General features: G+C 46.4%; 2 protein-coding genes across 2 annotated transcripts; one reads left to right on the forward strand and one right to left on the reverse strand.

Moving 5' to 3' along the window:
* Nucleotides 1-1,926: 1,926 nt before the first annotated feature.
* LOC115644409 (glioma pathogenesis-related protein 1-like) lies at nucleotides 1,927-57,884 on the reverse strand. Its single transcript, XM_030548704.1, has 6 exons — nucleotides 57,699-57,884; nucleotides 46,755-47,000; nucleotides 41,958-42,061; nucleotides 35,057-35,142; nucleotides 2,795-2,821; nucleotides 1,927-2,700 (listed from the first exon to the last, which is right to left on the reverse strand). Exons 1-6 carry the CDS (start codon nucleotides 57,882-57,884, stop codon nucleotides 2,546-2,548), a joined length of 804 nt encoding a protein of 267 aa, XP_030404564.1. The 3' UTR covers nucleotides 1,927-2,545.
* A 1,591-nt stretch (nucleotides 57,885-59,475) lies between these two features.
* On the forward strand, nucleotides 59,476-80,295 carry CCDC107 (coiled-coil domain containing 107). The gene is made up of 6 exons (XM_030548705.1): nucleotides 59,476-59,738; nucleotides 68,282-68,487; nucleotides 73,971-74,040; nucleotides 76,987-77,077; nucleotides 78,571-78,680; nucleotides 79,176-80,295. Exons 1-6 carry the CDS (start codon nucleotides 59,576-59,578, stop codon nucleotides 79,466-79,468), a joined length of 933 nt encoding a protein of 310 aa, XP_030404565.1. The 5' UTR covers nucleotides 59,476-59,575; the 3' UTR covers nucleotides 79,469-80,295.
* Nucleotides 80,296-102,615: the final 22,320 nt, after the last annotated feature.

The raw sequence follows: 102,615 nt of genomic DNA on the forward strand, positions 1-102,615 counted from the left end.
AATGTTTGAATATTACTGGATTTTTGTTGTTGCTTGCAAGAAAGGTAGTGCCTTAAAGTTATACAATAACATTAAACAGAAAGCTTAAAACTTTAAACAGCTTTATTACAAATATAAACCTCTGTACATTAGGGATTAAGAACTTTAAGGCACATTTTCAAAGGCGTGAGCATCTGAAGCTCATTGAAGTCATTGGGAGCTACGAATGTTGAGCAACTTTGAATATTGGGTGACTTTTATTTAGGTACCTAATTATGGCTTTGCCTACCCAACTTTAGGCATCCATTTGTGGAAAATTTTGCCAAAGTTTAAAAAAATTAGCAACCTTCTTGGTAACTTTAGCTTTGAAATAGGTATGTTCTAAAAGTTTAGAAATGTAAAAGAATTTATGTCCAATAACTGTTTTAAAATAAGTTTTTTTATGAACAGATTCACTTTTACTCTGGGATATTCTATAAGATGAATCAGTACAGTTCTGAATATAGTATTATATGACAAGTATAATGTTTTAGTACTACAATGAAATAATAAAGGTATTATGGGCCAATTGTTCCCTAAAATGAACATGTGTGAAGGTCCCATTAACTTCATCTTGAGTACTGGGCATGAAAACAGGGCAGGATTTGACCTTGTGTTTAAATAAATAAATAAAACCCTATCAATAAACCTTTTGAACTAATACAGATTCCTGAGACAATACACATTTTGTAAAAAGTTACATATTTACCATGTAGACTAGAATTACTTTAAGCAATCTCAGTGCTTGTCTACACAAACACTTTAGTCTGCAGTGAGCCGGGGTGTAAATCTATCCTGTGCTAACCTGCTGCACATTGTGTCTATGTGGGCTTGCTGCTGTGCACTAAAAATTCTGTAGTGCACTTTAATCTACTCCTATTTCAAAGCAGAGAAGATTAAAGCACACTACAGAACTTCTAGTGTGTGGCAGCATGGTCCTCACGGACATTTAGTGTGTAGCAGGCTATTGCTGGGTAGATTTACACCCCAGCTCACAGCAAACTAGAAGTGTTTTTGTGTAGACAAGCCCTCAGTAAATATTAGACATATTGGACCAATCAAAAGAAGAATTCTTTAAAATCCCTGAATCAATACATGTGCTCTTTTGCAGCAATTCAAGTTAACACATATCTAAATAGGATACCTTTAATGCCTTTAAAGTCTCTTGGATAAAATACAGGTAAACATACACCTCTACCTCGATAGAACGTGACCTGATATAACACGAATTCGGATATAATGCGGTAAAGCAGCGGGGAGCCCTGGGCCTTTTAAAGCGCCACCTGAGCCCCGCTGCTTTACCGCGTTATATCCAAATTTGTGTGGCGCCCCGGTCCCTTTAAATCACTGGCCAAGCCCAGCTGCCGGAGCCAGCTGGGCTCGGCTGGTGATTTAAAGGTCCAGACGCTCTGACTGCTGCAGGGAGCCCCAGGCCCTTTAAATCCCCACCTGAGCCCTGCTGTCGGAGCTCCGGCAGTGATTTAAAGGGCCTGGGGCTCCGCACAGCAGCTGGAGCACTGGGCCCTTTAAATCACTGCCAGGGAAGCCGGTCCAGTCCGGCACAGCATACCAGACCGAACCCAATATGACTCAGTCTCACCTATAAGGCAGTGAGACTTTTTGGCTCCTAAGGACCGTGTTATATCGGTGTAGAGGTGTATATTTATCAGAGGGTTTGGAATGGTTCTCAGATAAAATTCTGTATTTGTTTTACATTAAAAAACAGATTAAATATCCATATTTAAATAACAGTGGTTGTGACAGCAAACCAGGAACTACAAGAAAAGTCTAAACTGGAGCATTTTACTCTCACTGTTTTTTTTTTTCTAAATTCAAAACAAGTTAGGAACAAATTAATTGAAGGACAATTATTTTTAATAGTTGAAACCTTAACGAATAGCTGCCATTTACAAATTTATATACATTTTTCTAGAGCTATATTAGTACTACTGAATATTTATAAAATGCTTTCTTTTTATAGAAGTGATATCTGATTCTGTTCCCATTTTACCTGGTGTTTTCACTTGACTCCAGAAAAGTAGGATTAGGTCCATAACAGTATGATTCTATAGACAGACATCTAAATTAATTAGTCACTACTTCAAATATTTATATAGTGGAAACTACAAATATTATCAAGTGGAAACATTGTTTTAATTTACTTATTGAATTCTAGACACCAGGTGTTCCCCTTTATTTGTTAAAATTCCATTATGGAAAAGCCATTTATGAGATGACTCTTGCTAGACTGTCACCTTTAACTTAAAATTTTGCCTTTTTTATTATTTTCACATCTTTAATATAACATATTTATCTGTATTTATAAATAAGATATGTGAGGGCTTAGAGCAAAAATAATTTACACTTTATAACCCATTAAACATCCACAGCCCTTTATGATATGTTTTCTAAATGATCAAATTCACTGTAAAAACATCAATCAAGAGAATTCTCTTAACAGGTAGGTGTGATATTAATCTTTTAAGGACTTGTCATAACTTTTCATGAAATATATATTTCAAATAGATTATTTAGATATACTCATATTTGAATAACGCTTCTGCATAAGAAAAACAACTAAAGAAGCCAATAACATCAGTGATGGTCTTAAAACCACAACAGCAATACAGGACTCGTCACACACGATCCTATTCTCCCAGGGTGGATACCATCTTGTGTAACCTATAAACAAGCATACAAACACAAATTCTTATTGGGCACAACGTGCTTATAAAGAACTAAACTTCAAGTAATAGTGTAGAATTGTAATACATACGTATAATTTTATCACGTTTTGGATTTCCTAGGGGGAACAAAAGAAAGAAATAGTTTAATCAGCTAGGAACAAGTAGTTACTCACCTTACAGTAACTGTGATTCTTTGAAATGATTTATGTGGATCCCAGTCTTGCTGCACGTGCTCTGCATGCACAAAAGTTCAGAATTAATTGACCAGCAGTGTCCATTGGGGTTGCCCACTCCTTTGCACTCCCTCACCCAAGGGCAGAAAGGGCAGAGGGATGCCAATTGCTATTTAGGTGTCTCACCACCCAGAATCCAAATGAAAGACTCCAAGCTACAGGGAAGGAGAACAGGTTGTGGGATCCACACGTACAGAACATCTCAAAGAATCAAATACATCTCAAAGAATGTACAGCTGGTGCCCGACCCCAGAGTAGCAGGATGCAGATATTGACTTTTCATGAATTTACTCCTACTAGAACAGACAGAGGTAGAGCCGTTATCAGCTTTTCATTCCCCTGTAGGGTTGCAGGAGTGGGGAAAGAGACTTGTGGAGAAGTTTATGTACACAGAGATATCATAGAATATCAGGGTTAGAAAGGACCTCAGGAGGTCATTTAGTCCAACCCCCTACTCACAGCAGGACCAACACCAGCTAAATCAACCAATCCCCAACTAAATCAGACTTAGGTTTCTCTATAATCAAGGGACCACAGATGTTCCAACACCACTTCAGCCCACTGCACATTGGGCTAAAGGCTATGCAGCCTCTGCCTAAAGAGATAGGAGAGGCAGACACAAAAGGGAAAAGAGAAAGGACCCAGAAAGAGGGTGTAGAGAATAGGAAAGAAAGGAAGACAATGGGGATAAATAGGAAGGAGAAGGGGTAGGAAAGTCAGGACAGGAGAAAGAAACCCAACAGGAATAAAGGAGCTGTTCCCCACCTTCTACTCACATCCTACCCTATGTTTCCTTTGAAAGCATCCCAAAAATCCTCTCACAGCCAGCGCAGCCCCATTCCCGTGTTCCCAGCAAGTTCAGCCATCCTTCTAAGAGGCAGCATTTCCACTCAGTCGCTAGTGAAGTGCTGCCGCCTGCTAGCAGCATTGCCAGCTCCTAAACAGCTGGAAGACAGTGCAATGCTGGAAAGGCGCTCATCTGCCAATCTGCGTCCAGGCCCCTCCCTGGTGTGCAGTTCCAGCAGCCGAGTGGAGGGCAGCGAAGTGGGATCGCACAGCTGTGAAAAAACTGCATCCAATTCCCTGCTCCACAAGTTGCACTTACATAATGGAAAGTGGCAAGTGGCTTGCATACAGCAGCCCCTGAGAACAGTATTTTATAAGAGCCTTGCCAGTAAAAGAGACGGTTACTCACCTTTGTAACTGTTGTTCTTCGAGATGTGTTGCTCATATCCATTCCAATTAGGTGTGCGCGTGCCACGTGCACATTCGTCAGAAGATTTTTACCCTAGCAACACTCAGTGGGTCGGCGGCGTCGCCCCCTGGAGTGGTGCCGTTATGGCGCCAGATATATACCCCTGCCGACCCAACGGCCCTTCAGTTCCTTCTTGCTGGCTACTCCGACAGAGGGGAAGGAGGGTGGGTTTGGAATGGATATGAGCAACACATCTCGAAGAACAACAGTTACAAAGGTGAGTAACTGTCTTTTCTTCTTTGAGTGCTTGCTCATATCGATTCCAATTAGCTGATTCCCAAGCCTTACCTAGGCGGTGGGGTCGGAGTGAGATGTTGCAGAATGCAAAACTGCTCAGCCAAATGCTGCATCATCTCTGGACTGTTGAACCAATGCGTAATGTGAAGCAAAAGTGTGAATCGATGACCAGGTAGCTGCTCGACATATTTCCTGGATGGGAATATGGGCCAGGAAGGCGGCAGATGAAGCTTGAGCCTGAATAGAATGGGCGGTGAGGTGGCTAGCCGGAACATGAGCCAAATCATAGCATGTACGGATGCAGGATGTTACCCAAGATGAAATTCATTGGGATGAGACCGGTAGGCCTTTCAGCTGGTCTGCCACAGCTACAAAGAGCTGAGGTGATCTTCAGAAGGGTTTTGTTCTCTCGATATAAAAGGCGAGAGCCCTGCGAACGTCTAGGGTGTGCAGCTGTTGTTCCCGACGCGACGGGTGCGGCTTTGGGAAAAAGACTGGGAGGAAGATGTCTTGATTGACATGAAAGGTGGACACCACCTTAGAGAGGAAGGAGCTGTACCTTGTCCTTATGGAATACCATATATGGGGGATCTGCTGTCAAGGCCCGAAGCTCAGATACTCGTCTTGCCAAAGTAATAGCAACGAGGAAGGCTGTCTTCCAGGAAAGGTACAGCAGCAAGTAGGTGGCCAGTGGTTTGAAAGGAGCACCCATAAGCTTGACTAGCACCAGGTTGAGATTCCAGGTAGGGGTCGGACGTCTGACTTGAGAAACCTTGAAACTATGGGGTGAGAGAAGATTGATCAACCATTTTCCCCTGGGTGAAAGGCGGAGATGGCTGCCAGATGCACCTTTATGGAACAGACTGCTAGGCCCTGTTCTTTCAGGGACCAGAGGTAGTCCAGGATAGTAGGAACGGACACCTGCCTGGGGACTGAGTTACGCTGAGCGAACCAGCAAGAGAAACACTTCCACTTGGCCAGATATGTCATCCTAGTGGAAGGCTTCGTACTGCCCAAGAGCACCTGTTGGACCGAGGCAGAGCAACGCAACTCAGACTGGCTCAACCATGCAGCAACCATGCTGTGATACGAAGAGACCGCAGGTCCGGATGGTGAAGCCTGCCGAAGTCCTGTGTTATGAGATCCGGCCAGAGTGGCAGGGGAATTGGGTCTGCCACTGAGAGGTCGAACAACATGGTGTACCAGTGCTGCCTCGGCCACGCTGGTGCAATCAGGATCCGGTGGGCACTGTCCCTGCGGAGCTTGAGTAGGACTCTCTGGATGAGCGGAAACAGTGGGAAGGCATAGAGTAGGTGCCTCTTCCACGGGATCAGGAATGCGTCTGAGAGGGAGCCCGGGGAGCATCCCTGGAAGGAGCAGAACACCTGGCATTTCCTGTTCTCTCGGGAGGCAAAGAGGTCTATGCGGGGAAACTTCCACTTCCGGAAAACAGAATGGATGACGTCCAGACGAATTGACCACTCGGGAGACAGGAAGGATCTGCTGAGGTGATCTGCCAGAGTGTTCTGGACTCCTGGGAGAAAAGACGCTACCAAATCGATTGAGTGGGCTATGCAAAAGTCCCAGAGGTGGACGGCTTCTTGACAAAGGAGGGAGGAGAGTGCTCCACCCTGCTTGTTTATGTAAAACATGGCCGTTGTGTTGTCCGTGAACACTGATACACAACGGCCCTGGAGATGGTCTCGAAACACCTGGCATGCTAGATGGACTGCTTTCAGTTCTTGAGGCGACTAGAGGCCTTGAGTGCGAAGGCCCTCGAGGTGGGCACCCCAACCCAGAGATGATGCGTCCGTGGTTAGGCCATCAAGGGTTGCGGTGGGTGGAATGGCATTCCTGCACAGATTAGAGGGGGATTTAGTCACCAGGTTAGGGAGCCCAGAACCTTCCAGGGAATAGTGAGCACCGAGTCCAGGCTGTCTCTGCGAGGTTCGTATATTGAAGCAAGCCAGGTTTGAAAGGGATGGAGGCGTAGCCTCATGTGCTTGGTCACAAAGGTGCAGGAGGCCATGTGACCTACTAGGCTGAGGCAGGTGCGCACCGATGTTATCAGGAAGGTTTGAAGACCTCAAATAATTAGCCATTGCTTGAAAACGCAACTGCGGGAGGCAGGCTCTGGCCAGACTGGAGTCCAGAACCACTCTGATGAAGTCTATTCTATGCGTGGGTGTCAGAGTAGACATCTCTGTGTTTGATCATCAGGCCTAGGCTCCCGAAGCGGTCTTTGACAATGCGCAGGTGCTGCGACACTTGTAACTGGGAAGTCCCTCGAATGAGCCAATTGTTGAGATACGGGTAGACATGTACCCGACGACGCCGGAGGGAGGCGGCAACTACAGCCATGCATTTTGTGAACACATGCAGAGCCGTAGAAAGGCCAAACGGAAGTACAGTGAACTGAAAGTGTTGATGGTTGACCACAAAACGGAGGTACCGTCTGTGTGGTGGGTAAATTGCGATGTGGAAATACTAGTCCTTCATATCGAGGGTGGCATACCAGTCTCCCGGATCCAGGGACGGGATAATGGTCCTCAGGGTTACCATGCAGAACTCCAGCTTTAGCATGAATTTGCTGAGTTCTTGAAGGTCTAGGATCGGTCGTAGACCTCCTTTTGCCTTTGGGATTAGAAAGTAGTGGGAATAAAACCCCTTGCCCCTCATGTCTTTTGGCACCTCCTCTATGGCTCCCATGGCTAGGGGCGACTGGACCTCTTGTAAGAGGAATTGCTCATGAGAAGGGTTCCTGAAGAGGGACAGGGAGGGAAGGTGGAAAGATGGGGTTGAAACAAACTGGAGGTGGTATCCCACTTCCACCGTGCGCAGGACCCAACGATCTGAAGTTAGCTGGGACTAGGCAGGGAAGAATTGGGAGAGGCGGTTCAAAAAGGGAGGAGAAGGATCCGGTAGAGCAACTGGTGGACCGCCCTCAGGCGTCCCATCAAAAGTTCTGCTTGGGCCCCGCTGGTGGTTTAGGGGTCACCTGATTTTGACCTCCTGGAGGGCTAGACTGCCTCCGATGATTCCCTCTACCACGCCTTCTGCTAAAGTCCTGATGCGGCCTAGGCAGGGTGTAAGGGCGGTGTGGCTGGGGCTGGAAGGTCCTGCATTGGGTCACTGGCGTGTGCATACCCAGTGAGCACATTATAACGCAATTGTCCTTCAGACTTTGCAATCTGGGGTCAGTCTTATCTGAGAATAGGCCCTGGCCTTCGAAGGGCAAATCCTGAATAGTTTGTTGTAATTCAAGGGGAAGGCCTGATACCTGGAGCCAGGAGATACGCCTCATCGTCACTCCTGATGCCAGAGTTCTGGCTGCAGAGTCTGCTGCATCCAGAGAGGCTTGCTACCTTTTTACCCTCCTCAAGTAGGGCTGTAAATTCCTGACAGGACTCCTGGGGAAGAAGCTCCGTAAACTTAACCAAGGACACCCACGTGTTAAAGTTATATCTACTTAGGAGGGCTCATTGGTTTGCCACCCTAAGTTGGAGGCCCCCGGCTGAGTATATTTTGTGACCTAGGAGGTCCATGAGCCTGGCCTCCTTTGACTTAGGAGCCGGGGCTTGCTGGCCATGATGCTCCCTTTCGTTCACCGATTGCACCACTAAAGAGCAAGGAGGTGGGTGAATGTAGAGATATTCATACCCCTTTGAGGGGACAATATATTTTCTCTCTACTCCCCTTGCTGAAGGTGGAATCGAGGCTGGGGATTGCCAAATGGGGTCCGCATTAGCCTGTATGGTGCGGATAAAAGGAAGGGCCACTCTAGTAGGTGCATCAGCCGATAGGATGTCCTCGACAGGGTCCTCTATTTCAGGGAACTTCTCCACCTGTAAGTTCATATTCTGAGCCACTCGTCTCAAAAGGTCTTGATGGACCCTGAGATCAATTGGTGGAGGGCCTGAGGAGGATGTTCCCGCCACCGCCTCGTCAGGCGAGGAGGAGAGGCCCGGGACCAGGGGGTCCTGTGGGGGTTCGTGTATTTGAGGAGCATCATCTGCGTCAGGTGGAACCTGGGTGTCTGCAGATGGTATCGGAGCCTCATCCGTGCCCGTGGGGGGGGGGGCAGCTTACTGTCCCCTCTGGTACCCGATGTTCTGACAGGGCTGACTGTGGAGCCACTGATGGAGCACCTTGGGCTTAGTGGTATGCCCACGGTGTCCAGAAGGACCAGTGATGAGGCCCTTGCTCGTAGCTCTGGCTCTCTGGAAATATATGGCTGGGGACGTCAGAGTCACGCTCCTGAGGATAGGATGTGCTACCAGCCTGCGATGACACCGATGTGTGTCTCGATGGCCACGGCGGTGCTGATAGACCCTGGGAGGGTGCCACTGTTCTGGACGCTCGATCCCGGGGCAGTACCGGGGAGTGGTACTGGGAGCTATAACGGTACCACGAGTGAGACCAGGACCTTCTACCATAGCAGTGCCGGGAGGTTGACTGGGATCTGGAGTCCCTTCATCTGGAGCGACTGCTGGATACACGGTGCCGAAAGCAGTGCCATGAGTTGGATCAGTACCGGGAGTATCTGGCCGGTGAACGAGATGTCGAACAGTGCTGCGAGTGCGGCCGGTACCGCGATGGAGAGCAGTGCCGGGACTGCGAGCGGCGCCGGGAGCGGGAACGGCGTGATTGAGAGTGTCTGTGAGACTGTGATCTTGAACGACGTCTCTCTGTTGGACCAACAGAAGGTGGCCTTACTAGGGCCAGTTTCCCGATGGACTGTATGACCTGCACTGGCAGTGCCGGGGTTTGAGGCCGTGTCGACTCTGTCATGGCGATGAGCTCCCTTGCCGTGGAGAAGGTCTCCGGTGTAGAAGGGAAGGCAAGCTCAACCACAGCATGAGCTGGGGAGCTGTCAGGCACCGGACTCAACGGCCACCTTGTGGGACCGGAATCCACGGTGCCGCGCTCGGTGGAGCCGCAATCGGCAGCGCCACAGTCGATGGTGCCATGGCAGATGATGGTGCCGGACGAACCGTCTTCGAAGAGCGCTCCTTCTGTGGAGCTGAAGCAACGGAGTGCTATGTTGCTTCCTGGGTCTTGGGGGCAGGGAGTGGTGCCAAGCAGATGTCTGTGCTGGTAAGGGTCGGTGCCGGGGCTCCTTCTCGATACCGGAGCGGTCTGGGGCCGAAGGGGCGCTCCTTACAGAAGCAGTCTGTTGGGCGCTTGGTACCGACGCTGCAGGACTAAGTGCCGACTCCATGAGGAGCTGTCTCAATCGAAAGTCCCGCTCCTTCTTCGTCCTTAGTTTAAACGACTTGCAGATGTGGCACTTATCGGTAATGTGGGATTCCCCTAGGCACTTGAGACAGGAGTCGTGGGGATCCCCTATTGGCATCGGCTTTTGGCACGCCGAGCACGGTTTGAATCCCGGTGCCTTGGGCATGGGCCCATACCGGGGTGGAGGAAAGGGGCTAATCCCCTATCCCCCCTTAAACTATATACACTAACTATAAATACAACAACTAATACTTACTATAACTACAAGAACTTGAACTATACACACAATAAACAGCAAAGAACTACGAGTAGCTAGGGACGTGGAGATCAGCAAAGTCACGCTCCACAGTTCCAACAACCGTCACTGAAGGAACTGAAGGGCCGTTGGGTCGGCAGGGGTATATATCCGGTGCCATAACGGCGCCACTCCAGGGGGCGACCCAGCCGACCCACTGAGTGTTGCTACAGTAAAAATCTTCTGACGAATGTGTGCACAGCGCGCGCACACCTAATTGGAATCGATACGAGCAAGCACTTGAAGAAGAATCTATTGCTACCAAGGCAAATTACAAAGAGCCCAGAGACTGAACCATGCAGTGAGACAGACTATTCTGACTCCTAGATTCCAGGATTTAGATGCAAGATGCAAGAAGAAGTGAAAACATTAGGAGGAATTTTCAGACAGGGTCTGACTTGATTGAATACATTCCCAAAAGCCTAAGCAAGCTTTGTTTGTTTCATTTAGGACAGGTTATGTAAAAGGTGCAATCCTATATCAGTCACATGCTGGCTCAATTTTATATTTAAATATGGAAAAAAATCCAGGAGGATCATACAGAGAAAAACCATGCAATTGCTCCTACAAACTCCAGAACTGGTCCTTTACCAAACAAAGACCTAACCCTGTTCTTTTGACTTCCCTAGTCACCCCTGAATCCTCCTGAGATCTCAATGAAACTTTCATGGAGGTACTCTGCAATCATCTCTCAAAGGTTTCTAGGAATGGCAGCATTACTTTTCTTTGCAGTAGAACACTTTCCCATGCCAGTCCATGATGACTTTGACAAGCTCTATTACAGTAAACTAGCTAGCAGCATGCGGGCCTGGGCAGCTTTGGGACACTATGCAGCCTGTGCCTTTCTCTCTCTTCTGAGGGTATCAGCTAAATCATCACTGCCTGTGGAAAAGAGTGGCAATGCTCAGTGCCATTGCCCTGAATATATGCCCATGGAACAAAGGACCAAATGTTATTGTTTTGTGCAACCAAATAATTCCCTCCTGATTTCCCTTTCCTCCCTGCAAACCTATGCTGGGCCATACTCACCATCACCAAGGCAAGGGCTGGACAGTGGTGCCAAAGTTTAAGTGTCCATAAGCATATCTTGTTTACAACTTTAGGGAAGCAATGGAAGAGAATTCTGAAATTTAACTTTCACTTTCCATTGTGACTATATATACAATCATACCTCTGTATGTTTTAACTGCCATTGCTGCCTCAGGGGGTTGCCCCTGCACATCTGTGGAACATCTGACCATAATAAGGAAGAGAAAGAACAGGACTCGGGAAGCTATATTCACTGAGATTCTGCAAACCTGGAGGGTGAATACTGCAGACATTATGGACAAGGAAAGATTGGACAAGAAAAAGGCCCAGCAGGAAAAGGAGAGGGAGATGCACCAGGAAATAATGGGGATCCTCTGGCAACAAACATAAAAGCTGCAGACTCTCTTCTTGACCTACAGATTCAACAATCACAGGCTTGCCTCCCTTTGCAGTCAATGGAGAATTCCATTTTAGCACCTACCTGCACCCTTCAATGTTCCACATAGCATCATGGGCCATATCCCTACCCTAATGCTCCATGCCTGGGGACAGTAAGGACAACCACAGCTTCACACATAGCAAATGTGAGGCTCACAGGTCAGTGTCTGTATAGCCAAAATGAACTGAAATGGACATGAATGTTCTTTCTCCTTGTTAAGTTCTGTTCCATTAATTTCAGAAATTTTTATTGTATTTGTTTTTTTAATTGCATTTTTTGCACAGGTTTTGGTATGCAATAAAAATCTATTTTTTGGAAAATAAGTCATCTGCAGAATGCCTAGTGCTACTGAAAGTGCCCATTAAAAGACGGTTACTCACCTTTGTAACTGTTGTTCTTCGAGATGTGTTGCTCACATCCATTCCAGTTAGGTGTGCGCACCGCGCGTGCACGTTCGTCGGAAACTTTTTACCCTAGCAACTCCAGTGGGCCGGCAGGTCGCCCCCTAGAGTGGCGCCGCCATGGCACCCGATATATACCCCTGCCGGCCCACCCGCTCCTCAGTTCCTTCTTGCTGGCTACTCCGACAGTGGGGAAGGAGGGCGGGTGTGGAATGGATGTGAGCAACACATCTCGAAGAACAACAATTACAAAGGTGAGTAACCGTCTTTTCTTCTTCGAGTGATTGCTCACATCCATTCCAGTTAGGTGAATCCCAAGCCATACCTAGGCGGTGGGGTCGGAGTGAGAAGTCGCGGCATGGAGCACTGCAGATCCGAAGGCCGCGTCCTCTCTGGACTGCTGGACCAGGGCGTAGTGGGAAGCAAAGGTGTGGACCGATGACCAGGTCGCTGCCCGACAGATTTCCTGGATGGGCACACGGGCGAGGAAAGCCAGCGACGACGCCTGCGCCCTGGTAGAATGCGCAGTCACACGGCCCGTAGGAACGTGGGCCAGCTTGTAGCAGGTCCTGATACAGGATGTTACCCACGAGGATAACCTCTGCGAGGAAATGGGAAGCCCCTTCATGCGGTCCGCTACTGCCACGAGAGCTGGGGGAATTTTCGGAACGGTTTGGTCCTCTCCACATAGAACGCGAGAGCCCTACGGACATCAAGCGAGTGGAGTTGTTGCTCCCTGCGTGAAGAATGAGGTTTCGGGAAAAAAACCGGGAGGAATATCTCTTGGTTGACGTGGAAGGCTGAGACCACCTTGGGGAGAAAGGCAGGGTGTGGCCTCAGCTGCACCTTATCTTTATGGAAGACTGTATATGGGGGGTCTACCGTGAGAGCCCGGAGTTCCGACACCCGTCTAGCTGAGGTAATAGCTACTAGAAAGGCAGTCTTCCAAGAAAGATAGAGTAGGGAGCAAGTAGCTAACAGCTCGAAGGGGGCCCCATGAGCCGAGACAACACCAGGTTAAGATCCCAGGTCGGGGCAGGGGGTCGGACGTTAGGGTATAGACGTTCCAGCCCCTTCAGGAATCTAGTCACCGTCGGGTGAGAGAAAACGGAGCGGCCATCCCCACCCGGGTGAAAGGTGGAGATAGCCGCCAAGTGGACCCGCAGGAACGATATCGCCAGGCCCTGTTGTTTGAGGGACCAAATATAGTCCAAAATATTGGCCACCGAAACTTCCAACGGGAGGAGACCTTTCTCCATGCACCAACAGGAGAAATGCTTCCACTTGGCCGAGTACGTCGCTCTAGTGGAAGGCTTCCTGCTGCCCAAGAGTACCTCACGTACCGGGGTGGAGCAGCGCAACTCAGAACTGGTCAGCCACGCAGGAGCCACGCTTCTAGGTGCAGCGACTGGAGGTCCGGGTGACAGAGAGTTCGTGGTCCTGGGTGATCAGGTCCGGGTGAAGGGGCAGGGGAACTGGGTTGGCTATGGCCAGGTCCAGCAACATGGGGTACCAATGCTGTCTGGGCCACGCCGGGGCTACCATGATCACGCGGGCCCTGTCCCTGCGCACCTTCAGAAGGACCCTGTGGACCAGCGGGAACGGGGGGAACGCGTAGAACAAGTGGGTCGTCCACGGAATAAGGAAGGCGTCCGCTATAGACCCCAGTTCCCGGCCCTGAAAGGAGCAGAACGCCTGGCATTTCCTGTTCCCCCTGGACGCGAAGAGGTCCACACGGGGCCATCCTCACCTCTGGAAGATCGAGAGGGCAACGTCCGGGCGAAGGGACCACTCGTGCGAGAGGAAGGATCTGCTCAGGCGGTCCGCCAGCGTGTTCCGTACTCCGGGGAGGAAGGAAGCCGTGAGGTGAATGGAGTGGGCTATACAAAAGTCCCAGAGTCGCATCACCTCGTGACATAGGGGAGAGGATCTGGTGCCGCCCTGCTTGTTGATATAGTACATGGTCGTCGTGTTGTCAGTAAATACCGCGACACAACGACCCCGAAGCTGGTGACAAAACATTTGACAAGCAAGGCGGACCGCTCTCAACTCCCGCATGTTGATGTGTAGCTTCACCTCCTGCGGGGACCACAGGCCCTGTGTTCTCAGGGTTCCCAGGTGGGCCCCCCAGCCGAGATCTGAGGCATCCGTCGTTAGGGACACCGAGGGCTGGAGCGGGTGGAATGGAAGTCCCGCACACACTACGGACTGGTCTAGCCACCAGCTGAGAGAATCCAACACCCCCTGGGGGATTGTGATCAGCATGTCTAGTGATTGCCTTGCTGGCCGGTAATGTACGATGAGCCACGACTGGAGGGGCCTCATGCGGAGCCGTGCGTATCCGGTCACAAATGTGCAGGCTGCCATATGGCCTAACAGGGTTAGACATGTCCGTATCGATGTCAAGGGGGCTGCCAGCAAGCGCTGAACAATCGCCGACAACGCCTGGAACCTTGGCAACGGCAGAAGGGCCCTGGCCACGGTGGAGTCCAGGACGGCCCCAATGAACTCCACCCTCTGCGAGGGAAGCAGGGTGGACTTGTCCACATTGATCATGAGGCCCAAGGTAGCAAACAGGCCGGTGATCCTGCGGACGTGGCTGCAAACCTGCAGCTCCGACGTGCCCCGAATTAACCAATCGTCTAGGTAAGGGAACACGTGAATGCGACTGCGCCGAAGATGTGCCACAACGACGGCCATGCATTTTGTGAATACCCTCGGAGCCGTAGAAAGGCCAAATGGGAGGACTGCAAATTGGTAGTGAAGGCGGCCCACCACGAATCGAAGGAAACGTCTGTGGTGTGGCCATATGGCAATATGAAAATAAGCGTCCTGCATGTCGAGGGCGGCATACCAGTCTCCCGGATCCAGGGATGGGATAATGGTCCCTAGGGATACTATGCGGAAAAGACGGTTACTCACCTTTGTAACTGTTGTTCTTCGAGATGTGTTGCTCATATCCATTCCAGTTAGGTGTACGCGCCGCGCGTGCACATTCGTCGGAAAACTTTTACCCTAGCAACTCAGTGGGCCGGCAGGTCGCCCCCTAGAGTGGCGCCACCATGGCGCTCCATATATACTCCTGCCGGCCCACCCGCTCCTCAGTTCCTTCTTGCCGGCTACTCCGACAGTGGGGAAGGAGGGCGGGTGCGGAATGGATATGAGCAACACATCTCGAAGAACAACAGTTACAAAGGTGAGTAACCGTCTTTTCTTCTTCGAGTGATTGCTCATATCCATTCCAGTTAGGTGAATCCCAAGCCTTACAAAGGCGGTGGGGTCGGAGTGAAATGTGGCAGAATAAAACTGCCGAGCCAGAGGCTACAGCCTCTCTTGACTGCTGAACCAGGGCATACTGCGAAGCAAAGGTAAGGACCGAGGACCAATGGAGCTTCGCGACAGGTCTCGTGGGTAGAAACACGAGCCAGCAAGGCGGCAGATGAAGCCTGAGCCCTGGTAGAATGCACGGTGATGTGGCTTGGGGAAATATGAGCCAAATCAGAACAAGTGGGGATGTCCGCCATCACCCAAGATGAGATCCTCTGAGAGGAAAACAAGCAAGCCCTCCCTTTGGCCCGCTACCGGGGCAGAGCTGGGGCACCTTAGGAAATGATTCTGTCAGCACAACATAATGCGAGCACTCCACAGATGTCCAAGGAGTGCAACGGTTATGCCCATTGCATTGAGCTGTGGGTAACATGAAAGGCCAAAACACCTTAGGGAGGAAAGCCGGGTGCGGTCACAACTGCACCTTGTCTTTGTGGAACCTTCGTAAGAGCTCTGATCTCAGAGACCCGTCTGGCCAAGACTAGGTTGAGGCCCCAGGGCGGGGCTGGGCGGCGCACCCGAGGGTGCAAGCGCTCCAAGCCCTTGAGGGACCTCGAACCCATAGAGCGTGGGACACTGAACGTCCATCTTAGCCTGCTGGAAGGTAGGGACGGCTGCTGAGAGTATCCTCAGCGATGATACCGCCAGATCCTGCCGCTGAAGGCCAGAGGCAGGCCAAATAGAGGGGATCGAGACCTCAGCAGGAGCAAGATCGAGCGTACTGCAGCTGTAAAGGAAACGCTTCCACCTGGCTCGGTACGTTGACCAGGTGGAAGGCTGCCTGTCACCCCAACTCAGGTACGCAGGAGCCACCGTGAGGCGAAGAGGCTGCAGGTCCGAGTGACGAAGCCTGTCATTGCCCTGAGTGATGAGGTCTGGGCTGACAGGCCGAGCAACGTGGTATGTCAGTGCTGCCTGGACCACTCTGGAGTGATCATGATGACGCACGCTCCGCCCCTGCGGAATTTGAGCAGGACGTAACGAACCAGTGGGAACAGCGGGAAGGCATAATGCAGTTGGCCGTTCCACGGTATCAGGAATGCGTCCAAGATCGATTCCGAGGAGAGACCTTGGAAGGAGCAGAACACCTGGCATTTCCTGCACTCGCGGTGAGCGAACAGGTCTGTGTGAGGAACCATTTCCACTTCCGGAAAGCGGGACGCCTCACATGGGGCAGAGTGATGACTCGTAAGACAGGAAAGACCTGCTGAGTCAAAGAGATAAGACGTTCCGAACGCCTGGGAGAAAGGACGTCGCCAGCTCCATCGAGCGGGCCATGCAAAAGACCCGGAAATGGATGGCCTCCTGACAAAAAAGGGGGGAGGACTATGTCCCCCCTGAATGCTTATGAAGCACCTGGCCATTGTGTTGGCTGTAAACACCGAGATACAACGGCCTCGCAGCTGCCGCTGGAACCCCTGGCATGCCAGGCGGACTACTCTGATTTTTGGGGCATTAATGAGGAATGCCAGCTCCCTAGAAGACCGAAGGCCTTAAGCTCGGAGGTGACCATGAGCACTCGAGCAGAGAGATGATGCGTCCGCCGTCAGGGGCAGTGAGGGCTGGGGCGGATGAAACCGCATCCTGTCCACACCAAGGAGGGGGTTAGCCACCACTCTAGGGACCCTAAGGCGTTCGAGGGAACGGTGACTACCATGACCATTGGCTCCCTGTCCAAGCGGTACGCCGAGGTGGGCCAGACTTGGAGAGGACGGAGGCGGAGCTTGGCGTGTTTGGTTACAAACTTGCGGGCAACCATGGACCCAGGAGACTGAGACAAGAACGAGCTGAGGTCGTTGGGAAAGCCTTCAGACCTCAGATGATTGATGCCATCGCCTAAAACCGCAGTTGCGATAAGCAGGCTCCGGCTAGGTAGGAGACCAAGATAGCCCCTAGGAAGCCCAACCTCTGCGTGGGAACCAGAGTGGATTGCTCTATAGTAATCATCAGGCCTTGATCTGTGAATAAGACCGTGACGATGCCCACGGCTGAGTGGGTTGTGTGTCAGAGTCTCCTCGGATAAGCGAATCGTCCCAATACGGAAAAACGCATATCCGACATAGCTACGGTAGGCGGCGACTATGGCCGTAAACCGGGAGTATTCACCGCTGGCTATAAAGCGGAGGCATCTCCCGTGCGGAGGGAAGATGGCATTGCTAAAGTACGCGTCCTTCCTATCCAGGGCGGCATAGTAGCCCCCAGGAGGCAAGGATGGAATAATGGTTCCCAGGGATACCATGCAGAACTTCAACCTTATCCCCAACCGGTTGAGTCCATGCAGGACCAGGGAGGTCTGAGACCTGTGTTCGAGTGGGGAACTAGGGCATAACGGGAGTAAAACCCCTAGCCCCTTTCGTCCGCTGAAGGGGGACAGGGCTGGAGCAATTTAAAGGTGGTACCTATGCTCCATCGTGCGCAGGACCCAGCGATCTAAAAGTAACTGGGGCCATGCCAGGAGAAAGCGGGATCAGGATCCCGTCCTGCGACTGGTACACCGCCCTCCGACGAACCTTGGAAGGTCCGTCTTTGGTCCCAGTGGTAATTGCGAGGGACCTCGACTCTGGCTTTTTAGAGGGCCTGACGTTTGTCTGCGACCACCTTGGCCTTGCCGTTTTCCAGAGTTCTGCCTCTGGCTAGGCACAGAGTATGGCGGCTGGGGCCATAAAGGCCTGCGTTTGGTCGCAAGCGTATACACGCTGAGACGCATTAGGACCCTATTGTCCAGCAGGCTTCGCAGTCTGGGGCTGTCTCTGCCGCGAAGATGCCTTTACCAACAAAGGGTAAATTCTTTCCCCCGTCCTCCAAGACGGCAGCGAACTCTAGGTGGGAGGTTCGAGGGAGAAACTCCTCCACCCAGGTGCTATAATTATCGCAGCTAAGCAAGGCTTGTTGCTTTGCTACCCAGAGGCGCAGGGCCCCTGCAGAGTACACCTTGCATTCGCCAAGGCTCTTTCTGCTTCGGGGCTGGCGCCCGCTGGCCATGATATCAGGATCATGGTCCTGAGCATAAAATCTGCGCATATGGGATGACACGGATGCGTGTCCGGATGGCCATGGAGGTACTAAAAGAAGGCACGGGCCGAGTCTCTGACTCACTCGGACCTTGCCCAACTCGGCACCGGGGACCGGCATCGGGAGGCGTATCGGTACCTGGAACGAGATCCAGACCCGCAACCAGAACGGTGTCAGGAGGTCGACCGAGATCTCGAGGCTCGGAGAAGAGCTACAGGAGTCAAGGTACCTGCCCCGGTGCCAGATGTCGGAACGGTGCCGATAGCGGGTCGGCGAACGGGATACCGACCGGTGCAGCGAGTGTGACCAGTACCGAGGAAAACAGTACCGGGACTGCCAGTGGTGTCCGGCGTGCCGACAGGACTTGGAGTGTCTGCGGGACCGTGATCATGGACGGTGCCGCTCTGCTGTACTGACAGGGGACAGTCCCTTGAAGAGACTGTATTACCCGTACCGGCGGTGCCCGGGTCAGGCAGCACTGACTCTGTCATGGCACTGAGAGCCCTCGCCGTTGGTAACATCTCCGGCGTGAAGGGAACAGCAGGCTCAACCACAGTGCGTACTGGGGAGCTGTCAGGCACCGGATTCGACGGCCCTCGTGGGGCCGGGATCCACGGTACCGAGGTCATCAGAGCTTCGGTAGGTGCCGGTGCCGGGCGAACCGAGTTAGATAAGCTGTCTGGCTGCGGTGCCGTCAGCACTGAAGCAGCGGGAGTAATACGCTCAACCACGGCGCGTGCCGGGGAGCCGTCGGGCACCGGATTCGATAGCCCTTGTGGGACTGGAATCGACGGTGCCGATAGAAGCAGCCGGAACAGGAGCTCAACCACGGCGCGTGCCTGGGAGCCGTCAGGCACCGGATTCTACGGCCCTTGCGGGACCGGGATCGACGGTGCCGACGTCATCGGTGCCGCAGCAGGTGTCGGTGCCGGGCGATCCGACTTAGACTAGCTCTCTGACCGCGGTGCCGTTGGCACGGAAGCAGCCGGAGCATTAGCTCGACCACGGCGCGTGCCGGGGAGCCGTCAGGCACCGGATACTACGGCCCTTGCGGGACCGGGATCGACGGTGCCGACGTCATCGGTGCCGCAGCAGGTGTCGGTGCCGGGCGATCCGACGTAGACGAGCTCTCTGGCTGCGGTGCCGTTGGCACGGAAGCAGCAGGAGCAATACGCTCAACCACGGCGCGTGCCGGGGAGCCGTCAGGCACCGGATTCTACGGCCCGTGTGGGACCGGGATCGACGGTGCCGACGCCATCGGTGCCGCAGCAGGTGTCGGTGCCGGGCGATCCGACGTAGACGAGCCCTCTGGCTGCGGTGCCGCTGGCACGGAAGCAGCAGGAGCAATACGCTCAACCACGGCGCGTGCCGGGGAGCCGTCAGGCACCGGATTCTACGGCCCGTGTGGGACCGGGATCGACGGTGCCGACGCCATCGGTGCCGCAGCAGGTGTCGGTGCCGGGCGATCCGACGTAGACGAGCCCTCTGGCTGCGGTGCCGCTGGCACGGAAGCAGCAGGAGCAATACGCTCAACCACGGCGCGTGCCGGGGAGCCGTCAGGCACCGGATTCTACGGCCCTTATGGGACCGGGATCGACGGTGACGACGTCATCGGTGTCGTAGCAGGTGTCAGCGCCGGGCGATCCGAGTAGACGAGCTCTCTGGCTGCGGTGCCGCTGGCACGGAAGCAGCAGGAGCAATACGCTCAACCACGGCGCGTGCCGGGGAGCCGTCAGGCACCGGATTCTACGGCCCTCGTGGGACCGGGATCGACGGTGCCGACGTCGTCGGTGCCGGGCGAGCCATCTTAGACGAGCTGTCTAGCTGTGGTGCAGCTGGCCCAGAAGCAGCAGGAGCAGTAAGCTCTACCACGGCGCGAGCCGGGGAGCTGCCAGGCAGCGGATTCCCTGGTCCTGGGGGACTGGAATCGACGGAGCCGAAGTCATCGGTGCCTCTGCAGGTGACGGTGCCGGATAACGCAACTGAGGCGAGCTCTCTGGCTGCGATGCAGGTGGCACGGAAGTAGCGGGAGCAGGGGGCTCAACCACGGCGCGTGCCGGGGAGCCGCCAGGCACCAGCAGGAATCGTAGACTCTCTCGACCTCGGAAGAAGGGAGCGGTGCCGAGTCGACATCGGTGCCGGCGACGGTCGGTGCCGAAAGGCCTTGGTGGTACCGGCGGGGTCCGGTGCCGAGGAGGCGCTTCTGCCCGCCGCTTGAACATCGCTCCGCGCCCAAGGTGGAGGGGCAAGTGAAAGTCCCGCACCTTTTTGGTCTCGGCTTAAAAGCCTTGCAAATGGGGCACTTATCTGTCAAGTGTGATTCCCTGAGGCACTTCAACAGGAGTCATGTAGATCTCTCTTCGGCCGCGGCTTCTGGCAAGCCGGGCCCCTTTTTAAAACCCGGTGAGCCATGCATGGCTCCGGCACTGGGCTCATGGAAGGGGCTACTTCCTGAACCCCGCTAACTAAACTAACCATACAAATATATATATAAAAGTGTTATAACTGCATAATTATATACGAGAAAACGAGTAGCTAGGGAAGTGGAGGTCAGCTAAGCCGTGCTCCACTGTTCCAACGACCGACACGGGCGGTAAGAAGGAACTGAGGAGCGGGTGGGCCGGCAGGAGTATATATGGAGCGCCATGGTGGCGCCACTCTAGGGGGCGACCTGCCGGCCCACTGAGTTGCTAGGGTAAAAGTTTTCCGACGAATGTGCACGCGCGGCGCGTACACCTAACTGGAATGGATATGAGCAATCACTCGAAGAAGAACTTCAACTTCACTAGGTACTTGTTGAGCTCTCGCAGGTCGAGGATAGGCCTGAGGCCTCCCTTGGCCTTGGGGATCAGAAAGTAGCGGGAATAAAACCCCTTGCCTTTCTCGTTTTCCAGAACCGCCTCTATAGCTCCTTTGTTGAGGAGCGTCTGTACCTCCTGTCGAAGGAATTGCTCGTGAGAGGGTTCCTGAAGAGGGACGAGGAAGGGGGGCGGGAGGGAGGAAATGATACAAACTGCAGCGGTATCCCGTCTGCACCGTGCGTAAGACCCAGCGGTCTGATGTTATTTGGGTCCACGCCTGGAGGAAAAACGAAAGGCGGTTGGAAAACGGGGGGGAAGGATCCGTGGGGGAAACTGGTACTGCGCCCTCAGGCGCACCTTCAAAACGAAGGTTTGGGTCCAGGCGGGGCTTTGGAGGAGCTCTGATTCTGCCCCCCTTGGTTCCCCGACTGTCTGCGCCTTCCATTCCTGCCGCGGCGCCTATTAAGGTCCTGCCGCTGGCGGAACTGGGGGTATGGCCGACGCTGCTGCTGTTGCTGCGGCCGGAAGGGTCTGCGTTGCGTCCCAGGCGTGTGCATCCCAAGGGAGCGCATAATGACCCGATTGTCCTTAAGACTTTTCAGTCTGGGGTCTGTCTTTTCCGAGAACAGGCCCTGGCCTTCGAACGGGAGGTCCTGGATGGTGTACTGGAGCTCCGGTGGAAGGCCAGAAACCTGAAGCCAGGACATGCGGCGCATCGTTACCCCCGAGGCGAGGGTACGGGCAGCCGAGTCTGCAGCGTCCAAGGAGGCCTGCAACGAGGTTCGTGCAACCTTCTTGCCCTCGTCAAGAATCGCCGCAAATTCTTGACGAGCCTCTTGTGGCAGCAGCTCTTTGAACTTGTCCGCTGCCACCCACGAGTTAAAAGCGTAGCGGCTAAGAAGGGCTTGTTGATTGGAAACCCTGAGCTGAAGGGCCCCAGCCGAATAGACCTTGCGGCCGAGGAGGTCCATACGCCTGGCCTCCTTGGATTTGGGGGCTGGGGCTTCCTGTCCGTGACGCTCCCTCTCGTTCACCGACTGCACCACCAGGGAACATGGTGTCGGGTGAATGTGGAGGTACTCATAGCCCTTGGAGGGGGCCATGTACTTCCTTTCGACGCCCCTCGCAGTAGGGGGGATGGAGGCCGGTGACTGCCAGATTGTATTGGCGTTGGCCTGGATCGTCCTAATGAAGGGTAGGGCGACCCTGGTGGGAGCATCGGAGGAGAGGGTGCTGACAACGGGGTCCTCAATCTCAGAGACCACCTCAGCTTGCAGGCTCAGATTCTGTGCTACGCGCCTGAGGAGGTCCTGATGTGCCCTGAGATCTAGCGGAGGAGGGCTATTGGAGGAAGTGCCAGCCACCGCTTCGTCAGGAGAAGAGGATGAGGAGACCCCTGGCAAGAAAGTGTCCAGCGGGGGTCCACCTCAGCCCTCACCTCTGGCTCAGGAGGGAGACCAGGGTCTTGTTGCTTCGATCCTTCCTCCCCGTCCGGGGAGGGAGGGGGGCGGGACAACGATGCCTCCGGCACCCTGTGCTCTGCCGTTGCAGGCCTAGGAGGAAGCTGTTGGGGACCCTGGGCTTGATGGTACGCCCAGGGTGTCCAGAACCCCCACTGCTGCGGACCCTGGTCCTGTTGCGGAGGGTCTTGGAAGAGAGCCGCTTGTCTGTCGGTGCCCAGCGCGTATACGCTGTCCGCCTGTGATGACACCGACGGCTGTCTGGAAGGCCATGGAGGGGCCGACCACGGCTGGTAAGAGTCTCCGCGGTCCGGCACCGAAGATGTTCTCGGTGCCGGGGACCGGTACCGGGAGCCATACCGGTGCCGGGATCGGAACCGGGTTCTGTCTCGGTGCCGGGATCTGGACCGGTACCGGCCGCTGCTTCGGTGCCGGGATCGGGACCGGGACCTGCCACCGACGCGGTGTCGGGAGGTCGACCTGGACCGGGACCTGCCACCAGCTCGGTGCCGGGAGGTCGACCGGTGCGCTGATCGACGGCGAGACTGGCTCCTAGAGTCCCAGTGCCGGTATCGGCGGGTGGAACCAGACCGTGACCGTCTGGAGGCCGATCGGTGCCGCGAGTACGACCGGTACCGCCGTGGGGAGCGGTGCCGGGACTGCGAGCGGCGTCGGGATCTCGAGCGACCGTGGCGTCGGGACCTCGATCGCGAGCGTGAGTCCCGAGATGGCGCCATCATCATGGGTTTGCCTCTGGACGCTACCCGCACCGGAGGTACCGGGGGTGGCGGCTGAGTTGACTCAGTCAGGGCAATGAGGTCCCGTGCCGAGGCGAAGGTCTCTAGAGTCGATGGGACCAATAGCTCAACCCCAGATCTTATGAGGGAGCTCGGTGGGACCGGACTCGACAGACCCACCGGGCCCGGAGTCGACGGTGCCGGTAGCGCCGCGGCAGATGTCGATGCCGGGCGCTCCACTCGAGTCTGCCTGGATGGAGTTGCAGATTTCGAGGGTCTTGTTTCTGCACCCGGTGCCGGGGAAGGTCGGTGCCGGGGAGTCTTTCCGGTGCTGGTGCGATCCGGTGCCGGTGTAGAGATGACGGTCTGCGAAGCTGCTGGGTCAAGTGCCGCTTCCATTAGGAGAGTCCTAAGTCTCTGGTCTCTCTCCTTCTTTGTTCTGGGCTTAAAAGCCTTGAAAATGCGGCACTTGTCCGACCTGTGCAATTCCCCCAGGCACTTTAGACACGTGTCGTGAGGGTCGCTGGTCGGCATAGGCTTCTTACAGGCCGCACATTGCTTAAAGCCCGGCGAACCAGGCATGAGCCCGGTGCCGGGTGCCGGGAAGGGCTACGGCCCAAACCGGCTAACAACTATCTACAATATTATTTACACTATTAACTATATAACTAACTATACTTAACCACTAACTAACAACCGTAGAACAAGGAGAGCTAGGGACGTGGAGGACAGCTATGCCGCGCTCCACAGTTCCAACGACCGACACGGCGGTAAGAAGGAACTGAGGAGCGGGTGGGCCGGCAGGGGTATATATCGGGTGCCATGGCGGCGCCACTCTAGGGGGCGACCTGCCGGCCCACTGGAGTTGCTAGGGTAAAAAGTTTCCGACGAACGTGCACGCGCGGCGCGCACACCTAACTGGAATGGATGTGAGCAATCACTCGAAGAAGAATAATTGTTGTACAGGGTGATAGAACCTATAGGATCAGTGACAGTATGTACAGCAAGAACCACACAATTAACAGGTGCATTAACAAGCAGTGTTATTCAGAAGTGTACACTAAGCACCATAAAATACCTAACTGCCCCCAAAACTTTAGGGCCTGATAGAACACAGTCCACCACACCACATTACTGTGGTTGACTATTTAAAGTGCTCTTTCAAGACCTCCCTCAACCATATAGCGCTGCGTTGTGCTTTTCTAATAGCCCTTGTCTGGCTGTTCAAACTAAGCAGACAACCATTCCAGCAGCAACTTTTTTTCCCTTTGTCTTGATATTCTTCAGGGTACAACAGGTAACTGTAACCACGGGGCCACTTTTTGCACTGAAATCCAGTCTTGTGAGTAAATACTGCCAGTGTCCCTTCAATCTACAAAAAGAACATTCAGTGCCATTCTGCACCTGCTGAATCTTTCCTTGGTGCTGTTGAGGTGACTGGTGTATTACTTTGTGGGCCAGGAGAACAAGGGGCAAGCTGGGTCCCCCAGAATCATTATTGGCATTTCAACATTGTCGAAGGTAATTCACAAGTCAGGAAAGAATGTCCTTGCTTGCAGCTTTCTCGATGGTCCTTTACTGTTATAGATGTGAGCATCATGCATCTTCCCTGACAAGACAATGTTGTTGATGATGAAATGTGCCCGATGATCCACCAGTGCTTGCATAACCATAAGAAATTATCGCTTTCTGTTATCTGCACTATGTCCAGGTGGTCTGGTGCCAAAATAGGGATGTGTGCCATCTATTGCCCCACCAGTTTGGGAACCTCATTGCTGCAAATCCAGCCATGATGGCCTGCATGTTACTGAGAGTCACAGTCCTGTATAGCAGGAGACTATTAATGGCCCTGCACACATGCATAACAATGGCCGTCATTGTGGATTTTCCAACTCCAAAAATGATTTCCCACTGACTGTTAGCAATATGGCATTGCAAGCTTCCACTGTGTGCTCACCACTTGCTTCGCAGCTGTTAGTGCAGCTCTCGTTCTGGTGTCCCTGCGCTGGTGGGCTGGGGAGAGTTGGGCACACAGAGCCAGAAATGTGGCCTTTCACATCCAAAAGTTCTGCAGCCACTGCTCATCATTCCAAACCTGAATTAAAATGTGGTCCCATCAGTAAAACTTTATTTCTCAGTTCCAGAAACAGCACTCCATGATCTGTAGCTGCTCTGTGAATACCAGCAGCAACCTGGAATTAATTTTTTCTATGTCCCACAGCAAGCTTTCCTCCACAAAATCATCATGTTCCTTGCTGCTGTGGTTCTTCCTGCAACTACCAGAGGCTCGTCTGTCCCATGTTTGCAATGCTCATGAAAATAGTACAGAGCTGTGAGGGTTCCATGTATCTGGCAGAGATGGCAGACAGACAGTTTTCTGGGATTTTTTTTTTAAGGGCATGAAAATTATGGGCTATGAATGGCATTATGGTTTGGAGAAAACTGCATAATGGGAACTTGACCCCTTGCTCCCAGTCATCCCTGCATGACTCGTTTCTGCTCCACCATTCATTGCCAACATTTCCCAAAAGAAAGTGTGCCAGACAATGGTGAGTTACACTCTCTGGGATGCCTACTCATGGTGCACTGCTCATCGACACAAGCTCTCCCAGTGAGGTTGCACAGTACTGGTGCAAGGAGCCAAGTATGCACACAACCGATATACTAACTGTGGCAGCGTTATGCTAATGTAACTTGCGCCAGTCAAAGTTTGTAGTGTAGCTATGGCCCAAGACAACAAAAAAAATCAAGAGAAATTAAAATAAACATAGTAACTACTGTAATTACTATCTAAAAAATGTAACAACAAGGATGCTGATGGTATTTTGACTTGCTGCCGCAGGCAATACAAAAGATCTGAACAGCTACTGGGGTCACTCAGCCCTTTTTGCCTTGGGAGGGGGAACACAAAGGTATTCAGGTGCACACACAGCCCCAACAAATACTCTGGTCAAAAGATGCTGAATACTTGCTCATGGGGTGCATGCATACCAAGCATGGGGACCACATGTACAGATACTCCATGAAGAAATTTTTTTCTCTTTAAATCTTCATTAGATAACAAATGGAAATTGTGCATGGCAATCAAGTTACTAGAAGTTAACCATTTTTAATGACAAAGTTTGTTTAAAAAATTGAGTTCTAAAGTGCTGAGTGTTATTGTTTAACTTTTGTAAGAGCGTTTTATGTGGTGCCCTCCAGCATCCAAATGAGGCAGCTGTATGTGTCTTCTACACTGATAACTATTCCTAGTTGAAAAAATGTTGTTGGAGTGGGAAGGAAGATAGTACCTTTTTATTTTTCAGTTAGTGCACTGGCCTGGTTCATTTTTAAAAACAAACGAACAGTAAACACTACATAATCTTCAATATACTCCACAGATTTGGTAAATATCATCCCTATTATACAGATGAACAAAGAAAGACAGTTGTTTAGGCCAAAATTTTCAGAAACGTCTTCTAGTTTTGTGTGCCCCGATATCTGAGTGCCTACTTACTGCCTTATGTCTGATTTTCAGAGGTGCTCAGGAAAAAACGGTTACTCACCTTCTCGTAACTGTTGTTCTTCGAGATGTGTTGATCATGTCCATTCCAATCAGTTGTGTGCGCGCAGACATGCACAGTAGCTGGATAATTCTTCCTTTAGCACAGTGGTCCCCTGGGAGAGCTCACAGGTCAGTGAGCTGGCGAGTGCCAGCCGAAGGACCACTGTGACGGTGGAGCACCCGCTGAAATGCCGCCGAATTTCGGCAGCATTTCGGTGGTGACACCTCTCGATGATGCTGCTTGCCATCGACAAGCGGCGTCAGCGAGAGGCGTCACCGCCGAAATTCGGGAGCGACGCCTCTCGATGATGTCACTTGTCGATGACAAGCGGCGTCATTGAGAGGCGTCCCCATCGAAATGCCGGCAGGTGCTCTCCCGGGGGCCAGGACGCGGGCGCATTAAGATGCCCCCGCGGGTGCTATGGCGCCCAGGGGCACGATGTTGGGGACCACTGCTTTAGCACCATCTTCCTGGGCACCCCCTGGAGTTGCACCTTCATGGTGCTCAATATAGAGCCCTGCCGACCCACTATCACCTCAGTTCTTTCTTGTCGGCTACTCTGAGCAAGGGGTAGAAAGATGAGTATTGGACTGGACATGAACAACACACCTCAAAGAACAACAGTTACAAGAAGGTGAGTAACTGTTTTTTCTTCGTGTGCTTGTTCATGTCAATTCCAATCAGGTGACTCACAAGCCTAAGTTCGGGGAGGTGGGGTTGGAATCTTCCACTGATTGGAGCACTGTTCATCCAAAGGTCGCATTGTCTCTGGCTTGCTGAGTAATTGCATAGTGCGCGGTGAAAGTGTGGATGGAGGACCACGTCGCCACTCTGCAGATTTCCTGAGCAGGGACCTGCGCCAGGAATGCTGTTGATGAAGGCTGCGCCCTGGTAGAGTGAGTAGTGACTGGGCGTGTGGGAACCCCAGCCAGGTTGTAGCACTCACGAATGCAGGACGGGATCCATGATGAAATACATTGTGATGACACAAGCAGCCCTTTCATTCTGTCCACCACTGCCACGAATAACTAGCCGCATTTTCTGAATGGCTTCATTCTCCTCATGTAAAAGGTGAGCGCCCTGCGGACATCCAGTGAGTGAAGTCTCTGCTCCCTGCCACTGGAGTGCAGCTTAGGGTAGAATACCATGAGAAAGATGTCCTGGTTGATGTGAAACTGCGACACAACCTTCAGAAGGAAAGCAGGGTGAAGCCTGAGCTGAATCGTATACTTATAGAACACGATGTAAGGAGGCTCTGATGTTAAGGCCTTGAGCTCAGACACCCTCCTAGCTGAGGTTATTGCTACCAGGAATGCCACCTTGTAAGAGAGGTAGATCAGGGAGCATGTTGCCAAGGGTTAAAAGGGTGGTCCCACGAGTTGGGACAGGCTGACTGACGTGAGGGTATAGCCTGTCGAGCCCTTTTAAAAACCAGCTAACCATAGGGTTAGCAAACACCGAGCAGCCCTCCTGGTCTGGGTGGAAGTCCGAGATGGCAGCTAAGTGTACCCTTATTGATGACACAGAAAATCCCTGCTGCTTCAGCTGGAGGAGATAGTCCAGAATGAGCAGTACTGAGGCGAGCATTGGGATGAATGGTGCTATGTTGCCCAGACTGAAAATCTCTTCCACTTGGCAAGGTAGGTAGCTCTTGTAGAGGGTTTCCTGCTGCCAAGGAGGAACTGTCTAACCTGGTCTGAACAGGAAAGCTCCATTGGGTTCGACCATGGAGCTTCTATGCCGTGAGGTGAAGCGACTCGAGGTTTGGATGTTGAAGATGACCGTGATCTTGTGTCAGAAGGTCTGGGAAGAGCGGCAGCATGACTGGAGCTTCCACGGACATGACTAGGAGAGATATGTACCAGTGCTGGCAGGACCAGGCTGGAGCTATCAACATGACCTAAGCTCATTCCTTTCTGATCTTGAGGAGCACCTTGTGAACAAGCGGTATGGAAGGAAATGCATATAGGAGACCACCTCCCGAGTGGAGGAGGAACACGTCCACTCTGGAGCCTGGGCTGTGATTTTGGAAGGAGCAGAACTGCTGGCACTTCCTGTTGTGTCGCATGGTGAATAGGTCTATCTGGGGAACGCCTCACTTCTGGAAGATTAAGTTTGTGACGTCCGGACGAAGGGACCACTCATGGCTGTGAAATGACCTGCTGAGGTGGTCCGCCAGCTCGTTCTGTACCCCAGATGTTTGCAGGTGTATTGAATGTTCTACATAGAAATCCCACAGCATGAGTGCTTCCTGGCACAGGGGAGAGGAGTGTGCATGCGTTTGTTGCTATAGAACGTTGCTCTTGTATTGTCTGTCAGGACTGATACACACTGTCCTGTTAAGAATGCCCAGAAGGTGTGGCATGCTAGGCGCACCACTCTCATTTCTCTGATGTTGATGTGGAGAGGTCCACCTGAGACCAGACACCTTGAGTCCTGTGGTGTCCTAGATGTACTCTCCAGCCCAAGTCTGATGTGTCCATCACGAGCGAAAGAGATGGTTGTGGACTGATGAAGGGGACCCCTTGTCATAAACAGATAGCTAAGGGTTAATGTCTCTTTCACCTGGAGCACCTGACCAGAGGACCAATCAGGAAACCGGATTTTTTCAACTTTGGGTGGGGGAAATTGTGTGTCTGGGGTCTTTGTTTTCTGCCTGCCTGCTTTCTCTGAGCTTTGGAGAAGTAGTTCTGTTTTCTAATCTTCTGTTTCTAAGTGTAAGGACAAAGAGATCAGATAGTAAGTTATATGGTTTCTTTTCTTTGGTATTTGCATGAATATAAGTGCTGGAGTGCTTTGATTTGTATTCTTTTTGAATAAGACTGTTTATTCATATTTCTTTTAAGCAATTGACCCTGTATTGTATCATCTTAATACAGAGAGACCATTTGTATTTTTTCTTTCTTTTTTATATAAAGCTTTCTTTTAAGACCTGTTGGAGTTTTTCTTTACTTCAGGGAAATTGAGTCTGTACTCACCAGGGAATTGGTGGGAGGAAGAAATCAGGGGAGATCGGTGTGTGTTGAATTGGCTAGCCTGATTTTGCATTCCCTCTGGGGGAATAGGAAAGTCCTTTTTGTTCCAGGACCGGGAACGGAGAGGGGGAGTCACTCTGTTTGGATTCACAGAGCTTGTGTCTGTGTATCTCTCCAGGAGCACCTGGAGGGGGGGGGGGAGGGAAAAAGGATTATTTCCCTTTGTCGTGAGACTCAAGGGATTTGGGTCTTGGGGTCCCCAGGGAAGGTTTTTCAGTGGGACCAGAGTGCCCCAAAACACTCTAATTTTTTGGGTGGTGGCAGCAGGTACCAGGTCCAACCTGGTAACTAAGCTTGGAGGTTTTCATGCTAACCCCCATATTTTGGACGCTAATTCCGTGAGGAGAATTTTGAGATACTGCTCCCTCTCTTTTAAGAGTTCTTGGTCGGAATTCCTGACAAATCTTGCAGCAGTCTTGTTTACGGTGCCTGAGTGAGGGTCACCAAAAAGAGGTGTGTGGGTCACTTTTGGGCATGTGCTTTGCACAGAGATGGCAAGTCTTAAAGCCCAAGGATTGCAGCATGCTCTGGTAACAAATAGGGCTGAAACGGGGGGAACCCTCCCGTAACTGAAAATTACAGAAGAACTACTATACTATACTAACTAACTAAATTGGAAACTAACTATGTATAGCGTAAGTAAAGAACTGCTGAGCCACTTGCCAAAGCATGAGCAAGGGGAAGTTCCAGCTACCGTCACTGGTGGTAAGAAGAAACTGAAGGGGTGGCAGATCAGAAGGGCTCTATATTGAGCACAGGGCTGGCTCCAGGCACCAGCCGACCAAGCACTTGCTTGGGGCGGCACCTTATAAGGGGTGGCCAATCTTGGTTCGGCGGGGCGGTGCTCGGGTTTTTTTGTTTGTTTTTGGTTAGGCAGGGCAGCACTCGGGGCGGGGAATTGATTTTCTTTTTGGTTTGGTGGGGCGGCGCTCCGGGGGGTGAGGGAGGTGGTTCGGTGGGGTGGCGCATGTTTTTTTTTTTTTTTTTCCCTTGGGGTGGCAATAAAGTTAGAGCCGGCCCTTGTCGAGTGCCATGAAGGTTTGACTCCAAGGGGCACCCAGGCTGACCCACGGATGCTGCTAATGGAAAAATTATCTGGCTACTATGCACGTGCGGGTGCACACACCTGACTGGCACTGACATGAACAAGCACTCGAAGAAGAACTGTAGTTCATGTGTCTCAAGCTGGCCACTTAACTCAGGTACAAAGGATTAGTGACTGATTCTGAAAATAAAGCTAATCTGAGATCTTTCTGTCCCCTGAGCATAAGATTTTGGAAGTGAATCACTGCCTAAATAAATGATGTAGCATGGAGGGCTTGGGTTTTATGGAGCGCTGATCCATCTTCTGTGGGCAGAAAGGGTTATATAGGTTGGATGGCTTCCACCTCAGTAGAAAGGAGACCAATTTCCTTGGCGATAGGCTGACTAGAGTAGTTAGGATGGGATTAAATTAATAGCAAAAGGGGAGAGTGAAAAAAAGAGAAGATATGAGAACTCAGCACAAACTAGAGATGCTGAGAACAAAATAAACCAAGGAACCAAAGGACATGAAGAAATTCTTTAACTGCCTATATACTAATCCTAGGAGCTGGGGTGACAAACAAGAGGAATTGGAATATGTTAGCATAAATTTGATCTAGTTGGTATTACTGAAACCTGGTAGAATGAGTCAACAATTGGAATATTAAAAATCAATTGTTATAACCTATTTATGAAGGATCAAATGGCAAAAGGGGAGAAGTAACACTTTGTCAAAAATGGCATTACCTGTTTGAGTCACTGATAGCTTGGAAGACAATTATTTTGAATCATGGATCAATGTCTTAAGAGAGAAAGCACAAGATGAGAATACCAGTTGGTGTCTGCTACAGACCACCAAATCATACTAGGCAACAAGATAACTATCTCCTTATGCACCATTTATAATGTGTAAGGAGGCCAAAAACAACAAAATATTGAGTGATCAGGGGGAATTTAAATATGAGTGACACATGCTGGAGATCTCATGCTGCCAGTACTAAAGCATCCTTAAAATTTCTAAACATTATAGATGACAATTTTCTAACTCAAGAAATGTTGCAACAAACACAAGAGAATTCTATATTAGATATTGTCCTAACAGATAAAGAGGAACTGATTACAGAATTAAAAGTTAGTGGCAGCTTAGGTACAAGTGACCATCACTTGATCACATTTACAATGTGCATGCAGAATAAAGTCCAGACCAGTAATGTGTATATATACACACTTGGTACTTTAAAAGATCTACTTTCACAAAGCTGAAAACAATTATGAACCACCTCAACAGAGAAAGAATTTAATCAGAAAAATGTGATTGATATTTGGGAACCATTTAAGAACACCTTACTAGATGCCCCAGTGCCACAACTGAGGAAGAAGGCTGTGCTGGTTTAAAAAAACACAACCTTGGCTTAGAGGGGAAGTGAAGACAGCTGTAAACAATAAATATATAACAAACAGAAGAATGGGGAAGTTAATAATCATTAATATAAATCAGAAGTTAGGAATTGTGGGAAGTTAAGGCAACCGGAGGGATGTACAGAGAACTCTCTGGAGAGCACAGTTAAGGGGCCATTTAGAGATCTGGAGCAAAAATCTGTCTGGGGCTTGGTCCTGCTTTGAGCAGGGGGTTGGACTAGATGACCGCCTGAGGTCCCTTCCAACCCTATGATTCTATGAAATATAAGTTAAGGACAATAATATATTAGGAACAAAAAGAATCCTGACAATAGTATTGGTCAATTTCTAGGCGGAAGTGGTAGAATTATCAATAATAATGAAGAAATAGCAGAAGTGTTCAATAAATATTTGTTCTGTATTTGGGGAAAAAAGATAATGTTATCACCACATGATGAGACTGTCTTTCCATTCCACTAGTATTTTTGGGGAATGTTAAGCAGAACCTACTAAAGTCAGATTTTTAAATCAGCAAGTCCAGATACCTTGCATCCAAGAGTTTTAAAAGAGCTGATAAAGGAGCGTGCTGGACCATTCATGTTTATTTTCAACAAGTCTTGGAACACTGGGGAAGTTCCAGAAGACTAGAAAAAAGCTAATATTGTGCCAATTTTTAAAAAAGAGTAAATAGGACGACCTGGGTAATTATAGGCCTGTGAGCCTGACATTGATCCTGGCAAAATAATGAAGCAGCTGATATGGTACTTGATAATAAAGAACTCAAAGAGGGTAATGTAATTAATACAAAAGAACACGGTTTTTGCAAATAGATCCTGTTAAACTAACTTTATTTTTTTATGAGATTACACAGTTGGTTGATAAAGATAATATACTTAAATAATAATAATGGTTTGATGTAATATACTTAGACTTCTGTATAGTATTTGACTCGATACCACATTATATTTTGAGTAAAAACCCTAGAACTATATAAAATTAACATGATGCACATTAAATGGATAAACTGGCTAAGTGATAGGTCTCAAAATGTAATTGTGAATGGGGAATCAACGTTGAGCAAGTGTGTTTCCAGCAGGGTCCTGCTGTTCTCCCTACCCTATTTAATATTGTGATGGATGCCTACCCCACACCAAGCCTGAGTAGAGAGAGGGCCAGTTAAGCCTGCAACAGGCTGCACCTGGGGAAGAGTCAGGGCTGATAAGCTTTTAATTGACAAAGCCCAGCTGGGCAACGGTCAGGCTGAGCTGTGATAAAACCAGGATGTGGAGCTTAAGAAGGGGGCTGCAGCAGAAAAGGTCTGTAGTTACTCTCTGGGCTTAGAGAAGTAAAGGAGGAAACCTGGGGGACAACAGAACCTTAGGATCCTGGTCTTGAGAGAAGGGTGTACCCAGAGAAGAAGCCTGAACAAGGCTCAGTAGAAAGCTGCCCAGGGAAACAGCAGCAAGGTTTGGGACAGTGCAGCTTTTGGCTGCTGGTTGTAGTATCCTAGGCTGGAACCTAGCACATCTTTTAGGAAAACCCACCCTTCTTGATTTGAAAATTGTCAGTGAGGGAGAATCCATCTAATGGTTAATTACTCTTCCAGTCTGAATTTGTTTAGCTTCAACTTCCAGCCATTGGGTCATGTTATACCTTGCTCTTTTAGGCTACGTCCAGACTACCCGCCGTATCGGCGGGTTAAAATCGATTGCTCGGGGATCGATATATCGCGTCTCATCTAGACGCAATATATCGATCCCCAAGCGCGCTTATATCGATTCCGGAACTCCATCAACCCCAACGGAGTTGCGGAATCGACAGGGAGAGCCGTGAACATCGATCCCGTGTGGTGAGGATGGGTGAGTAATCCGATCTTAGATATTCGACTTCAGCTACGTTATTCACGTAGCTGAAGTTGCGTATCTAAGATCGATTTCCCCCCGTAGTGTGGACCAGCCCTTAGACTGAAAAGACTATCATTAAGTATTTTTTTCTCTGTTTAGAGTCTTATAGACTATAATCAAGTCACCCCTTAGCCTTCTCTTTGTTATGCTAAATAGATTGATAGATTCAAGTTATATGGCAAGTTTTAAAAAAATATATTTTTGCCTTTAACTGCTTCTTCTACTTTGTTTAGTCATGGTTGCATTTTTTGGGCCCTCTTATTGTGGTGTGTGTTTATTTTTTATTTGGGGTATACATTTAGTTTGAGCCTCTATTATGGTGCTTTTTAAAAGATTTCCATGCAGCTTGTGGGCAGTTCTCACTAGTGACAGTTTCTTTTAATTTCTGTTTAACTAGCATCCATATTTTCATATAGTTTCCCACTTCTGAAGTTAACTACTATGTGTTGGGTTTCTTTGGTATTTTCCTGCCTACAGGGATGTTAAATTTATATGAAACAGCCCTGTGAAGGATGGCCCACTCCTATAGATTGTGTGCAGGCTGCACATCTGAAGGGATAGGTTACTCTTTTACATCTCCGTCACAACTGTTTCCCAAAAGTGACTGGATACTAGTGAACAAGTAAATGTCAGATATACTGTAAGCTGCCCAAAGAGTGCTTAGCTGGAACTCTGCTTTCTTGGATCAGTGATTTTAAATTGCTTATTAGCCTTTAACAGATAGTGATTGGTAGCATCTTGTCCCAATGGCAGTAATAACTGGCTATGACCAGTCTGGTAGTTTGCAATCCCCATTGAGATGCTAATTCAGTAAGACATGAAGTACTTGATTAGGTGCTTTATGGATAGGATTGGACTTGAGTATTCACTGAAGTGCTTTGTTGAAGTGCTGAGATAGCATAAAGAATATAAGAAACAGTTTATCAGTAGGGTGGATATGGTTTGCCTCTTCCTAGTGCCTAATAAATTCACTTTTACTTACTACATAGGTTGTCCACACAAATGTCCTCTTTTGAGCACAGACTACATGATGATCCTGCTTTATAAGGTTTTCTTGGGTAATTGCCGCTACAAAGGCAGAAAAAATTGTTAGATGAATTTCACTGTGTACAATTTTAATAAGATCAAACATTTAAGATATTAAACTCATTCAGGGCCGGCCTTAGGGAAAATGGCACCCTGGGTGAACTTGCATTTTGGTGCCCCTGGGCCCTAGGGATGTGGTGCCCCCCATTCCTGGTTCTCTATGGGCTCCCCACCTTCCCTTCCCCCCTCCTCAATGCCTACACTGTACCACCTTCACCCCTAATCCCTGCACCTCCCTCCTGAGCCTCTACCCCTGCATCCCCCTCCTGCACCCAAGTGGGGAAACTGACCACCGGGATGCACAAAGCAGCTGGCATTGCTGCTCACTCAGCAACCGGACTGCTGCTCCTCCACCCCATGCACCCCCAGAGCTGCATAAGGAGAGGGCAGGAGAGCAATAGCTGCTGATGCCTCAGCACAGCCCAGGAGGAAGTGACCTGAATGCAGAGAGCCCTGCTGTTGTGTGTGTGCCTGGTGGGTGAGTGTGGCCGGGAGGCAAGGCATGCGGGAGTGGGTCTCTGGGTGGCTTGGGGGGGTGCTGGGCTATGAGGAGGCAGGGAAGATGTGTGTGTTGGGGCACTAGGGAGTGGGAGTTCTGGGAAGTTGTGGTGGAGGTGTGAGCAGGGAGGTGCTGGGCGGGGGTGGTGGTGTGTAGGGTGCTGTACATTTGTGGGGGGGAGTCTGGGGGAGGTGCAGGGCATAGTGGGTCCAGTGGGGGGCCCTCTGGCCATAGGGATTGGGTGAGGGGCTGTTGCAGAGGTGCTGACTTTGACTTCCCCAGGTGTGCTTGATCCCTGTTCTGCCCCAGGCCCTGCCCCCCCACTCCATCCTTTTTCTCCCAAGGCCCCATACCCACCCCATCTCTTCCTGCCCTATCCCACTTCCTTTCCTGAGTGCCCCCCTGCCTTCACTCTGCCTCTTCCTGCCCTGCTCCTCTCCCTCCCCTCAGCACCTCCTGCCCACTGCTACACAGCTGATCAGTGGCACACTGGAGATGCTGTGGGCAAGGGGGAGGAGCTGATTGGCAGGGCTGGTGGTGGGTGCTCAGCACACACTTTTTTTTTCCTATGGGTGTTCCAGCCCCAGAGCAAGCACGAAGTTGGTGCTTATGGGTTGTTGGGGGGGGGGGTGCTATGTGGCATGGCATGGGCCCGGCCCTGAGGAGAAGGGGATGCTAGCAGCACAGGGCCAGGCGGGGTGCTGTGCATCTGGATACTGCCAGTTTGTAAATAGTGCCCTTGCACTGCACTCAGCAGAGCGGGGCTGCCCCTGCCATGCCCCATTGTCCTGGCTGGTGCCTCACTCTGGGGATTGACATCCTCACACCATGCTCCATTGCTCCCATGGGGACCCACAAAAGGTTAATCCAACCCTGGCCCTCTTTGGCGAGCTGCCCTGGGCAGGGGCCCAGACAGCCAAAGGCTGGTCCTGAATACATTAATATAAACTTCTTGGCATATTTTACCAACTGGTAAAACCATGTGGAAAACAAACATTTTTTAAACCATTCTTTGTGTTCACTCTTCTCCTTCCTCTATTAAAGACAACTGCATTAAAATGCTACCTTTTTCTCCAAATAGAAAAAGCTAATGATTTATAAATCAAACCCTGCATAAGTGTACAAAATTTGTTTAAAATGAATATCTAGCAGTAGAGCTTGGCTGCAACTAAGGTAGATATAACTGAGAAATTTCTGTAGGCAGGAAACTCAATACATTCCCAAAATAACTTTCGGCAAAAGATTTGCATGCTCTTCACAACTGATTTAAATTTCTGAGATAGACTTTGATTCATTAAAACATTTAAGAACTTGCTTAACTTGAAGCAAGTAATCCTACTGAAGTCAATCGGACTTAAAATAAGAATATGCTTAACTGCCTTGCTTAATTGGGACCAAAGTGCTTACTAAAAAAAGACCAAACCAACAGCACTGACTTCTCTCAGATCAGTGCAGGCTGTGAGTTGAAAATTAGGATCTCATCCTAACTCTTGATGAAAGATTCATATGAAGGCTGTTTAACTGAAGTATGCTGATTTGATAAATTCATCTGCCTGTAAGATTAATGCCTGAATATCACTCTGGAAGGCAAAGTGGAAGTAATTTCATACAAAGCAGATAACTCTATAAATGAAGTGGTGAAATGGAGAGGAAAACTCAGATGGTAAAAATCTAATGTATTATGAAAGCTTGTCACAAATATAAAGCCTCTGAAAGCAACATCCTTCTAGAATAAGGGTAACAAACTCAAATTGGATTGCAAAATGATTTGTTGGGGGTACCAATGAAACACATCCACACACCTTCCTATTAATGGAATAATTCCAGGCTAATTTCCTAGTCTTTTATTTTAAAGATCTAATGTGTACTGTAAAATGCTTTAGAATCCCTATGTAAAAACCAGGTCCAACATGCCTTTAAATTCCTGGTTTAGTAGGACCTTCTCCCACTCCCACCTCCTACTTCATATTCTTTGGCAGCCAGTAGGCCATTTCACAGTTATGCTTCTCAAGCTCTTTCAGTCTAGTGACATGTTGGCTAGATTATTCTCTGGAGAAAACAATGCAGCAACCTCCTGAACTGTAATATTTGTGCTCCTTGCTGCCTGTAGATGTTCTTCCCCACTGCCTCCAGTGGTTGGATACCTGGAGTCCCAGACATTTCCACACAACTGGTGATGAAACAATATTATCTTTGTTTTCCAGGTGTATACCTTTACATATTCTGGGATAAAAGAAATAGGCTAACAAACAGCATAAGTGTCTTCCTTCCCAGATACACTGTAAAGACAGGAACATTGGATAAATTAAAGTATTTGCACTTTTAAAATTCACCAGAGAGGTTTTTACATATGGATAATTGATGAGTCCTGAATTACTGCTGTTTGGTCAGAGACTGGGCTTAAGATGTATTTTTCTGTATGCTACAAAATAATAAAAAAAAAATGGTGGCACCTCTGCGTGTAGATATGGAAACTATTAGGACCCAACTCCTAGCATTATGCTGTTGGGAAATCTTATGGGGCCAAGATATTTGCTTGTTTTATGTTCACTGACAGTTGTAACCTTTCCAATCTCTCAAGGTCCAAGTGCCTCCCCTCTTGTCCATTTCCCTTTTCCAGACACTTTTCCTTCTTAGAGTTCTATAGCTAGGCCCAGGAGTTCAGTAGCTTTGCATTCTTTAATGGAAATGTTTCCCTTGGTTAGGTTACCTTTGGTCACAGAAAACAGGGAAATTGCACAGCAATTTTTAAAAATGATCCAATTTTACACTAGTATAATTTAATAGAGCAGCATTTTAATAAGCCATACAGGAAATGGAATATTAATGGCAGTTTGCATCCTTATAGTGAAGTATGCTTTAACAGTCCCTCTCCCCCACAGAGACTTTCATTGTGCATGTTCTTATAAATGTTGCCTCTTCTCAGGCTTGACACAGTTAAGGCACCCAAACAACCTTAACTTTGCCATATAGTGATACCAAGGGAGGAGAGGAGGGTTGATAGAAAAAGAAATTGTGAAATTTAATCTAGGACTGCAAACACTAAAAATGCATTAATCATAAATGTATGGTTATTGCATGGTGTTCCTACAGGACAGAGTTAAGGCTATTTGGGTGCCTTAACTGTGCATTTCTGTGACTCAAGATGTTTGCATTTATTTTAAGAATAACCTTAACTTTGAATATCCTGGTTTTAATTGCTTGTTTTGGGGTAATCACAATTCCTCATTACTCTAAATCAGGGTTTCCCAAACTTGGGACACCACTTGTGTAGGGAAAGCCCCTGGCAGGCAGGGCCAGTTTGTTTACCTGCCCTGTCCACAGGTTCTGCCAATCACGGCTCCCACTGGCTGCAGATCGCGGCTCCAGGCCAATGGGGGCTGCTTGCTCGAGAGACGGGGAACCACCCCCCAGCACTCGCCAGCGGCATGGCTGGGGCTGGGCCATTGCACTTCCTGCTGCCAATGAGTGCAGGCCCGGCCCTGCTTCTGTCCTCAGGGGAGGGGGACCGGGAAGAGGTGGGACGGAGCAGCAGCAGAGGCAGGGGCTTTTTGGAAGGGGTGGAGTGGGGGCAGGGCTGGAGCAGAGAGGTGGTGGGAAGAAGCAGAGCAGGGGTTGGAGCAGCACACAGTTGCACAGGGCACCAGGAAATTTGGTGCCCCAAATTTCCTGGTGCCCTACGCAGCTGCATACTTTGCGTATGGGTAAGGATGGCCCTGCTCTGAGGGAGGCCACTCCACCTCACTACACCATCTAGGAACTCATAGCCAATAGACACGTTTAGCAGAGTAAGTGTCAGCAAAGAGTCTTGGGCCCTGAGCCATTGGGGCAGGGCAAGGCAATTAGTCTTTGTCATGAACATACAGCTAAGGGTAGCATAAAATCCATCCTTTACTTGTAAAGAGTTAAGAAGCTCAAATAACCTGGTTGGCACTTGACGAAAAGGACCAATAAAGGGAGAAGTTACTTTCAAATCTATGGGGCAAGTTTTTGTTTTGTGCTCTCTTTGTTGTTCTCTGAGACAGAGAGGGACCCAGGCAGGAAAAATACATCTCCTAAAGCCATATCTGAAATAAGCATCTAAGCTTACAAAGCGTAAGTAATAGCAAGGAAATGTGTTAGGTTATCTTTTGTTTTAGCTTGTGAATTTTCCCTATGCTAAGAAGGAGGTTTATTCCTGTTTTTTATAACTTTAAAGTTTTGCCTAGAGGGGACTTCTCTATGTTTTAACTCTTACTGCCTTGTAAAATTATCTTCCATCCTGATTTTACAGAGGGGCTTCTTATACTTTTTCTTTATAAGGAAGTTCTGTTTTTAAGAACCTGATTGGTTTTTAGGAAAAGGCCTGGTCTGTGCTCACATTGTTTATCTATTTAATTGGTATATTATTCTCTAGCCTCCCCAGGAAAGGGATTGAAGGGGGTTGAGAGGACAGGAACTCCAAGTGGTCCTTTTCCTGAATCTTGGTGGCAGCATACCATCCAAGGACAAGGAAGAATTTGTGCCTTGGGGAAGTTTTTAACCTAAGCTGGTAGAAATAAGCTGAGGGGTTCTTTCATGCAGGTCCCCACAGCTGGACCCTAGAGTTCACAATGGGGAGGGAACCCTGCCAGTCTTCAACCCAGCTCCTGGGCTGGAGCAGACAGAAAACAGTCAGGCTCAAGCCCTTTGGACGTGACAGTGCAGTAGCGGTCTCTGGCCCAGTTCCATGGCTGGGGCAGATATCAAGCAAATGATATCTGCCCCAGCCATGGAACTGGGCCAGAGACCGCTACTGCACTGTCACGTCCAGAGGGCTTGAGCCTGACAGAGGGCTTGAGCCTAAGGTGGGTAGGCTGCTACCTTAGGCACGGGATTGGCAGCAGGAGGTACGGGTCCACCCTACTTCATCAGATTCCAGCCCAGGACCTTAACAGTGGTGCAGAATCCCACTAATGAGTCAGCAGGGATCCAATCGAAACACACAAACTGGTTTCAGCAACACAACAAGATTAATGTCTTGTTTCCCTGGGCTACTTCCTACCCATCTGTAGGGCTCTGTTGCTCGTGGGTTCTCAGTCTCCTCGGCAGCCAGCAGGTACTCAGCAGATGGCAGTTCCTTCCCTCAGGGTCGTACTCCTCCAGGGGCAGGGTTGGTACAGCTCAGTCTCTGGTGCAGGGGCCAGCAGCAAGGCAGAGGTGTCCAGCTCCTGCTTTGACTCAACTGAGCTTGGAAGCCTCTCCTCTTATACTTCCTGTTCCACACCTTCACTTCTGGCATGAGAGGTGGGCCCAGCCTGGCTTGGCCCACCAGAGAGTGATTCCTCCCTGTCAGTCTCAGAGGGGGGCCACTCCATCTTGCTACAGGCACTGAAACACCCATCTACCTTTGAACCAATTATCTGGTTCATGCATTTAGAAATTACTCCACAGAGAGAGCCTACAATGTAAGGCCTCTTCTAGTGCAGAAGTTCCATCCTCTGTTAGAAGGTGTAAGATTTACTGACAAAGCTCACAAAATTAAAACTACTGACAGGTGGTATTATACGGGGCCTTTATCCCTTAGCACCCCTTTTGTGGCAAGATGGGATGTTACACCAGCTGACACCATACCCCTTATGCCATCACGCTCAAGTGTTCATCTTCCAGCCCTCTGCATAAGTTCTTCATAGTCTCTGCCCCCTTCAGGATAATGGGGAGTTGGAAGTTCCATAGTTCTAGTGGTGGCTAAATAGCCCTAGATCTTCTGGATTTAGAGCGTTCTTCTTCAAAGTCCTTCTTCAAAGTCCACTCCACTGGGTTCCAGCTCAAGCTCTCTGCTTGGAACAGCCACAACCAATCCTTCAGTCCCTAGCCACTCCTTGAGCTATGTCTCCTCCTCTGTAGACTTCCCAAGCCTCTCACTCTTCTTCTCCCTCTTTGGAGTGTTGCTTCTCAGGCAGTTTCTTACCAGTCTATTGGAGGGATCCTCTTTCTGGAAACTGCCTTTGTCCTCAGGAGTTCCTCCTTTGAAGTCCTTAACCTTTTATCATGCCTAGATGCTTCCCTGTCTAATTAACTACCTCCAGGTGAACCTGAGCTACCCCATTCTCCCTGGAGGAGCCTGTCAGAGGTAGGCCGGTCCTTGGGCCAGCCAACCTCTGCTAGGCACCATTAATCAGAGTTCATGGGTCTTTAGATGCCTGAATTAACTGAGTATTGAATCATTTCCCTGATTCCACACACTAAACTACTGATGTGTATGGATTCCAATTTATTTTTAGAGGAATAAATATTATTAATACTGTCTTCATTTTAAAATGTTTTAAAAATAACTTACCTTGGTACATAGTTGCATACAAAATGTGCTGCATCTCTTATTCCAGCAGCTATACGACAAAAAACAACAGCGCAGCCCACCTTATGAGAATTATCCCAAACAACCTAGAAGAAATAAGATTTTTTTCTTTTAGAAAATAAAGATTAAACTATGCTCAATGTGAACTGTTCTAATAGCCAGGAGAATCTCAGTTCTCATGAGAGTTCTTTGATTTATTTGCTTTGTACAGCCACCTGTTACAGTACAGAAAAATAAAAATTACTTACTACTTACTGGAGTTCTTCAGGATGAGCTTCTGCACATTTGCACTTGTCGGATCAAGGAATGTGTACCAGAAGTTTCCAGAATCTTTTAAGCAGCAGTGTCAGTTGGTCACTCACTTTCTATTTCCCCCTCCCCTTATGCAGGGTTCCCACAGTAACAAGGGGGAAGTAGTCCCAACTACTCCTCAATTCCTTCCACTAATTTTAGGAATTCTTAATCCAAGACTCCAGGAAAGTGGGTGAGATGTGTAAATGTACACAAGCTCATCTTCAAAAACTCGTTACTGGTAAATAACCATTTTTTCTTCAAATGGCCTTTGCACATTCCCACTTATGGGAGTTTAGCGAGTAGTACAACCACCAGGAATGCAAGTTGAGGAGTTCTAGGTGACAAAGACAGCAGAACTGCTAAAATAAGCATCAGCTCTGGATCCCAGTTCAAGAGTGTAATAGAAGGGACAGCATCTCTCGCTCTCCTAAATGAAGCCTCAGCTGCCAAAAAGAACTACTTGATGCATGTATAGAATTTTGCTTAACATCCTTGTACATTTTTATGATGATGACAATGTGAGGGAATGCTATGGAACCTTCCTGAGATCTAGTTGAGTACACTTTCATATCTCCAAGTAGTTGAACATATGCTAGGTCATAAGAATTGTGATTCATAGTCTGGGTCACCTGACCAGTCTTTGAGCTGTGATGGACTGATCCCTGATTTCATTCCCATAATAGTGTAGGGAAATTGTGGCTAGGTTTGTTGTGTAGGGGAATGCCAGGATTGGATGAGGGGTCCCAGGTCCCAACCACACATCTTTGTACAAACACCAACCCTCCCTCTGAGCGGGTCAGAGATAACCACTGGAACGAATACCACACTTAACAATACGACAGCCCTTTTACTTAACCCAGGCAAAAACAAGAACAGGCCTAGGTCAGTAACTGTAACAGGAGCTACACAGACTTCTTTGCCCCCGATACAGTATACAGCACACTAACACACACACACACACACCCTGCCAGCTAGACACATACTGATTGTCTGCTCTGCACCAATAAAAATCTCCCCTCCCCCCAAACCTGTTTGTGCACTTTGATGCTGGCATGCATTGTGAGGATGGGTCTTGCTGCGCGGTCTCAGCAGTCCTGTTGGCTTCAAGCTGTACAAGTCCTATTTTGCAAGCCCCAGTGCAGCAGCTGGCTTTCTTCCAAGCAGCTCCTAGTTCAGGCTCTGCACTCTGGTAGTGTCTCCGTCTCTGCTCCAGCTCAGAGTTGCTGCCTATGTTCGTTCGTTCTTTTCTTTTTCTTTTTCTTCTCTTTCTAAATCTTCCCAAGCTTGTTCCCTGTCCTGCGTCTCCCCAGCCACTGCCTCACTGGCTTAAACCCTCCCAGGAGGTCTGTAGTTAATTCTGTGACCTTGGTTTGGAATGGCACTCCCTCCAGCCAATCATGTCTGTGCAGAGTAATGGAGAGGAAGGAATGGGGAGAAAGGAAGGGAAAGGGAGAAGTGGCTCTATCCAGTCCCCCAGGTTGGTTCCAGATGGATAACTTAAGGATCTTTGGACATTCGAGTTATGGTGCCTACCTCTCTGGATGTGAATGCATCTTGATGAAATAGTGAGGCTAGTAACCTGAAAGCAACTGAAATCAGACACCTTTTTAGACAGCAGTTAAGGTGATGATGCAAGTAAGACCACATTTTCCATATAGAATATGGCATATGGAGGGCTAGCCACCTGTTGTCTTTGGATTAAAGTAAAGTAGTATTTGTATGTGTGAAGTTCCAAGGATTAGAAGAACCTGCACACTGTCTTGAGGGCCAAAGTCTGGATATAGATTTGGATGTCCTGATATTTGAGAAAAAATAGTTATGTCAGTCTGGCAATTGGTGAAAACTCTTGGTGCTGCAGAAAGGCCAAAGTGTAGGATTCAGCTTTATTGATAGAGGTCTCCTACTGTGCAAACCAGAGTACATTCATTGGAACAGACAGATTAAGATATAAAAATAGATGTTTTTTCAGGGTGTCTCATCACATGTGCTCCTTTTAGCTCAATGTGATTGATGGGCAGACGCCATAGGCAGAAGAAATATTTCTGATTGGAAATAATCAAGAGGTCTATCTCTGGCATCCACAGAAAAGTGACATTGTCTTGAATCAGCTCCCTGAGAGATGACATGACAGGGTAATGCATCCCGAGGAAGTCATATAGTCAACTCGGCTTTATAGCAGGCAATTCTCACCTGCAGAGGGGTGGGGGTGGGGGGCAAGAAATATATCCTCCAGACCAATAAGCCTGGGTAACTTGTCTTTACTGCTAAGTGTGAATCAAAAAGCTCCAGCCTACTGTTTTTTCCCACTGGCCAATGTCACTACCTAAGTTCAAGTGAGTGTAAAAATATTCATCACTTTTCAGGGTCCAGAAACAGAAGATCTGCCACCTCCAAGATGGGGGGATTTGAAGCTGGGACCCTCTCAGATGTGAAGCTTGTTTACTCCTCACTTCCAAAGATGGGCTCAGTGAAGACCCAGGATGAGAGTTCTTAGGTATCTGTAGCACCAAGGCAGGGCTCAGCAACACATGAAACAGAACTGATGGTAGTAGCCAGTATCAGATATTAGGTATTCTATTCTATATATTTTTTTGTATCAACCTTATCACTGTAGTGTTTGAACATCTTGCAGTAATGCATTAAGCAACATGGCTAACATCTGTCACATGTACTACATTTCCTCTCTTGTCCTCTCTTCTGGTGGGAAGCTGTACCTGTACTGATGGAAGAGGCAGCTGGGTCCTGTGAGGGAAAGGGCTTCTGTGTAGAGTTTCAAAAGTGATACGTGAATACTAGATTAATCTTCAGAGAGCAGGGTAGTTGGAGTTCAAAAGTGACTGGATTAACCCGTTGAAGGATCTTAAAAGGACCATGGAACCAAAGTAAGCACTGAGGATATTGAGGAGCAATTAGATGATCTGGCACCCTTGGCAATTAGAAGAAACAGCCAGTTAGGACAACACCCACTTTTATAACCTCAGAACTGTACATGAGGGAAGGGAAGAGGTGAGTGACCCCCACTGACACTGATTCTGGAAGCTCACAATACACCTGCCTTGGTCCCATAAGTGTAGAAGCTACTTGATGACCTGTCAGTCACTCTGGTGGCTGTTAATAGGTTTCACTGCATGAAAAAATGCAAGATCAACATATAAGCATAACTCACAATCTGGTGTTTCATAATTAAAATAAAGGATGAAGTCTTTCATTTAAATACCCACTTCTATTGGCTGTTAGCTAACAATTTGAGCCTTACATAATTAACTACTGCTTCAGAGAGGTAAAATGTGACTTCATTTGTCATACTGGAAAACAATTCTGTTTCAAAGTTCATGTGGATTCACAATCATTTAAGATTTTCATAAAGCTTATTTACCTTTTTGATACAAATAAAAGAGAGTTATATTTCTGTCAAATAACAAGTTATCTCTTTTCTTCCCCCGTGATAGGGCATCTTCCCTACATGGGCCTGTAAGGGGTTAATAGAGCCCTAGAGAGGCTGAGAGAAAAGCAGCCGATAGGAGAGAGGCTGCAAGGAGCAGCCAATCGGGCCTGGCAGGCACTTAGAAGAAAACTGCAGGGCAGAGCGGATTCAGTAGCTGCCTGGAGCTCAAGGAGGGAAAATCAGGCTCCTAGTCAGGCAGAAAGAAGCTAGCACCCTAGACAAAGCAGTGCTGCTAGCAGGGACCAGGAGAGCTAGAGAGAGCTTCTGGCTGGCAGCTGGGATTTGCAGGCTGAGGCCCTGAAGCAAGGGCAAAGAGGGTGCTGGGGCCACAGGAAAGTGGTCCAGGGAAAGGCACTGATGAATTGGAGGGGATGCAGCATGTGGCTGCCATCTATAGGGTCTCTGTGCCGGGACACGGAGTAATGGGTGGGCCCGGGTTCCCATACCTCCCCCATTGCATAGAGCATGATACAGCCAGAGGGCTGTGTCATGAAGAAGATGCAGCGGTCCTTGGAGTGACGTGGATCCAGGAGCAGAAGTGACGGCGGACAAGGCACCACCGGTAGTGGGCATACTGACCTAGGGAGCTAATCCCCAAGACGGCCAGCAGGAGTCAGCAGTGTGGTGAGTGGAGCTCCATCACACTCCCCATTTTCCCCTACAGAATTTTCTTTATTTCTTATAAGATTGAAAAACTTAGAAAAGTGGACCGAGGTGCCTCGGCTAGATTGAACGCCAAGTTAGAGAAGATTTTTGTTTACAAAAGTTAACATAATCACGGTACTAGCTAGGAAGTCTTTCACAGTTATTGTGTAACCCAGGGTGATAGTTTTCAAACTGTATCTTAAGAGTTAGCAGACAGTATGATGATGGGGCTGTACAAGTATCTAAATGGAACACTGAAAGAAAGTGGGGGTATGGGTCACTCAGTATAACAGCTATTTTCCACTAATTGGTAATTATTTATTGTCTCCACCAATTCTAATTCTTGGGATTATGCTTTGAGCTGTGTAAACTGTTTTAGCAATGAAAATTGTTACCTGAGTATAATGACCACATGTTTTAGTACACTTGTTAGTCTGAAGATTGTAGTGCTGGACTTCGTCGGTCCATAATTTGATGGCTTCAGTGACACCAAATAACCCATAATGTCCAGTCCAGATATTTTCTCCAACATGCCCATAATGAGGATGGGACATATATTTTTCCGTTAAATATGGACTATGTTTAAAAAGGCATTTTTTTGCCCATGCCCTGGCAGTCCGTGCTAAAGCTGCATCCCAAGTCTGCAAAACAGTAAAGTTGAAGAAGCTATGCAGAGAGTTAAATTACAATGGCATTTGTATCCATCAGTAAATTAAACTAGAAAATGAATAGCTATGATTTGAATTTGACTAAAATTGTCTATACATTCTGTAAAACTATACAAATATTTTGTTCCCCTTCTGTCATCCAGTCATGCACTCCAAAATCATGTCTTTAACTTACCAGTGAACTTTAGGGTAGCTGTATAGAAATGTAAACTGACTTACTCATAGAAGAGCGACAAGGTGGATGATTATTGAATCAACTCCTGCTGGTGAAAGAGACAAGCTTTCAAGCCTACGTAGAGCTATTTGAAAGGTCTGGGAAAAGTACTCAGAGGATATGACTACACAGAAACTAGATGTCTGCATCTGGAACATGCCAACTGACTTGGTCTTGCAGGGCTCGGGCCACAGGGCTGTTTCACTGCTGTTTAGACTTGCGGGTTTGAGCACAAGCCCTGGGACCCTCCCCCTCACAGGGCCCTAGAGCCTGAGCACCAGCCAGAGCCTAGAAGTTTATGCAGCAGTGAAACATCCCCATAGCCTGAGCTTTGTGAGCCTGAGCTGGCTGGCACGGGCCAGCCCCAAGTGTCAGTTGCTAAGTAGATATATCCAGAGTGTGTCAGCTAAATACAAAGAGGAACAGATTGTTGTAAGAGACCATTCAAAGTGAAGTGGGCAGTTAACACTTCTGCAGATGTAGAACAAAAGACAGTTGTGATATAGAATGAATTACCTATGACTCATTGCAACATTTTATTTTCTTATGCTGCTGTAGAAAACTTAGGTCTGGTATACACTACAAAGGTAGGTCAACACAAGGCAGCTTATCTTGACCTAGTTGTGCATGTCTCCACACTTAAATTTGGCTCCCACCAACATGAGAGCCCTGTTACACCAACTTAATAATGCCATGTTCCCAAGTGATATAGAGCCAAGATTGATGTACTTAGGTCAACGCAGTGTGAGTGTAGATACTGCATTACTTAAGTTGACCATTATTGTCCTCCAGCAGCTGTTCCACAATGCCCAGTGCTGACTGCTCTGGTCACCATTGTGAACTCCACTTCCAAAGGTTACAGAGACTGGAAGCGCCCCCCGCCCCTTAAAGCCTTGTTAATTTTTAAAATTCCTTTTCCTGATTGCCTGGCTTGGCGAGCACACCTAGTAGCTCTCCACTGTTGAGTGCAACTGCCCAGCTGACCATGCCAGCCACATGCTCCAGATACACAGACAGGAGATATTGGATCTCCAGCCATAATAGAATGGTGGATATCTATGAGCAGATTGCTTGGGGATTCAGGACAGGGGCTACAACAGGGACCAGCAATGCTGCGTGAAAGCCAAGGAGCTTTGGTAGGCATGCCCGAAGACTAGGGAGGTCAACAATTGGTCTGCAAACCTGCCTGCTTTTACAAAGGGATGCATGCCCTACTTGGCAGAGCCACCTCCACCAACACTCCAACGCGCACTGTGGATACATCCGAAGAGCCAGAGTCACAGGCTCCTGCCGCGAACAGGGAGGAGGAGGTGTATGGAAGAAAGGCAACCAGGGAACCAGTTGCCCAGTGAGCCAGGATCTGTTTTTGACTCCACTGCAGTCCAACCAGTCCCACTAGGCAAGCATGGGTGAGCCCAATGCAGGGGAAGGAACCGTGGGTAACTGTGTGTAAACCCTCACCCCTTTTCTTCCTGGGTTACTTGGTAGCAGGCAACACTCACTTGTGTGTCTGGGTGCCTGGTGTTGACATTAAAAGAGATCTGGAGTAACCCAGTGGTGGCAAGTGGCACAGTGAGATACGTACCCATGATGCACCACACTCTACATCAATACTAGCACTTCTGGTGAGTACGCACACGGACAACAGAAGGAGCCAAGTATGCATATGCATAAGCAATGTACTAAGTGCAGCATGAGTGTAGATATCGCCTTAGTTTTCAAGATCACTTAATAATCATTGTATAAAATTTAAAAAATACATTTTTATTTTTAAATAAGAAGTGACTGAAATAATTTACATTACTTTACAAAACTGGGTTTGTTTGTTTTTTTGTCAAATAGTTTATTTGGGAGTTTTAGTGTTTATATATCAATCAAACAAACGTCAAATTGCATAAATACCATAGTTTCAGTTCTGTGTGTATTACTTCTTTAAAAACACATTTTCTGAAACAGAGCCTATGGAAACAGGTAAATACACATAAAATCTTCCAGCCAACAGGCCCTGTGCCCAGGGGCCCCAGCCAATTTGGGGGCCCTGTAGGAGCACCAGAACCAGGCCCCAGCACCTGCTCCTCCTCTCTAACTGGTGCCCCACTGCTCTGTTCCTTTTCTTCCCCCTGAAACCTCACCCTGTGGCTGGGCTGGAAGATGGAGCCTATGGTAAGGTAAGCATATTCACCCCTTCTGTGGAACTGCTCACCAAAGCCCCGCACAGAGCTGGCCGAGGGGCCCCCTATCCCCATGCGACGTGGAGCTGGCCTGAGGGGCCCATATGGCACATAGCTGGCCTAAGGTGGCCCCCATTTTCCCATGCGGCACGGCGCTAGCCCAAACCCCTCTCCCTTGCCTCTATGTGGGGCTGGCCTGAGCCACTCACCCAAGCCACCCTCCCCTAACTTTTTGCTTGTGCCCTCTCTTACCAGTCCACACCCCGCACCCAGGATCTGGGGCCAAGGTCGGGGCCAGGAGTGGGGCCATGCCTGGGAGTGGGGCTGGAGCTGCAGCTGGGAGCGGAGCCATGGCCAGGGCTGAGGAGGGACCAGAGCACAGCTGAGATCAGGGCAGAGTTGGGCCTCACTGCTCCCCTCAAATGTTTTTCCATACCCCCTTGGGGGGCATGCCACACAGTGTGGGGATCATCACCCTTCACTGCACTCCGCCACCACTATATTGGTTACTTTAATCCTTTGTTTCTTGGAGAATAAGGATTGGCTTGTTTGTGTAGTCTTACTGTGAAGAAAACTGGCTTAAATGAATGCAGTCCATTAGTTGTAACTGAAATCATGAAAATACCATGAAATTGTGTCCAGAATATCCTGGTATCTGTCTACTGAGATAAATGTTGTTGATTAAGGCACATTCAAAACTGACTCCACCACAAGTTACTGACTCTGATTGGGATAATTCTCACAAGTGGAATATTAATGTTAGCTGCACCCTCACCAATGCACATCTCTTTGAACACTAGGTTTCTCTCCTTTGCTGCCAGATATACATTAAATGGAGAGGATACTTTCCTCCCCATGCCTCGTGTTACCAAGACCATGAGTGGAGGGATTAGGTTCCTGAAATTCCTTACTATTCAGCACTTGTCCTTAGGGAATGAGAGATTTTTGTGGAACATCTGTGTGAAATCACACATACAATAGCTTTCTTAAAAAACAGATTTATTAATAGAGAGAAAAAGGTAAGTTATAAAACAAAAGAAACAGAGTTTGCCTATCTGCAAGGGCATGCCCTCACACTGGTATGGAGGAGGCTAATGAGTTCTTCTGGGCCTGTTCTGTAAGAATAAGGCCTTTGTCTGCAGCCGTATTGTAAGGCCTATTGTAAGGCCACAAGACAATTTGTTTACATTTACCTTCTTCAGGCACGTCCGGCCGCTGCTTCCCGCCACTCCCGTTGGCCAGGAACAGCAATCCGCGGCCACTGGGAGCTGCAGGCAACCATGCCTGCAGACAGTCAATGTAAATAAACTGTCTCGCGGCCCGCCAACGGATTATCCTGACGGGCCACAGGTTGCTCACCACTGGTCTATAAGCTGCGGCTATATTAAAAGAGCAGCCGAGCAGCAGCCATTAGCTGAGAAGGAGGAAGTCACATCCTCACATTCCATCTAAACTACATTAAAACAATGTAGTATCAGGCTGCTAAGGAAACCCTGTCCTAATAGCACCCACTATCACCAGATAAAGAAACAGATCTTAAGACGGTTACACAAAACTTAGTTTGATAGCATTCTGTCTGTCAAGAAATCACTTATCAATAGCTGTGGTTGTGAAATCCTCATTTCTTTATTGTTTTGTCATTTTATGTTTCTGTCTGTTACATAATTAATTTTGCTAGGTGTAAATTAATTAAGTTGGTGGGGTAGCACTGGTTAAGGAATTTTGTTATATTGTTATGATTGGTTAGTAAAATTTTAGAATAATGATTGGTTAAGGTATAGCTAAAAAGGACATAAATTTCACTATGTAAACTGGGGTCCAAAAGGAAGCTCTTTGGGAACCAACTCCAGGACACAGCCTCAAACAGAGCTGCCAGACCTCAACACTCTGCCAATGACACCATGCAGAACCTGGAGTCCCCCTGATGAACCTCATCTTGACTGGCCATCAAGAAAAGTTCATCTGTCTTATTGGGAGTGGTAAGCATTGTATGGGTAGTGTGTGCATTCTGGTTTTGGTAACTGTTAATAAATAGAGAATAAAAATATTAGTGTGTAAGGCCCTTTCACCAGTAAAAGACCCCACAAACCTGAAGAGTGTAAGGTTACACCTGAGCCCACAGAAGGGTCAGGGTGGGTGCCTAAATTGACAGGGTTACACCTGAGCCCTAGAAACAGGGTAAGGGTGATGCCCTAAAGTGCAAGGCTATGCTTGAGCCCTAGGAACAGGGTAAGGGTGGGTGCTGCAATTAAGAGGGTTATGCCTTAAGCCTTAGGAAATGAGTAAAGGTGAGTGCCCCTAGAGAGTGGGAGTAACAGAGAATTTTGTGCAGGTAACAGTTCCACACTAAAAAGATGTACTCGCAAGACTTGTTCAGCCTGGAGAAAGACCTTAAAAGGGGAAAACTTACCCCAGGAAGGAGTGATGAACAGGAAGAAGGCTGCTCTATGCAGACTGCTAGTAACAGAGGTAGTCCAGCTGAGAAGACAGTTGCAAGATGCACCACTCCTGACACTGCCCTGACTGATAGTGAGGCAATACACCCCAGGAAGAGGGGTAAAAGGTAAACGCTGCAAAGAAGCAATAGACTCTGGGAGCCTATGCCCTTAGAACTGAATATCCTGAGGCTGTCTGGCCCTCTTTCCAGGCAGATCCTTATCCCTTGCAAGGGGAAGGGATGAGGAGGAGCCTGACCCTCTGCCTGTGTGCAGTTGCCACAGAGTCATGGAGCTCCCCACAGTGCTGCCAATGGCAGGAGGAGGAAGCAAGGATAAACAATGGACAGTGGAGCCTGGGGAGGGACTAGGGAGCCCTGCTCCCCACAGAGCATAACATACCTCACATGAATACTTTGCAAAGCCTGACTTCCCTCCGCTTTGACTTTCTCCACATTCAGTTTTTGCACCGATTTAATTATCAGATTAGAAACAGTTATGGTTAAATCAGTGCGATCCTCTAGTGTGGATACAATTCTACTGCTCTAATGATGCTTATATTGGTATTGCTTATTTTTGAAAATTAAGTATACAGCTTTACCAATATAAGCACCTCTATATAATTGTGACCATGCTAGCAGGCTGCACTGAATGAACTGTGGCATCTTCTAAATCAATCAAGAAAAATCAGTACAAAAACTGTGGCCATGTCTACACTACACAGAATCACAGAAGTATAGGACCAGAAGGGACCTCAAGAAGTTATCTAGTCCACTCCACTGCATTCAAGACAGAACTAAGTATTAACTAGACCATTCCTGACTGGTGTTGTCTAACCTGTTCTTAAAAACCTCTAATGATGGAGATTCCATACCCTCCCTAGGAAATTTGTTCCAGTGCTTAACTACCCTGTGAGAAAGCTTGTCTTAACGTCCAACCTAAACCTCCCTTGCTGCAGTTTAAGCCCATTGCTTCTTGTCCAGAGGTTAATGACAACAATTTTTTGCCCTCCTCCTTCTAACAGCCTTTTACAGTAAAAGCTTTTTTATTTGTCATGTTGGAGTAATGGGGGTGCTGGTAAGTGAAAAATTCTGGTTAACTAAGAGGGAGAGAGTTTGGGTATGGAGTGCAGGGCTGGTGGTTGGGATGCAGGAGGGGATGCGAAGTGCGGGCACTGGGAGGGAGTTGGGTGCAGGAGGGGACTCTGCGCGCTGCCCCCATCCTGTCCCAAGCTCTGGCTCCACAGCTCCCATTGGCCAGGAACCATGGCCAATGGAAGCTGTGGAGGTGGCGCCTGCTAGTGGAGACAGTACGTAGAGCCACCTGCTGCACCTCTGCTTAGGAGCAGCAGGGACAGGTCGCTGCTTGCGGGGAGCTACCCAAGGTGAGTGTCCCCCCCGGATCTGGCACCCCACACCTCCTCCCATGCCCCAACCCCCTCCCCCCAAGCCGCCTCCTGCACCCAAATTCCCTCCCAGAGCTGGCGCCCCGCACTCCTCCCACGCCCCAACCCACAGTCCCGCACCCCTTCCTATATTCCAAACTCCTCGTGGTTGTTCCTCGGCCTACGAGCAGCAGAGACATGTCACTGCTTCCGGGGAACCACACGGAGCCAGGTAGGGAACCTGCTGGCCCCGCACCAACTGTACTATAAACTGGACTTTCTATGAAGATTAGAAATGCTAGTTTATAGAGCTTTCCGGTTAGTAAAGGGTCAATAACTTTTACTGTATATACTTGAAAATTGTACTGTATGTACTGGAAAATTGTTATCATGTCCCACCTCCAGTCTTCTCTTCTCCAGATTAAACAAACTCAATGTTTTTCAATCTGTCCTCATGGGTCATGTTTTCTAGACCTCTAATCAATTTTTGTTGCTTTCCTCTGGACTTTCTACACTTCGTCCACATCTTTCCTGAAATGTGGCACACGGAACAGGATCCAATCCCTCCAGCTGAGGCCTTTTCAGCATGAAGTAGAGTGGAAGAATTACTTCTCATCTCTTTCTTACAATATTCTTGCTAATACATCCCAGAATGATGTTTGCTTTTTTTTGCAACAATGTTACACAGTTGACTCATAGTTAGCTTGTGATACACTATAACCCACATCCCTTTCTGCAGTACTCCTTTCTAGGCAGTCATTTCCCATTTTGTTTGTGTGCAACTGAGTGTTCCTTCCTAAGTGGAGTATTTGCATTTATCCTATTGAATTTCATTCTATTTACTTCAGATCATTTCTTCAGTTTGTCCAGATCATTTTGAGTTTTAATCCTATTCTCCAAAGTACTGGCAACCCCTCCCAGCTTGGTACTGTCTGCAAAATTGAAAAGTGTACTCTTTATGTCTATCTAAATACTTTCTGAAGATATTGAACAGAACCAGACCCAGAAATGATCCCTATGGGACCCAGCTTGATATGAACTTCCAGCTTGTGAATCACTGATAACTACTCTCTGGGAACAGTTTTACAACCAGTTATGCACCCATCTTATAGTAACTCCATTTAGGTTGTATTTCCCTAGTTTGTTTATGAGAAGGTCGTGGAAGATAGCACCAAAAGCCTTACTAAAGTCAAGATATACCACATCTACCACTTCCCCCCCATCCACAAGGATTGTTACCCTGACAAAGAAAGCTATTAGATTAGTGTGACATGATTTGTTCTTGACAAATCCATGTTGACTGTTACTTATCGCATTATTTTTTAGGTGTTTGCAAATTGATTATTTGCTCCATTATCTTTCTGGGTACTGATGTTAAGCTAACTAGTCTGTAATTCCTTGGGTTGTCCTTATTCCCCTTTTTATAAATTGACCATTTGCCCTCTTCCAGTCTTCTGGAATCTCCCCCGAGTTCAGTGTTCTCTCTAATTTTTCCCATCAATGTGCGGAATGAATTATTATGTGCACCAATATGGAGGTAATGTGTGACACATTACCTTTCATATTGATGCACATAACAAAATTCATGTGGTGGGGGTGGGACCAAGGGGTTCAGAGTGTGGGAGAGAGCTCAGGGCTGGGGCAGAGAGTTGGAGTATAAGGGTGTGAGGGCTCTGGGGGTGCAGGCTCGGGGAGGGGGGGCAGAGGATGAGGTTGTTGTGGTGCAGGAGGGTGCTCCGGGGCTATAGTAGAGAGAGAGGACTCCCCCCAGCTCTCTCTTCCCACAGCAGCAACTGGGCTAGTGGGGAGAGGCACCTCTCCCCACTGCGGCAGCTCCAGGGCTGGGGCCACAGGATAGCCATTCCTCCCTCGGCCTTCACAGGTCCAGATGGGGCTGGGTTCAGGGAGTGGTGCAGACTGGGCCTTTGTGGCTAGGGCCTGGTGGGTCACCTAGGTTCAGGTCATGCTGTGCCGGCTGTGGCTGGCTCCAGGCCAGGGTTGGGGCACCCCAGTCATGGCAGGTCCAAGCCGCAGCATAGTTGGAGCCGGGGGGTTGCCCCGGCCACAGCAGGTCCGGGCTGTGGCATAGTTGGGGCTGGGGGGCTGCTGTGGCAGGTTGGGGCTGGCCTATGTTGGGGCCAGGGGAGAGGCCTCTCCTGACCACAGCAGGTCCCCAGGCGGGACCTGAGTGGTGCTAAATAGGCTGCTGCATGGCTGTGCAGCTTACAGGCAAGGCCATCCCTAGCTATTCTGGGGCCCTATGCAGCCCCCCCCATGGGCGGGGCTAGCCCCAGGCCTCCATGGGGAGGGGGTGGGCCTGGCTTGGGCGGTAGGGGAGAACCACCCCCCAGCACTCACTGGTGGCACAGCTGGGCTCTGGTCACAGCTCTTCCCGCTGCTGGGGAGTGCAGGCCCAACCCTGCTGCAGTCCTCAGGGGAGTGACAGTGGGGCTCGGGTGGAGCAGGAGCAGGGTGGGGGCAGAGCAGGGAGATGGCTTTGGGGAAGGGGTGGAATGAGGGCAGGGGCACAGCAGGGGTGGGAAGAGGCAGGGCTGGGGCAGAGCAGGAGCAGGGGCGGGGGCCATGGGAAAACAGCGGGGTAGGGGCTGGAGCAACATGTTGCTGTGCAGGGCACCAGAAAATTTGGTGCCCCAAATTTCCTGGTGCCCTACACAGCTGCATACTTTGTGTATGGGTAGGGATGGCCCTGCTTACTGGGAACTTAACCTGTTTTCCATGAGTTTTTAAAGACCCTGAGCCATTAGCAGTTATATCTCCTCAGTCAGCTCCTTCAGTATTCTAGGATGTATTTCATCAAGCCCTGCTGACTATACATCTAACTTGTCTAAATAATCTTTAACTTGTTCTTTCCCTATTTTAGCCTGAGATCCTACCTTGTTTTCTCTGGCGTTCACTATGTTAGACATCCAATCACAACTAATTTTTTTGCTTAAATCTGACATTTCCACATTTTTTGTTATTGTCTTTCCCCTTCACTGAACACAGGGCCTACCCTGTCCTTGATCTTCTGATTGCTTCTAATGTATTTGTGGAATCTTTTCTTGTTACCCTTTATGTCTCTAGCTAATTTTAATCTTGTTTTGTGCTTTGGCCATTCTAATTTTGTCCCTACATGCTTGTGTTATTTCTTTACATTCATTTGACCTAGTGTTAACTGGCCACTTCACTTTGAATAGTCTCTTGAAATTTGTATTAACTACTTATGGTAAATAATCTGTTCCACCTTATACTTAGCTGTGATGCTGGGAGTACCTTTCCGAAACCTAAAGAAGAATCTCTGTGTAAGCTCCCCTCAAAAGCTTGTCTCTCTCACCAGAAGTCGGTCCAATAAAAGATATTATCTCACCCACCTTGTCTCTCTACTATGCTGGGATCAGAATGGCTACAGTAACAATACACACTTTGATCCCTAAACATTTCTCACCAGTCAAGCTGCTTGACATTTTATTTTCATATCCATTGTTCTCAGTGATGGGATGCTGCCCTCATGTTGGATTTATCTAGTTTCTATCTCGCTGGCCACAGATGTTCCCAGGCCAGCCTATGCTGTGAGGAGGGCAAGGAACTGATAAGAGAGAGGGGTGTGTGTGTGAGAGCGACACCATCAAAGACTACAATCCCCATGATGTCCTGTGGCACCCCCAGTCCCAGAGGTAGCTTGAATTTCCCTCTCTTAAGATCTCTCTTGTCAAGTTTCCTTGGCTGCCATTAAATAAGATATTTAAATAATTAAATATAATTATAAATGAATCACTCCCTCACCCTCAACCCTGATGAATGTAATGTGTGGGCTTGATCGCGAGGTGAGGCTGCAGCTTCTGCTGCAGTAAAGGAGAATTGCAATGGCCTGGCGCCTTTTCAATATCCCTTTCTAAACAAGAAAGGTCCTCTGTACACTGCAAATCCAACAGGCCTGGGGGGAGCCCAGCTGGAACTGGGTAGCCCCTGGTACTGAATGGTTTACTCTTGCAGTGAGAGGGTAGAATAGTGTTTCTGACCTGGGCAGCAACTCTACAAAGCTCAAGGCTGAAGCTTTATGTGGTGGAAGAGTTAAAATATGTTTTGCTCCTGTCCACAGCACGCAGTGGATCTGCATTTAACGGTAGTGTAAATGGCTCCCCGCCTGCTGGATTTACATTGTAGATGAGGCCTTTTTGTCTAATCTGTAAAATAGGAACAATTATACTTCATCATTCCTTTTATAAAGTGCTTTCGCAGCACCAGCCATTTAAGTGTTAATTACTCATTAATATTTTTATTTTTCCATTTCTGACTCTTCGGTTGCTTCCAGCCTTGATCTTTCAGAGGGGCTATGGGACAGCGCCGCCACCAAACTCTCCCGTGGGGCAGCGCCCCCTCCAATCAGCCCCTTCTCCAATGTCTCCCGTGGGCAGAGCCCCCTCTTGTCTCCCACGGGGCTGCAGCCCGCGAGCGGCCCCTCCCTACCATGTAGAGCATGTTGGCTGCAGCGGGCCGCACGGCGCTGCGCTGCTTGTTGTGCTCCCGGACGCACGCGTCGATGAACGTCTTGTTGGTGATGATGGGCAGGACCGGCCTGGCCCTCCCGCGCTGTGCGCGGCACACACCCGCCAGCGCCCCCAGCCCCAGCACGGCCAGCAGCCAGAGCCGCATGGCGCCGCCGCTCCGAGCGAGGCTGCAGTCACAGGCGGCCTCTGCCCGGCGCCTGGCGCGGCCCCAGTCAAGGTCTCAAACGGCTCCCCGGGCGCGCTCGCGCTGTGACGGTCTCTGCAACGGTCACAGAGAGAATCTCCCGCCCCGGGGCGAGCCCGACCCCCCGCTCTGACTGAGCCCGTCCGACACACAGCACTGGCTGTGCCCCCTCACAATATTCAGGCACTGACAGTCTCCCTCTAAGTCGTCCCCGCCACTAGTCCACAGTATAGACTCTACTCCTCAGCAGGGTTCCTCCCCAGCAGCGCTTTCTGTATCCCCCTCAAAGAGTCACCTGTAACATAGACCCCCTGCCCGCCCATTGGCATCTAGCCACAGCACTCTGACACCTGCCGATTTCCTGGAACTCACACATAATAGCATCACTAACTCTACTCCTCTCCCTGAAAACCATCCCTTCCTCAAAACGGTTATTAACTGCCCCTAAGCAGCATTGCCAGTCTCTGCAGCAGCAAAGAGCCCCTTCCCCTGTGCATTTGTCACCCGCCGGTTGCCACCAAGTCTGTAGACCTATGAATGAGAATATACTGTATTTGTGTCCTTGGAGTGCATAGGTACCTCCTGCATCTTGGTAAAAACATACAGCTCCTGACAAACAGATGTCAGAAGGAGGAGTTACATTTGCTGGTGGCTTTAAAATCAGAGAGGGCTTAGACTCTGGAGATCTTTCTTGGAAAATGTTTGAAATAGGTGCAACCTGGAAGCATCTCATAGCCTCCAGAAATGTGTCAAGTCCACTCCAGTATTCCCAATATACTTGTTATAGCGCAGAGGTTTTCCATCCCCATTCTTTCTAACTACAGTTCGAGTTCTTGCCTAATTACATTTTTCACTGTTGAGTAATAAGGATACATGCTGAATTAAAAGTAAGTGTGTGTGTGAGTGTGTGTATGGAGAGAGAGGAATTATTTTGAAATTGTAAATAATATTTTCCATTACGTAATGAAATGTCTCATCTATTCAGCTACAACAGTCCAATAAATAATAATAATTAACTAGTTTATTTTATTTATTAAAGACTTCATCTATCTCAATCTAAAACACGGGGAAAGGCATTTGACATTACTAAATCTTGTTTTTTGTGGATGAGGGATACGCATAATGTCTTAATTTTTACTTTTAATTAAAGGATGTATGTTTAGTATAATTGTAGTGCACTGAAAGGCTCAGTATTGTGGTGTTTCTGTGTGACCTGACTGTGGCATTAAGTGGCTCCCATAGTGGTGTTTCAGCGGTGGGTGTAACAGGACTGTACTGCACCACGTGGTCTTCCTGTGGCGGGTGTCTTAGGAGGACTGTAAGGCACTAGTTGGGTGTTTCGGGGCTGTGTATATTTTCTCTGTTTTGCAGTGAGGGAGCGGGACTCCCCGTCTCTATTATCCCACGACAGGGTTTAGGGACAGTCACGACTGCAGCGCTGTCTGAACCAGGACAGATCCCGCCGCTAGCCGAGGAGAAGCTGGAGCCCGCAGGGGGCGATACCGACAGGGGAGGAGGAGCCGCAGCTCTGCTGGAGCCGCCTCTCATCCCGGGCTCCGTGGCAGCTCCTCGGCGGGTCCGACTCCTTCTTCCTCCTGCAGGGACAACAGGCCAGGGCTTCGCATCGGGATCCGGGCGCGTTCGGCTAAGCCATGGCGGTCTCCGCGCTGCAGCAGGGCATGGTCTCGGTCGTGCTGCTGCTCTGCCTCTTCGTGGCGGTGCCCAGGCTGTTCGGGGGCGGAGGAGGAGCAGGGAGGGCCTTGCGCGGGGGCAAGGCTGGCCCCGGTCGCTCCGATCCCTATCCGCCCCCCACAGGTACAGAGGCGCCGCCCGATCCTCCCTTCTGTCCCGCAGTGGGGGAGACTAGTGGTGCCGGTGGGCCGGCTTTGGGTAAGGTCTGGTTCCCCCCTCCCCCGCACTTGTTCCCCTGGTTGGAGGAAGGGTGGTGGGAGAAAGGGTTATAGGCCGCGACTTCTCTTATACTACCCACCCCTGCTTGGAGGGTAAGCTTGTGGGTGTGAGAGATGGCGCAGTCTGTGACCCTGCCTGGTCTCTCTGCCCCCCCATCCCCTGTCAGGAGGTGCTGTGGAGGGGGCTGATTCCACAACTTGTTTACGCCATGTCTGACTTAATTTTTTTGGGTAATCTAATTTATGTTGCTATTCAGTCACCACAATTATTAGATCGCTCCTGTGTGTTCAGGCTTGGCTCCTTGTGTTGGTGGTGTGGGTCCTCAGCACCACCAGGAGTGCTTGTACCATTTTTATTGCCATTGTGAGGCGGCTCCTGAAAGCACCTAGTAGTTGATGTAAGCAACTCAGTATTATACTGCTACTTTATTGACCTAATTACATTGACCCTGATTCTAGGCTGCTTGTGGAGGTGATGTTACTAAATTGGTGTAGCAAGGCACTTATATCAGCTGGAGTCAAATTTAAGTGAAGACACTTCCACAGCTAGGTGATGTAAGGCAGCTTGTGTCAACGCAGCCCTACAGTGTAGACTAAGCCTTAGCCTTTGCCTCTCTCTTTGTAAACTTATCTGTAGCCAATAGTTGGAATTGCTTTGTGTTCTCATTTTGTTTACAGAGCTACACATCAGAGGCTAGCTTGAAAAGAATCTTTTGACGGTCAGCTCAGGATAAGTCAAACTATCTAACTTCCTACACTCACACAGTGTTCTGGTGCATAAAATAAACATAACTATTTGCAGTCAACAGAATGAAGTCATGATAAAGGAATCACAAAATAGAGATAATGATATGACACATTTTGTTTCATTTAATAGAGAAGAAGTAAATGGGAGCATTTCCCCTGTCCTAAAAGTGTAGATGATGCTCTCTTCTCAAAAGCTCGGATTTTATTAGGCTAACAAGGTATTGCTTGTAACCACCTGGTGTTCTTATTCCTTTTTTTTTCATTATTTATTCCAAATAATTGGTAAAAACAGGATGCAGGGAAGTGTGAAAAAGCTGAGTGTTACAATCTAAATAAGGAAATCAAATAATGTTGGTTGATGGATAATGTGCTAGTAGTTACTTCTGCAAACAGGCATTGGGGATGATGTTTGTTTAAAACTAATAATCTTTATCTGTGCTGAGATTCTAGCTGTTCACTAAAGCCAAATCCTTGTCTGGTCTAAATTGGTATGGAACGGTGCTAATTTATGCCAGCCAAGGATTCGGCCCTATATTTCTAAAGGCAAGTGGTCCATTTTAATATTTATAAAAAACAACAAAGAGTTCTGTGGGACCTTTATAGACTAACAGATGTATTGGAGCATAAGCTTTCGTGGGTGAATACCCACTTCGTCAGATGCAGATTTTTGTCAGATTTTAATATTTGCAATTAATTAGATCAATTTAACTTTTTGAGACAGACTTATGATTTGATAAGTTGAAGGCAGTTTTAAACCAGAAGATATAACATAAACAGTATATGATTTCGAATAATTCACTGTTGAATATTTGAGAATAAAATGGGCAATTTATGAGCCTCTATATAATGTGTAAATCTTCATGTGCAGTTCAGAATGACCCTAAAGCTTAGGAGTACTTGTGGCACCTTCGAGACTAACACATTTTTTTGAGCAGAAGCTTTCGTGGGCTACAGCCCACTTCATCGGATGCCTGTAGTGGAAAATACAGTAGGAAGATGTTTATATGTACATACAGAGAACATGAAACAATGGATGTTACCATGCACACTATAAGGAGAGTGATCAGTTAAGGTGAGCTATTATCAGCAGGAGAGAAAAAGCACTGTTTGTAGTAGTAATGAAAATGGCCCATTTCTAACAATTTACAAGGAGATATGAGGAACTGAGGGAGGGGGAGAGATAAGCATGTGGAAATAGTTTTACTTTGTGTAATGGCCTATCCACTCCCAGTCTTTATTCAAGCCTAATTTGATGGTGTCCAATTTTCAAATTAATTGCAATTCAGCGGTCTCGTTGGAGCCTGTTTTTGAAGTTCTTTTTTTGTAATATTGTGACTTTTAGGTCTGTAATCAAGTGGCCCGGGAGATTGACGTGTTCTCCAACTGGTTTTTGAATGTTATAATTCTTGACATCTGATTTGTGTCCATTTATTCTTTCACATAGAGACTGTCCGGTTTGGCCAACGTACATGGTAGAGGAGCATTGCTGGCACATGATGGCATATATCACATTGGTAGATGTGCAGGTGAATGAGCCCCTGATGGTGTGGCTGATGTGATTAGGTCCTATGATGGTATCCCCTGAATAGACATATGGACAGATATGGCAACGGGCTTTGTTGCAAGGATAGGTTCCTGGGTTAGTGTTTTTGTTGTGTGTGGTTGCTGGTGAGTATTTGCTTCAGGTTGGGGGGCTGTCTGTAAGCAAGGACTGGCCTGTCTCTCTCAGATCTGTGAGAATGATGGATCGTCCTTCAGCATAGGTTGTAGATCCTTGATGATGCACTGGAGAGGTTTTAGTTGGGGGCTGAAGGTGATGGCTAGTGGCATTCTGTTACTTTCTTCGTTGGGCCTGTCCTATAGAAGGTGACTTCTGGGTACTCTTCTGGCTCTGTCAATCTGTTTCTTCACTTCAGCAAGTTGGTATTGTAGTTGTAAGAACGCTTGATAGAAATCTTGTTGGTGTTTGAGCAAATGCTATAGACAATGGATCAAGTGGTGTGGTCTGGATGAAAGCTGGAGGCATGTAGGTAAGTATAGCGGTCAGTAGGTTTCCGGTATATGGTGGTGTTTATGTGGCCATCATTTATTAGTACTGTATTGTCTAGGAAGTCGATCTCTTGTGTGGGTGCAAGGTACAGCAGGGGGCTGGGGTGCAGCAGGGGACTCAGCAGTGGTTTGGGGTATAGGAGGGGTGTGGCAAGGGGCTTAGGGCAGGGGGTTCGCCTGCAGGAGGAGCTCAGGGGGCAGGCTCTGGCCCAGCACGCACTCCGGAAATCGGCCGGAACATGGGGGAGGAAGGGCACAGGGGTATGTGTTGCTGTTGCTTCAGGCACCGCCCCCAGCATCTCCCACTGGCTGGGAACCATGACCAAAGGGAGCTGCTGGGGGCGGTGCTTGAAGCAACATCAACACAAACCCCTGTGCCTCTCTTCCCCCACTTTCTTTCCGCTTCCCGGAGTGGCGTGGGGGCAGGGCAGGCAGGCTAACTGGTATCAGAGCACCTGAAGGGACTTTGTTAGGATTTTGGCCCTTAGGAGGTTGGTGACTCTTGTTTGTCTGCTTGCAAGGCACCAAAGAGGGTGACCTTGGCTCCTCCCTGGGGCAGTGCTCTCTTCTGCCCCATCGGAAGATACTGACACTGGAACAGTGGCAAATGAATGGGGCCTTTGAGTAGATGTGACCCAGGAGCTTGGGGTGGTATTTCTGGTAATGGGGTCACTAACAGAGAGACTGATGAGATGACTGGCCTGGCTGTGGCCTTCACTTGGTGTCCAAGGAAGTTTCTATTGATCTCCCAAGGAGAAGTAGGTTCATGCAGGCTTCCCCCATTCTTGGAGAATGGAAAAACATATGGAACATTGCTTGGTATATGTCCCTCTCCTAGGCAGAGTAGGCATTGAGAGTGCCCATTGTTAATAGGCATCAAAGCATGGAGGATACATCTTGAATCCTGGAGACCTAGCTTTTGCTATCTCTGTACAGGGGTGGGGAATGGTGTTTAGCCTAAAGAAAACCAACCTGGAAGCCGGTTGGGTTTTTTTAAGCTGGAGCAATTAAATATAAGAGACTAACAACTAACTGATTAATTTAAAAAAAAAACAAACAAAAAAAAACCCATGGGTTCTCCGATCCCTGGCTCCAGCCCAAGCCTGAACATCTACACTGCAGTTTTGTAGCCCTGCAACCTGAGATCCCTAAGCCTGAGTCAGCTGACATAGGCCAGCCAGTGATGTTTTATTGCAGTGTAAATATACCCTGTGTGTCCTTTTGAGGGTGTGAGGACCTCTGGGGCTACAAAGGACACTGCTGGCCAAAAGAATCTGGTTTCTCACATATGGGGCATATGCATACCAAGAATGGAATCCATGTGGGCAATCACTTGAAGAACTTTCTCTTACTAGTATCAGAGGGGTAGCCGTGTTAGTCTGGATCTGTAAAAGCAGCAGAGAATCCTGTGTCACCTTATAGACTAACAGATGTTTTGGAGCATGAGCTTTCGTGGGTGAATACCCACTTCATCAGATGCATGTAGTCTACATGCATCTGATGAAGGGCGTATTCACCCACAAAAGCTCATGCTCCAAAACATGTTAGTCTATAAGGTGCCACAGGATTCTTTGCTGCTTTCTCTTACTAGGTACCTCTGAATCCCTTTTGGAGGTTTGACAGTTACACCTTAATTTGGTCATCATCCATCTGGCCAAGAAGAACTAAAGAACAGAACATCTTTTATAGCTCTTCAACCCTGATAATTAATGTTAGTGGTTTCCACTGAACTTCAAGAGATCCCTGCTGCATCTGAGTATGTTCCATGCCCAATTACTGAAGATGAGTTGGCTGCAGGATGGATAAAAATCAATACTTATTTTTAAAAATGGATTTTTTAAATTTAAATTACATTTTTAAAAAACTATTCAAAATTAAATTTGAGATTGACAACCTATGTTAAGACCTGAACTTATTATAATCTTTAAAACTATTTAAATTAAATTTAAATTATTCAAATTTAAAGAGTCAAACTGCTGAAATGTTGGAAGTCATTGGCTAGGCACCTGGAATCAGAGTTTGCTGAAGTGCTAAAACTACCTTTTGACAGCAGTAGTCTCTTCTTCAGATGTAGAGAGAACACTTCATTTCAGTTTATTCATGTAATTCATTTAAATGACTAATCCATTCAAAATTGAGATGCTGATTGGCAGCTGAAAAAGCAGGAGAGCTTGTTTTTTTCTCTTCCAATCTACGAATAAAATTGGGATGTGATCTACTAGTTTTAAAATCTTGAAGTACATGATGACCAGAAACAATTGGAACTATAGCTAATACTTCCTTTATTTAATAAATGTTAGTTTTAAATGTAAAATATATCTTGATAAACTTTTCTCTTGCCTATCAGTGAATTTAAGATTAGTTTTAGTTAACGAAAAACACAAAACCCCACCATTTTAAAGTTATCTTTAATTCCAATTTCCATCTACATGCAGCTGGAAAAACATCTCAAGCAACATATGAATCATTTAGTAAATAAGATGCCATAATAAAAATAAGAATGTGAATAAATCTCTTAAGCTATATAATTAAATATAGCATTTCCTCCTTGTTAGCAAGAAGTACCACCAAACTTAAAGGCTATATTTAATTACAAATCGATATATTGACCAACCAGTGAGGTTCAACTTTTCATTAGAAGGACTAAAAAGTGCAGATGCAAAATGAGATTAAAATTCTTTATTTAAATAAAGATTTCCAACTTGCTGATTTAAATCATAATCAAAATCAATGAGTTAAATCAAGTCATCCTGTTTGACTGGACGCCAGGATCTGGCCCACAGTTCCTGTGCATTACCTTCTGGAGCCAATGTTTTGGTATAATAACAAAGTAAAATAAACTCATTTCCCTGTGTCAGTTCAGAATATATCCAAACTCTGACCCATACATTAGGTAACACCCTTGCGCATCTTGATGTTTGGCTAGTAAATCATGCTGCCTGTTTTCCCATTGGTTATTTATGCAAAAGAAAGAAGACAGAAGAAAGTGCTTTAACTTGTCTGTGTGTGTTTCAAAGGTCGCAGAAGTCATGGATTCTGGAACAGCTCTGCATCCAGCTGCTTGGGCGGCCCCGCAGCCAGCTGCAGTGGCTGCTGCTGGAGTGGTGTTCTCCCTGCCCTCTCGCTGCCCCCTTCCACTCCCCCTCCCCCATTTAGTCATGGATATTTTTAGTAAAAGCCTCAGACAGATCACTGATCGTGAATTTTTGTTTATTGCCTGTGACTTTCACTAAAAATACCCATGACTAAAGCAGCCTTAGTCATGAGGACTACACAAGATGATTGATCTAAACAAAGTCTAAACTAATAACTACATAAATAACTTTAAAGAAAAAAGGAAATAAGAGATTAAAGTAACTTAAATGTTTTGAAAACAAACAAATCTGGAAATATGTACAAATGGCTATGAATGAGCACAAGTTAAAACAACAAAAATTAAAGACTAACTATTAATGGGCAAAATAACTAGGTGAGGGAAAATATGTATCTTTTTAAAATATTATTGCGTGGTATTTTTTCCATGTCACCTTACCCTTTTTGATTTAAGACTATAAATTCTTGTCATCCATATGTTAGGAAAGAATCTAGTGACTTTTGGACACTATATTAAAAATACTGTGGTTCTATAAAAAGTAGATTTTCTCATTTTGAACACTGATCCATTAATCAGAGCTATGCCAAAAGTTTGATATGAACCTTAACCCCAAAATCTGCCTGGGTCTGAGTTAATACAAATGGCCCAATGAGTTCATTCTGTTGTTCAAATGTGTTTTGCTACCTGCCAATGTTGTCTTAAACTCTTAAGCTCTGTCTGGATATCCATGAACTTGATTGAGGTAGCTGTTTGTTTGTGTTGTCTTCAGTTTGTCTGCATTAGTTGGAGTAGCTTTTGTGATATCTTTTAATATGGCTACCCAGCTCTACTTCATGTTCCAAGGAACAATTGGATATGTAAAATTTGATCAAATTTCAGATGCTGCAAACTGATTAAATATAACAGAACTTGAAGGGTTGTAGAGAACCACTCCACTGAAGAGCTGATATTAATCTTAATTATAATTCCAGTTCATCATTAGAGGTCTGAACGTTTTTTGGTGAGGCTTTGGAATTTTAAGATCATTCTGAAAACCTCTAAATCATTCTCACATTAGACATTTTATTCTAGATTTGCAAAATGTCGTGGTTTGGGGTCTTTTCCCTGCATCTAAGTTCATATTTTCACTTCTTGACTTAAAAAAAAAAAATCCGTATCAAAACCTCTCTTCCACATAAAGAAATCTATTTTAGTAATCTTCTTCTTTGACTGTGACAAAATTGCAATGTCTATTTTTGTTTAAGGCTTGAATTCCACTTGTTGTGCATGCACTGGACACTGCTATCTTGATCTAAGATAATACCAGGGAGTGTGTTTTTTAAAGTACATTATCACCTGCTTGTGAAGTGGTGTTGAATGAAACAAGGCTCACATCTCTGGAAAATTTAAGGCACGTTCAATAGGCAGCAAAATATGGCCATAGGCTAGCAACTATTGGCAGAAATAGTAAGCTTACTGTGATTCACATGAGAACTGGCTGTAATTATGTTCTTCATTATTCTCACTAGAAATCCTCAGCTGTGTTGGTGTTCTGAAGCATATTAGAAGTTGTAGTTCAAGTGCCACCTCACGGTTAAGAATGCATTTGTTACTTATTTCTGGTGCAGGGGGAAAGAACACTCTAGTCTGAAACTTCATGCTTATTTTTGTCTTAAGGGTATATATTTGTTAGCCATGTAAAGGTTGCTAAAATTTCATTTGCCATTTTCTAGATCATATTGGTATGTTTGGAGGCAGATTTTTCATGCTTCAATACTATTCTTGCTCTCCTCAATTCAAATTTCAAAGATACTAATTTTTGAAACTTCAGACTCCTTGTTGATTCAATCATCAGTAGGACATGTTAATTAGACATAGTTTAGAAATAGTTAAGTGTTTGGAAAATGTGTACTGCACATGTGTAATATTATACTTTTTTTCCACTAAATATTTAACTCTACTGAGGTATGACACTCTTACACGTGTAAGAGCATTCATAATAGCACTGAACGTAGAGCTGAAACCTGTATTTTACATATGCTAATCTGGTTATTTCAGTGAATGTCTCTTGCTAAAACAGGGAAACATTAAATTTCTGTTTCTAAAGGTAGATAATACTGAAATCAAAGCTCTTATTATGGAAAAATTACTGAAAGTTTGATGCTGCTAATAAAAAGCAGTTCCAGTAGGTTTGAGTTCAATGCCAGAATGCTATTTGTATTTTGATTTTAATGCCAGTGTACTATTGGTTTTATCTAACTTAACTGCAGTTTGCAATTACTTTGCTAGATTATTTCCATTAGTAAGAAAGAAATCGCCTGGTAACTTGTACTGTTTTATTTAGTAGCTTTTGAGGAAAGAGTATCTTACTTTGAGAATTTTTTAAATATACCCCTTACTGTGCATATGTGAAAGGGTGGTCTATTGTAACCTTGTATGCAGTTTGTTCTGTAAGAGCTTTCAGTTGACACAATATTAAAGAAATGGTGAATCTACAAGGAGGAAAATCTTGGAACAGTCTCATTTTGAATTAACTACAAGGCTAAATGTTTTTTCTTTTAAAATATTTCATTTTGCAGGTGCCTCTGAGAGAGTTCATCAGTCTCATCTGAATTCAGGAAGTTCTCAAAGTAAAACATACCAAAGCTTTCAACAGATGAGGAATGTAATGGAAAAGGACAGGAAGAGTGAGAGAACTCGAGGCAGTGGCAAAGACTTAGCATTTACCCTCATGCCCTTGTATGCTATTGGTGTGGGGGTGTTTGCAGCATACAAATTCCTAAAGGTAAATTTTAAATATCTTAACCATAGAGAGATGGTAAAGACCTAACAGGTCGTTTGTTTCTCCCCTGTGTCTATGCAGATTGTTCTTTAAAATGCACCTATTTTGGGTTTTTGTCCAGTGTTGTTTCAAAGATGAGCTGTAAAGTAAACACTGTGCTGTTTACTGCTTCTTTTTTGGTGTATGGAGACTTTCTAACTCTCCTTTTTTCCTCTTGTCTTTTACATTTCAAATCTAAGATCCTAACTTCCCACTCTGGGTCTCGGACAAGACATTGGCGATTCAGCCTCATACAATAGTGCTATTCATAACCTAAACAGCGGCTCAGTCTCTCTCTCTCTTCCCATGTAGAAACATGTCCCCCTGCAGATTCTCTTTGTTTCCCTGCAGAAAAATGGTTTCTGTGGGGAAGCAAAGAGAAGCTGCACCAGTGCTTGCACACTCCTCCCTGGCAGTGTGGGCACATCTGCCAAGGTACTTGGAGCAGCTCGGGGAGAGATAAATCTCGCTGTGGGAGGGAAAGGTGTGTATGTGTGTCTGTCTGTCTGTGGATGAGTTGGCTGCACAGGGACATTAGTCCCAGCTGGGCAGGGGAGGGAGGAGGAGGACAATGATGGAGATTGAGTTCCGCCTCCCCCATATGGAGCAACTAGGGTTGGGTCCCCCTGGTTGCAGGAAGCTCTGCATGGCAGTAAGGGATCTGGATGCAGGGGGTGAGACTTGGTGGGTAGGGAGTTCTGCATGTGGGAGAGTGAGGCTTGGTGGGGGATTTGGGTGTGTGGGGTGAGTCTAGATGTGTGGGGGTTGGTCAGACAGGGGGAGCAGCTCCCTGTACAGTGAGCCATCCCCCCACTTCTTAGCCGCATTGTTCTTCCTCCATGAGGGGAGGGGTCCTGTATGGGGAGCTGTTCCACATGTCTACCCAACCCCTGTGCTCCTGGTCCAGCCTATGCACCCAGCCCCCCTGCATCGGGAGCCCCCCATTGAGCCTCTCCTGAACTACCACCCTGCCAACCCTCACCCCCTGCATCAGAAGCCCACCCAGTCTGACTTCCCTGCACCCAGAACCCCCTACCCCAGCATCCAGACCACCCTCCCCGCACTGAGCCCTAACCATCTTCACTTGTACTCTCCTGCACCCAGAACCCCTCAATGAGTCCCTGTGCATACAGATCGCCTCTGCACCTGAATCTCCCACAGAGCTGCCTGCTTCTGAATTGCACCTGGTACTCTTGAGGGAATTCTGCACCTAAAATTAAAAATTCTGTGCCTAAAAACTTTAATTTCTGCAAAATTCTGACATTTTATTTCTCAAAATAACACAGTAACAATATAATCACACCATTTTCAGTTATTTTGGTAATTTATTTCAAAATACTTGTCAGAAAATAATTGAAAATGGTGTGATTATGTTGTTGTTGTTGTTGTTTTGACAAATAAAATAGGTAGAATTTTTTTTTTTTTGGTGCAAAATTTTTCTCAGGAGTAAATCTACCTGCCCTGTCTTAGGACATGTCAGAAGGGTCTAAAGGTACCAAATTGATGTAACGAGGTACCTTCTAGAGCATGCTAGCAGCATTGTATAGACACACCCTGAAATCTTTAGCAATAAGAGAAGTCTAGATTTTTTTTTTTATCCCAACAGTTATGCTGCAACAGTGGGGAATTTTTGTTTAAAAAACATAACACCATATCTATTTTTAGTGCTGAAAGAGAAGTAGTAGTCCAGTTTTCTAGCGAAGTGAGGTCCTGATATTTATTTGCATTGTGGTAGCTATTAAGGTCTCTAGTCCTAGAACTGGACAACAGCATTCTGGGCACTATACAAACACATAATAAAATAACAGACTCAGCTTTTCTGAGGTGATTACAGTCTAAATGAGACCAGAGACTACAGGTGGGTACAACAAGCAGGGGACATAAGGTAGTAAGTCAAAACTGGTCAGCATGAAAAGTAGTTGTCACATTACACCAGCTGCCTGACTGCTGTGGAAGTTTCTTTTGTGGGCATCATGACAGAGGAGAGTTTTAAGGAGGCTGATCAGTTGGTCTTGTGGGTGTTTATGGGGAATCTCCTCCCATGCATAAGGAGCAATATGGAAGAGAGCGTGAAGGTGCTTGTTTGTAACCCATTTGTTAAATTTACAAAGACTAGTGTCATTTCAGCAGCATCCACTTTGGCAGTTGACATCTTCATGTCTATAGGAGATAATGGAGGACAGGCCTCGAAAGTACTTCTGGGGAATTCTGCGCCACTGCACACATGCAGAATTAATGTCCCCCACAGATATTTTTTTTTTCTCTGCAGAAAATAGATTCTGCTGGAGAGGTGATTCAGTTACACCTTTTACCCACCAGGGGCTGCTGTGATGCCAGAACAGAGGGCAGTTGGCTCAGGGGCTGAAGCAGCCAGCTGCATATAGGGAGAAGGGGAGACACTTTATTCCTCATAGTGCCCCACCAACAGGGCCAGGTGAGGAGACACAGGATATTGGGGGGGATGGACAGAGTGGGGCACACAAGGCGGCTGTGGGTCACATAGACTGGGGTTCTGAAGGGCAGGAGGACAGACTGGGGTGGGGGCACAGGAGTAGTGGGTTGACAGCATTGAGCCAAGATCTGAATGGGAGTGGGAGTGCAGGGTGATTGGGGGGGGGGGGACTTGTTTGCTGTGAGGAGAGGGAGGAATGCAAAGGGGGCTGACATAGTCAAAGCAGTGAGCCATGAAAACTATTTTTACAGCAATATAAGCAGAGCAGACTGCATTTCTCAAAGCTGGAAAAGAAGAAGTAGTGGTAATTGAGACTCAGGATGAGGGCCTATGCTACAAGAGACTTAACTGTATGGTTGGAGAGAGAAGGTCATTGCTAGAGGTTGCTTATCCCATATAAAAAGAAAAACCTTCCCCCCAACGCAATTTGCCTTTTAAATGCCCCAGATATATTTGAGTTTTCCCCAAGAAAAATGGTGGAAGCCCTAGGTATAGATAGGGCTTCCACCATTTTTCTTGGAGAATTCCAGGGCCCGAAAGGCCTGATCAAGAACATTTTCCTGATATTCAGCATACGTTTTTTAAATAATGTTATCACGCCCAATGAGATTTCTCTCTACCACTGTATATGCTGGCATTCTTCAGCATCCTTGGTGTTTATACTGTTCGCATTCTTGGAGATTGTCATCACTTAGCTAAACATTGAGCTTTATTAACATAATTCAGTTGAGGCATTTAGCATACATTGATATGTTCAGAAACTTGAGTCTTAATTGTCTTGCATAATTATATGGTCTAGGACAGGGATCAGCAACCTATGGCACGCGTGCCAAAGGCGGCAACGAGCTGATTTTTAGTGGCACTCTGCTGCCGGCCTGGCTTTCATCTGTAAATGGCTTTCCATTTTTTGCAGTGTGCTGTGCAATCTTGTAACTTCCTTCTGTAGCTTTGGCTGTAACACCTTGTCTAATTTCAGTTGCTGATGACTTATGACATGCAGGAGACCAGGCTAAATAAGCTGGTGGTCCTGTCCAGCCCTGGACTCTCTGGCTTATCTGGCCCCCATCATTGCAGTAGCTGAGCAATTTGCTGTTTTTAAGACACTTACCCTCCCAGCAGTCATGCAGGGCAGGGCAGTTATTCCCATTGTACAGAGGGAAAACTAAGGCACAAAGGAGACATCCACACTGTGATAAAAAACTCGCTGCATCAAGTCTCAGCCTAAATCTGCTGACTCAGGCTTGCAGGGCTAAAATTAGCAATGTAGATGGTGCGAGACCCTTTCTGGGATCTCAGAGCCTAAACATCTATAGCACTCTTTTCAGCCCCGCGAGCCAGAGTCAGCTGCTGCCTGTTTATTGCAGCACAGACATATCCAAACAGGCTGAGTGACTGGCCCAAGGTCGCACAGGAAGCCTGTAGCAGAGGAAGGCAGGGGTGGTGAGTTGTGTGGACCTGTGGTGCCTGGGCTCCAGGAATATTCAGGGCCTAGCTCCACCAATATTCGGAGAGTTAGCAACTGATCACTCGGAAGCCTATGTGCAGCTTAAAGTATCCAAATATGTGCCAGACATTGGAAAACTCAGCAAGGAAAGCAAGGCCAAGGATCACACTAAATTGATAAGATCTGCATTTTAATTTTAAATGAAGCTTCTTAAACATTTAAAAAAACTTATTTACTTTACACACAACTATAGTTTAGTTGTATAATATAGACTTGTAGAGAGAGCTTCTAAAAACATTAAAACATATTACTGGCACGCAAAACCTTAAATTAGAGTGAATAAATGAAGACTTGGCATGGCACTTCTGAAAGGTTGCCAACCCCTGGTCTAGGAGGTTACATTTCTGAAGGTTTTTGTGGTTAAATATAAATTCCTATGAAGGAAGGCTGAAGGAATTGGGTTTGTTTAGTTTTGAAAAGAGAAGACTGAGAGGGGACATGATAGCAGTTTTCAGGTATCTAAAAGGGTGTCGTCAGGAGGAGGGAGAAAACTTGTTCACCTTAGCCTCCAATGATAGAACAAGAAGCAATGGGCTTAAACTGCAGCAAGGGAGATTTAGGTTGGACATTAGGAAAAAGTTCCTAACTGTCAGGGTAATTAAACACTGGAATAGATTGCCTAGGGAAGTTGTGGAATCTCCATCTCTGGAGATATTTAAGAGTAGGTTAGATAAATGTCTATTAGGGATGGTCTAGACAGTATTTGATCCTGCCATGAGGGCAGGGGACTGGACTCGATGACCTCTCAAGGTCCCTTCCAGTCCTAGAGTCTATGAGTCTATGAAGGTGTTAATATGTCTGCTAAAACAAATTCCTCTTAATAGCAAATTCCCCAATTCAACAGCCTTATAGCAATTTTCATGCATTGTTCATATAGTGACATGAGAAATTCTGTAAAATGTTTTGACTAAAATGTGGCACCTAGTTTAAGGTGGCACTGTAGATCAGTTTGTTTTTTTTTCCTATGTGCTTACAATGACATATTTGAGGTAGAAGTCAAAATATTGTACATGGATGAACTTATGTAAGATCCTGAACATAGTTTTATATACACAGCTTTGTTTTCCTTGGCTTGTTTTCTGGTAGCCTTGCAATAAATTGTCTGATTCGGAAGTGGGTACTTCTGGTGAGATTATATGAAACAAATAAAATTTTGTTTTATATAATGTATCTGCTGAAAGCAGCGGGACACCTGCTATACTAGCAAAACTAGAGTGATTTGGATAAACATTTTATGGATATTGTTTCACAAATGTTAAAATATCACTTTTGGCAAAAAGCTTTGGATAGTTTCAGTGAGAGCTTTGCTGCATTTGACTTTAGTTTGAGGAGTGGGAGGGGGGATCAAGGGTGAATGAAAATATCACAAAGTAAATAGTAGCTGAAACTTTTAGAAACCTTATTTAAGCATCTAAATGTTTTATCTTCTAAAACACATATTAAGCTGTTCTATTGTCTTAAGTATAACTTCACTTTTTTTTTCCTTTTAAGATGAAATCTCAAGAAGGAAGTTCTTCCAAGAAAGAGAAAAATACAGAAGAAGATAAAGCAAAAGAAACAGGCAAGGCATCAGTTCAGAACATGCATCATTGCAAACTGCTTAGTTTTTCCTTCTTAAAAAACAAAACAAAAACCATATACATTCATTGGTATGTTGCAGAACAAAATCCAATCCCTTAGTTTATTAAAATGCTTTGAAGAACATTAGCAAGACTATTAATTTAAAATTAGATGTTTGGGTATGTGATAGGCGTAGAGCAATGCTCAGTAGTGGCAAACTTAGAATCCTAGAAATGTGGGGCTGGAAGGGACTCGAAGCAGCTGTCTAGCCCACTCACTGTGCTGAGGCAGCACCAAGTATACCTAGATCATACTGGCAGATGCTTGTCCAGCCTGTTCCTAAAAGCCTCCAATGATAGGGATTTCAGTCTTCCTTGGAAGCCTAGTCCAGAGCTTACTATCCTTTTTAGTGACATTGTTTTTCTTAATATCCAACCTAAATCTCCGTTGCTGCAGATTAAACAATTTACTTCTTGTCCTGCCTTGAGTGGACATGGAGAACAATTTCATCAGTGTCCTCTTTATAACAGCCCTTAATATATTTGAAGACTGAAGTCCCCCCCCCCCAAGCTTTCTTTTCTCAAGACTAAATATGTCCTGTTGTTTAACTTTCCTTATAGCTCTGGTTTTCTAAACTTCTTCTTATCCTTCTTGTTGCTTTCCCCAGACTCTATCTTGTCCACATATTTCTTAGTGTGGTGCCCATACGGGACACAATATTTTAGCTGAGGCCTACCATTGCTAACTAGAGTGGGACAATTACCTCCTGTGTTACATACAACACTTCTTAATACATCCCAGAATTATATTAGACTTTCTTGAAACTGATTCACATTGTTGGCTCATATTCAATTTATGATCTACTGTAACGCTAGGCAGTAGTATTGCAGAAAAGGATAAGGGCAAGTTATTTCCCATTTTGTGTTCACACATTTGATTTTTCCTTCCAAAGTGCAGTACTGTGTTAATGTCTTTATTGAATTTCATCTTGTTGATTCCAGACCAATTCTTCAATTTTGTTTTTAATTCTAATCCTGTCCTTCAAAACGTTTGACATCAAGATGGGAGGGGTTTCATCCTCAGACTTTACAAGGATGTTCTCCACTTTATTCGAAGTCATTAATGAAAATATTGAATTGTAATAGACCCAGGACTGACCCCTGAGGGACTCCATTAGATACACCCTCCCAGTTTGACAGTGAACTGTTAATAAACTACTGTTTGAGAATGGTCTTTCAACCAGCTGTGCATCCCTCTATAGTAATTTTTTCTAGACTACATTTCCTTAGTTTGCTTATTAGACTGTCACGTAGGACTGTCAAAAGCTTTACTAACATCAGGATCTATCACACATACTTCTTCGCCCCAACCAGTGGGCCAATTACCCTATCAAAGAAGGAGCCTGTCAGGATTTATTTTTGATGAATCCATGTGGGCTATTACATGAAACCCTATTATCCTGTAGGCACTTACAAATTGATTGTTTAATAATTTATTCCAGTATTTTTCCAAGTATCAAAGTTAGGCTGACTGGTCTCTAATGTCCTGAGTCCTGTTTGTTCCTCTTTTTAAAGATATGTACTATGTTTGCTGTTTTCCAGGCTTCTGAGACCTTACCCGTCCTCCATGAGTTTCTGAAGATAGCAATCTCAGAACCATTGGAAACTATGTCTAGTTCCTTAGGGTAAACTTTGTCAGACCCTGCCATCTTGAATGCATCTAATTTATCAAATATTCTCTAACTTGTTCCTTCCCTCTTATTGTTAATATTGTGTTAAGCATTTGGTCACAGTTAATCTTTTTATGGAAGACTTAAGCAAAACAAGCATTAAACACTTCAGCTTCTTGATGTCACTATTGTTAGATTTCTTTCTCCCGCTAAACAGCGGACCAATGCTTTCTTTTACTCCTAATATATTTCTGGACCCTATTCATATTGCCTTTTGTTTCTTGCTCAGTGTAACACATTTTGTGTTTTAGCAGTTCTGATTTTTGTCTCTACATGCTTATGCTATTCTTTTGTGTTCATCCTTAACAATTTGCCCATGTTTCCACATTTTTAAATTCCTTTTTTTCCATTTTTCAGGTCATTAAGGAGCTATTTGTGTGCCTTTTACACACAGTCAAAATGCTGAGGGCATGACTTGTTTTTGGTTGGCTCGTTCTGTGAAGCAATGAGGACACACCATACATTTTAGAATAACTTGCTGTAACAGGACACTCTTGGTTGATAAATGCAAAGTCATGCACAACTGGAAAACCTAATCCCAATTGTACATACAAAACAATGGGATCTAAATTAGCTATTGCCACTTAAGAGATCTGGAGTCATTGTGGCTAGTTTTGTGAAAACAAGATCCACTCAATGCAAAGTAGCAGTCAAAAAGCTAACAATGTTAGGAATAATTAGGAAAAGGATAGATAAGAAGACATTAAATGTCATCATACCACTATATAAATCCATGGTATGCCCATACCTTGAATACCGCGTACAGATGTGGTCACCCCATCTCAAAGATATATTAGAATTGGAAAAAGTACAGAAAAAGGCAACAAAAATGATTAGGCCTATGGAACAACTTCCATACGAGGAGAAATTAATAAGACTGACTGTTCAGACTGGAAAAGAGGTGATGAAGGGTGAATAGGATAGAGGTCTATAAAATCATGACTGGTGTGCAGAAAGTCATTAGTCAATTTATTTCCCCCTCATTTGTCTGATAACTGGAATTTACTTTTTCTGAACTCCAGTTTCTCCTTTTTTTGGTAGGGTAGTGCCAAGAGCTGAGCAACTTTTACACACAGTCACTCCAAAGTTTTACAGAGAAGGGGTTACTTTATTTCTTTTTGATAATGTCTACCTAACCAAAAACATAATTTGGCTTTTATTTCTTTGCTGCCATTCTGCAGTGCAAACACATGTCTAATACACTGTCTTCTCTTTTAGAACATCAGCTTTTGGAACTGGAGCAGCATCTAGCACAGACAGAGAAAATTTTAAATTCTTTATTGACTCAGTTAGACCCACTGTCAAACTGGTGAGTAATTTCAGGATAAGAAATACAGGTTATGCCTTAAATAAAGTTATACTAATTGACCCCAACTTTTTAGGGAGTTACAAATATCTCAAAAGATCATCTTATTTATGAGGTGAAAGGTACCAAGAAACTTTGTTTGTAATGTAGCATTTGTATGCTGTACAGACAGTAGCCAACACTGCAGATTTAAACAGGCATTACTACAGACAGCTCACTTGTTGACATACAGATGTAAGCAGCATAGTAATGGGATGATAATACTGCAAAGTGGTATTTTTCATATTTTTTCACATTCAAAACACCCCATGTAAAACATGGTCACCGATTTTGCTTTAGTTCTTTAGAAACAATACTATTACCTTAAGTACTTAAAGTAAAATTCCTGGTTTCTCAAATGATTTTTAATAAAGATTATCTTCAAAATTATGGGAAGCCCAGTTGTAGAAAAACTGATCTTAACTGAAACTTCATACAGATTCTGAGGAAGGAGAAATAAGTATAGTTTTTAGTGAAATCTCTTCTAAATACACTGTAAACCTAAATAGCATTTGAAATTCTTTGCTGGGGATGGATGGCTCATGAATGTTAACATAATAGGGAGTTTCTTCCCCTTCCAGATCATGGGTAGTGACCAAAAGTAACTACCATTTGACAGCTACCATATTTGGCCTTTATGAACTTATCTTATTTGGTTTAGGTGGCCATGAATGTATATCATAGGGACTGATTATAATTTCTGATACATTGGTAGTCTCAGTAGAAAATTAGAGAATAGCTAACAAGAGCTACTTATACTTCTAGAAAAGTACCTTCCCTGAAGTAGGGTTGAGGCTCACTAATTGGGAGTGTTGTAAATCAGCAATAAAGAGTGCTCAGTTCACACACAAATAGGGACTGTGTGTTGATTTGACACCTTTCATGAAAACTACATTATTAAATTAAAACAAATGTATTACCTCGGTGCTGTTCTTGAACTTAATAACTTTCACTACATTATTACATTTAATAGGTTGAAACGCCTTATTAAATCAGAAAATTAAATGACAAACTTGCAACTGGTTAATACTCTAACAGCAATCTCTTCAAAACAAAACATCTTGATAACAACATACTCTTTTATCTAAGCTGTAATGTTCTCTTTCTGAGGTCTTATTTAGACATTGTCTAGAATAGCTTTCATTGTTAATTCCATTTTTCAGTGGGCACATCAACTGGAACGCCCATCAGAAAAATTCAGTAATGAAATCAGCCAGTAGCCATATTTCAGTTTTTTGCTTTTTTTCCTCAATCTTCAGAGGAAATGTAGTGATGGTTGCCAACAAGTTTTAAAACTGGTTTTAGTCACTCATTCAACCATGATAGTAGTAATTCATCTGGAAAAAATAGTTTGATCTGTTCTGGAGTCAGAATAATATTTTTGGTGCAATTTTGACAAGTATTCATTTCCAGTTGTAGCTCAGGTGAACCTTCAGCTTCTTGTCTCTTCATTTCAGTGTTAATGCTTTGGCTTGTGAACAGAAAGATGAAATAATGACACAGCTCCAGTCCATTAGACAGCTGATGAAGGAAAGTGGATTGGATAAATCAGAAGTGAAACCAAAAGGTACTTGTAGTTTTCAGTCAATGTTGTAGACCCTTATTATAGTAAATCAGTGTTTAGCTTACTTAAGTTGTATAGAATTGAATGCTCAGTTCATACATCCTGGATGCAATATGGTTCTTACTTCCAGACTGGTGGATATTATCAGATGGTATTTTAAAATCTTATTTTTTGCCACTAGCTGTCTATAAAAGTAGCAGCTCACTTCTTACATGACGGGTACCTAGTTACAAATTGAGATGTTGGATCTTTAGAGATGGGAGCACAGCTCAATCCTACCAGAATACACTGCTGCATTTAGAGCCAGAAGTCCTCTGCTGCTTTATTAGTGAGATTGGAATTGACTGAATGCATCGTGAGCTCTCAACCTCAGTAGGCTGCTAATGCATTAGTCAGACTTCTTGGAGGTATTAAAACTGAAACTTCTAAAAATGACTTCTGAAACGGAGAACCCTATCACTAATCTTAAGTCTTCATTTTCTTTTTTTGTAAACTAAGATGTTAATCACACATATAATGAGAAACTTGAAGATCTCATTCAGTCATTTGGCAAACACACTCAGGAAAAAGCAGATGACAGTGAAGATCATAGTATTGAAGATCTGCTTGAAGATACTGCTGGTTGTTCCAGAAAGGAAGAGCATGAACTATGTGACTGTGAATTCACACTTAATCAGCTGATTGAGCCAAAGGTGATAGAAGTTCAAGAAATAATAAATAGAGAGATACTGGATCCAGAAGAGACTGAATTAAGGAGGCGTAATAAATATGAATTAAATATGCATATATAAAATGTTCAGAATTAAAGAATTGTTGCACATAACATTGTATGCACTTTTAAAATATACTGTCACTGCTATATGCTTTAAAAGTAGAGGTGAAATCTTGCCCCACTGAAGTCAATGGAGTTCTGCAATTGACTTCAGTGGGTGGCAGGCTTTAACCCAGAATGTTTACACAGACAGTTCTATTTATTTTTCCTATAGAAAATATTTCTGTACTATCTGTATATTATACACTGAAATTACACATGGTGCTTCACTAAAGCATCAGGATTTCTTAATACAATATTTGTTTTTCATACCTAATTAAAACTAAGAGGAATGGATATAACTCAGTGATTATTTTAAATATAGAAATCACAGAGTAATTTAAATGTCTTTTTCTGGAGTTGCACATGCAAACTGAAGAAAGTGTACTGCTGGGGGGATTCTGGTGCCTGCAGAAAATAGCTCCCTTGTAGAATTCCTGTGCTTCCCTACAGGGGAGCAAAGGGAAGCCACGCAGGACAAGGGGGGGGTGACCATGGGTTCAGTTTTGGGCAGGGGGGGATTTCCCCCTCCAAACAGAGGTGACATGGGGTGAGGGAGGCACAGAGATTGTGCCACTGCCCCCCCTCATTTCTGCAAGCGCACAGATACCCAGCTGAAGGAGGCTGCCTTCCGCTCTGCTGCCTCTGCAGCTGAACACCACCTCCTGGGTCCTCGTGCTGATCGTACTCCCCTTCAGGGTGCTGGGAGCTTTTCCTGTTTCCTGTGCAACATGAGTGCCTGCAGTGGGCCTGGGTAAGCAGGGGTGAGGGAAGAGGCAGTGGAAGGAAGGGGGTGGACTAGAACGGGGAGGGGAATGTGGGAGTGAGGGGAGAGGGATAGAGGAATCATGGGGGGACGAAGGAGTCTGGCATGCAGTGTACCCTTGGCGGCAGCAGCAGGGGCTCCCCTGTTTAAGCAGGCCCATCGAACCTTCACCCTGACAAACCCTACTGCCATACACCTGGACCCCTCTGAGCCCACCCCACCCCACTGATCCCCAACCTGCTGCACCTGGATCCTCACCCCATCAAGCCCCACTCCTCCAGAACCTGGACCCCCCACACCCAGACCTCCCTGCTCCAACCACCTTCACCTGGATCCCCTGCTGAATCCCATTGCCCCTGCACCTAAAACCCCCCAATGAGCCCTGTGCCTCCAGATCTCCCACTGAGCTGCCCGCACCCAGATTGGGGTGAGAGGTTTCTGTGTGGGGCATACCTGGATCCCCCACACACCAAGCCCCTCCACGCTTGGATCTTGCTGGGCTGAGCCTGCCCACCCATACTTGGTGCAGAGGGGCAGGGCCCCAGAGTGTTTGTGGGGCGGGTTCAGTCCTTGCACTGTGCAAGGGTCAGGTGCAGTCTCACAGCCGAGTCCCTATACAGGGGGCTTCAGGGTGCTCTCCCACCTCAATGCAGTCAGTGGCCTATGCTCCCCACTGCCATGCTGGAGCCATATTTATTTATTGACAAATAACATTTGCAGAATTTAAAAATACTGTGCATAGAATTTTTAGTTTTTTGGTGCAGAATTCCCTCAGGAGTAAAAATAGCTATTCTGTGCGTACTGAGAGGAACTCAAACCAGTTCTGACTGTATTCCTGTACTTTAACAGTTCCTGGAGGCATACTATCATATTCTCTTGAAGGAAAATGAAAATGACTATTGTAGGGATGTCCTTTTAAATAGTATCATTTTAATAACTATTTTCTTTATTTGTAGAATTTTATATTAAAGGTAATTCTCTTTCATATTCTATCTAAAAAAAATTATAAAGTCTGTCCTTCATTCGCATTATTGTGGAAATTGTGGATTCCCCAATATTAAGCTTCCACCCCAATTTTGTTTTTAAATTAGCTTACTTTGCACAGTCCACAATTTTGCATACACTTTGAGGTTTGCAAGACACTCTTTTCCCCCTCCCCCAATTAGTACATGAAATGATCTTGAAGAGTTTAGGACAGGACTGTAACCAGGGTTGGGGGAGTGAGCGCAAAGCTGCGGATGGGAGGAAAAGGAGGGTGTGAAAAAATGGGGTGGAAAAATGATTGGGGAGGGGGGGAGAATAGCAAGGAGTTCAGCCCTGCAGCAGGCATAGTGTTGTCCCCCTTACCTCTGCATTGCTGTTCGTGGCAGTTTTTGCCTTCAGAACTGGGTGCCTGGAGAGTGGCAGCTGCTGGTCAGGCACCCAGCTCTGAAGGGGCAGTACCACCACCAGCAGCAGTGCAGAAGTAAAGGAGGCAATACCATGTCTGCTGCAGGGCTCTACCCCTTGTTTTTTTTGTGTGTTTGTTTTTTGTTTTTCTTCTGCGCCACACTTCCTGGTTCTGTGCCCTGGATGGCTGCCCCGCACTGGTTGCGGCCCTGTAGTTGCACCAGATTGTCTGGTTATCAAAATTTTTTTTTGAAGGCATAACATAATAGTTGAATGTTTGTTGTTTCAGCAATTTTTTCTTATCAAATAAGTCAACTGTGGCTCTTTTCAAATTACAGATATTAATATAGGTCCATTATTACTTTTCTTTGATTCTTCCCTTCCCACCCCCCCCAATGTCTTATCCACAGTTCAGATGTGGGAAGATCATCCTGCAATTCAGGTAGGGTCTTAATTATTTAAAACAAATTCAGTTATTTTTAATAGAAGCTCTAGAATTTAAGTCTACACAGTACAGGCTTAAACTTGTATACAAACTAGATATGAGATCACACTTCATCTACTAGTGAAGTGTAGCCATCTTAAGTGGGGAATGCAGCAGCTGTTTAACAGCTTTAAGAACAACAGACAGGCCTGTCACCAGAGCTGATCCAGAGAACAGAAAGTTGTGCTGTCAGGAGTGAAGTTATGGGATGTGGACCTGAGTCTTAAGAGTATCCTAATGGGCCCTTCATAAGGGAACAAACGATACTACCAGATTCTCTCTGGAATGCATAAAGGGAGGCTATACCAGGTTGGGAAAGACACTTAAAGAAATGGAGTCTCAGGTGACCTTCAGTGAGATTCTGCCTTTCCTTAGAGGAAGATAGCAAAGGCAAGACAAGATTATGATGATCAACAGATGGCTCAAGCAGTGGTGCTGTAAGGAGGGTTTTGGAGTGTTTGACTGCTTGGAAGTATTCATGGATCAAGGACTGTTCACATGGGACAGACTCCACCTGAGTAGGGAGGAAAATAGACCTCTGAGTTGGAGCTTGGCGCAACTGATTTTAAGAGCTTTAAACTAGGAACTCAGAGGAGATGGTTGGGAGATGATCATGTAATCTTCATGCTTGATTCTAATATTGACTGGAGGAAAATCAAGAAAGAGAATACAGCAAAGGAGAAAGGAACAGCAGTGGGTAGAAGAATGAACATTAAGAGGAAAGACAGTGCTCATATCAATGAACCTAACAGGTAGGTGACATTGGCAGTAGAATGGCTGTACCCAGTCGGGTGAGGAATGCAGGCGAAGCCAAGCAGAAACAACTCAAATGCTGGTATACCAATCAAGGAGCCTGGCTAACAAAATGGAGGATTTAGAACTATTCATGCAGGAAGTTAAACCAGGTATTATAGGAATAACAGAAACATGATAGAATAGTAGTCATGACTGGAGTACAGGTACTGAAGGGTATGTGCTGGTCAAGAAAGACAGAAATAAATGTAAAGGTGGTGGAATAGTATATTAATGACAAGTTAGACCATAAAGAAATTAGAAGTGATGGAATGGATAAGACAGTCTGTTTTGGGTCAAAATCACTTTGGGGAAGAAAGCTACCAGAGTTTCCCAAGGGCTAGTGCTTGGGGTATGCTACAGACCCCCAGGATCCAATTTGGATGTGGAGACCTCTTTAATGCTTTTAATGAAATAATAAATAATACTGAGAATTATCTGGGAAGTTAGTCTCCCATAATCACACACACATTGGGGGACAAGTGCTACTATTAATAGTAGGGCCCAGATTTTCCTGGGTGTGATAGCTGACCGATTTCTTCACCAAATAATCACTGCACCAACAAGAGGTGATGTCATTTTAGATTTGGTATTTGTGACTAGTAAGGACCTCATAGAAGAGCTAGTTGTAGGGGACAACCTTAGTTCAAGTAATGAGCTAATTCAGTTTAAACTAAATGGAAGGATAAACAAAAATAGATCTGTATCTAGGGTCCTTGATTTTCAAAAGGGCAAACTTTAAAAAATAAAGGGAATTTGTTAAGGAAGTGGACTGGACTGAATAACTCAAGGTTCTGAATGTGGTGAAGGCTTGGAATTACTTTGTCACAGTTGCAAAATTTAATAACATAATCAGATCAAAAAGACACATACATGATTCAGATTAGCAAAGACATGCACAAGGCAAAGCAAGCCTCAGAAGACTTACCTGTGATGGGAATCTTAAAATGCTGATTTCTCACACTTGGATAAAAGTTGCATTTAAAGCTTTGGTTGTATTACAAGTTAGTTTTAGTTGTGTGATTTATGTATTGTTGCTTATGCAGTTTGTTGAGATGGTATAAATCACATAAATGCCTTCACTGCTTCATATAATAATTTTCACAAAAAGGTTGCCTTGTTAGTAATGTCAAAGTTAGACTCAGGACTCAATTTGTCACACCACTCTGTTTTAGTAGCACAGCGCTCTGCTAATAACACCCAGATAATGTGAGCACCATGCAAGCCACAAACTATCTTATTTATACAGATGAAATGGCGAGCACTTAACAAGATAACACAGGAAGCAGAATCTGATAAGTTTACCTGGGCTAGGCATGCATATCTTATTTCCTTACTAACTATTACCGATCTTCTGTTTAATGTTTTGCCATTAGCACCATTGTTTATGCCTAATGTTTCTTTTCCTGGCACCTGTATTTCAACATTTATTTCTGCTTAAAGGTGCATACAACATTTCTTTAATCCATTCTTATTTTTACAATATAATTTCATTCTGCTTTGACAATCGTTACTGTGAAAGTAACTAAGAAGCAGACCTGTGGACCAATAAATATGCTGGGCTAAGATTATATATAGCACATGAATGTGTATTAAGCACACTATCAATATTGTGGTGTTTATTTCTAGCAGTTATATGGCCTGAATTGGCTTATGTAATAATAATAATATATGAAGCTATACCTATCTCATAGAATTAGAAGGGACCCTGAAAGGTCATGGAGTCTAGCTGCTGCCTTCACTAGCAGGACGAAGTACTGATTATTGCCCCCTTAAGGATTGAACTCACAACCCTGGGTTTAAAAGGCCAATGCTCAAACCACTGAGCTATTTCTCCCCCCATGTGTCTTTTCCTAATCCTGTTCTCTTATGCTAAGTATCCCATAACAGTTTGAAAAGCTTAAATTTAGCTTTGGCATTAGAAAATAAGAAATTTGTCAAAGGCTAAATACATTAATGCTATGCCCTGATATATGCTAGGGAGGTACTTTCACAGATAAGTATGTGGAATGCTAGTATCCAATCAAAAGATAAGGAAGGTACAGAACAACAAGATAAGGAGCTGTGACTAACTGAAGGGTTGGATTTTAGTGATATACAAAGAGTTCTGTAGCTTGTAAGATCATCCTATAAATACTCCTAGCTGAAATTTGTAACTTTGGAAGAATGTCTTTTGTGTAAGTGCATTGAACAATGCTCCATGAGATGGTATCCTGAACACTGGTATGGTACAGAACCTTTTCCCTTGTACTTTAATATTATTGACCTTTAGCAATAAAGGTGAGTGTTATTGGTTATTTTGTCTCTTGAGTATAATTCACAATGAACCAAAGTGTGGTCCAGCAATTGACTGTACAATTTACCAACAACAAAAACAGATGTTAAATGTTTTTTTATGTTTTAATAGAATGATTATATTAATAAAAATGAATTTTAAAATGTATGGCAAATCAGACTCAGGATCAGGGTACAGTGATATAGGTGTTAAAAATAAAAGCAATATATGTGGGAGTTTTAAAATTACTGTATGTATGATGGGAATTTTACATTTGCACCTCCTTCTTTAAACAAGACATTTTTGGTAATCGGGACCTTTTTAACAAAGGGTGTTATACTGGGCCAAAGTAGCATTGGTACTCAGATATGAGTTTTATAATGTTAAGGGAATGAACGATCCAACAAAATGGAAAAGAGTATTCTCACTGAAGAGGGCTTTCTTAGTATAATGTATTTAGAGTAAATACACTGGAAGAAAAATGTTGATAAATACCTGAATGCTTCTTTGATACAGCTACCATATGTCTCTCCAAGGCAATATAATAGAAGAGGGATTGCAGTACTCCGCTAAACACTTCCCTTTTCTTGTTTCAGCATAATTTACAGTTATAGAGGGCAGATATATTTTCATTAAGGGGTCTTTGAAAGGTAAATTTCTCACCGTAACTGATGTATATACTCCCAATCAAGGGCAAACTTTCTTTTTTAAAATCATTTCTAGATTGGGAAGATGATATTACTTTGGGGGGGGGGGGAGAGGATGTTAATGAGGCACTTAATCCCCTATTGAATTGATTGAATGTGCCCAGAGGGCATCCAGGGGTAGCAAGTACAAATTTGTTCCATCAATTAGAAAATGATGATCTGGCAGATGTCTAGCTGGAGATAAATCTGGATGTCCGGGTTTATACCTGTTATTCCACTACTAATAAATCTTGATATGATTTTCATTTCTAGGATGTTAGGCTAATTTGGTTTTAAAAAAAAAGCTGATCTTGGAATTATAACTTGGTCTGATCAAGTGTCAGCATATATTATATTAAAAATTGGGATTCAGTGGAAAAACAAAGTGCCTGGTGGTTGACTATAGCTTTGCTGTATGACACAGTTTTAGAATTCAAAAGCTGGAAGAAAATTTTCAGAAACACATAGAAGTAAATAAGGAAGGGATCAGTAACCGTGTTCTCTGGGACACTGGAAAGGCAGTAGTGAGGGGGATCCTTATAAAGTATCATACCTCAAGAAGATGAGAGGTCTTGGAGAACAGTGCTTTGGTTAAAGAACTTTCTGATTTGGAAGGTAGACATAAATTTACAGGCTCTAAAAGGGTGTATAAGAAAATAATAAGATAAGAAAGAAGATTAACCTGTTACAAGCAAATAAGGCTGAGCAAACACTTAGATATATTAAACAAAAATATTATGAAAAGGGCAATTAAATTGATAGTTTTTAACCAGAAAGTGTGGGGGGGGGGGACAGGATAAATCCGTCATCCCTCTGATTAGAAATAAAAAGGGAGAATTATTCATTGGCATCAAACAAATCTCTGAAGCATTTGCTACCTTTTTTTAATATATTTTGTATGCATCAGAACACCCCAATCCTGAATTTATTAATAGATATTTAAGAAGTGTGAGACTACCTCAACTCTCAGAGGAAGATGTGCCAGCTCTAGATAGGCAAGTTGCTGCAAAGGAAACTGAAGGTGTAATTAAGAATTTAAAATCCAATAAAGCTCCAGCTCCCAATGGGTTTTTCGGGAATATTACAGAACTCTAAAGCAGGAGTTGGTCCCTTTTTAAACTGAATTGTTTAATGCTATACTGCAGGGGAATGAGATTCCAGATTCATAGAATGAGACAAAAATTGTGGTCTAGCTAAAACAGGAATATATCTTACCAATTGTACATCATATGGACCTATTTCTGTAATTAATATGGATGCTAAAATTTATGCCAAAGTGCTGGCAAACAGATTGTCATCTTGTCCAAATATGTTCACCCTGACCAATCTGGGTTTGTTGCTGGCAGGCATCTATCTGATTATATATCAAATTCAGAATTCTTTTGATATTATGTTAAGTTTAGTAATGCTTCCTGTGTGCTACTTTCTTTGGGTGCCAAGAAAGCTTTGACTGGCTGGAGTGGGAGAACTTCAGACTGATTTTGGTAAGGTTTGGTTTTGGAAATCCAGTTTTATAGGGGCATATCAGCACTAAATACTCATCCTTGGGCATATACTTTCATTAATGGTCTTCAAATTCCCTCCTTTTAATTAGTCGAGGTCAGGGATTGTCAAACTGGGGTGTTGCAAGGTTATTACATGGGGGGTTGTGAGCTGTCAGCCTCCACCCCAAACCCCACTTTGCAATCAGCATTTATAATGGTATTATAAATTAAAAACACGTTTTTATATATTTAAGGGGGGTTGCATTCAGAGGCTTGCTATGTGAAACAGGAGTCACCAGAACCAAAGTTTGAGGACCACTGGTATGAGACAGGTTTTCCTGTCATTCCCTCTGTTGTACACTTTGGCAATAAAGCCATTTGCAATAAATGTATTTTGTGACAGAGTGCTATCAACAGCATCCTGATCACTGATGTTGCAGCATAAAGAAGACGGCAGGCTCAGCTGTGACCAATACACACATGATGTGGGGAGATTATGAGCACCTATGTGGTAATTACCGGGCTAATGATATAACTGGAGGCTATAAGTAGAAGGAACAGGAGGCACGGAGAGGCTCAGAAGGTAAAATGTGCGGAGGAGGAAGGCTGTGTGGAAAGTACTTTCTAGAAGAGATGTGTGTTACATTCTGTGTGTAGATGAGCAGAGGAATAAGAGTTGCATGTGATGAAAGGAAAATAGTTTGGCATGTTTACAACCATGAGGTGACAGAAACAGGCTAGACCAGGGGTAGGCAACCTATGGCATAGGTTGCACGTGAGCTGATTTTTTCAGTGGTACTCACATTGCCTGGGTCCTGGCCACCGGTCCAGGGGGCTCTGCATTTTAATTTAATTTTAAATGAAGCTTCTTAAACATTTAAAAAACCTTATTTACTTTACATACAACAATAGTTTAGTTATATATTATAGACTTATAGAAAGAGACCTTCTAAAAACATTCAAATGTATTACTGACACGCAAAACGTTAAATTAGAGTGAATAAATGAAGACTCGGCACACCACTTCTGAAAGGTTGCTGACCCGTGGGCTAGACAGTGCAGCACACTGAGTACCTGGAAGAATGCCCTGAGACATGTGGGGGCTTGTCTGTCAGTTTAACACTCTTGATTGAGAGAAGGTGACTGAAGAGGTAACCTGCATGAGGGCAGGGGGATCTGGACTCAATGAAGGAGATGCTGTGCTAGCTAGTGGAGCAACAGACAGAAATACAGAAAACCCAGCAGGCAGAGAGGCAAGCACTCCTGGGTTGGCAGGCAGAGGGTGCTACAGAAGCTTATTAAGAAACAGTCTCAAATAAAGCAACATCTCTTACAGAGGTTAGTAAATTCCAGTGAGGGAACTGGAAATCTGGCGGTGGGCTTGGGACTATGTAGGATGGCCCTGATGCCTTTTTGGTGATGTTTGAGTGTGTGGCTACCAGTGCCAGATGGGACAAGGATACTTGGGCATTATGGCTGACTCCCTATCTCATGGCCACACTGTTCCCTGGATGAGCATAGATGAGTGGGGGTGCACTAATAAATAAAGGTAACACTGAATTTGGAACAGAAGTTTGTTTCTCTTTTTGTTAAATGTGAACAAACTTAGCTATGGTATAAAACTACTCAATAAAGTGAAATTGAACAGCCATGTGTGTGTGTGTGTGGTCGTTGCCCCTGTCCCAATTAAAAAAAAAAAGTCTGCTTGTATGTGCGTGCTCTTAGCCTTTAGGCTGCAAGTGCTTCAGGATAGTGGGTGTTGTTTCTGTGGAACCTGGCAGTGCCCTGTATGTTTGTGGTTGTGACACATACCCACATATTCACCACTATTATATGATATGTTTTGTACAAAGTATGCCTTGTGAGATATTTGAAAAGTCAGTCTGTTGAGCATTAATATCCTGTTGAAAGGTATGTATATCGTCATTGTATATGAAGTTGAGATTTTGCTACACATTTTGGGAGTCTGGGCATAGGCCACAGATCAGCTCCTCAGAGATGATAAAAGAGTGACTAAAGCCCAGCCAAGTGTTAGCGGACCATCACTGGCTGTTCTCCAGCAGGGGAGTAAGGCCCGCCAACAGTAATTCCGGGCCCCAGGGCAGAACAGTCAATGGGTCCCCTAGAAAGGGATGGCTGAGGTTTGATGTATATAAGGCAGGCTGGAGCCAGGCCCCACGCTGCTGCTGGCCCAGCGTAGTGTCACCACATGGGCGCAGAACTGTGTGTGTGGCGGCTGGTGCACATGCACAAGCAGCATGTGCATGGATGCAGTCTGCCTGACATTTGGGCAGTGCTGTGCCTGCACTGGCTAGTACCCAGTGAGCTGCTGCTGGCTGTGTGCTTTTCCGGCACGGCTAACAGCGGTACCAACTCATGGGTGCTCCGGGGCTGGAGCACCCATGGGGAAAAAACAGTGGATGCTGAGCGCACACTGGAAGCCCCCACTACCAGAACCTCCTCTTCCCCCTAGTGCCTCCTGACACCACGAAACAATGAAGATGCAGCAGGTGGTAGGCGCTGATTGGTGGGACCTGCCATTGGACAGGAGGCACTAGGCACTTTGCCTGCCTCTTTCCTCTTCCCCCAGTCTCGCCAAGCAAGATGATTGGGAAAATGAGATCTCCACTGAGTCTTTGGAAGAGGCTGGACCCAACTGAAAGGTGGTAGCATGAAGTACTGTGAAGTTTTGGGTGAGAAAAATGCTCTTGCTTTTAGAATTATTTAGCCTGGTAAAGTTTAGGATTTATTTTAGACTGCAGCTGTCAATGCTGATTCCCCACTCTGTCACTTCAAGTGCAGAAGGTGGGGCCCGCAATGATTTTAAAAATTCATACTTTCCACTCCAGGCTTGTATTACACTCCCAAGAAGACAGCTTGTCATAAACAGATAAGTAAGAGTTAATAGAACAAAAGTGCTTCATATCTCTTTTGCCTGGAAAGGGTTAGCAAGAACAGTGAGCCTGGCTGTCACTTGACCAGAGGACCAATCAGAGGACAGGATACTTTCAAATCTTGAGGGAGGAAAGTTTTTGTGTGTGCTGTTAGTTTTGGTGGTTGTTCACTCTGGGGGCTCAGAGGGACCAGACGTGCAACCAGGTTTCTCTCCAATCTCTCAGATACAGGCTTTTATAGATCCAGAATAGTGAGTACGAGGTAGATAAAGCAAGTTAGGCTTATGGTTGTTTTCTTTATTTGCAAATGTGTATTTGGCTGGGAGGAGTTCAAATTTATATTTTGCTGAAAGGATTTTAATTTGTACTTGAATACTTAGGCTGGGAGGGTATTCCCAGTGTCTATAGCTGAAAGACCCTGTACATATTCCATCTTAAATTTACAAAGATAATTTTTACTGTTTTTTCTCTTTAATTAAAAGTTTCTTGTTCAAGAACCTGATTGTTTTTTTTATTCTAGTGAGACCCCAGGGGACTGGGTCTGGATCCACCAGGGAATTGGTGGGGAGAAAGGAGGGAAGGGGGGAGAGAGAGGTTAATTTCTCTCTATTTTAGGATTACTTTCTCTCTCAGGGAGAATCTGGGAGGGGGGGAGAGAGAAGGAGGGGGGAAGGTAAATTTTCAAACTTCTTGAATCTTTAAACAGAGAGGAATCACAGTGATCTTTCAGGGTAACCCAGGGAGGGGAAGCCTGGGAGAGGCAACGGTGGGGGAAAGGGTTTACTTTCCTTGTGGTAAGATCCAGAGGGTCTGGGTCTTGGAGGTCCCTGGGCAAGGTTTTGGGGGGACCAGAGTGTACCAGGCACTGGAATTTCTGGTTGGTGGCAGTGCTACAGGTTCTAAGCTGGTAATTGAGCTTAGAGGAATTCATGCTGGTACCCCATCTTTTGGATGCTAAGGTTCAGAGTGGGGAATTATACCATGACACAGCTTTTCTCTGACCTTGGCTTGGTAAATGCTGCCACCACCCAAATGCAAAAAACAACTTGAACCTAGGAAGGAGCGCTTGGGAATTCCTCCCTGTGAGGTACCCTCAAGCCCTTTCATCCCCCTCCAGGGAAGAGCTGAAAAAGAAAACAAAGGAAATCGGCTGTTGCCACGAGCTACTTAAACAATATGTGCACAAACCTCTCAGGGATACACAAATCCAATCCTATTCTTAAAGGTAAATTTTATTAGAAACAAAAAGGAAAGGAAATACATTTGGAACTTAGGCTTTTTGCTAAATCTTAAAAGAAACAATCATCAAGATAGCTCTCTTGAGGTTCAGTTTAAAAGTTATAAGCAAAACAAAAGCATCTGGGATTAGAACAGAGGAGTCCATTAGCCATAAGAAATAAACAGAAATAGCCCTAATTGTGTCTTTCTAAACATTCCTGATCTACTTATATATTTGGGAGCAGGGCCAGCTGTGGGAACTACAGGGCCCAATTCGAATACCCGGTGGCGGTCTGGGTCTTCGGTGAGGGATCCTTCACTTGCTCCAGGTCTTCGGCAGCATTTTGGTGGCAGGAAGTCCTTCAGTGCCACAGAAGACCCAGACAGGTCTGTAAAAAATATTAAAAAGGAGCCTAAGGCACGGCACCCTCTTAGGTGCGGGGCCTGATTCCAGGGAATCGGCCTAAAGCTGGCCCTGTTTAGGAGTTCCAGATAAGTAGTTCTAGGTATGATCTGATGATTTGTGATCTTTCCTGGCTTAAAGCTGCTTGCAGCATTGCTGCTCTGTGTCCCTGCAGCCCAGAGAGAACAACAGACGAAGGGACTTCTAGACCCAATTTTAAAAAGTTCTAGCCCTCTCATTGGTTCTTTTGGTCATGTGCCAACTCCTTTTCTTTTACCTGTGGGCTTGTTAACCCTTTACAGGTGTAACCCTTCTGCCCCTCTGAGTTGGCAGCAACAAGGGCCGGGTTCAGTATCCAGGGGTTCTGTTTCAGTAACACAATGCATAACCGGCTCAAGCCCCCACCCAGTGACCTGGGAATTAATGCGGTATCCCATTGGAGAAACACCACAAACAGGGTTATAACACAAACCATAAACAAAAACCCACCTCCAAGTACGTTTGGCACTGTCCTTTTTCCCCTTAGGGTTTTAAGTCCAATCACCCCAAAGTCCAACAACCCAAAAGTCTCTGGTCAATGCCACCCCAGAGTCCGAGAGTTTATCTGTAGAGGTCCCTCCCCCCAGCCTGGATAGAAAGGGGCACCTTACGTGGTCCGGGGCCAACTGCCCTGCCTCTCCGTGGGTTCTGCTTTCGCCTTCTCCACAAACTGCTCCGCTTTACCAGCCGCTCCACGCTGCTCCTCCAGCTGTCCTCAGAAACTGCTCCGCTCCACCAGCTGCTCTGCTCCATGAGCTGCTCCAGTTCTCTCTGCAAACTGCTCAGCTCCGCTCACTCTGTGGGCCGCTCCACCCATCCCACAGCTACTCTGCTCTGTCAGCCGCTCTGCTGCCACCAGCTGTCCCGTGATCCACTCCAGCCATCCCCACAAACTGCTCCACTCTGCCAGCAGCTCTGTTCCATGGTACAGCTTTGGGCTCCCCACTAGTTAGCACCGTACTCAGTGCTCTCAGCTCAGTGATTTTAGCTCTTAGTGATTCCAGCTCATAGTAGGGGAGCCCCAGTGCTAGTGCACCATTAGCCCAGAGTGATTTCAGCTCAGTAATCTGTATTTAAATTCTTAAGGGAATAAAAAAAATCAACTCTGACATTCTACAGTGGAGAGAGGAGGGGGTGTAACTGGTGCTTCTGGCTCCACAAGGAGACTGCATCACCAGGCACAAATACCTGTCCCCCGTCTCTCTCAATTCTCTGGGTTTTGGAACCCATGTCCCTGTCTAGCCAGTACCACCCAACTGAGGGTGAGCAATTTGTCACCAAGCAGTCCCACAGCTCAGCAGTCTGGGATAGGGTAGGCGTGCCTATGCAAATACACTCTCTGAAATTCTTTCCACCAGATGTCAATGTAGAGCTTATCCTGACTCTGCTTACACAGGTAAAGCAAGCAGAGAACAGCTACTAGGAGGAATTTTACAGCTAAGTGGCCGGGTGTGTGTCTATAAAAGGGAGCTTCCCCACCCCGCTTCATTTATCACAGCACCTTTGCTATTTTGTTTCCTTTTGTAACCAGCTCTATCTTCTATATGCCAATACCACTTAATCACTTACCATCTATCTTTCTCTAGTTAATACATTGATTTTGATGTTTAGACAAACTCACTGGTTTGGATTAAAGTGTCTGATCTGCTCTGATTATGGGAGTGCCAGGTGAGAGGTTGAGATGTGGGAGCCCCCCAGTGGGGCAAGTAGAGATCATTTCTTGCTGGTACTGTACTTATGGGAGGGACACAAAAGGGGGGGAACGTGACCTCCCTATGTGACCCGCCACGTGACTCCTCTCTGGCCTGAGCCCAGGGCCCCCATGCACTCCCTGTCCCCTGTGAAACTCCCCTTTGTATATACAAACGTCAACATGCTTAACTACTCACTTTCCCCCAAAATATGTAGCATTCAGTCTGTTTATATGGAATGCTGTAGTTGGGTGAGGAGCCACTTCAGCATATGTATGACTTATTAAAAGACAAATTTTAAGTAAAACTGTATCCTAAACTGCTTTATGATATTGTACCCAACCATTGCATTTCAGTGGGGGATTCAACTTCCTTTATAGGAACAGACTCCTGAAACTCTTTATTAGTCCACAAAAGTGGTCCATAGTCATGTAAATAGTCCCATTGTCCCAAGCTAGAAAATGAGGCATTTGTTTTCTTTGTTTTGCTGCTCTAATTCCAGTTAACATGTTAGACTAGTATGGCTGCAAAGAAGTAGTCTGTGTACACTGAGGACAACACCTGATTCCTGTAAGGCTGCAGAACTGGGCTGAGATCAGAAACCAAACATCCTCTGATCAGTGCAAGTAGAGACATTCCTCTAATACTTTGGACTTGATGTCCGCTCCCAGACTGCTGCACTGGGCAGCACAGTATGGGGAGAAGGTGACCAGCCCTCTGTGAAGAAAGAAGTGGTTCAGGACTATTTAGAAAAACTGGACGAGCACAAGTTCCTGGGGCCAGATGTGCTGCATCCAAGGGTGCTAAAGGAGTTGGCGGATGTGATTGTAGAGCCATTGGCCATTATCTTTGAAAACTCATGGCGAACGGGGGAGGTCCCAGATGACTGGAAAAGGGCTACTGTAGTGCCCATCTTTAAAAAAGGGAAGGAGGATCCAGGGAACTACAGGCCAGTCAGCCTCACCTCAGTCCCTGGAAAAATCATGCAGCAGGTCCTCAAGGAATCAATTCTGAAGCACTTAGGAGAGGAAAATGATCAGGAACAGTCAGCATGGATTCACCAAGGGCAAGTCATGCCTGACTAACCTAATTGCCTTCTGTGAGGAGATAACTGGGTCTTTGGATGAGAGGGAAGCAGTGGATGTGTTATTCCTTGACTTTAGCAGAGCTTTTGATATGGTCTCCCACAGAATTCTTGCCAGCAAGTTAAAGAAGTATGGGCTTGATGATTTGACTATAAGGTGGATAGAAAGCTGGCTAGGTCATCGGGCTTAATGGGTAGTGATCAATGGCTCCGTGTCTAGTTGGCAGCCGGTTTCAAGTGAAGTGCCCCAAGGGTCAGTCCTGGGGCCGGTTTTGTTCAATATCTTCATTAATGATCTGGAGGATGGCGTGGACTGCACTCTCAGCAAGTTTGCAGATAACACTAAACTTGGAGGAGTGGTAGATACACTGGAGGGTAGGGATAGGATACAGAGAGACCTAGACAAATTAGAGGACTGGATATCTGATGAGGTTCAACAAGGACAAGTACAGAGTCCTGCACTTAGGACGGAAGAATCCCATTCACTGTTACAGACTAGGGACCGACTGGCTAGGAAGCAATTCTGCAGAAAAGGACCTAGGGGTTACAGAGGACGAGAAGCTGGATATGAGTCAACAGTGTGCCCTTGTTGCCAAGAAGGCTAATGGCATTTTGGGCTGTATAAGTAGGGGCATTGCCAGCAGATTGAGGGAAGTGATCATTCCCTTCTATTCAACATTGGTGAGGCTTCACCTGGAGTACTGTGGTCAGTTTTGGGCCGCAAATTACAAAAAGGATGTGGAAAAATTGGAAAGAGTCCAGTGGAGGGCAACAAAAATTATTAGGGGGCTGGAGCACATGATTTATGAGGAGAGGCTGAGGGAACTGGGATTGTTTAGTCTGCGGAAAAGAATGAGGGGGGATTTGATAGCTGCTTTCAACTACCTGAAAGGGGTTTCTAAAGAGGATGGATCTAGACTGTTCACAGTGGTACCTGATGACAGAACAAGGAGTAATGGTCTCAAGTTGCAGTGAGGGAGGTTTAGGTTGGATATTAGGAAAAACTTTTTCTCTCAGAGTGTTGAAGCACTGGAATGGGGTACTTAGGGAGGTGGTGGAATCTCCTTCCTTAGAGGTTTTTAAGGTCAGGCTTGACAAAGCCCTGGCTGGGATGATTTAATTGGGAATTAGCCCTGCTTTGAGCAGGGGGTTGGACTAGATGACCTCCTGAGGTCCCTTCCAACCCTGATATTCTATGATGCAGTATGGACGTCATGAATAGTTTAGACTAAGGGGGAGAAACAGAATAAAAAACATTGTTTATACACCTTCCATCACCCCACCCCTCCCCTCTTGAGGACTTGTGACAAACGTAAAAGCACAATACATATGTAAACAAAGCCTTTCTTTATGTTTGTTAGCATATGTATTAGGCCATTTAAAGACTAAATGCCTTCCCTAGCCGAGTGCACCCCCCCCCCACGCTAACCCCAAGTCTTTCTAGTACGCCATACCCGCTAAAAATCTCTTGCCAGTATTGCGTACCGGCGGGTACAGTACTGCCCTACTTGCACTCCTAGAGCCCCCATTTTCTAAGTGGCTGGGGCCCCTGCACAGGGCCATGGGTCCAGCGGTGAATGCCCCTGTCATAAACAGATAGCTAAGGGTTAATGTCTCTTTCACCTGAAGCACCTGACCAGAGGATCAATCAGGAAACCGGATTTTGTCAACTTTGGGTGGAGGGAATTTTGTGTCTGAGGTCTTTGTCTGTCTGCCTGCTTTCTCTGAGCTTTGGAGAAGTAGTTTCTGCTTTCTAATCTTCTGTTTCTAAGTGTAAGGACAAAGAGATCAGATAGTAAGTTATATGGTTTCTTTTCTTTGGTATTTGCATGAATATAAGTGCTGGAGTGCTTTGATTTGTATTCTTTTTGAATAAGGCTGTTTATTCATATTTCTTTTAAGCAATTAACCCTGTATTTTGTCACCTTAATACAGAGAGACCATTTGTATGTATTTTTCTTTCTTTTTTACATAAAGCTTTCTTTTAAGACCTGGTGTTTTTCTTTACTTCAGGGAAATTGAGTCTGCACTCACCAGGGAATTGGTGGGAGGAAGAAATCAGGGGGAGATCTGTGTGTGTTGGATTTGCTAGCCTGATTTTACATTCCCTCTGGGTGAAGAGGAAAGTGCTTTTGTTTCCAGGACTGGGAACGGAGAGGGGGAGTCACTCTGTTTGGATTCCCAGAGCTTGTGTCTGTGTATCTCTCCAGGAGCACCTGGAGGGGGGAAGGGAAAAAGGATTATTTCCCTTTGTTGTGAGACTCAAGGGATTTGGGTCTTGGGGTCCCCAGGGAAGGTTTTCCAGGGGGACCAGAGTGCCCCAAAACACTCTAATTTTTTGGGTGGTGGCAGCAAGTACCAGGTCCAAGCTGGTAGCTAAGCTTGGAGGTTTTCATGCTAACCCCCATATTTTGGACGCTAAGGTCCAAATCTGGGACTAAAGGTATGATATGAGTGGCAGCGGTTACGGGATAGACAAAATCCAGAAGCCAGTAGGAATATTATTTTTTTCTCTTCTCTGCTAAGGACTTTTTAGCAGAGAGAAACAGTTTGGGTTTAAAAGAGAATTTTTTTTCTGCTCTCTCTGGCAGTTTGTGGCTTGCATAATAAGCAAGAGACCATTAAGCTGTGACAAAGAATCTTTTGTGACAATAGCTCTCCCATTGAGAGTCATTACCAGCACTATATACATGCAAATAAAGTGGTTTTTCAGGTTTACTTAACATTGAAGATTAGCTAAAAGCATTGTTGCTAGGCAGACCCCAGGAGGCAACAGAGCCTGCAGTTCAGAAGAGAAACACCGGAGGGCACCCCAACACAAGAAAACAGGAATCATGACTTCTAAGGCAAAAATTGAGGCTGAAGAGCAATTCAAAGAAGCTGAACACAGGCAACAACTGGAGCTGAAAGAAAAGGAAGAAAGCATCAAACTGGCAGCCTACCAAAGAGAACTGGCAGCCAAAGAGGCAGGACACAAAAGAAAACTAGAAGAAGAAGAGGTGGCCCACCGAAGGAAACAAGCAGAAGAGTTGGCCCACAGAAGGAAGCACGAAGAAGAAGAGGCGGCCCACCGCCGAGACATGGAAAAACAACAAAAAGAAATGGAAAAACAACAAAAAGAAAATGAAGAGAAGGAAAAACAGAGAAAACATGAACTGGACTTGGCAAAAGCTGGGCTGCATGTGCCAGCAAACCCTAACAACCCGGTGCCAATTATTGCTCCACAGCACAGGAAATTTCCCACCTACAAGGCAGGTGATGACACCGAGGCCTTCTTGGAAAATTTTGAAAGAGCCTGTCTTGGGTACAGCATCCCCGAAGACCAGTACATGGTAGAACTGAGGTCACAGCTCAGTGGACCTTTAGCAGAGGTGGCAGCTGAAATGCCTAAGCAGCAAATGAATGACTAAAAACTTTTTCAAACCAAGGCAAGATACAGAATGGGGATAACCCCGGATCATGCCCGTCGGCGCTTCAGAACCCAAAAGTGGAAACCAGATGCGTCATTTCCCAAACACGCCTGCTACATTGCAAAAAATTATGAGCCCTGGATATCAGGACACAATGTTAAAACCTTGGAAGAACTGCACCTCCTCATACAAATGGAGCAGTTCTTGGATGGTGTTCCTGAAGACATCACACGGTACATACAAGATGGAAAACCCAAAGATCTCGCTGAGGCGGGGGAGAGTGGAGCCAAATGGATGGAAGTGGCAGAAAGCAAGAAAGCTACTGTCAAGGGGAATGATTACCCCAGGGGGCACACAGACCATAAACCCTACAACCGAGGACAGCCAAAGACCCCACATACCACCCAAGTAAAGCCACAGACACCCTACTCTTCCACCTCACCAGTCTCCAGTAACTCACCTCGGCCCAGTGACCCATCAGATGGAAGATGCTTTAAGTGTAATGAACTGGGACATATCAAGGCCAACTGTCCCAAGAACACCATGCGAGTGCAATTCATTACACCACCATCACACCAAAGATCCCCAGGCCCAGATGCCTCTCAAATACCCTTGGAGCGAAGGGAAAATTTGAGAGTGGGCGGAAAGAAGGTTACTGCGTGGAGAGACACGGGGGCACAAGTGTCAGCTATCCACCAATCCTTCGTTGACCCCAAATTCATCAACCCAAAGGCCAAAGTTACAATTTACCCCTTCATATCACAAGCTGTAGACTTGCCTACAGCTCAACTGCCTGTCCAGTACAAAGGCTGGTCAGGAATGTGGACTTTTGCAGTCTATGATGATTATCCTATCCCCATGCTACTGGGAGAAGACTTGGCCAACCAGGTGAAGTGGGCCAAGCGAGTGGGAATGGTTACACGTAGCCAAACCAGGCAAGCTTCCAGACCTATTCCTGTTCCTGAGCCGTCCACAGAGGCCCCGTCTGTGTTACCAGAGACCCAGACAGAGGTAGTGGATCCAGATTCCACGCCAACCACTGAAACAGCCACAGCACCTCCAGTCCCAGGCCCAGAACTGGAACAGCAACCAGCACCAGCAATTGCAACCCCATCTTCAAACTCAACGCCAGAGGGCGCCAGCAAGCCAAAACTGGCAGAAGCAACAGACAGCCATACCCAAAAGGCTCAGCCAGAGCCTGAAATAACCTCAGGTGCACCAGCGGAGAGTGGTACACCAGCAACGGAAACAACCCCATCACCTACATCGCTTCCAGAGGGACCAAGCCCAAGTCCACAGTCTGAGGAAGAATTGGTGACCCCAGCCTCAAGGGAACAGTTCCAGACTGAGCAGGAAGCAGATGACAGCCTTCAGAAAGCTTGGGCGGCGGCACGGAGCACCCCACCGCCTCTCAGCTCCTCTAATCGATCCCGGTTTGTTATAGACCATGGACTTTTATACAAGGAAATTCTTTCTGGTGGACACCGGGAAGAATGGCAGCCGCAAAAACAGTTGGTGGTTCCAACTAAGTACCGGGAGAAGCTCTTAAGCTTAGCCCATGATCATCCCAGTGGCCATGCTGGGGTGAACAGAACCAAAGACAGGTTGGGGAAGTCCTTCCACTGGGAGGGGATGGGCAAGGACGTTGCCAAGTATGTCCGGTCTTGTGAGGTATGCCAAAGAGTGGGAAAGCCTCAAGACCAGGTCAAGGCCCCTCTCCAGCCACTCCCCATAATTGAGGTCCCATTTCAGCGAGTAGCTGTGGATATTCTGGGCCCTTTCCCAAAAAAGACGCTCAGAGGAAAGCAGTACGTACTGACTTTAGTGGACTTTGCTACCCAATGGCCGGAAGCAGTAGCTCTAGGCAACACCAGGGCTAACACTGTGTGCCTGGCCCTAACAGACATCTTTGCCAGGGTAGGTTGGCCCTCCGACATCCTTACAGATTCAGGGTCTAATTTCCTGGCAGGGACCATGGAAAAACTGTGGGAAACTCATGGGGTGAATCACTTGGTTGCCACCCCATACCACCATCAAATCAATGGCCTGGTGGAAAGGTTCAATGGAACTTTGGGGGCCATGATACGAAAATTCAACAACGAATTCTCCAATAATTGGGACCTAGTGTTGCAGCAGTTGCTGTTTGCCTACAGGGCTGCACCACATCCCAGTTTAGGGTTTTCACCATTTGAACTTGTGTATGGTCACGAGGTTAAGGGGCCATTACAGTTGGTGAAGCAGCAATGGGAGGGGTTTACGCCTTCTCCAGGAACTAACATTCTGGACTTTGTAAGCAACCTACAAAGCACCCTCCGACACTCTCTTTAGCCCTTGCTAGAGAGAACCTCAAGAATGCTCAGGGAGAGCAAAAGGCCTGGTATGACAGACATGCCAGAGAACGTTCCTTCAAGGTAGGAGACCAGGTTATGGTCTTGAAGGTGCAACAGGCCCATAAGATGGAAGCATCATGGGAAGGGCCATTCACAGTCCAAGAGCGCCTGGGAACTGTAAACTACCTCATAGTATTTCCCAATTCCTCACTAAAACCTAGAGTTTACCATGTTAATTCTCTCAAGCCTTTCTATTCCAGAGACTTATAGGTTTGTCAGTTTACAGTCCAAGGAGATGATGCTTAGTGGCCTGATGGTGTCTACTAGGACGGGAAAAAAGACGGTGGCGTGGAAGAGGTGAACCTCTCAACCACCCTGGAATGTCTGCAGCGGCGACAAATCAAGGAGCTGTGCACTAGCTTCACCCCATTGTTCTCAGCCACCCCAGGACGGACTGAACGGGCATACCACTCCATTGATACAGGTAATGCTCACCCAATCAAAACCCCACCCTACCGGGTGTCTCCTCATGCCCAAGCTGCTATAGAACGGGAGATCCAGAACATGCTACAGATGGGTATAATCCGCTCATCTACCAGTGCATGGGCATCTCCAGTGGTTCTGGTACCCAAACCAGATGGGGAAATACGCTTTTGCGTGGACTACCGTAAGCTAAATGCGGTAACTCGTCCGGACAACTATCCAATGCCACGCACCGATGAGCTATTGGAGAAGTTGGGACGGGCCCAGTTCATCTCTACAATAGACTTAACCAAGGAGTACTGGCAAGTACCGCTAGATGAACCTGCCAAGGAGAGTTCAGCATTCGTCACCCATGCGGGGGTGTATGAATTCAATGTCCTTCCTTTCGGCCTTCGAAATGCACCCGCCACCTTCCAGAGGCTGGTAGATGGTCTACTAGCTGGACTGGGAGAATTTGCAGTTGCCTACCTCGATGATGTGGCCATTTTTTCAGACTCCTGGCCCGAACACCTACTACCCCTGGAAAAGGTCTTTGAGCGCATCAGGCAGGCCGGACTAACTGTTAAGGCCAAAAAGTGTCAAATAGGCCAAAACAGAGTGACTTACCTGGGGCATCAGGTGGGTTGAGGAACCATAAACCCCCTACAGGCCAAGGTGGATGCTATCCAAAAGTGGCCTGTCCCAAGGTCAAAGAAACAGGTCCAATCCTTCTTAGGCTTGGCCGGATACTACAGGCGATTTGTACCACACTACAGCCAAATCGCTGCCCCACTGACCGACCTGACCAAAAAGACCCAGCCAAATGCAGTTAAGTGGACTGATGAGTGTCAAAAGGCCTTTACCCAGCTTAAGGCAACGCTCATGTCTGACCCTGTACTCAGGGCCCCGGACTTTGACAAGCCATTCCTAGTAACCACGGATGCATCTGAGCGTGGTATAGGAGCAGTGCTCATGCAGGAAGCAACAGATCACAACTTCCATCCTGTCGTGTTTCTCAGCAAGAAACTGTCTGAGAGGGAAAGTCACTGGTCAGTCAGTGAAAAGGAATGTTATGCCATTGTGTACGCCCTGGAAAAGCTACGCCCATATGTTTGGGGACGGCGGTTCCAACCACAAACTGACCATGCTGCACTAAAGTGGCTTCATATTGCCAAGGGGAACAACAAGAAACTTCTTCGTTGGAGTTTAGCTCTCCAAGATTTTGATTTTGAAATTCAACACATCACAGGAGCTTCTAACAAAGTTGCTGATGCACTCTCCCGTGAGAGTTTCCCAGATTTCAGTAGTTAAAAAGTGTTCTTAAAATGTAGAAGTCTGATAGTTATATACTTAGTAGTATATGTAAAGGTGCATGTGTTGTAGTAATCTGTTTATTTTAAAGTTCTAGAAGGAAATTGCCGCCAGTGAGCTTCCCCACTGTCTGCAATTTGGGGGGCGTGTCATAAACAGATAGCTAAGGGTTAATGTCTCTTTCACCTGAAGCACCTGACCAGAGGACCAATCAGGAAACTGGATTTTGTCAACTTTGGGTGGAGGGAATTTTGTGTCTGAGGTCTTTGTCTGTCTGCCTGCTTTCTCTGAGCTTTGGAGAAGTAGTTTCTGCTTTCTAATCTTCTGTTTCTAAGTGTAAGGACAAAGAGATCAGATAGTAAGTTATATGGTTTCTTTTCTTTGGTATTTGCATGAATATAAGTGCTGG

This window comes from Gopherus evgoodei, chromosome 1 (genome assembly GCF_007399415.2).
Source record: "Gopherus evgoodei ecotype Sinaloan lineage chromosome 1, rGopEvg1_v1.p, whole genome shotgun sequence".
NCBI classification, from domain to species: domain Eukaryota; kingdom Metazoa; phylum Chordata; order Testudines; family Testudinidae; genus Gopherus; species Gopherus evgoodei.

What these genes read in the sequence shown, in the direction of transcription:
- LOC115644409 (XM_030548704.1), bottom strand. Translation starts at nt 57,884, where the DNA reads ATGCGGCTCTGGCTGCTGGCCGTGCTGGGGCTGGGGGCGCTGGCGGGT. An exon ending in CAGCCAACATGCTCTACATG is followed by an intron (nt 47,001 to 57,698) that starts GTAGGGAGGGGC and finishes ACTGTTTTGCAG; the next exon opens with ACTTGGGATGCAGCTTTAGC. An exon ending in AAAACGTGATAAAATTATAC is followed by an intron (nt 2,701 to 2,794) that starts GTATGTATTACA and finishes GCTTGTTTATAG; the next exon opens with GTTACACAAGATGGTATCCA.
- CCDC107 (XM_030548705.1), top strand. Translation starts at nt 59,576, where the DNA reads ATGGCGGTCTCCGCGCTGCAGCAGGGCATGGTCTCGGTCGTGCTGCTG. An exon ending in CAGCATACAAATTCCTAAAG is followed by an intron (nt 68,488 to 73,970) that starts GTAAATTTTAAA and finishes TTTCCTTTTAAG; the next exon opens with ATGAAATCTCAAGAAGGAAG. An exon ending in TTAGACCCACTGTCAAACTG is followed by an intron (nt 77,078 to 78,570) that starts GTGAGTAATTTC and finishes TCTTCATTTCAG; the next exon opens with TGTTAATGCTTTGGCTTGTG.